This window comes from Bos taurus, unplaced genomic scaffold (assembly GCF_002263795.3).
Source record: "Bos taurus isolate L1 Dominette 01449 registration number 42190680 breed Hereford unplaced genomic scaffold, ARS-UCD2.0 Super-Scaffold_1723_ScbfJmS_2085, whole genome shotgun sequence".
NCBI classification, from domain to species: domain Eukaryota; kingdom Metazoa; phylum Chordata; class Mammalia; order Artiodactyla; family Bovidae; genus Bos; species Bos taurus.
The window spans coordinates 8,637,286-8,781,464 of NW_020192292.1; the positions used below are offsets into that span (position 1 = coordinate 8,637,286).

The 144,179-nt window shown below is 42.3% G+C and overlaps 2 protein-coding genes across 7 annotated transcripts; one reads left to right on the forward strand and one right to left on the reverse strand.

Annotated features, from left to right (window-relative positions):
- The first annotated feature begins 13,671 nt into the window (after positions 1 to 13,671).
- Positions 13,672 to 49,238, forward strand: MAP7D3 (MAP7 domain containing 3). The gene is given in 20 exon segments (XM_059884535.1): positions 13,672 to 13,763; positions 19,153 to 19,251; positions 19,345 to 19,428; positions 20,814 to 20,977; positions 23,878 to 23,989; positions 24,536 to 24,634; positions 28,728 to 28,822; positions 29,954 to 30,011; positions 34,086 to 35,260; positions 35,805 to 35,935; positions 36,199 to 36,407; positions 38,568 to 38,697; positions 40,449 to 40,584; positions 41,495 to 41,599; positions 42,624 to 42,677; positions 44,178 to 44,280; positions 45,322 to 45,353; positions 45,385 to 45,509; positions 46,638 to 46,909; positions 47,619 to 49,238. Coding segments are annotated over 20 exon segments (3,246 nt in total). The 5' UTR covers positions 13,672 to 13,708; the 3' UTR covers positions 47,627 to 49,238.
- A 3,766-nt stretch (positions 49,239 to 53,004) lies between these two features.
- Positions 53,005 to 117,786, reverse strand: FHL1 (four and a half LIM domains 1). 6 transcript variants are annotated; one of them, XM_024989315.2, is made up of 7 exons: positions 64,655 to 64,767; positions 57,359 to 57,540; positions 57,029 to 57,203; positions 56,268 to 56,437; positions 55,659 to 55,845; positions 54,892 to 55,091; positions 53,005 to 54,537 (listed from the first exon to the last, which is right to left on the reverse strand). In XM_024989315.2, the coding sequence occupies exons 1-7, from the start codon at positions 64,674 to 64,676 to the stop codon at positions 54,454 to 54,456; spliced, it is 1,020 nt and encodes a 339-aa protein (XP_024845083.1). In that variant the 5' UTR covers positions 64,677 to 64,767; the 3' UTR covers positions 53,005 to 54,453.
- Between the last annotated feature and the right edge of the window lie 26,393 nt (positions 117,787 to 144,179).

A 144,179-nucleotide genomic window follows, 5' to 3' on the forward strand; every position in this document is an offset into this window, starting at 1 on the left:
TCAGTCCATAGTTCATCAGGTACTCTGTCTATCAAATCTAGTCCCTTAAATCTATTTCTCACTTCCACTGTATAATCATAAGGGATTTGAGTTAGTTCATACCTGAATGGTCTAGTGGTTTTCCCTACTTTCTTCAATTTAAGTCTGAATTTAGCCATAAGGAGCTCATGATCTGAGCCACAGTCAGCTCCTGGTCTTGTTTTTGCTGACTGTATAGAGCTTCTCCATCTTTGGCTGCAAAGAATATAATCAATCTGATTTCGGTGTTGACCATCTGGTGATGTCCGTGTAGAGTCTTCTCCTGTATTGTTAGAAGAGGGTGTTTGCTATGACCAGTGCGTTCTCTTGGCAAAACTCTATTAGCCTTTGCCCTGCTTCATTCCGTATTCTAAGGCCAAATTTGCCTGTTACCTCAGGTGTTTCTTGACTTCCTACCTTTGCATTCCAGTCCCCTATAATGAAAAGGACATCTTTTTTGGGTGTTAGTTCTAAAAGGTCTTGTAGGTCTTCATAGAACCATTCAACTTCAGCTTCTTCAGCGTTGGTGGTTGGGGCATAGGCTTGGATTACTGTGATATTGAATGGTTTGCCTTGGAAACGAACAGAGATCATTCTGTCGTTTTTGAGATTGTATCCAAGTACTGCCTTTCGGACTCTCGTTGACCATGATGGCCACTCCATTTCTTCTGAGGGATTCCTGCCCACAGTAGTAGATATAATGGTCATCTGAGTTAAATTCACCCATTCCAGTCCATTTTAGTTCACTGATTCCTAGAATGTTGACGTTCACTCTTGCCATCTCCTGTTTGACCACTTCCAATTTGCCTTGATTCATGGACCTGACATTCCAGGTTCCTATGCAATATTGCTCTTTACAGCATTGGACCTTGCTTCTATCACCAGTCACATCCACAGCTGGGTATTGTTTTTGCTTTGGCTCCATCCCTTCATTCTTTCTGGAGTTATTTCTCCACTGATCTCCAGTAGCATATTGGGCACCTACTGACCTTGGGAGTTCCTCTTTCAGTATCCTACCATTTTGCCTTTTCATACTGTTCATATCATTGATTAGGTCTCCTAATCTTGCTCCAGGCATGCGAGCTGTCATTTCAGTTCAGTTCAGTTCAGTTCAGTTGGTCAGTTGTGTCCGACTCTTTGCGACCACATGAATCGCAGCACCCCAGGCCTCCCTGTCCTTCACCAACTCCTATAATTCACTCAAACTCATGTCCATCGAGTCGGTGATGCCATCCAGCCATCTCATCCTCTGTCGTCCCCTTCTCCTCCTGCCCCCAATCCCTCCCAGCATCAGAGTCTTTTCAAATGAGTCAGCTCTTCGCATCAGGTGGCCAAAGTATTGGAATTTCAGCTTCAGCATCAGTCCTTCCAATGAATATTCAGGACTGATTTCCTTTAGGATTGACTGGTTGGATCTACTTGCAGTCCAAGGGACTCTCAAGAGTCTTCTCCAAAACCACAGTTCAAAAGCATCAGTTCTTTGGTGCTCAGCTTTCCTTATAGTCCAACTCTCACATCAGTATATGACTACTGGAAAAACCATAGCGTTGACTAGAGAGACCTTTGTTGGCAAAGTAATTTCTCTGCTTTTTAATATGCTGTCTAGGTTGGTCATAACTTTTCTTCCAAGGAGCAAGCGTCTTTTAATTTCCTGAGAGTGGATTTTATCAGATCAATTTTTAGAGTTCTGGGACCAGCCTGATGTCACCCTGCTTATGTCAACTACCTGTGTGCCTTGATCAAAACATTTTTTCTGTACAATGAAATGGGTTACCCTAGAAATTCTCTGAGGATGCTTCCTTCCTTCTCAAACCTTCTAGGGTTCTGGGATTCCAACTGAGAGAGAGAGAGGATCATGGGAAAGGACCCAGTATACACCCAATATCACATCTATTTAATAATAATGCCCAGAAAAGCAATTTTTCCAATATCAATTTGGTCAAAAGAAAAGTAATTGACTTTTATAAACCTTGTAAGATTTAACATATCTGTGAAATCGCTTGTACTGGTCAATTGGATGATTTCTGCTGGTTTTCCCCTATGGACGGAGGAGCCTGGTAGGCTGCAGTCCATGGGGTTGCTAAGAGTCAAACACGACTGAGCGACTTCACTTTCACTTTTCACTTTCCTGCATTGGAGAAGGAAATGGCAACCCACTCCAGTGTTCTTGCCTGGAGAATCCCAGGGACGGGGGAGCCTGGTGGGCTGCTGTCTATGGGGTCGCACAGAGTCGGACACGACTGAAGCGACTTAGCAGCAGCAGCAGCAGCAGCACAGGAGAGGGCCTTGCCTGGAAGCCATGCTCCTTTTCCCCACTAGATGGCATCAACACTCAGCCTTGCCAAATAGTGTCTTTTCTGTTGTCATTTCTGCCATGCTCACTCTTATCTATATGTTGGATCTGGGACCTTGATACTTAGTATTTATAGTTCTACTTTCCTGAGCAACTAAACACGTCTCATTTCAATTATAAGTAATCATCAATAATGGCACAGATTCTAAAAAACACAAAATGTAAAGCTAGGAAAGAACTAAAGCCACAAGGGAGTAGGATCCTTTAATTTGTAGAGGATGGAACAGAACTGGAGTGACTTGGGTGAGGTCACCCAGGTAGGTAGTGGCACCTTAAGAACTAGAACTCAAGTCTCCTGAGTCACAGTTCCCAGGTCTTCTTTCCTTCTTTTGGGAGGTCAGTATGCTGTTAGTTTCATTTAGAAGCTGTGTATCCTGGGGCAGATTGAGTTCCTCATCTGTAATGTGGTCATAATAATAGTATCTACTTCGTAGAGTTTTACTAGAATTAGAGACCATGTATGTAAGAGACCAGGAGGCACAGCACACTCAGGGAGGCATGTCACAGACAGGCAAGTGTGTCACACAGGTGTGCCACAAGCAGGTATGCCCAAAGGCATCTTGTTCCACAATTTCCCATAAGAGTCTAATACAATATATGACTTACACAGTGTTCCTTGTCTTTTCCCCATAGGGACAGTGCATACCTTTTAAACAAAAACAATAAAACTCAATTAGCCTCTTTCAGGGCTAACATCCTCTCAATGGTTGGTCTCTGGCTCAGGTATTAAGGTGAACTGTGCCTAACTCTTGGTTTCTCCCTCAGGGACACAGCCACTCCTTCACTTACTTGCCAGCTTCATGATTCATCCACGCCAATAAAACCTGAACCAGGTGAGGACCACAACCCCATCTAGTCCACCGAACTACTTTTGAAACATGGATCACTCCATAATCAGGAGCAATGGCACCGGCAGCGGTAAGTCTTTCTCCTGATAGTTCTATCGAGGGGGAGCACTGCATTTGCAAATATCACAGTGTAACTGAAATCAGGGACCCACTTCCCAGAAACTGTTCTTAAAATAGAAACGACTGAGTCTCTCCCAAAAGCCTAGAGCTGTGCCAGGTTAGAGTCCTAGAGCATCACCATGACCATGTGAAGTCGCTCAGTTGTGTCTGACTCTGCGACCCCATGGACTGTAGCCTACCAGGCTCCTCTGTCCATGGGATTTTACAGGCACGAGTAGTGGAGTGGGGTGCCATTTCCTTCTCCAGAGGATCTTCCCAACAAAGGGATCAAACCGAAGTATCCCGCATTGCAGGCAGACGCTTTACTGTCTGTGCCACCAGGGAAGCCCAGAGCATCACAGTAGCCGAATTAAATCCAAGTGATGACCACGCCTCACATTTATAAAATGCCTACACATCTATACAATGTTTTGTTTACTCTTTGCAAAGCACTTTGGGGTTTTTCTCTCATTTGATCCTTGAAACAACACTGGAGTAAGTATGGCAGGTAAGTCCCCATCTCATAAATGAGAATATAAGAGGCAGGACGAGATCAAGCACAAAAAGACCTTAGAATCAGACCTGAGTTCTTATCACAGCTCTTGTACTTCCTAGGTGTGTGACTTTGGGCAAGGTAATCTTTCTAAGCTTCAGTTTCCTCATCTGTAAAAGGAGGATGATCGTGGTAGTTATGACGATTAAATGAGATGATGCATGGAAGCCAAAGTCTTTAACACTCAAAATATTTAACCTGTGATTGTTAAATAACTGGTAATTTGTGACAGAAGTCAGAAGAGATATCTCAAGTCCACTGGGCCAAATGGTCAAATCAAACACATGTAACATAGGTCTACAGTGAGATTTTTCTCTCTGAAATGGCAGGCTTTTCTTACCAACTAATCTTTGAAACCAAAATCACCTTTTTGTCCGTGATGGAAATTTACAAGTGAATCACCTTTCATTTGGTGAAGCCCTTGAGGCGGTCAACTTCTGTATGTTGCTTTTCTTAGGTTTTTGCCACTTACTGATACAGAACTGTTCATCCTCTTCTGTATTAGCATGCTCACTTCTGCTCCAAGACTCTGTGCAGAAGCAGGAAGTTAGGAAAAGGCCAGAAAAGCACTAACACTGCCAAGGACTGAAGGGTGGAGTGCGCAAGGCCAGGCTAGGAAGTTTCAGCCAAGAACTCCCAAGTTCCTTTTCTATGCCCAGACAGAAGAGTTAAACCACTTTTTTTTTCTGACTGCCATAGCGTGCCATCACTGATGACACACAAACACAGTAAACTGGTGCTATTTCTCTAGAGAGCAATCTGCTTTGAAAGCTCTTTATATGCCTCATTCTGTTTTTGAGAACATTTTCCAAAGAAACCAGCTAAAAAGGACCGCAGTGGGTGGGAGGGTGGCAAGCTGTATAAGGTTGTTCCAAGCCTCGCTATATATAATGGTGAAACGCTAGAAACCACCCAAATGTTCAATAATGGTAGCGTGTTAAAAAAAAAAAAAAAAAAGTAGAGTATGGACCAGATGGAATGTTCTTTAAGCATTAAAATAGTAAGTATGGGGTCTGTGTTAAGTGAAAAAAAGAGATCAAGATGTGATATAGACACAAACATTACAACTCTGTAAACTCAAAATGTATGTGGACATAAATATCAAGGAAAGAAAATGTGTAATGCATAGAACCTTTTGATTTCATTTGCCTTAGCAACTGTGCATGCCACTTTGCAGATGTTATTTTAATCCTCCTGACAACTCATCAGCTAATTTCAACACACAAAAATGCCCCCTGCTGTGGTGATAATTTGGATTGTGTATAACAGCATTTTGAAAACTTTACCATATAGAGCTCTGCCGTTTACTAGCTGTGTGACCTTGGACAAGTCAGTCTCTCCAAGTGGCTTCCTTTGTAAGATGGGAGAGGACAGCTGACTAAATCTCTAAGCTCCGGATATTGAGTGTCTTCGAGGTATCCAAAGAGTCCCAGTTTGAGTTTTTCCATCTTTGGCCTTTCCCCAAAGTGTCCCTTCACAACAGATTGTCTTGGAGTGTGATGTAAAATGTCACTGGAGAAAAACAGGGCTTTTTTTATTTTAAAACTAGACATAATACAAAATGTTACATTACTCTCTGTCATATTTCCATGAATTCTGGGGACCCGGCTGACTGTGCTTCTTTTCGACCACACACACCCAGAAATTTGGCAGAAGTGGCAGGGAGGGGGAGACGTAGTCGGAAAAGAATTTGGGACCAGGCTCAGACAGTGTTAGGGAAAAATGTTGAAATTCTCTGCTGTGGCTTCCTGGAAGCCAAAGGGAAAATAGATTCTGCTTTGTCTTCAGTTAGCATTTAAATAAGCCTCTCACGCCGGAGGCAGCACTTCCCGCGGGTGTCTGCCCGGCCAGCGGAGGTGGGCGGGGCGGTGTGTTTAGCCACGTGACTGGGTTAACCCCTTCTAGACCTTCAAGGCCAATGTGCTTCCCTCTTTGCGATAAACTGCTGAGGCTGAGTATGAGCTTCCGAGGCGGATTCTCATCTGAGGCTGCTTTAGCTTTAGATTACCCTCAGGGGAGATCCTCTCTTCTTGCAAGTGCTAACTTCCAACCAGGCCGTTTCCATTTGTAAGAAGAGTGTCACAAGCATCCTAGTGACAGCCATCTATGTGTTTGGACTGTATCTGCTCCCGCCTTGTGCGTTCCCCACCGGAAGAGGGGTCTGGGGGAGGGGACGGCTGGATTCTTGCCACCTGAAGGGAAAAGGCCCTACCTTGACCCCGCTTCCCCGCCCCCCCCCCCCCAACAGCTGAGGGAAGCGGAGACGGAAGGAGGGTGGTAGCAGGAACACAAAGAGTCTCGGCCTTCTGTGAAGCTCCAGTATTCTGATTTAAAAGGAGATTTCTGAATGACCCTCATGTTTGTTCCCCGCCCCGCTCCCCCGCAAATAAGCCCTTTTGTTAGATAGTTCCACACAATTAGTACTCTTTGCATGAAAATTTGATCTCTTATCTCTAACTGCAAAGCATTTGGGTTGCAAAATGTTTGTGCTCTTGGCCTTCTATGTTCATTCCCCTGTCTGTTACCTGGTGAGACAACTCCAGCGCTCTGGACTCAAATGGAAACTCTGTGCGGAGGAGGATGGGGAGGTGTGAGGGCAGATGAGGGAGAAAAAGCGGGATTAGAAAGTGTGGGATTATCCTGATCTGAGCTGTATTGTATATCGTCATGATTAATAGTATTAGGCATTTTAGGGGATAATTCTTCTAACCTCGTAGAATTATTGTCAAACTAAGTGGATCAACGTGGGGAAAAGATGCGTAACTCAAAGCCTGGCACATAATGCGTGCCTCTGAAATTTTAGCTATTGTTATTACTATTATAGCTATTGTTATTATTACTAATATTAGCTATTATTACTACTACTTTATATCTAGCTCATACTGTATACTGAACATCTGATGCTTTACATCAAGTGATTTCAAGATTTATAAAACAGTTTTAAGCAATTGTTTCCTCATTTTACAGATGAGGAAACCTAAGCGCAGGGTCAATGAGTCTTTAGGTGGCAGGACTGGGAAGCAAGCCCAGATATTTTGAGCTCCAAAGCCCATGCTCTTTTTACCACACGTGCATGCGTGTTAAGTTGCTTCAGTTGTGTCCAGCTCTTTGCAACCCCATAGACTGTAGCCCTTCAGTCTCCTCTGTCCATTGGAATCTCCAGGCAAGAATACTGGAGTGGGTTGCCATGCCCTTTTCAGGGGATCTTCCCAACCTAGGGATCGAACTTGCATTTCCCTGGGAATCCTGCATTGTAGGCAGATTCTCTACTGATGAACGACCAGGTGACAGTGGGCAAAAGGCAAGATGGTAGCCAGCCAGTCACTAAATTTCGAATGTTTATATATAATGGCAGCATTTCTCCCTGAACGAATTTGCTTCAAATATCATTCCCCCTTCTTTAAACAGAGCAAACACATCCCTGACTCACATGTGAACAAAGTCCTTTCACATTTAGAATTTTCTTTCCCCTGCAGTCAGCCCTATGGCAATTCCACAGGTCTGGGGCCAGATTCCAACTCACAGTGGAGGATGTGTGAATACCATAGGCTAAGAAAATCACACGAGACCAACTGAAAGCGGTCCCCAAAGTGCCATCTTACCCAGTTCTTTCCCAGCAGGCTGAGGATTAAGATATAAGTGAAACATATGGAGATGGGAAAAGCATATGTCAGGCCTGCTGTGGCCCATGTTCCTGTTAAGTGCACACACGGGGTCATTTTTAATCATGAAAACACCATCAAGCAGACTGCCCAAATATTTCTACAGAACTGAAATTGAAATCAGTGCTTTATTTCTCACTTTCTTTCTCAAGTCAGCCTCTTCAGCAGTTTCCCAGGGTAGGCACATCCAGAAGGAACCAGAATTTGGCATCCAGGCTCCTCCTCCCAGAGAAAGAAAAGAACTGGGTAGATCCAGATGACTGAACAATTCCTCCTGGGTATATTTCAGTTGAATTATCTCCAGGCATAATAATATTGACAACAACAAAAACAAATTGAACACAAACCCTCCACAGAGCACTGCGCAGGGTTCTGAGGGTAACACATATATGAATTTACTATCCAATAAATAGTCACTATTTATAAAGCCTGGTTTTAAAAGCCACTTCTTCCATGAAGCCTCTCTGGCTTGGCTGGTACTTGATCATCTCCTCCATCCCCACCTCCAGATTCAAGTAACAGCTGGATATGGCCACTCTTTTGGGATTCCTAGGTGGCTCAGTGGTAAAGAACCTGCTGCCAATGCAGGAGACATAAGAGACATGGGTTCAATCCCTGGGTCAGAAAGATCCCCTGGAGAAGGGCATGGCAACCCACTTGTGTTCTTGCCTGGAGAATCCTATGGACAGAGGAGCCTGGAGGGCTACTGTCCTTGGGGTCGCAAAGAGTCGGACACAAGTGAAGCAACTTAGCATGCATGCTTGGCCACTCCTTAAGCCCCAGCATAGACCACCAGGCACTGTTTTGGGTGGCTCTCTCCTGTTCTGGCTCCTAATACCTCTGGAAAACTCTAGAGAACTCTAGAGTTAGATTATCCTGAATTCGAATCATGCTTCTGTGAGGTGGGATGAGGGTGGGGGGAAGAGTAGAGATCAAGAGATCGGCTTGAGCCCAAATGTTTGTCTGGTTTTGCTGTTGCAGACAGAATAGGGTTCCTGTGAGGATGTAGTGAGAATTATGTGGAGCAGCAGGTAGGAGCCAGTTCACTGGTTCCTTCACAATAATAACTGTTGTTCAACATCCTTTAAGTATGTCTTTCATAACTCAGCGGGATCTCCATCTGTTTCCCTCCCATGTCCGTTTCAGTTTCATTGGGAGGATATAGGTCAAATTCCAGCTGGATTACATAGTTGTTCCTAGCACTGGGTCAGCAATTCTCACTTTTTTTTTCTTCTTCTAAAAGATTGTGTGGACAGCCTTTCATGGGTGTGCAGAGGAAAGTTCATTAGATAGGGTGCTAGGAGACCTGGGTTCCATCAGCTGTGGGAACTTGCATCAGCAAGCCTCTCTGAGCCTCAGGGGAGAATAAGAGGACTCAGTGTAGTGGCCTTGATGTTCCTTCTCAGCTCTCACATTCTGTGATCTGTCCTCGACACTAATATCTAGAAACTAAAGAAAAGCAATGTCAAGGGAATATGTTTTTCCTGAGAGCAGGGAAAGATGTTCTATTTACTTGGCCTCAGAGATAATGCTCTTTTCCTTTCCTCTCCCCCCCACCCTCCATCTATCCCAACACTTTGAAAATTCTGGAGAATTTTCTTTTCAAGGGCTTGGATGTCCGGCTGACTCTTAAGTTTTTTTCTATGTTACTGAATCTTTCAGCCCAGCTGCATAGAGAGATGACAACCCGTTGGAAGCCTGCTTCGCCTCTTGGCTGCCCACGTGTGCATCCCCACAGACCCACGTGCCTCAAAGCATGTGCACAGAAGTTCCCCTTTGCCCTGTCAGGCCCTTTTGTCTCTAAGAGTACACATTCTCTAAAGAGATCTGTGAGCTGGCCATGAAAAAACAATGAGGCTTACAGTGCAAGCTTTTGACTCCCCAAGGATATCAGCCCAGTGACAAACAATTGAGTTTTGCAAAGGGATTCTCAAGAAGAGCCAGAGTTAGGGACAGAATTGTTTAGTCCTTTTGCTGACCCTGGGAAACTTTTCCTTCTTGGGTGGCAAGGAGAGGAGATTCTTGTGCATTTCACTTCCTGTGTGTGATCTGGCTTTCTTTGGAGAGGAGATTCTTGTGCATTTCACTTCCTGTGTGTGATCTGGCTTTCTTTACCCTCCCAATACCTGTGTTAGCTCCTTTTCAAATGTAGATATGACTGTGTGATATGGGTGAACTATCCTATGGGGGTGAGGGTGGGAACGAGAAGGAAAACTGTCTATTCAATGTGTTGTACCACCACACTCTGTCTCAGAAAATTGTGGTACAAAATGTTCTCAGGCTTCCCTGCCTGGCAGCTCAGGGTCTGTGATGTTCCTCCCTCCATTGTAATGCTCACCCCAAGGCCTTGGCCAGACCTGGCTTTCAGTGAACCCTAGAGCAAAGCATTTGCCTGCCCTTAGTGAACAAATGTCAAGTATCAGGATGTACATGACACTAGATCTGTATTTGAATTTTTAATATTTGTCATCATCAAAGTGTAATGATAATGCTAGATCTGGATTAGAATTTTTAAATATTGATCATCATCAAAGTGTAATGATATTAACCACTCAGGCTGAACTTGACATCACACTAGACATTCGGTACATTTCCTCGGTGGTATATGTTATACAGTTAATCACACTTATAGAATCAGAAACTCTGGGAATGGGGCCCAGCAATCTGTGTTTTAATAAACCATCTCAACTCTTCTTTTCCTCTCCTCTCCCATCTGGATTTTACCAAGTTTTAACTCTTTTAGAAATTCCAAAGTGTCTTTAAAGGGCATTCCTTGATATTTTATGCTTTTTGGCATCCCCTGAAGCTCCTTTTATATTACAGGCCCTGTATTTAGAATGAGAAGACACAGCCCATGTTTGCTCTACTTTATTTGAAGTCAAGCAAAAAAAATAAGGACATTTTCTTGCCCTTTAATAATTTTAAGTCTAGACCTTTTCAACACCCCAGTGGCCATTGAAAATATTTTCATTTCTTCCTCCATCAGTACTGTGGAGGCTTTCAGTACTCTTTCATTCATTCAAAAAATATTCATTGCAGGATAAACAGTGAAATAGATGTGGCACATTTTCCTTTACACATACATTTTGAAGTCAGCCCTGAGTACCTGGCATTTACAGTCTTAGCTGAGCCTTTTAGAAGAAAGGCTGCTTAAGAGAAGTCATATTTATCTCTATTGTCAGATATATATTAAACATCCATTTTCAATGGTTTCTTATTGAATAGTTTGTGTCCATCTTATTAAAGGCTTAAGAGACTGTCATAGTGGTTTTGAGTTAAAAGATTTAATTTTAGGAAGACCTCACCAGTGATAAAAAGTGCATGTCTAGGGACTTCTCTGGTAGTCCAGTGGTTAAGACTCTCCGAGCTTCCAATGCAGGGGCTCAGGTTCCATCCCTGGTCCTGATGGGGAAACTAAGATCTCATGTGCCACAAGGCTGAGCCAGAAAAAATAATAGGCTGAGTGTGGGGACTGCATCAATGGAGAAGTGAAGACATGGGCTAGGAATTAAAAGTGGACTAGGGCTCATCATCTGGTAAATCAGAAGACACAGTGCAAGAAGTACTAGATATACATGGCCTTGAATCCTGGCTCTGCCATTTGCTAACTGTGCTAACACCGGGGAGGTTAACTCTTTCCTTATGTGTAAAATGAGGAGATAACAGAAGCTGCATCATGAAGTGGTATAAGAATTAGATGAAATAATCCATGTAGAACCTTAAGCACTGTGTCTGCCAGTGTATAAGTACTGGACAAATGACATCTGTTACTAAGTAACAGTAAGTATCTAAGACTCTAAGATGCAGCTACTGCTCCTAGCAGATTGCACGACCACCATGATGCCCTTCCCATCTGTTTGTCTGATCCAACTGACAGTGCTGGCCTCTTCCTCCTCCCCCCAGAAGCTCATGCCCCCCACCCTGGTGATCTCAGGACATGAGAATCATTCCCCCACCACATCCCAGGAAAGAGCAAGGTCACCCTGGTCCTCAGTGCAAAGGGAAGGGGAAAGGGGGGAGTGGGAAAGGGGCACTGAAGGGTCATTGGTGTGGGAGGGAGTCGGGGCAATGTGCTGCAGTAGGAATTTCGGAGCTGGGAAAGCTGCCATCAACCAAGCAAGAAATGACCAGAGCCTGAGGTGAGCCTGTAACTTAGAGAGAAGAAAAGTGCAGATTTGGGAAAAGGGAGGAAAACGTGTGAGTAGAATTGGAAGAGATGAGTCCAGAATGAAGCATCGCTCTTCCCCCTGTTTCACGGCCAAGCGGCAGTAGATGTGCGACAAGAGTCAGAAATGAGAGAATGAAAAACCAGAGCCCTGACTCTGCTGTGTATATGATGGATGAATCTGACAGGTAGTCTAGGATGCAGAGGGACAGTTGTCTCATGGCTGTGAAGCTTAGGACTCTTCCCACAGGGCTGTGATGGTAGCAGTTTCAATACAAATTGTTGGACTTGATAAGTGCACTGAGTGTTTATTACATGTGAATTCAATGTATTAGTAGAAAAAAAGTGACAATTCCTAGACCTAGTATGAGTGTGGTTTCTGAATATTTTTCCTGCTGGTGTCAGGTTTAAGGGAAAAAATAGCCAAGTAGGAAAGAAACAGCAGGAATTCAGGGTTTTTTTGCTCACTGGGGAACATAGGCTTTCCAAACAGGGGCGGAGAGAAGTTAAGTGGCCTGGGTTGTTTCCCAGCTCTGAGTGAGTTGGTCCAGAACACACTCAAGTCTCCCCAAGATGGCAGTCTTCAGTTCCAAAATTTTTCTGAGAAATGTACAGACAGTCCTGTGGGGGCTCCTTAGGGAGCTGCTGTAGCCCCAAAGATACATCTAAGGGGATCTTCCCTGTCTTTCTAGCCAACCAGTCAGGGGAAGGATAGGTGGTCATAAAAGCTTTTGTTGAATGACTCACCTACTGAATGTTTCACAGTGATCTGTCAAAGATGTTGGATAAAAAGAAGGGTTTATCTATAGATTAAAAGAGACCTGTTTGTGACGTTCCAGATAAATTCATCAAAGCGGAATTTCTGTGTAGGTATATGTGCTTTGCTTGTGCCCTAATCATGTGTCTTGATAATCATGGCTACCATTGTGTATATCATGCAGAGCACTGGTGTCTCTATACAAGTAGGAGCAGGGCTTCAGGTACTATAGTGCCAAACGTTCCCTGCCCCCCCTCAAAAACACACACTAGTATTTTTTCAAATTGAAGTCTAGTTGATTTACAGTATTATTTTTCTCCACCAATATTAAACTACATCTTCACCAACACTTACTTTCCGCTCTTAAATTTTTGCCAAATCTGTAGGTGTAACATGGTATCTTGTGGTTTTCATTTGTGTCCTCTTGAGTGCTTAAGAGTTTGAGAAAAAAAAAAAAATTTTTATGCTTATTGCCATTGTGTTTTCTCTCCTGTGAAAGGCTTGCTCATGCCTTTTGCTCACTTTGAGGGGAATTGCTTTTTTCTTAAATATTTTTTAGATCTTTATGCATTCCGGATAGGAATCGTTTATGAATATTATATATGTAATATATAATTATGTATCTGGAGTGATTAACATCAATAAGTCCTCTCCTTCACTTTAAAGACCTAAAGACACTCTAAAGATAATTCACACAACTTTGAGACCTAACAGTGTCACGAGTTATTCTACAGTTTTAAGAAAATCTTTCCTTGTGATCAAGCCCCCTAGAGCATCACAGGAACCCTAGAGCATCACTCTTCCCCCAACCTGGGTCTTTCCGTCCTGTTTCAAAGACTAGCAAACTCATGATGCAAGCGCACCAAGGAGGCACTCAAGAAGACCTCCATAAGTGAACAAACGAATGAAGGGAAGATGTTCCTGCGTTGTTAGGTAAAGTGAGGAAAAAGGAAATGTTGGATGGCCGGCTGATCATCGGCCGGCCTCCAGGACGCACGGTGAGAGGAGAGCAGGGGAAGTAGAAGAGGGTGTCTTTATTTACACCTGGTCGTCACCGCCCAGCGGCTCACAACTTGGTGCGCAGAAGGCAGCGCTGACCGGTCGCGGGTCCGAGGTGGGCGCGGCGGCCCTTTGGGCCCCGCCCCTTCCCGCCCCTCGACGACGCCACGGCTTCGGCCCCGCAGCGGCCGCACGAGAGCCTGCGCACTGGGGCCCCAGCGCCTGTAGCGGCTCCCGGCTCGGCTGCTCTGAAGATGGCGGAGCGCGCCGGCGGCGGCACATCCTTGAGGGGACTGCGCGAACGGATGGGTGAGCGGGCCGGCGGCTCCCGGGGGTTCTCGGGCCCGTGCGGGACGCGGGATTCCCGCGGCTTCGGGGATCGTCGGAGCGGGAGAACTTTACTCCGGAGTCGCCTCGCGCGCCGTCGGGTCTTCACCTCACCCCCGCCGGAGCGCCCTGGGACGGGACGGGTCGCCGAGAGGGGACGCGGGCGGGAGGGGAGACCAGCCCAATTCCTTCAGCCCGCGGTCCAACTGCCACTGCCGACGGCCGCACCCCCTCCGGCGGGCGGGGCCCGAGGGAACTAACGGGCGCTACTGGGGCGGGAGGGCGGGAGGGCGGGCGCCTGGCACCCGGGAGCACGAGGACAACCCCGAGCCCCGCCTGCCTTTGGGGGGCGGCGGGCAGCCCTGGAGATTTCCCTGAGCCCTCGACGCTCGAGTTTTCTTCGTCTTCCACAATCGGAACCCCGGGCTCTCCGGAGGCTTGACTTCCAGCACCCTCCTGGTTAGGATCTGGTTAAGGTCCTGTGAGGAGGGGGCCGTGAGGGTCTTGATTTGAAATTTGGGATGAGACTTGTCCCCATCCCCCGCTCCTCTTGGCTTGCCTCCTGTAGCACGTGATCGCCAGGATGTCACCTTCCGTGGGACGTCTTGCAGACCCTAGGCTGAACTGAACGAAACTCAGCGCTTCTGGGTGCTTTCTTCTAAACTGGTCTCATCACCAAAGAAATTTTGATCCCAAATCGTTTTATTTTATAAAATTTGGCAGCGCATGGCTTAGCCCAGGAGACTGCTCCAGTGCTTGAGCTAGTATATGTTGCTTGTGGGAGGTTGCTTTTAGTTCTCGAGCTAGTTTCCTTCTATATGAGCTTGAGTAAAACAGTCTTATTGATTTTATTGAAGTCCTTCGGGAATTTTCCATTTGCAGTTAAGAAATTAATTTAGACTGGCTGCAATTGGAAGGGTTTATGTTACTTCAGAACGCTTTGAATTAACTCCCCAGAGACTATGTCAGCAGCAAATACACTTTCATTATGGCACAGGGGGAAAAACGCTTATGTCTTTAGTTTATTATGGTTCACCTACAGGGAGAGTTTGCAATAAATTCAGATTGTTTTATTGCTTACTGGCACCTAAAGTTCTCTGACATTGACTTATTTCACTGATTTAAACTAACCAGCATTCTGGATAACCGCCCCCCCCCAACGTATTTTTTATATTGAACATTGTAAAGTATTTCTAAAATTTTACATGGAACAGTTGCTTGGAATTCACAGTATTTCAAACCAAAAACTTGAAAACAAAAAAGGCTTAACCCAGAATCCTCGTTGACATCTTTGGTGCCCATTTCACATTAGGAATGAAAACATCACATATTAAAGTTTTCAGAGAATCACCTTGATTAAAAAGAACTTACTTCATGGTCACAGTATTTTCCTGAAGGGGACAAAGGGTCAATGAAATGTGCTGCCACTCTGTGGCAGTTGCTACTTTTCTCTTATACAAATAACAGTGAGTAAACTTTGTTGCTGTTTTAGGCAAAATTCCTTGAATCCCCCTTATTTTTGTTGTTCCCTGATTGCAAATTTCTTTGGTTTCTTTTTTTTTTTCTCTTAATATTTTCTCACTCTCTTCCTGGCCTAATGACATGCAAACTTTGAGTAATAAGGCCATGAACAGAGAGCCTTGGGGCGGGTGGAACGGATCTGCAGGGAACCCCACCACTCCAAACTACTCAGCTTTGAAGAAGGGTGGATCCAGGCCTGGGCCAGCAGCTGTGTGGGAAGGCTCAGGGACTGGGTTGGTCGAAGACAGTCTGCTGCTAGATACCCCTGGCAGCCTAGCTTTGAAGACTGCATGCAGTAGGAGCTCAAGACTTGTAGCAGTTTACCTCTTATTCTGTTACCCAAACAACAGTGAATAGCACTATATTCGTTAATCTGTAGCAATTTGGTTTCATGGTATGCTTGTTTCTTGCCACAACCATAGCCCTTCTTAAAATAATTTTTAAAAAACCTTTCATTCATTTTTTTTTTTTGCAATCTATGCCCTTTGCTAAGTAATAGAAAATACTATTTCACTAGTTGATGTGATTTAATGTTTCCAGTTAGTACTGAAGAAAGGTCATGGAGAGGTGGGGCTATAGATTTTATGTGGAACTCTGTGATGTCAAGAGCAACAACTGTGGCAGAATTGCTAGTAAGTTTTGGGATGAATATTTATCATTGATATCTCATAAGGTTAAACATTTTGGGGTGATCGTGCTTGGGTGCAGATTTAGGAAGATTATTACCATTCTTGAAATAACTGTCTTAGAAAAACGTTCTTCCTTTCTTGCATTTTGCTTGTCCTAGTAGAGCAGAGCCCTTATGACACGGATTGTGTGTTGAGGAAGGAGGTTTAGGAGAGAAGCAGAAATTTTCTACTATGTTGAGGTCAGTAATGACCTAAAATGCTTTATGTCCAGAAGGGGCCTCAGAATTTCAATGGTATCTTTTAAAAGTCTATCAAGTGTAAACTATTCTTTAACTTTGGCATTCTAGTGGCACCTATTTTTGGTTCATTGTATTCTGAGGCTTTTATTGGGTTAGATAGCTGGAATGATTTTTATTTTCTCCTTGTCGAAGGGGAATGGCGGAGTTCCCTGGTGGTCCAGGGGTCAGGACTCTGCTGTCACTGCTGAGGGTTCAATCCGTGGTTGGGGAACTTTGCCACAAGCCTTGAGGTGCCACCAAAAAAAAAAAAAAGAGAGAATCGTTTTCTTTTTGTATTGTTTTTTACACATTTTCTTCAAACTTAGGCTTTTCTTAGCCACAGCTATTTCTTTAAAAAAAATAAAAGGGTAAATGCTTTATTTTAAAATAATTTCCATTGCTGTATTTCCAAAGTATGTTTTATACCAAAACCAACATATTTCATGTACTTATTGTTGAATAAGTTGTATACATTTAGATCTTAATTCCTTGTGGTATTTTAAAAAGAAGTAACCTTAGAAGTAGCTGAAGTAGGAGTATTGAACTAAGTCATATAAAGGTTGATGTGGGTTTTGTACAGTCTGGTCCTTCATAATTATGTAATATTTCAAAGTAAAGTTACAATTGAAGTAAGTTCTGGCTTTACCAGTTCCTGTCTGTGTAATCTGGGAAAATTATATTTAGCTTCAGTTTGCTCATCTGTAAAGAAAATAATATCCACTTTATAGGATTATTATGAGAATTAAATGAGGTAATCAATGAAAACAACTTCATAAATGGTGAAAGTGATATACATTATTGATTATGGCAGTTTTTTGGAAATACAGATTAAGATTCATAATTCAGTTTTAGTAATAAAATCTACATGTTTTCTTATTTAATCTCCAGGCAGAAAGTAACTTTTAACTTTAATTTGGAGTTTAGAATTAGTATAAGAACTATAGAAATACTCTATTGCACCTGTTACTTTAAAGTGAATTAAATTCCGCATTGAATGGAGTTGAATAAAATGTTCATTTTGTTAACTCCAGACATGGAGGCTTTCCCCTAGTGTCTGGACATTTTTAGAGCCTGTCCTTTTGGTGAATATATTTCTTGTCAGTAGGAATTTGGAAGTAAGGGTCTAAAAGTCAGATTTGAGGGACATTTTCTGGTTGTCTAATGGTTAGGACTTGGCACTTTCACTGCCATGGCCTGGGATCAATCCCTGGTCAGAGAACTGAGATCCTGCAAACCACCCTGTGCAGCCAAAAAAAAAAAAATTAGATTTGAATTATAACCTGTATGTGGTATGGTTCATTATTGCCACAACAACTACTTTACGTTTACTTGTGATTAATAAGATCTTTAAATGTGGTAAAAGTGTACATTTTGAGGGAACTTGTCCTTATGGCCAACTAAATTGTGCCAAAATATGGACTTTCCTTAGGACTTTTAAGCAGGAAAACTGAATATACAAAAGCAACGGTGGTTTTCTCTATGCTCACGTAGAAATGTGAGTGGAAGGGGTGGGTGTAGGATGGTTTATTTAACTTATAGACTATATAAGAATTTTCTTAGTACACCAGGACTGAAATTCAGAGAATAATTGTGGTCCACAAAATTGATAAATTACTGAAGAAGTTTATAACTGAAGAAGTTTAGAAGAGTCTAATCTTCAATTCAAATTTAGCTAGATCGTGGATTATCTGAGCTATTTGGTCTCTGGGATTAAAAAAAGTCATTTCCCCTTTTGAAACGGTGGTCTCTATGGCAGCAGTTGCGTCACTTTCAGGGTTACTCTGTAAAATGGCTCCCAGATATTTCATCAGTGGCAAGTAACATCTCAGAGTCCATTCATTCTGAGTACAACCACAGACCCTCTAGTCTCTTATTTTAACTGCCCATCTTCAACTGTTCTGCGTTTTTCTTGATATGTAGAGACCAGAACTGTATGCAGAATCACAGGGGCATGTTTCCTGTGCTTTTATACTAGGGTGGAAGAGAGTTTTCAGTGTTATTCTCCAGCTCCTTCCTGAAGATGCCTGCTACTGTGAGGCATTTTAGATACAGTCATACATGGAAAGAGTTCAGGGAATTCCCCAATAACTTGTTTTGGTATCATCCACAATTTTAGTTTTTCTTACTTTCCCTCAAATTGTGCTCCCACACTCTTATACTCTTATACTTCACCCTTATTGAAGTTTATTTACCATTTTCTACCTGTTTACGCAAGATGTATTAATATTTATTAACTTGATATTTTCCCACCTCGAAAAACACCATCCCATTGGAACTTCTTTGAGTGTGTCTCCACCTTCACTATGCATGAGAATAGAGCTTTTAGCAACTGCAAAGGCCTGGGCCCCTTTCTCAGAGAGTGGAAGTGGGGAGGGGAAAGCATTGCTAATTTTTTTTTTTTTTAAACAATTTGGGTGACTCTACTGGGGAGCCAGGGTAGATAGCCCCTGATCAAGGTAATTTATAAATGTTCTCCTTAATATTGGGCCCAATCTCTGAGGCTCTCACTGTTGACACTTTTGCTTCCAAATTCAAATCCATAAACTCCAAATCTTTTTTAAATTCGCCCGATTTATGGCGAAACATTTTTTCCGAATCCTTGCCAGCTCAGTTTTCCTAGTACTTGGTGTAATGTCTTGTCTGAGGCATTTTTGAGATCTGTTACTCATTAGCTCTTATTCATCCACCAGCTCATGCTGCTGCTTCCACTGACAACTCTGTGTGCACAGATAGGCTGGCATGTCTACAGAAAACAGTGTTAATTCTTTGTTGAATTGTTGAACATCATAGGTTCTCAGTATGTCTTTGCTGACCCAGAGTCATCTGTCATACCTTCTAGAAGAGATGCTATCCTTTATTCTCGAAGATACAATTTGCCACCCCTGGATTAGCTGTTTGTCTTCTTAATATTTAATCCCTTTCCTTTATCTCCCTGTATTTTAGTTGCTGCTGCTAATGCCATTGCTGAAGAAAGACGAAGTCAAGGAAGCTTTAGTTCTCTTCCGTCCCAGCCTTCAAATATAAAATCACCATTTAAGCCAGGTATAATTTCTAGAGTACTTTAATAGATCTCAAAGTGTTCTATCCTTTAAGTTTGATATCCTATTGATATCTAATTATATTCTTTTTTTTTAGTAATAGATGGCTCTGTGCTTAAAAATGACATAAAACAAAGATTAGCAAAGGAGCGGAGAGAAGAGAAAAAAAGACAAGATGATGGTATTTTTTAAATTAATTTTTATTGGAGTATAGTTACTTTATAATGTTGCATCAGTTTATACTGTACAGCAAAATGAATCAGGATGATGGTATATTTTAGACTTTTAAAAAAATCAAAATGAATACATTTTACATTAAGGTTACATATTTTCAAAGTGGTTTTACTTTTTAATCTTTTTTTAATAGTATATGTTATATAGCATGTGTTACTTTTTACTTTGTGTTATATTGGATTAAAAGCATATACTAAATGAGATGAAGAACAATATTTGGCCAAATTGTTTTGTTTTTGAAAGAGTAGTTTCTGTTAGCTTTAATTTTCTGAAAACTAAAGTATGAAAATTTCTTCAGTGTTTGTAGAAACAAGCAAAATGGGGATTTCAGTAAAAATGACTCTGAAAACAAAAATGAAGGAATTCCCTGGAGGTCCAGTGGTTAACCCTGTGCTTTCACTGCCAGAGGCCTGGGGTTCAATCCCAGATTGGGGAACCAAGATCCCACAAGCCATGGCACGGCCAAAAACATAAATGAATTTGCTAATAATCTTACCATAGACACGGTATCTTTCACTGATTGCTGTGCTTTCTCAAGTGTGACTTTGTATCAATTAAGATCTAAAAGAATCCTCCAATTAAAATAAGTAAATTTATATTTAAAAAAATAATATTCTTTTCTAAAAGAACCATAATCTTGAGAGTGCTTTTTCAGCTCTTTATTTTCCTCGTCTGGCCCTGTAAATCCACTGCAAAACCAGTGCTCACCTTCATTCAAATGGCACAGCAGTTGTCTCTGTTTTGGTGAGGAGCAGTTTCTTCCTGTAGCTCTTTAGAAGAGTATTTTTACAACTGCATGGATGCTCTTCAGGCTTTAGTGAGAGGAAATTTGAATGTAGGAAAACATCATGCTGGTCAGTAATATGGTATGTGCCTAAGCTCATGAAGGTCAAATTGGCATGCTTAATATGCTCTGTTTAGATGAGGCCTTTAAAAAGAAGTTTCGTATTAGAAGGGAAAAAGCCATATGTTCTGGCCATGTGTTTTTTAATTCTTATTTTAATGTACAGCATATTAATCTGATGGGGTTTGACTTCAGCTCAAGTCAGCAGAAACATCACATGAAAGAAAATATTTCTTTTGAATTTGGAGTTTTAGTTTGGACAGGAGGAGAGTCATTTAAGCCAATTCAGTTCTCAGGAGTTAAATGAACACCCAGTGGAAATGATTCTTTCGTGGCCATCTCTGGTCATTTATATAATAAATCTTTAGTTATTAGCACAGGTTATGTTATTTTTAAGAAAGAGAATAAAATACACTAACTTTCCTTCTCTGTAATGTGGAAAACTTAAACATTTTCTTGGCTCTTACCTTGCTTTTGGAATATTTCAGCTAATAAAGAGACACAGCTACTTGAAAAAGAAAGAAAGTCTAAGATCGTATATGAAAAACAGATGGAAGAAAAACAGCGAAAGCTGAGGGAACAGAAAGAAAAGGATGAACAACGGAGAATATCTGCAGAAAAAAAGAGAAACGAAATGTTAGAGGAAGAACGGGTATGTGTTTTTTTTCTTTGTTAATCAGATGATACACTGTGTTGCCTGGTTCTGCAGTGCTTTTTTCTTAGCCCTTCTCTGCATTTATTGGAACCGACCCCGATTCTTCTGGAACTAGTACCAATTCTTCTTTGGTCTTCCCTTAAACATTAGCGGCTCTTGCCCCATCCTGATCTGAGGCCTGAGTTTAGGCTTAGTAACTGAGGTGAAGGCGAGCCTTGCGCATCCAGGGAGAGAGCCCTGTGCGCCTGCAGGATGCCTGCAGCCTGGGCTTTGCTCTGAGGCGCTCTCTCTCCTACCAAAGGTGTTGTCCCATTGCCTGGTATTCACCCACCCACTATCAGGCCCTCTCTGATAGGGCCCCCTCTGCCCCTGACGGACCACCCCCCTTCTCACCACTGCCCTCATTGTGAGAGTGGCAGAGCCCAGCTGGATCAAAGCCTTCCACTCTCCCGTGGTTCCCGGTTCCCTTTTGTTTGCTCTCTCTCCCTCTCCCTTTATTGTTCCTTTCTCTGTGTTGTGGCCTTGCTCTCTTCCTATCTGGACTCTGTTTGGGTGTCTTTGGCACTCTGTTGATACGAGTCACTACCTTTGTCCTGCCCTCTCTTTCCCTCCCTGTCCCTCTTCAGTCAGTTTGCCTTTGGCTGTTTCTCTGTGGGCATCTGATTACCTGTCTCAAATTGTAGGATTCTCTCTGACACCAAGTTTTTCTCCTGTAGGTTGTTGCACATCTTTACTATGAGTGTCCTTGGCTCCTTTGGAATTGGCATGTTCCCTCCTATTCTTCACTGCCATTCTCTCTTTCTCTTTGTTCCAGTGCCCCTCAAGTGTCCCTGAGTGAGCCTTGGCCTGTCTCTGGCTCTTTGTCTGACTCTGGCCCTTTTCTGCCAATAGCACCCCCTTTTTCTTTTACTTTCTTTGTCTTAGCTTCTCCCTCCTTTTTGCTCCTCATCTTTGGAGTTTCTGCCATTGTTCTCTCAGTGTGTGGGTTTTTATCCTCTCTTTTTTTTTCTGTTGCTCTAATTTTAAAATATTTTTTCTTTCTTTTTCCCTTTGTTTCCATTTCTCTCCCAAGAGCCCTCTTCTCTGTGTCCTTCTCTGGTGCTCACTTTTCTTCCTAACTTTTACACACAGTTGGCCCTTGAAAATGCCTCACCCTCCCCAACTCCTTATCCCCGTCGGTGAATCTTCTTTATTTTAGGACTATTCCTGTGGTGTTTCTTCCCTGTCCATGGTTCACTAGCACCTTCTCTGTCTTTTCCCCCACATTCCAGTATTTAATGAATTCTCATTCAGAACTTGTATCACTCTATCTTCCTCTGTGAAATGTCTCCTTAAAATTACTTCTCTGTGGTAAAGAAGAGTAAAGGCCAGAGAGACTAAAGTTGACAAAGACAGAACCAAAGAGAGTAAAATAGGAAACTGCTGGGTCAGGAAAGCCCCCTGGAGGACAGAGGGAGAGCCCCAAGGACTGCAAGTAGAAAAGACCATCTTAGGAGAAGAGGCACCTGAGAGAGAACACAGGAAAGGAAGAAGCAACAAAATGGCACTGTAGACAGGGTGGGAGCCAGAAAGAGTGAGCCAGACAAGAGCCCAGAAGGCAAGGGGAAAGGTCCAAAGAGAACTGGCCCCAGAGAGCTAGTGCGGGAGAGCCCTAGACAGAGCAGGGACCGCTCATCACTGAGGAGGCTGCACATAGAAAAAGAGAATGATTCAGCAGAGCAGGAAAAAACCCCAGACTCAGTGGTGGGGAAGAGGGGCGAGTGTGAGGGGCACATGGGAAGGAGGACAGGAACTTGGACGTGAGCTGCAGATGCCAGAAGGAACCTGAAAGAGCATGGAGGGTCAGCACATTTGGAAACAGCAAAAGAGCTTAGGAGAGAGGTTTTAATAATACAAGAATATTCTGTTTTTAATCTTTATTATACTTCTGGGGTGTCTAAGTAATTTAGGACAACTTCCTTTCTGTTAGAAAATATAATTTAAAATATTGTCATTAGATAAGTTTCATTTTAAAATTGCAGTTGCTTTTCTCCTCAGAGGATATGGATGACTCCAATTTCCTAATATGTTCACCCTCTAAACTGGGAACATTGTAAGGATGATGTTGCTATGAAACAGTTGCTGTCAGGGAAGAATAGAAAACTTTCTGGCCCTGAGGTTGATTTGCATACGTGAGTGTAGTCCATGGTATGTTACAGCACAGAGATGAGGAATAGAAAACTGCATCTCATTTCTGACAGTGGCGCTGTTTTGCCACTGTGTAGCATTTGCATTCGTAGACCTGTTATCCTGCGCGGTTTAGACTAAAGCTGAGGTCAAGACAAACACATCTCTTTTTAAAAACTTGATTAGTTAACACCAGAATTTAAGAAGTTAGAAATGTGGATATAATAGATGATCTGGCATAGTTTCATTGATGCATGTTAGTTGATTTTTTATCCTGCCTCATTCTACAAAGAATTTAAGGTATATTTTTAAAACTATATACCACAACCAGATGAGAAAATCAATGTTTGAGTGAATCAAGCAGAGGGGGGAATTAAAATAAGAAAATAATAAAACATAAGGTATGATTAGCATACATCAAAGCATACTACTCAGTCCTTGTATAGTTGCTGGAATAGGCTACACCTTTATTTCTAAATTTCCTGATGATACAAGCAAAGAGGGAAGCATGGTCAGTTTCTCGATTCATATCCGTAAGATTAAAACCTACTTAGTTGGGAAAGTATGGATTCATACCTGAGATGTTTCCAATTTTAACTTTTCTCTTTTATAAAAAAAATTTTGCCTGATTAAAAAATTTAGTGGTAGGGGTATTTTATAACTGATAGATCAGAATTATACTAGTGAATATAATACATATGTAAACATTTATTGGCTTTTATTTTAAATAGGAAAAATTCAAAGCCGTCCTTCATCGTACACTGGAAAGGAGCAGCCGCGTTGACCGTCAAAAAAGATGGTCATGGGCAGGCTATACAACAGTAAATTCCCAAAATAAGACCGGTAATTAATACAACTGCTAAACTTTTAAGTTTATTCATTTTCACATGTAAATATTAGCTGTTAGTATAAGGTTGCATTTACAATGGGTTTTCAGCTTTGTCTCCTAAGTGAAAACACTGCCATGTATTCTTTGGCATGCATTTAAGTTTGTGTCGTGTGAGATTGCCAAAGAAACAGGTGAAATCTTAGAATAACTTTATTTTATACGGTATATCCAAAATCTTAACCATTTAAACTTGTAATCTGTGTTAAAGTGAATAATAATTGATAAGCTTTGCACACCTTTATCCAGTGCATATTTTAAAAATAAATTGCCCTGTTTACTAATGATGTACTATAATTTTTCCTATGTGTGGATGTAATTCTAAGCAATTGCATAAAACGTAAGTTAAATTTCCATAATTTATAAGGAATGATCGACAGTGAGCATTGTGTACCTAATTAATACATGTTTATGCTCTGTATAAGTACATCATGAGCTCATCTTGTTTCAGCTAATGATGCTTTTTTAAATATGAGTACAGTAAATCTTGTATCTTTTCTCAGTCAACAAACATTCTACATCTACTGAAAAGCTTGAGCAGGGGACTTGTGGATTACATAGACAAATGTCATCTACTGGTCTTCAAAATTCTGTTGCCAAGAGTAAGTATTTATTTCATGTATTTTACTGAATTTCAAACCAGTGAAATCAAGTCTTTATATGTATTTCTATAGTACCACTTACTCTTTAGATCATAGGACATTTAGATTTATTTTAGAAGAGCACCACGTTTCGCAGTAGAGATGGTCATTACTTTTTTGTATTTTCATCAGTATAAATCCCTGTTTCTTTAAAAAATTTAAAAAAAATTTTTGGCTGGGTCTTTGTTGCTTCGTGGTTTTTTCTCTAGTTTCAGTGAGCAGCGGCTTTGCTCTCGTTGCAGTGCATAGGCCCCTCATTGTGGTGGCTTCCCTTGTAGAGCGTGAGCCCTAGGGCGCATGGGCTTCAGTAGCTGTGGCACATGGGCTCAGTAGTTGTAGTTCCTCAGGCTCCAGAGCACGGCTCAGTACTTGTGGCACACGTACTTAGTTGCTCCAAAGCGTGTGGGATCCTCCCAGATCAGGAATCCAACCCACGTCCTCTGCGTTGGCAGGCAGACTCTCCACCACTGTGCCACCAGAGAAGCCCCTTGTTTCTTGGTTTGTGTACTAATGGTATCAGATGGGTTTGTTGGGCTCAGGTAGCCCAACAGCTATGAAATATATTTTGACCCAAAGACATTGCCATTAAGTGACACAATAATTTATTTTAGAATTAATCCGTATTCTGTCTAACCTAAAACTGAAATCCGGTTTTCCAGAAACTAGAGTAGTGCATTCAATTTCCGTTAAGATTCATGAATATTACCTAATTTAAGAAAAATAATAGCATATATATAGCAGTGGACAGGTTAATCTGCTTCATACATATGTAAAGTTGACAAGCAAGTTACCTTCCTATTTTATAATTAAGACCCCAAGAAATTCAGTGATTTCCATTCCACCCTGCTCTTCTGTGGTTTATATTTTGGTTATCTGATCATAATTTTCTGGTCATTTGATCATAATTTTAAACTGTACATTCCACTAACAAGTCTGTGTTTTTCCTCAAAGCAAATAAAGTGGTTTTTAACTGTTAATGAGACAGTATTTCTAAGCTCTACTTTACAACTCTTTGTAGAGGTAATGCAGCGCTCTTTAAAATAAAACTTACCTACTGCAGATACTTCAAATACATTTTGCTCCTGGTGTTTGCCCTTTTAATTAGCACTCCTTAGTTTCTTGACCAGGAATTGAACATGCACCCTTGGCAGTGAAAGCGTGGAGTTCTAACGACTGGACCACCGGGGAATTCCCTAGCATTCCTTATTTAAAAAAAAAAAAATCTTTACCTGAGTGTGTCAGTGACCATATCTGGCTTATACTACGTGGTGCTTCTCACTGATAGTTGGAATGGATTAGATAACCATACCCATCAAAAAAATCCTTTTTCTTTCCAGAGAAAAAAACAGACATGATCTTTGCAGGAAAAAGACATGGTAAACATATTGCACTTCATTCTCTCAAACTTGGCTGTAGAAAAGATATACAATTTTTGTACCTGGTGAATTGAAACAAAGGCATAATTTTAGTTTGAATTAAAAATGTTTCTTTTGTGTTATTAGGTGTCTGAGCATTTTTTGAGCATGCTGATTGCTCTAAAATTCCAGTGTGGAAAAAAGATTCTGGACATCATTTAAAGCATATATTTAGTTAATTGTAGCAGTGGTTAACTTAGTGGGAAAGATTTCCATTTTTGTCTAAATATATGCTGAAAAAGGATTTTTTGTTTTGTTTATACTTAAATTACATCATTTGTACTTTTAGAACTCTTAAAATTTTCAACAATGAACTTGAGAGATCATTCGTTATTTGTCAGTTTTGACGCATCTCATTTTCTCTTGTAATAAATAGTCCAGCAGAAGTTGATCCACTTTCCGTCATTAACCTTAGTATGCTTTTCCAGAGCACTTTTACATATAGCCCAGGTTCATTCATAGATTAATATGGGAAGATTTTCTCTAGCACCTTGCTTATCATATAATAAAATTAATTTATTATTCACAAAACTCAATCCTTTAGAAAAATTAGATAACATTCATTGCAATGTCATATTTGTATATTTTCATTTTATTTTAATTGTTTCACAAGTGTTGACCCTGTTTTACTATCTAATTGATTGCAGGAATTAGCAAAGATTTCTCCACAGACATTTCTTAATTTTTATTATAGTGAGCAAACGCTAGTGTGTTTTCATTAATATGTGTATCTGCTGTATTCATGAAACATGTAAAGAAAAGGGACAGGTGATGACTTTCAAGTTAGTAATGAGTTCAAGTGCAATGAAGAAACAATTCCAAGTAATTTTTTAAATGATATCTTTACTTGTTTTTAATCCAAGAAGGTATGTGTGGAAGATACTTTATGAAATAACTTGCTTTATAGTATATTCCTCTAAGTCACTTCAGTCATGTCCGACTCTGTGCGACCCCATAGACGGCAGCCCACGAGGCTCCCCTGTCCCTGGGGTTCTCCAGGCAAGAACACTGGAGTGGGTTGCCATTTCCTTCTCCAATGCATGAAAGTGAAAGTGAAGTCACTGAGTCGTGTCGGACTCTTAGCGACCCCATGGACTGCGGCCCACCAGGCTCCTCCGTCCATGGGGATTTTCCAGGCAAGAGTGCTGGAGTGGGGTGCCATTGCCTTCTCCATTATAGTATATTACACACTCTGAAATGATTAATGCTGTAATTAATGATTCCACGGAAAATAAAATCAATATTTTCACTGGCTTACCTTTGTAAAATCCCTTCAAACTGAAATAAAACCTGTTCAATCCAGAGAGATGAACATTTCAAACTCAAATGAATTTCATAGCTTGCTTTATATTTTCATTTTTTAAAAAATATGTTTGGCTGTGCTGGGTGTACTGTATGCAGGATCTTAATTCCCTGACTAAGGATCAAACCCTCGCCCCTCTAGTGAAAATACAGCCTTAATCACCAGGGAAGTTCCTAAATAGCCTTTCTTTAAATCTTGACTGATTCAAATAATCTGTTTTTCTTCTACTCAGTGCTGACTTACCATAAATTCACACTATTTGTCATTTCTTGCAATGTGATAGTAAGGGATAGGTGATCTCATCACATGATCGAATTGATTACATTTCTGTGGATTGTGCTGTGCAATTACATTATCAGTTCTAGAATTTTCAAATGATGCTACATTATCAGTATTTAATCTATAGCTCCCCAAAAGAATTCTTGTTTTCTTCTTTTGGCCACTCACCTTGTGGGATCTTTGTTCCCTGACCAGGGATTGAACTCTTGGCAGTGACAGCACAGAGTCCTAACTCATGAACCGCCAGGGAATTCCCCAAAGGGTTCTTCTTTAAACAGACTTCCATCAGTATTCTGAGCCGGAATACTTAAAGTGAAATGGAAGTGTCTACACAAAAGGGATTATTTTCCCATATGACTAGTTTGGGTTGCTAACACTGTGACATCTGTGCCAAATATTAATTATCATTTTTATTTTAAAAATACTAGTTGAGAGAATTCCTTGGCAGTCTGGTGGTTAGGACTCGGTGCTTTCACCTCTTTGGCCTGGGGTTCAATCTTTGGGGAACTAAGATCCTGCAAGCCATGCAGCGCAGCCAAAAAAAATAAAACTCATTAAAACTAAAGTGTATAAATTAAGTTTAGTAATAGATGTCATGGACTGTGTCTAAAATTATACATTGTGTATTCCTAATTTGGGAACTTTGATATTGTCAGTCAGTATGAGACATTTTCTTTATTATTTCCTAGATAATTTTATTTCTCTTTGGATAACTTACTTAAAAGAGTAACCTGGTTTTAACTTTGGGCATGTAAAATCTCTTCATAATACTTGAAATTAAAAAAAATTCTTACAAGGAAGAGTAGTGAAGATAAAAAAAAATGTTTGGGAAAAAGGAGTGGCTCACTCCTGAAGGAATCTGTTTGTAAACAGCTTGTAAATAGTAATGTTCCTGGACTTCTCTGGCGGTCCACTGGTTAAGACTCCATGCTCCTAATGCAGGGGGTGCGGGTTCAATCTCTGGTTGGGGAACTAAGATCCCACATACTATGTGGCATGACCAAAATTTTTTCTTAATTTTCTTAAAAACTATGATTTCTTTGCCTTTGTTCTCCAGAAACACCAGAAAAGAGACGAAGTTCATCTTTGAATAGAAGATGTAGCAGACTGCATTCATCTACAGAAACAGAACAATAGAAGAAAAACGATCTGGTTAGTTATTTCTAAGTGCCAATCTTCACTGGTGGTTTAAATGTGTTATGTTTATGTCAACATTCAGCTGCTTGAGAAGCCATTCCAAAACACTGGAAGCCAAAATATCCCTTCTTTAACTAAAAAATATACTTTGGTGACATGCTTATTTGGCTGAAGCTAGAAGAATCTCTTTATTATTATTTTTTGCCTTTTCCCAAAACTGAATTTTATTGGAAGGTCTGGTTCTCATTAAGTGTCGTACAACAATAAAATATGTAATTCTGCCATGAAGCAGAGAACCAGACCATAGAATGTTGGTATAGATAGATTTGTCCTGAGGCACTTCATTCCTTCGAACATTTCATTAGTTCGTATGTAGAAAGTAAAGGGAAAGTGAAGTTGCTCAGTTGTGTCTGACTCTTTGCAACCCTGTGGACTGTAGCCTACCAGGCTTCTCCGTCCATGGGATTCTCCAGGCAAGAATACTGGAGTGGGTAACCATTTCCTTCTCCAGGGGATCTTCCTGACCCAGGGATCGAACCCAGGTCTCCTGCATTGGAGGCAGACGCTTTAACCTCTTAGCCACCAGGGAAGCTCTAAATTACTGGCCACATTTTGAACTTCAGAGATTTGCTGCTTCACAGCATAATCCACAATCTATCCTTTGGGGGTGTTTTCACTGCTGATCATTACACACAAGATTTCAAAATTATTACTGAAGTACTTGTTTATTTAAAGTTGTTTCTGACACCTTTCCCTTAAGTTTTCCCTATTAAACATGATAGTTCCTTTTTGTTTCATAACAAACTGTTCACTTACAGAAGATTCAGGTCACATCCTATTAAAACAAATGTCACTGTGGCAGGGATCTTCATGAACTTAAAAATTGGAGCAAGCTATTTACAGCAGATTGACTTAATTCACTCAGTCCCTGGGAGCTCGTGGCAATGAACTTGACAAATGTGACTGTCAGTGACATATACCTGGAGGAATCCCATGTCAGAGTGCTTTTGTCATTTATAACTTTTTTTCTCCACATGTGAGTTTCTCCATAGAGACTCCATACATTGGGTATGGTAATAGATACATTACCTGGATCCCCGCATTGGGGATTATTGTGGTATGCTGGGCTTCTGCCTGTCTATTCAGGTCCTATCTTCCCTAACAGTGCAGTCCCCGTCAGGTGGCAGTGTTTTGGTCCTGTTATGTACGTGTGGTTCTCAACTGCCTCTGCTTTTAGGCTGGGATACTTATCATTTAGAGCAGTTCACATTGCCTCTTTCTTGCTTTCTTCATCTTATTTGTGAGACCTCAAACTGAGTCCTTTCTGGTTGTTCTCAATCATTTGGTTTTGTTAGCTATGTACCTCTCTTTGGGGAGAATACTTTTAATTGTTGCATGCTCCATCCCAACAAAAGTGTCAGTAGCCAGGAACAAAGTACTGCTTCATTAGTAGTTTAATAGCAATAATCAGGGTAATAAGCATAGATAGAGTGCCTGAAACTGTTAGCATTTGTGCTTAAAAAGTAGGTTTTATCACTTAGTTTTTTACAGAAAGGGCATAAAATAATTTGAATCAATACTTTGCAAATGAAGTAAGTCTGCACAGCACATTTTATGTTGCATATTTATTTTACGATGGCAAACTGGGGTAGTTATTCAGGGTAATTTATAGGATGAGATAAGGAGTTTCGGTGGTTTGTTAAATTTTAAAACCGTGGGTTTCTTGACCTGTGCTTAAATATATCAGTATTATAAAAAGGGCTGGATTTTAGGTACATAGAAAAACCTAAATAATATCAAGAGAGAACAGCCAACCTTTTTTTCTTAAAATGTGGAAGAATAACATTGAGTGGCTCTTTAGCTTTTAATTAAGAACATAAAGATTGTTAGTAAAATAGGGACTTCCCCTGGCAGTCCAGTGTTTAAGACTTTGCCTTCCAATGCAGGGGGTCCCAGGTTTGATCCCTGTTCGGTGGGAGCTAAAAATCCACATGCTTGTGGCTAAAATTCCAAAACATAAAACAGAAGGAATATTGTAAACAAATTCAGTAAAGACTTTAAACATGGGTCCATGTAAAAAAAAAACATGTTTAAGAAGAAGATTGTTGGTAAAACAGATTTCAGGGTTATGGGGTCACATATCATGTTAAATATCCCTCTTGGTAGTAAGTCCTCAGTCATAGAGAGCTCTAATGCATTGTTCCCATTTTCTCCTTTTTCCCTCCACTTTTTCCTTTCCAGAATATATCCCGCCCCCTTTCCTTGTTTTTCGGTCAACATCCATATGATTAGTGAGCCAAAGTGCTGTCATAGACTTTGTAGCGCAGCTTTATTTCTCTTGATTCGAATTCCTGACTTTGCTTCTGCCTAGTTGTATGTGTGTCAAATTATTTTCTGCCCATCTCTCCCCAGTGTGTTGTGGGGTATTCTAATTCAGTTGGGTTCAATTCAGTTGCTTACTGTGTCTGACTCTGCAACCCCATGAACTGCAGCACGTCAGGCTTCCCTGTCCATCACCAACTCCCAGAACTGGCTCAAACTCATGTTCATCGAGTTGGTGATGCCATCCAACTGTCTCATCCTCTGTCATCCCCTTCTCCTCCTGCCTTCAGTCTTCCCCAGCATCAGGGTCTTTTCTAATGAGGCAGTTCTTTGCATCAGGTGGCCAAAGTATTGGAATTTCAGTTTTAGCATCAGTCCTTCCAATGAATATTCAGGATTGATTTCCTTTAGGATTGACTGATTTGATCTCCTTGCAGTCCAAGGGTCTCTCAAGAGTCTTCTCTGACACCACAGTTCAAAAGCATCAATTTTATTTATTTAATCGGTTGTGTGCTCATCCCAACAAAAGTGTCCTTTTTTGACATCATTCAGACTCATGCTTTCTTTATGGTCCAACTTTCACATCCATACATGACTACTAGAAAAACTGTAACTTTGACTGTATGGACTTTTATCGACAAAGTAAATGTCTCTGCTTTTTAATATGCTGTCTAGGTTTTTCATAGCTTTTCTTCCAAAGAGCAAGTGTCTTAATTTCGTGGCTTCAGTCACCATCTGCAGTGATTTTTGGAGCCCAAAGAAAAGAAAGTGTGTCACCGTTTGCATTGTTTCCCCATCTATTTGCCATGAAGTAATGGGACCTGATGCCATGATTTTTGTTTTTTGAATGTTTTAAGCCAGCATTTTCACTCTCCTCTTTCACTTTCATCCAGAAGCTCTTTAGTTCCTCTGTACTTTCTGCCATAAGGGTGGTATCATCTGCATATCTGAGGTTATTGGTATTTCTCCCTGCAGTCTTAATTCCAGCTTGTGCTTCATTCAGCCTGGCCTTTAGCCTGACGTACTCTGCGTAGAAGTTAAATAAACAGGGTGACAATATACAGCCTTGATGTACTCCTTTCCCAATTTGGAACCAGTCCGTTGTTCCATGTCTGGTTCTAACTGTTGATTCTTGACCTGCATACAGGTTTCTCAGGAGGCAGGTAAGGTGGTCTGGTATTCCCATCTCTTTAAGAGTTTTCCATAGTTTGTTGTGATCCACACAGTCAAAGGTTTTAGTGTAGTCACTGAAGCAGAAGTAGGTGTTTTTTTTTCTGGAATTCTCTTGCTTTTTCTGTGATCTGGTGAGTGTTGGCAGTTTGATCTCTGGTTCCTCTGCCTTTTCTAATTAGAATTCTAATTACTTTTTAAAATATGTTACTCCCATCACAAATCTCAATGGTTTGTCTTAAATTTCTTTAGCTATTAGAAATCTAGTTATTATACTTTTATTTTCTGTAGCACAAACTGTTAACGTTAAACAAGTGATTAGGCACATACAGGTATGTAAGTAAAATGCTTTCTCTGCCAAAAGTGAGGAACTGAAAAATAGCTGAGTCTTTTTGGTATATTTACCAAGTCTTAAAAAAGCTCCCATCAAATACCTTTTTAAAAATATTTAGGGACTTCCCTGGCAGTCCAGTGGTTAGGATACTGCACTCTCTCTGCCCAGGCTGTGGGTTCGATCCATGGTCAGGGAACAAAGATCCCACAAGCTGCATGGTGAGGCCCACACACAAAAAAAGTGTATTTTAAAGTAATAAATATTTAAACCAATAAATATTTAGTGAAAAAAAATTTAATGTAATTTCCTGTTATCCCAGTACTCACTGATAACTGAATATTTGCATTTATATATTTTTAATAAAGTGCAGTCATAACCTGCTTTTGTTTAGATTCAAAATATACCGTTTTCTGTGTCCAAAAATAGCGTATTATTACTCTTAATGACTGCCTTAGTATAGTCCAAATTTTGTGTTGGCTATTTAGATTATATTTTCAGTTGTTTCAGTATTATAAACAATGCTGTATTAAGTAACAACATACATACTCATTTTTTAATTTAATTTTCTCTTAAGGATAACCTAAAAGTGAAATTGCTGGAACAAAGAATATATAGTTTTCAGAGTGGCTTTTGATACACTGTTGCCAAAATGCTTCCATGGAGCATGTGCCAATCCCCCAGCCTAGTTCCCAACATTAGTATTATCGCTTTCTTCCATCTAACTAGTACCAGATACTATAATTTTTTCCATTTCTTAAGCTAAAAATATTTAGATTGTTAAAACTGGAAGAGACCTTGGAGATCCAGCCCATTCTGATTACTGTGTGTTAGTTGCTCAGTCATGTCTGACCCTTTGCGACCCATAGACTGTAGCCCATGGGGCTCCTCTGTCCATGGGATTTTCCAGGCAAGAATACTGGAGTGGGTTGCCATTTTCTCCTCCAATTCTGATTACTGTCTTACTGCAGTTTTTAGTATGGGTGAGAAGATGCTCTTGTTTATACTCTATCTTAAAATAATCATATATAGAGTGTCTTATGTAATCACCTGTAATGGCAAAATCCCTGGCCCTGGTGACTTTGTTTAGATTACTTTTTATAAGTGTCCAAGGTTTTGTAATTGTCTATGAAAATCATTCTGAACTATAGTGTGATTAAAATAGAAATGCTTGTTGCAGACATCAGCTTTGGAGAAGCATCTTATTTTCATCTAGAGAGCTCTGTTGCTTTCACAACGCTTCTCTTTTAGTGGTAGTGCCTCTGAAGTACCAACTTTGAGATGTTTCTGCCTTGTGTCTGTGATCCATTTCACTAAACATATCTGTATGGTGTGTAATCCCTGTGATTTCCTAATAAACGACTGATTTTGTTTTTATACTGCTAATGGTACATTTCTGTCTTGTCAAATTTCTACCTGTGTGGAATTTCACTCTTTGTTCTCACTTATCCACAGGCATCCACAGTGTAATCCAGTATGTAAACATCCCCCTGCTTAGGCATAGCAGTGATGAATTGAAGAGTACCATAGTGCCTCGCCAGTCAACAGCGGTGATGCCTTTCCAGGAGAAGGTAGAAATACCTTCCAAGACTAGTGTGGGAGTGGCCCCCAAGGCAAGTGTGGAAGTGCCCCCTGAGGTGAGCGTTGAAGCACTCACCAAGGCAAGCTTGGATGAATCCCCCCAGGTGAACGTGGAAGCACCCCCTGAAGTGAGTGTGGAAGCGTTCCCAGAGGAGACCATGAAAAAACACCCCAAGGTGAGTGTGGAAACATTCCTGGAGGCAAGCATGAAAGAACACCCTGGAGTGAATGTGGAAGCACTCGCAGAGGAGAGCATGAAAGAACACCCTAAGGTGAGAGTGGATGCACTCCTAGAGGTGAGCATGAAAGAACACCCTGCAGTGAGTGTGGAAGCACTCCCGGAGGAGAGCATGAAAGAACACCCTGCAGTGAGTGTGGAAGCACTTGCAGAGGAGAGCATGAAAGAACACCCTAAGGTGAGAGTGGATGCACTCCTAAAGGTGAGCATGAAAGAACACCCTGAGGTGAGCGTGGAAGCACTCGTGGAGGCGAGCATGAAAGAACACCCTGCAGTGAATGTGGAAGCACTCGCGGAGGCGAGCATGAAAGAACACCCTAAGGTGAGCGTGGATTCACTCCCAGAGGTAAGCACAGAAGAACACCCCAAGGTGAGTGTGGAAGCACTACCAGAAGTGAACATGGAAGGACCCTGTGCAAATGTGGAAACATCACCTGAGACCAGTGAGGACCTATCCCTTGAAGCGCATGTGGGTCCATCCCCGGAGGTGAGCATGGACTCATCCCCAGATGTGAGTGTGAACCCATCTCCTGAAGTGAGCATGGACTCGTCCCAGGAGGTGAGCACGGAAGCATCATCTGAGGCTAGTGTGGACATATCTCCCGAGGCGAGCATGGTAACACTCCCCGAGGAGAGTGTGGAAACATCCCCTGAGGAGAGTGTAGAAGCGTTCTCAGCGGCAAGCATGGATGCACTCCCAGAGGGGAGTGTGGAGGTGCTCCCCAAGGAGCCCACGAAAGGGCCTTCTGAGGCAAGTGTGGAGGCACCCCTGGAGACCTCCCCTGAGGTGACCGTGGAAATATCTTCCAAGGTAAAGTGAAAGATTCTCCACAGGTTCGACAAGTGCCTTTCATTGACAGATTTTCTATTAAAATCTATATTTTTTGTTGTATAGATGATGATGGGTCAGATTTCACAACATGCAGCATTCTATGATAAAATATATTCACTTTAATGATTTAAAATTATCTGATACTCATTGTCTCAGAGTTTCCCCCCAAAGTTGGAATAATAGATCATTTTTAATAGAAGGGATAAAATATAGTGGTTTATATGAATTATGTTTCTAAACTCTGAAGGAGTGTTTTTGAGAACTATCGCAGAGGTCAGTTAGGCTTTACAAATAAAATTAAGTTTTGAAGTAAAAGAATTATTTTAAATTATTTCTATGACCTGTTTGAATTGTATAATATAAAATGTTAGTCTGGAAGAATGAATGTCTGTACCTAAGTCTCATGCATGAAAGGAGAATTGGGATTTTAGGAGCATTTTATTCAGAATTTTTTTCTTTTGAAAGGGCAGCCACAAAAGGTAATACTAGTAATTTTTTTATATGATCATATTGATTGGTTCAGAAATCAGAAATGGACGAACAGCCCTCAAACCCTATTACCAAGAAGCGCATACCACCATCGCAGATACCGTGTTATAGATGGTCATCATCTCCTACAAGAAGGTGGCGTCCACCATCTCCCATCAGTGCTAGGTAAGTAGCTTATTTGCAGCTGTTCCTGATACATGTTTTACCAGGATAAACCTCGCATCAGTGTTTCATAAATAATGTAGTATGCATGGTAATGAAAATATAAAGGGAAAAGCCTTTAAAAATTAATTTACCTTTTATCTATTATAAAATATCGTATCATGATGTCAAGACATTATAGTGTGTGAAATGGTACAGTAAAAATCAGTACATATATATTATAAAGTCATACCAGACTTCCTCCATTAACTGTTTCTTTTTCCCAGTAGGCAAATTCAAAAGAATTGCCCCCCGTCACCTTCACCCGGCACGTCAAAACAATCGACACAGTTTTGTTTTTCCTATAAAGTAATTCCTACGCAGCGTACTGTATTTGCACAAAATGCATTAGGTACTATGGGAATGAAAAGCAAAGCCGTTTCTAACACCATTAACAACTCTGAGGCTCCAAGCCAAAAGGATATGATCTGTGAAGGTGAGTTCCTTCACTAACAAGTTCATTTCAGCCACCAGAAAATCTCAAGGTAGTCTGGGAACTGTCACTTTATTCCCCAGTTCAGAGAACTATAGGAAGCAAACTTTATTTAAAATAAAGAGCATTGCACCAGTCACACTGGCACAATGCTTGTTTTTTCTTGCTGCAACTTCTTATTTAGCCCCATTTTTGGAACTGATGTTTAGTGTGTACAGATGGGTTGGATGAATGCCATGGTCTAGATGGTCCCTGCAGTTCCTTCCAGCTCTGATAGTGGATGGCCCTTAGGTATTTTCCATCCTTGGAGACAGCACATCCAGCCGTTTGTAGCTGAGCAGGTTTCCATCAGGAGCTGTAGGGTAGTTTTTATGCATAGACCGTAACATGTGTCAGGTCTGTATGTGGGTTCTAAAAAATATACTGGTTTTTTGACTATCACGTGCATTCTTTTTTTTTAATTGAAGTGTAGTTGATTTCAAATTTTGTGTTACTTTATGGTAAACAGCAAAGTGATTCAGATACACATGTATAGATACTCCTTTTCATATTCTTTTCCATTATAGGTTATTATAAGATACTAAATACAATTCCCTGTGCTTATGCTCAGTCCAAATGAGGTATAAATCTTTTATTTTTCTTTTTTGGCCATGCTGCACAGCTTGGGGGGATCTTAGTTCCCCAACCAGGGAGTGAACCCAGCAGTGAAAGCAGTCAAGTAGGACCTTATTGTTTATTTTGTATGTAGTAGGGAGACGGCACTGGCACCCCACTCCAGTACTCTTGCCTGGAAAATCCCATGGACGGAGGAACCTGGTGGGCTGCAGTCCATGCAGTCACAAAGAGTCGGACACAACTGAGCGACTTCACTTTCACTTTTCACTTTCATGCATCGGAGAAGGAAATGGCAACCCACTCCAGTGTTCTTGCCTGGAGAATCCCAGGGATGGCGGAGCCTGGTGGGCTACCGTCAGTGGAGTCGCACAGAGTCAGACATGACTGAAGTGACTTAGCAGCAGCAGCAGCAGTGTGTATCTGCTAATCCCAAACTCCTAATTTATCCCTTCCCCCCTGCCTTCCCCTTTGGTAACCATAAGTTTGTTTTCTATGTCTGGGAGTCTGTTTCTGGTTTTTTTTTTTTTTTTAATTGAAATATAATTGATTTATAAGAATTTTCCACAGTTTGTTGTGATCCAGAGAGTCAAAGGCTTTAGCATGGTCAATGAAGCAGAAGTATAGGTGTTTTTCTGGAATTCGCTTGCTTTTTCTATAATCCTCCTGCATTACTTAATTTTAAATACACTTATGAATTTTGCTTTTTGAAGGAATTCCACAGTGAATTCTTTGTAACATAAACAGTCTTTTTATTATGATTTATTTATTCCTGATTTCTTAAAATCCTCATTTTCATATGTAGTTTATTTAAAACAAATTTGTCACATGAACTAAAATACTATGCCTCCATGTGGTCACCTTATTTTACTGATAGTCTTGCTTTCTTTGTTTATCCACAGTTAGCCACTTTATGATCAACCAAATATATTAACATACTGTTATCAACACTTAGTGAAATAATATTTATTTAATAAAAATGATGCACAATTTTCAGAATGTATGCTGGATATATTTTTGTTTAATTGACTTAAGATTTGTACACTTCAGGGAATTCCCTGGTAGTCCAGTGGTTAAAGACTAGGTGCTTTCACTGCGCGGTTCATTCCCTGGTTGGGGAACTAAGGTCCCCTAAGCTGTGCACCATGGCCAAAAAAGAAAAAAAAATTTATACCTCATTTGGACTGAGCATAAGCTTATCTTCCTCCGTATTCAGTACATCTTAATTTTTTTCCATAGAGGTAATTTAGTCAGGTATCTCAAAACAGCTAAACCAAAGCAGGAACACATTATTTCTTTTGGGGACAAGTAGTTGTTAAAAGTTAACAGAATGGTACTTCTGTTGGTGGCTTGGGGTGGCCATGAGGGCATAGGAATTGGGCTTTTGAACAAAAGCTATTAAATAAATCATTTATAGTTTATTTATACATTTTATATCATGGACATACTGTTGTTTTTTTTTAACATTGCACATTGTCTTGCACCTCTTTATTGGACATAGAGGCAGTAGGTTCGCTAAACCTAACTGATTTGCATGTTAATTTAAACTAGAGTCTGGTAATAAAGGCACACCAGGACCTAAGAATGCTGAGGAGGCAACAAAAATTTTGGCAGAAAAACGACGCCTTGCTCGTGAGCAAAAAGAAAAAGAAGAAAGACTACAAAAAGAGATGGAACAAAGGTTGGCACAGAATCATCCTTTCTATACAGTAAATCTTGGTTGGGACCCAAATTCTGAAAGTCATGCTTTAAGTTAGATGTATATAAATTCTCAGAGTAACTGACTTTTTCTTCAATGTGAATCAGTGTGGGGAACATTTCAAGCAGACAGGACGCTAGCATAGATGAGTACATGTTCCTCTTTAGTCTGCCTGTGTCATGTGCTCTTTTTTTTTTTTTTGTCATGTGCTCTTGAGGTGTGCTGTAAAGATGCATAAAGAGATTTGCACTCACGTCAAGGGCCTAGCCCTCAGCAGTAGCACCTGAGTGATCATCCAGGACTGTCGCTGTTGGCATTCACTGGTGTCAGCCCCTTTCTTTATTTCAAAAGTCCTTTATAACTTTAGAATTTGTAAACCTGTTTATGAATAAGTTGCATACATCGTGACCCTTTCCTCCTAAATACTTCCCTGTATACTTCCTAAGAAGAAAAGCATTCTCTGATGTAACCAGGGTATTAATAACTAAAATCAGGAAATTTATTATTTTATTTTCTAATCCAGGGTCAACATACAATTCAGTTTGCTATTTGTCCCGGTGACAGTCTTCTTTTTAAAGGTTTTTAAAATGACAATTCTTTCTTAAAAGTTAACATGTGTGTAATAGGAAACTAAAAAACACAAGAAGCAAAAAACAAAGTCATCCATAATCACAAGCGGTTTACCTTTTGATGTGTCCTTCTACCAGTGACATACTTTATATGATCTTTTCAGTTCAGAATTCAGTCCTTAAACAGTTAATAAAAAATAATATATACACACACATAGAGACAGTAACTGGTAAAGCAACTTTGCTTGAAACTTTTTTGTAAGTTTGAAATGAAAAAGTTATCCCCCCAAATTTGTAAACTTGGAAAAGATACTTCCTTATGTTTTACTGGGTTTCCAATGACCTGCGGGCTGCAAATGTCACATACAGGTGTGGGCTGCTGCTGCTGCTGCTGCTAAGTCGCGTCAGTCATGTCCGACTCTGCGACCCCATAGACGGCAGCCCATCAGGCTTCCCCGTCCCTGGGATTCTCCAAGCAAGAACACTGGAGTGGGTTGCCATTTCCTTCTCCAATACAGGTGTGGGCTACTTCAGTCTAAAGGTCTCTTGATCTTTGAACTCGAGGCCCATTTGATTTGGGTCCCTGTAATGTAAACCTCTGTCCACAACCTGCAAAGAATAATGACTGATGTTGTTTTTAACTATTATTTTTAAATCACAGTCATCCTTTCCATGTACCTTATATGGGTTTGGGAGAAAGGAAGAGACATTTTGAATAGCAAAAAACCCTATAACTTGAAGAATATTATTTATTAGTTCATGTAAACAGAGCTAGTTTCACATTAAAAACCCTGAATACCAGTCATTTTGATTGGACTTTCCTCCTCTGAGCACCACCAGACCCGTCTGTAAATTCCCTCTCTCACACCCCCATGTGAGATCAGGTGTGAGCATATGTCTAGTGCAGTTAAGAAGGAGTGATTATATGTGTGTGTGTGTGTGCGCGTTTGTGTTTTAAGATGCAAAGTAGCCCACTACTTGATAAAAATCTTTGTCTTCTCAAAGGCTAGTTCCCCCTATTTAAATAGGTGAAATTATGCACATCCTGTGGAATAACAAAATGTAGGGAATCTGGTGTAAATATAAATTGTATTACTATACACAAGCAGCTTCACTATAAAACTGCACATAAAAAGAATTATTATTTCATTTCATTTTCATCAGGAAAATGAAAGATGTAGCAAAGAAAGTGGATGATGGTCAAGAAGACGAGTTTTCAAAATTTGGAGATGGACAACAACCAAAGGAGATGAAGAAGAGAGAGAGTCAGGAGCAAGAAGACCAAAAAGTAGAACTCCAGGTTTGCTGGCTCTCCCTGAGAACCAGATTGTAAAATTCAATAGAAACCCAAAGCAAAAGTCTGTTTATCCAAGAAAGAAAATGGCCAGATGCTGCATGCTCTGGTTGCATTTTTACATTATGGTCTAGCTTTTACCCAGTGTTGCTGTCAGTCCTCCGTTACCATTAGCAGAATCCTAGGATTTTTCCAAGTGAAACAAAAGCAGAAAGCAGCAAATTACAGACCATCAGTCCTCTAGTTTAAATACATAAATATTACAGGTTGGCTTCAAGAAATCCAGATTGCTCGCAGAGATTAAATATCCTGTGTGATATTTCCCAATCGTGCATTCTGTGGTGACATAACCTGCACCCCCTAACAGATCAGATGAAAATTGTGAATCCTCAGCAATTCACCAATTAGAATGTCTCACTAGTGTAAGTTAATCACCCTGGTAAACCCCAAACTGAGCTCAGACAATATTCAGCTTAAATTATTATTATAGCCTAATTATATAACAGTTTTTAGTGTGTCACTTATCAAAATCAGTTATATGTTTCATAAATGACTATGCATTGCATTCCTTGAGAAAGTATCTTTAAGAATACTCTTGGTGCTTTTGAGTGTAAGACTTGGCCTCCTGGTACCTGTGTCAGTGGAAGACTACACAGTCACATATTTTCAAAATGATAGTGGTCTGACAACCCTTGAGGTCCTGAAGGGGGATAACATGCCTTCTAATCTCTAGCCATAATAGTTAGCCTAGTTCTGTACATTTTTGCTAACACTTTGAAAACTGATGATCCATGAATGTTATATATATGACTCTCAATCCAAAGGTTACATTTTATTTTGGATAACATCTTACTGTTGCATTGTTGTCATTCAGATAGGATTGAGAGTCAGTGATATTTTTATACAAATTTCCTAGAAAAGTGATGCCAAAATAAAAGCTCAGGAGGAGGCTGACAAACGCAAGAAGGAGCATGAGAGGATTATGTTACAGAATCTGCAGGAGAGATTAGAAAGAAAAAAGGTATGCCTCTTCTCTGTTGGGGGGATTTGATTCTTTGTTTAAAACAATGTTGGGCCACATGGTTCCCAAACTATGTTTTTAAAAATGACAAGTGATATGCTAGCTGGGGTTGTTTTTCCTCTGTACTCTCTCATCTTAGGATCTGACCCCTTCTCCCTAGAATGGGCTCCTCTTTAATAACCGTAGTTCTTCCTTGTGGACCATGATGACCATCCACAGGGATGTCTCTCTACAGCCAAAGCTCCTTTGAACAGAATCCCTTGGGTCATGGTAGGGGTTGGTAGAAGTTTGAGGTTTTTGTTTTGTTTGTTTGTTTTTTTGAGTTTTTTTCTAAACTGTGCTGGAAATTGGAGCAACTGAGCTTGAAGAAGCAGAAGGTGTAGGCTTCTCAGAGAGGCCAAGGTGCAGGCTCTTTGTAAGGTTGGACTTTAATTTGTGCAACCCATGTGTCTCCTCTGGGAGCAAGGAAGACCTCAGACCAGGCTGAGGGACTTCCGGCCTCTCCAAAGGGAGATCAGTAACCTTGAGGAGGCCAGAGAGCCTAGAGCTCTCCTTACCTTCAGGGAAGAAGGGAACTCTTAGCCTTCCTGCATGTACTCCCAGTAACAAAACCCATGACAGCATTGCATCTTTGAGGTGCATTCTTTTCATTAACATCAGCTTCACTCATGGTCTGTTTAGACAAAAATCATGTTCACAAAGTTCTGATTGGTTTGCAATAATATGTGCTTAATCTAGTAATAAATTTTCACGTTGGCAAAAATCAGGAGTGAGAAGTCATATGGATTCTGTGTTAGGGTAACAAGTACACCTGTCACCATTCAGAGTGTTTTCTAGATGACCGACTGTGAAACTGGGCTTGGAGGAAAGTGCCCACCCAGCTTGCTGGCTCAACATCTTGCATTGACTTTGGCACAGACAGCAGTATTGGTCTGCTTCTGGAACACAAAAATAATCAACTTCTTCAGGACCAGTGTTTTGTTTTTAATGTTTTCATGTTTGAATTTTATTTTTTAAAAAATAGAGAATTGAGGAAATTATGAAGCGGACGAGAAAGCCAGATTCGAATGCCTCAAAGGTAGTCTGTGTGTTCCTACTAGCAAGTGTATAAGAATTCCTGTTGTTTTACATTCTTGCCAACTTTTTAATTTTTGCCAGTCTGTGGTGCTAATGAAATAACATTTCACATTTCCTGATAATTAAAAAGGTTGAGCATGTTTTTTTCCCATCTTTAGTTAGCTTTCATGTTTTTTCTTGTATGGAATGCTTTGTTTAGTCTTTTGCCCAAAACTTTCTGGGCTGACTTATCTTTTTCTTACTTATTGGTAGTTCTTTAAATGTTCTAGATACTTCTCCTTTCTTGCTTGTATGTGTTGCAAATACCTTCTCTCAGTTTGTGGCTTATCTTTTCTTATTGCTGTTTGCTGCTACATAGATGTTCTTGATTTTTCACATCATGGGATTTATCAGTATTCTTGGATGACTAATGGAGTTGAGTCCCTTATTGGCCATTTGGGGATTCACTTTGGTGAAGTGTCTTTTCAAGTCCTTTGCCCCAGTTTCTATTCAGTCACTCGCATTCTTCCTACTGATCTGTGGGAGAATTTACAAGTTCTGCTTCTGAGCCCCTTGGATATTTGTACTGCAGGTATCAGCCCCCAGGCTGTAGTTTGCCCTCACACTCTCATAATGTCCTTTGATGAACTGAAGCTTATTTAATGAACTCAAATTTAGCAGTGTTTTTTCTTTTATGGTTAGTGCTTTCAGGGTCTCTCATAAGTATTTGTTTATCCCTCCCCCCAACGTCTTGTCTTTTGATGGTTTGCATTCTTCTCAGATCTTTTGGGGGGCTTCCCTGGTGGCTCACTGGTAAAGAATCTGCCTGCCAATGCAGGATATAGTTCAACCCCTGGGTGAGGAAGATCTCCCAGAGGAAATGGCAACCGACTCCAGTATTCTTGCCTGGAGAATCCCAAGGACAGAGGAGCCTGGCAGGCTACAGTCCTGGGCTTGTGAAAGAGTCAGACACAACTTAGCAACTAAACAACAGATCTTTTATCCCCAGATTCTGTGTTCTTTACCATCTGAGCTACAAAACTGATATTTTGCCTATTTAAAATTGCCTAGTTGTGGTCATTCACATCATTATGAAATTTAGAATAGAAATGTCATTTCTGAAAAAGTGATGGCAATCACCCTCTCAGAGAGCAGGTAGCACATTGGCTTGAGAAGTCCTGCCTCAAGCAGCAGCCAAGAACATTTTAGCCGTGGCACCACCTGAGCTTAGGGCTCCAAGGAGGCAGAGCCTTTACACCATCCCAGAGCTGTTGTCCCTTGGCTCCCATTCAGGGAAGTCTGCCATTTTTGGCTGTCTTTCCATAGCTGAAAGACAAAACTTGGGTCACCTGTCCTGTCCTCTGTAGATTCTTGGGGCTAAAGAGGTTAGATTTCTTTTTTACCTTTTAATTGAAATGACAAAAGTTAGCAATCAATCCAGGCGTGAAATCTACGTTCTCTGAAATAACTGTCAGGATGATTGAATGTTAGATGCAATCATGACTTTCTTCTCTCATTGTAGGCTACAGAAACACTGAGCAGTGATGCATATGAGGAGGATGAGGCAGATGATGAGGACGAGTCAGAAAGTGACGGTGATTCCTTTGATGACGTGCATCCATCAGGTTTGCTTGCCTTTTGAGTTCTGTTCATCACCATTTAGGAGCTAGACTGTGTAGGTTCATCCAAACTTCCTCTGCTTGTGAGCTGTTTGACTTTGAGCAAGTTACTTAACCTCTCTGTGTTCAGTTTTCCTGTCTGAAAAAGGGGAAGCTTATATTGTTCTCCTGGGATGGGCATGAGATTGCAGTGAGATCCCAAAGTACTAAGAATGGTGCTTGACACCAGTAAACTCTTAATAAATATTAGCTGCTACGACAACTGTTCTTTTGTTTTGTGCTGAGAGACTGCAGATGGCAGCTCTTTCTCAGCTCAGTGTGAGGCTTACTAGCATCTCACAGTTCAGGACCCTGTGTGGCATTCATGACTGACCACAGGTAGAATGCCACTCCCTGCCTCACAGGGAGAAAATGAGGATCCTGGCGTTCTGTGAGTGCCCCTAAGTTACATCGTTGAGTCTCATTCCCTAGTGAGTGTGAACCACAGTAATGGCATTTGAGAAAACACAGTTTGTCCACCCTTTATGTCTTAGTGGGTATCAGGCACATGGGAACCCTGCTAGCTACTGGGGCCTCAAGGAACCTTAGCCATTGGGGGAGCCAGACATGAGCCAGATGGTGGTGCTGCCACATGCTGGTTGCACTAAAAGAATTTAGGCCAGAATGTCACTAGAACAGAGCAGCAGGAGCAGCAGAGGGGTAGGCTGGGCCTTAGGCCATTGAGAAAGGTTCAGATCAGAGGTGAGACTAAAATGAGAGGGTCGTCGGAAAGAGGGAGAAGAAGCACGGAGCCGTCCTGCCCTCTAGCCACCATTACCTCCTGGCAGAGGGGAGAGGGCATGTTCCTTCAAGGTGGCCCTTGGTGCTTTCAGGGCACAGTGGGCTTTTGGCCTGACCCTGCCTCCCCAGAGTCCTGCCTCCAGACAACTCCTGTCTTCCAGGTAGACATCGCTTGCCCAGACTGGCAGGCTCACAGCCTTCACTTTGCTTGTCTTTCTTGTTGAAACTCCAATTTTAATCTTGCTGCTTTTCTTTTTTTCCCTCTAGCTACTATAAATGGCGTGGATTCATCCCCAAACCAAAAACACATGTTAAAATGTGAAGAACACTAGCAAGTTTTTAGATGTGACTTCTAGCCACATCCATAAAGAGACAAAAGCATTTTTAAATACTGACATGAAAACCTTCAGACAAAAAGGAGTGAAAGACCCATTGAATCAGACAAAGAGTACCAGGTGAGTCACTCAGAGTTCATCAGAGTACACCTGGGAGGGGTTATGAGTGGCATCCCTCAGAAGGATGCACAAGGTTACTGACTGAACTCTTAGTTTGTCCCAAACACTATGTCAAGTGCTCTACTTACAGGAACAAACTCAGTAAGGATAAGCATCCCCATTCTTACAGACTCGAAGACTGAGGCATGGGCTTCCCTGGTGGCTCAGTGGTGAAGAATCCGCCTGCCAGTGCAGGAGACATGGGTTTGATCCTTGATCCGGCAGATCCCACCTACCATGGAACAGCTAAGCCCAGGCACCACAATTATTGAACCTGTGCTCTAGAGCCTGGAGGCCACAGCTAATGAGCCCCACTTGCCACAACTACGAGGGTGTGGCCCTTGCTCACCGCAACTAGAGAAAAGCCTGTGTAGCAACAGAGATCCAGCACATCTAAAAAATAAAAGTATTTTTAATGAAAGAAAACTGAGAAATGGAGAGATTATGAGCCTTATTCAACCCAGCATCCCACAGTTCAAGGGCAGAACGTAAATTCAACCCAGAAATACCTGATTGCATTCTGAGTTTTATTCACACTGGTTAATGTTGTCTCATACAATCAGGGAAGGGGACGTTGAGTGACTGCAGTATAACAGACATTTTATCTGTCTAAATTCCCATTGCAACTCTGGGCATGATATTAAAGTCCTCATTGTACATTTGGGAAACTGAGGGGCAGAGATAAGGTCAGAAGAACAGGACCAAATTCTTAGAAAGGAAGGCTCATTGGGTGATTGCCTGAAAAAGAATGTTACTTGCCACTGAGGAAGGATATCTGGGAGCCATTTTATAGTGTAACCTTGAAAGTGACATCACAGTTTCTGCCATAAATACCACCATTTCAGAAGTGGAAACTGATTTTTTTTTTAAATCCCAGAGACCAAATAACTCAGATAATTCATGATCTAGCTAAATTTGACTTGAAGGTTAAACTCTTCTAAACTTCTTCAGTTATTTCTATCATCAATTTTGTGGACCACAGTTATCCTCGAATTTGAGTTTTAGTGTATTAAGAAAATAATAAAGCTTCTGTCAGGCAAAGCCTTGGTTTGGGGACAATCAGGATTATAACCAAATATCTCGTTCCAGATCCTCCACCAAAAGACCAACCAACCGAGCAGCAAAAACTGGAAAGGCGGAAACCAGCAGCACCATGCGGCCTTCCAGGAGTTCACATTCAGAGGTTCAGAAGTGGGTGTGTGACCGAATCATCAACTTCTCAAGAGAGACAGAACCACCTGTGTCCAGTTTCCCTCCTGAGAGCCCAAAACTCCAGCTGAGAGGCTCCGTGACATCCTGCCTGAGTCACCAGCCACCTATAGACAACAAAAACAGAAGCAAATCTGTGCCAGCTCCATCAGGTAAGGCCCTCTCCTGTTTCCACTTCGTTTGAAAGGTAGTTGACCTTCAACCCTCCTCTGTTTCCAGCTGTGCCAGGGCTTGGCACCGTGTAACTTTGGAGGTGAGGGAGAAGACAGTGGTGGGTCTAAAACTAGGTTGAAGAGCCCCTCATTAAGTTAGTTTTGAGAACATTCATGACATGACCAATTGTTAATACACAGAGTAGGTTCATTTCAGACAGTGGACTCCTCTGCACTCCTGATCCACTGGCTGCTCTGCAGCACACAGATCATTTAGGGCGGTGGTGGTGGTGGTATAGTCGCTAAGTCATGTTCAACTCTTGCAACCCCATGGACTGTACCCCGCCAGGCTCCTCTGTATGTACATGGAATTCTCCAGGCAAGGATACTGCAGTGCATTGCCATTGCCTTCTCCAATTTAGGACAGAGGGTTGGTGAATTTTTTGGAATTAGTCCCTCAGCTTGTGTTTCCAAAACCAAAAGGCCTTGGTTTTTCTTTCCTTGAGAAGCTCTGTTTGAAATTGAGAGGCAGCTTCAACCCATTTGGAGGTTGGGGAGCATTTATAAGAGCACCAGTATGGCAGCAACTTGGGGTGGGGGGCCTGCTGCTGAGGGTCCCAGGCCAGCCTCAGTGTGGGGCAAGAATCCACTTGGTATGGAACCAGCATCTTCACTAATAAACGTTTCGTTTCTTTTTCCCTCTGGTCAGATATGTAAACCTCGTCCAGCCTAGAAGAGAATCCATTCTTCACTCTGGATTTTGACCTCCGGGCCCACCTTTCAAAATTTCTCTGCTTCCTACATGAACCCAGCAAAGAAAATGACTCAAAAAAAATCATCTTAACATATCTCAGAAGATGCTCATATCATCTTGAGTCTTGCCCATAAGCAAGGGTTCTGAGTAAAGAGTCATTTTATTTTGCTGTAAAAATCTCCATTGTCTGTCATTCTTGTATTTTCATGCCAACACATTTGTGTATCAAATGTGTCTTTATAAAATGTTCACTCTTAAGCATATATAAAATGCTAAGAGAATCTTACGCCAAAAGAAAAGTTTTTTGTCAGTACCTATTTGAAATCTTAAAATCATGTTTACTGCATTTAACAGTTACATTTGTTTTTGTTGTTTAGTCGCTGAGTCGTATCTGACTCTTCCAACCCTATGGACTGCAGCCCACCAGGCTCCTCTGTCCATGGGATTTCCCAGGCAAGAATACTGGAGTGGGTTACCATTCCCTTCTCCAGGGGATCTTCCTGACCCAGGGATCGAACCCATGTCTCCTGCATTGGCAGGCAGATTCTTTACCGCTGAGCCACTAGGGCAGCCCCAACAATTGCTTTAATTTAGCAATAAAAACTCACATTCAGTCTGGTAGAGAACATAATGGGTCTTAAGGGTCTCAAGATTCCTCACACAAGTTTCGTTGGATTGTTCTTAATATACAAAAACAGAAAGTTGCAAGATAGAGTGAATCACATTTTATCGTTAATGTATGTTTGTTTTTAACTCTGCCATAGTCTGCCGGTCCTGAGCACAGACACTGGTACCTTCAAATGCTGGCGGTCCTAGAAGGTGTAATTTTTTTTTTTTCATCTTTCCTGCTTTTGTCAGCATTTCATTTTGGAAGTACATATTGAGGTTTATAAGAACATGTTATTTCTATTGTGTACATAAGGCAGTATTTGGCTGTTGTCTGATGGGGTATGTTCAATTCCTCGACATGTTTACCGTGTATAATCTTTTTCTGCTTATGTTCTCCAGGCCTGCCATTCAGTATACACTCAGGCTTGAGATGTGGAACCAAAATTTGTTTGCCGGCTGCAAGTGTGTAAAGGAGCAGTGTTTTTCTTTGGTCCCCGCTGTAGACAAGCACATACACAGTGGACATGCACACACGTATACGTACACACAGGTGTACACAGAATGTATGTTTCCTGAAATCCACTGAATCATGCTTAAACGATTGACTAAAACTTGAATTCAGATTGGTTGTCCTGATGCTAATGAGTTTCCTGGTGGATCACAAATAGCTGGAAGCAGGCCCATCTTCCTTTGTAGCCACCAGTCTTGAATTAGTAAAAGGAAGTAGTTATTCTTTCTGATTCCCTAGTTCTTTGCTATTCAGAGTACTGTTACCTTTGTTATAGATCAGAGCTTGGTGCCTTAGATTTTAAAACTTTATATACACAATCTCTTTTATATAAAAGGCAGAGGCAATCATTGTAACAAAATGTGTTTCTGATATTTTTCTGCACAAATTTCACACGTTGAAACACTGTTAAACCTTCATATGTGTGCTCTATGCAATAAACTTTGCAGGTAAAGCGAGTTTTCTTCATGTTTAATAGCACAAAATGTACTGAAGGCGGTATAAAGGTGACACCAGCTTGTAACCGAGCCGTGAACACAGGCAGGCGGTGTGTTCGATGAACAGTAATCACATCGTCTGGTGCCCCTCTGCAGCCACTTGGTGGTTCGGCCCTGTGCTACCGCGTGCGACATTAAGATAGGAATTTCGAACTCTGCTTTGCTCCCTGCACCTGTTTCAGTGCTTGTTACTCCTGCCTGTGATGGCTCTGACTTATATTTGAGGCCAGTAATTAAAGTATCTTTCTTTTTACTGTGGAAAAATGTACGAGTGGCATTTAGTACATTTAAAATGTGAAACTGTCACTGCTATCTAGTTCCAGAATGTTTTCATTACCCTAAAAAGAAACCCGGGACCCTTAAGCAGTCACTCCCCATTCCCCCCTGTGCATTCCTTTTCAAGCTCACATCTGGTGCTGGCCACACGAAAACACAGTTGCTTTTGACAGTCTGCGCATGGGCTCTGGGAGTCACTGTGCTCCGTTGCCCGCACGTGACATCACTTCAGGACATCACTGTTACTGTGTGTGGCCAAACCGCCATTTGGATCTGCCCATAAATGTTTAGCTTCTACTCTGGAAACATGTTCCACTCCACTGGGTTTTGTGTTGGATAAAGGTGCAGTCCTTTTTTATCCCCGATCTGTGGCATCTGGTGCTTTGAGAATAGTGGCAGCCGTTCCCCACTTGGCATTCCATGCCAGGCCATGCACTAGGATTGCTGAACCAGGGCATTCCTTGGTATGCACGCAACCTAAAACACCAATATAGCACCCTCCTGACAGCTCTGAGGTGTTGACACTGACCCAGCCTCCACACTTGGCATAGGCTGGTGTCCTCTGGGGATACACCGGTCACCTCACGTTTCCCTTGCTCTCTGGAAAACCTTTTTTTTTTTTTTTTTTCTGGAGAACCTCTTGGTGTCCACTCCCCTGAGCAATAGGCCCCTGGCCTCTCCCAGTGTCACCCCTCTCCCCTCCCTCGTGTGCAGTGAAGCCTTGCAACAGTTTCAATCCCCAACAACCACAAAAATGCAGTAAGGACACTGGAAAGGATGCTGGACAAGTCTGAAGACCTGAATCCCAGCTGAGGTGGCTACAGGCCCACCAGGTGACTGCACACGACACGGACCTCTGAGCCCTCTGCTGTGGTGAGTTGGAGGCTGGGCTCCAATCACTGAAGGCCTTCAGTTCTCAGGAGTCACTGACTCCCTGTGGCAGGAGCTAGAGGGTTGAGAAATGGGCATGGAACTGTAGCAGCAGCTGGTGCCAAGAAGCACAAGCCTGAAGGCAGACTGTCCAGCATGTCTCATCAGGGAATACCCAATAGGCCCACCTCCACCCCCACTGTTCCACAGGCCTGGTTGGTTGCAGACCACTTTGACCTCCGTCTCCCTTCCCACCAGTCTACTTTTGACTGTTCCTGGATAGGCTTGTCTCATAATTTCTCAGACTGTTGTAATAACCGTAGTTACATGTTCTATATGCCAGGTACTTTAGAGGCATCATTTTAAACCCTCACAACAACCCTGTGAAGTGGGTATTCATTTTTACCTAGGACACAGATTCGTGGAGGTGGGTATTTATTCAATGTTAAACAACTAGAAAGAGGAAGATCTGGTGCTCAAATTCAAGTCTGATTCTAAAAGTCTTTTGGCTTTTGTGGTGGGTAATATACTATCTTTGGTGCTAGAGATAAAAATAATTGCTAATGTTTGTTGAATGGTTTTCTTGGATGTTGCTTTTCTTGCGTGCCAGTCGGTTGCCATGCTTAATAAATAAGCATTTGTATAATCATGTAATGTGCATGTGACTCTGCAAGGTAGGAATTCTGTCTTGTTTTACAGGCGAGGAAGCCAGCTCAGAGAAGTTAGGTGACCTGCCCAAGGTCTCATACTTAGGAAGTGGCAGTGCAGCCAGGATTGGAATCCAGGCAGTATGGCTGCAGAATTTACCTTGTTACCGAAAAGTAGATTATATTCTTGATACTCTGATCCCCTTCATTATGAGGGAGAAGAGGGTTCTCTGCTGAAAATTCTGTAGCTAGAATTTCCCCTCCTTCCTCCTGAGTCTTAGGTTGTCATTGTTAAAATTGACTACTGAGCACTGAGCGTGGTGCTTCCCTCGTTGTGATGTAGTGGACAGTATTCTCCCCTATGACAAGGCAGTGTCATAAGCCTTACAGCCTGGGCTAGAGGTGTGCCCAGGGGTGTGTGTGACCTTCAGTTTTCTCACGTGGAAAATTGGGGCATTAGTGCCAGTGTTGGCTGTGAAGACTTGATATAATTGTTTAAGGTGCTTTTCAGGTGTTACGCAATATCTGGGGGCCCAATGTTGGCAGGCCTGTTGCTGGGGGACAAAGGAAGAGCCTGGGAATGGCAGGAAGGGTGGAGGGGGCTACAGGTGATCTCAGGCAGGGTTGTGCAGTCTAGTCATACAGCTTTTTCTCCGCAGAGCTCTTTAGCCTTGGCATAGGCCAGGGTTTTGCATGCCGAGTGGGATGGGAAGCAAAGGGTGACGGGACTGAGGACAACAAGATGGGGTCAGTGATAGGGTGTAGCATCTCGGGGAGGTGATGATGGAGAAGGGCTGAGAGGTAATTGAGCCATCAGTCGACTGGAGAGCTAAGAACTAGTTCAGTGAGATGAAGAGAGAACAGGAAGGGAGGGAATGCCGTCAGAGATGCAGGTCCCAGTGCAGTGAAGGCCTAGGATTTCCGTGCCAAAGCAGCAGAGGTGGGGGCACTTGTGTCAGGGTTTCCCCCTGGGGCCCCCCACCCTTGCCACTGCCCATCACCCAGCTCCTTTAGGAAGCAGAGGGCCACCATCTCAACTCCTCACCTCACCCCTACTTCTTGGGGCCCCAGGAGATGACCCAATAGACTTATAAACAGAGTTTAAATGATTTTAACTGCTAATTTCTCTAGGGAAACACACAAGAGGCTGTTCTCCATTCATAGAAATAACTTGCTACAAACAGGTCTTGATTCATAACGTGGCAAATGCTAGCTTCAAACATGTTCTGTCCTTTCACTACCCCGGGTGTGAGAGTTCCTCCAAAGACCTCCGCCTTTAGCTGAAATGTCTTTCCACCTGAGGAGCCTGCAGCAGACACCTGTGTCACTGGGCCTCCGGCACCATCCTGAAACAACTACGTGGTGTGGGCAGGTTGGATGCCCCAAGAACCTGAGCCTCAGCGGTGTGGCCATGAGCCATGATCTAGAAGCTACCTCTACCTCTGTCCACACCATCTCCACCTCCCCCACCCGAGGCAGAGGGGCCCCAATGAGCAGCCTCCCAAATGACTGGTGTCCTTGAGCAAGATCACCTCCTTCTGAAGGCCTGGCAGTGGAGGAGTGGCCGCTGAGGCACAGCAGGGCTCCACATGGCACAGGGAAGGGCAGTCAGAACATAGACGGGATGACTTCTCGACACACTTCAGCTGCAGTTCCCTTTCTGGCCGACCCCTGGCCAACGGAAAGCAATGTGCTCTTTTTAAGGTGATCAACATCTGGGAAATGTTATTTGTGGTCAGAGTGGGGTTTTTCATTGTTACTGTTTTTTACTGGATCCAAGTGCTGTTATGGGTTTCTTTTATCTTGTTTATAATTCATGTAATTGAACTGAACTGAGTATGTCCTTGAAGGAAGGAAAAGTCATTCAGGTTTCTGGATCTGCAGTATCACCTTAGAACAATTCGACCAAGCAGAAGTAGAAGTCAGGAGGCAAGTTATTTATATGCTGCTTTATTTCTGTAAGGATACACGGAACCGTTAGATGATCACTGCTAATGACAAAATGTAGAAATGAGGCATCGGCTTCTCTAACCACTCCTATGAGAATGTTAATATGCATCATCATTACATGTGTACTCTTGATATCGTCTCATTATACTATGTAATATAACATTGTAGCTAGAATACAGTAATAGGGGATCCTGTGACTCAGGTGAGCATTGCGTGGAACTCTGGTTCTGCCTGTGGGCACAGTGGCCTCCATGCTCCCCTAGAGCCAGCTAAGCTCTGGAGGAACAGTCCTCAGAATCACAAGAGAAGGGAACTGGCAGGCCTGGTTAACACACCGACACAGAGCAGACAAATACTATGTTACAAGGGATTCCACTTGTCACTGCTGGGAAATGTCATATCCGTTGTCAATGACAGTTCTGGCGCCTGTTCACCTACCCCTCTTGAGTTTTATGGTTACTTCTGTAGGATGAATTCAAAACTGTAGGAACGTATAAGGGGGCTAAAATACTCTCATGCAAGTCTCCAAACCCATAAACTATGCTGCTATTAATTAAAACAAAGGAATTATTAATTAAAAAAAAAGATAAAAGGACAGCTGGGTTAGTTTTGTTAAGCTTCCAAAAGTATTCGCTGTGATGACGTTCTTCTGTAACAGGCTCGTTTTCTCAGATCTGCCTACACTTTCCAAATCACCTGCACGTTCCATGCTTGAAAGTAGGAACGCTCAGAAAACACGCCACACAGGGAAACCAAACGTTAGTACAGGGAAAAAGGTCAGTTGAGAATTACAGCTAAATTCAAATGTTAATTTTTTGGAAATTCGGATTAGTTATTTGAAAGCACAAAAAACAGAAGGAAGGTTTTGATGAGGAAGTTATTTAAACCATGCATTTCAGTAAGTTCTTTCTGCTCACAGAACAGGGTGAGCAGCTGAGTTGGAGCAGCCGCTCCAACTCTTGTGTCGTGTGATGACAATGTGGGTCCCAGCTGAGCCACAAGAGGTGTATCAGTGGGGCTTTATCGCTTAGGCTTTTTGCTTGCATCACTAAGCAGCTACGTGGTCAGCGCTTTTCTGCTCTATGATAAACATGCAGAAGAATCAATCTACCTAAGTATTTGTTTCCTAATTGCAGCTATGGAGAAATAAACTTTGCTGCAGGCTTGCTTTTTGCTAAATCCTAATATGATCACTGTGTGCCCTTAACTCAAGTAATAACTGTAAAATGGGAGAAAAGACAGAAGGAGCGACTCTGAAGAGGTGAAAGGCCGCTCTTGCCCTATGGGTGGTGCCGGGCAGAGGGCAAGGACACAAGGAACAAGACTCAAATTCCATTTTACAGGACAGGAGCCCCTGTCACTTTACAGCTTTTTGGCACAGTCGGGGCAATACACTTGCTCCTGATGGAAAACAAAGCGCTTGTTGGCCAGATTCACGGAGCATTTTTTGCAGTGGAAGCAGTAGTCGTGCCAGGATTGTCCTTCATAGGCCACCACACTGGAGCCTTTACCAAACCCTGTGGAAGAAACAGAAGCAGACAAGAGCGACAGCTGAGTGGACACAGGTGGCAGCCAGGCTGCCGCCTTGCCCATTCATGGAGCCGACAAGCACGCAGGCTGCATCCGCCTGGCGCCCGGCCCCCCGCTCCACCGCGCACTGTCCCCCACGCCGCCGGGACCTGAGAAGATGCCAGAGCTCCGCCGAGGGCCCCCTGCTCTCCAGAACCCACATCCCCAGCCACCGCCATCGCCCTGTGACTGACGCGCACCGACCTCCCAGCACAACCAGTTTCTTTGATTTAGGTCAGGGCCATGGCATCAAAGTGGCCACCAGGAGGCAAACTTGGGCTGTTTGTGGGGTGTGCACTTACCGGGCCTCGAGGAGCTGCTAAGCTTCGATTTTTTCTATAAAGAACCACCACCCACGAGGGACAAGTCCTCTCTCCACCCGGATGCCTGCCCCGGAGGTTGGCGCTGGGAAACAGGGTGAGAGGCAAGCGTTTCCCGTGGCACACTGGGGGCTTCCTAGCTTTAGAGACTGGGTGGCTCACTCTTGACACAGTCCTTTTCCCTGAGGATGGCAAAAGTCTTCTCAAATGTACATTTCAAGGCTCCCCGGGAGATGGGAAAATTGGAGGCGGGGGGGAGAGGGCCCAGGGCACGTGGACCGCGGCCGCGAGATGAGGAATGAAGTGATTAGCTCGGCTCCTGATCGCAAAAGAACTGCCCACCAGCACCTCTGAGCTAGCCTTCCGCTACGGGGTGTTCTCATCCCAGCTTCTCGCTCTCTGGCCTCCCCCCTCCCCGCCTCCCCCACCCAAGCCCACCGTGCTCCTCTCCCCCGCCTCCCCCCAGCACCCCCCGCTCCGCGCAGTGCCTGCCCGTGGCCGTGGGTCTCAGGCTCGTGATCTCCGGCAGCAGCGTAAGTCAGCAGTAGTCGTAAGTGTTCTGTGTTGCAAAGGCTAACCTGGCCTGGGGGAGAATCCAAACTACTGGGGGCCTTTGGGACCACAATGGCAGGGGGAGAAGGGCATTCTTTAGGGCCTTTGTGGATGAAACCGACGACGTAGGAAAATGAGAGATGGTTACCATGCGCAAAACCTAGCCTGGCAGACTTAGCAAGGACTCTTTAGCCTACCAGTGATTGGGTTCTTGCATCCAGCACACTTCTTGGCCACAAAGTTCTTGTAGCAATCCACGCAGTAATACTGGTCCTCCACAGCGGTGAAACGCTGCCCAGCCAGCTTCTTAGAGCAGGTAACACACACAAAGCACTCGGCATGCCAGGGCTGATCCTGGTAAGTGATTCCTCCAGATGTGATGGCCTAGACCAGGGAGTGTAGCACCGGATTCAGATTCAACAACCATTTTGTTGAATGCCTACTACGTGCCAGGCACTGTGCTGGGCGCTCTGGTCTATAGTATCTCATTAAATCACCACAACGGCCATGGGAGGCAGGTGCTATTATTATCCGCCAGTTACAGATGAAGACACTGAGGCTCAGAGAAGATAAGCCCCTGTGCAAGGTTACTACATAGCAACTGGGTGCAGGAGGCTGGCCTCCAGAGCCAGCGTGCCCTTGGACAGCCTGCCTTGGCCTGGGCGCTGCTTTCTACTACCAGTCTCCTCATCTGTAAAACGAGAATGACAATTCCTACATCACAGGGCTGTCGTGAGGATGGAATGGGAGAGTGTGTGCCAGTGCTCTGCAAACTGTCAAACACTTAGAACTCCCCGGACACGCACCTTGTTGCATTTCACGCAGTGCTTGGCAAACTTGGCCTCATGGCAAGTCACGCAGTAGAAGTCCTCCCCTTTAGGGAAGAAGCTTCCTGTCCCGATGACTTGCTTGCAGTTGCTGCAGGTGAAGCAGTCTTTGTGCCAGACAGTGCCCTTGTATTCCACGTTCTGATCTCCTGCGGGGGGGGGGGGGAAGCGAAGGGGTAGCCCCACTGGCAGTGCCCTGCAGGGGGCTGCATCCACTCGGGGTGCGGCCTGGGCCCTCCAGAGTGGATGGAATGCAGGCCCTGCAGTGCTTGGCCCCATGCGGGGAGTTCTCCACCATGTCCTGCATGTGGTCATGCCCACCCAGACTCTCAGGAAGGGAACCCCGGCCGTAGTGATTTAGGGTCAGATGCCTGAATCCCCACTCCCCCACCCCCATGGCCTTTGTGGATACAGAGATGCAATGTGACCCGTAATTACACCTTAAGGAAGAAGCATGCTTCGATCACTTACTATCCCAAATGAGAAAGCGCTACATACTTTTCACTTCCTTCTCTTGCCACAGACAGTTCTCTCCAGTGTTCTTTTAGCTGCCAGGTGTGTGCGTGTGTGCAAGCATATATGTGTACACATATATTCAGGTATATATATGCGTGCATATATACGCTGAACTCCAGCATCAGCTCCCCGCGGCTCCAGCCCCATCCCCGCAAGCAACCCCTTGCCACGTCTGCCCTCAGGGCCTCCTCCCTGGCTGCCCCGGGGCTGAGTGTGGCTGGTACCTGCTACAATGGGCTTGAGGCAGCCCTTGCACTTGGGGTTGTCCTCCCGAGTGGTGCACTTGTTGCACAGGATCTTGTTGTCCTTGGCCACGAAGGTCTCACTGGCCAAGGGCTGGAGGCACTTAGAGCAGCGGAAGCAGGTGTCGTGCCAGTAGCGGTTCTTGTAGTGCACCTCCTGGGAACCGAGCAGTAGCCGGGCATGGTAAGCAAGACCTCCCACAAGACCACACAGTCCCCCCGCCCCCCTGCCCAGAGCCCAAGCAGAAGGGCCAGGGCCCCATCCACACCCCCCCCCGGCCCCGCCCGCCCGCCCCCCACAGCCGCCACTACCTTGGAGTCGGCGCCGATGGGCTTGCGGCACTGCACACACGTGTTGGCGCAGAACTTGTCGAAGCACTTGAGGCAGCAGTGGTGGCCGTCCTTCTGCACGTACTTCTTCCCCTGCAGGTTGTCTCTGCAGTAGTGGCAGTCGAACTTCTCAGCCATGGTGCCTACTTTATAGCTGGAAGGACCTGTAGGGGGTGAACAAGAGGGACAAAGAGCCAAGGGTTAGGCTGGAGAGTGTGCCTGAGGGGCTCCAGGGAGGCCACCCTGGGACCCAGGCAACAGGCACCTCACCAAGACACCCGTGACAAAAGCATCCTGCCATGAGTCCCTGGCACCCTGAAGGGGGGGTACGGTTGGTGAGCGAGGGCAGGGCTGGGATGGGCAGGCTGGAGAGGGGAGGCCGGTCTACACCAAAGGACATGCTGCTCTGGGTCGAGTCTGCAGGTGGCAGCTCGTGGGCTCCCCCTTCACAGGAAGGAGGTGCCCAGATCCTCACCAGAGACCCAACCAGGAGCCCCGTCACCCTCCCCAACTTTCTCAGCACAGAGAGTATTATCTGGAGGCCCCGCTCTCCTAGCTGCAAAGCTCAGTTCATCTGAACAAAAACTTACTACTGACTCTAGACCACACTAGGCATGGAAGCAATAATTAGTCATTTAGTTTAAATGTCTGCATTTATTTTAAACATGCCAGAGCACTTTTTAATCCCTACAAAGATCCTAAAGATTTATTACAAGATACTTTACTAACTTTTGAAGCCCAAGCATTCAGGCAAAAGAGGACTTATTAAAATGGCATCTCCTTAGGTACCAGCCAGTTTTGCAACTGAAAACTATCTGTCATAGTGACATTTGGTTTTGAGATGAGCCAAAATCAAATTCCCCTTTGTTAGAGCATGTGAAGATCAATATGGTTAATAAACTATACGATTTAGGACATTTGCTTTTTTTAAAAAAAAAATTGCAACTGTAAAGTATAATCTGGGCAAAAAAGACTTTTAAAAGATTTTAAGTTGATTATTCCAAGAACCCCTTCCACTTTGTTCCTATGAACAACTCCCCTTGCCCCCTCCCCACCCCAAAGTCACAGCCCATAAAAAGCACTCTGAATCCTGCTACTTAAAAGATAACAAATGTGAGTTTCTATTAGCTCCCAACTTTTGTAAGCATATGCTAATTTCTTCCTCTCTCCCTGAAAAAGAAATTTACACTGGTAAATAGACAATGATTATTTAATTTGCCCAGGAAACACCAAAACAGACACTATTTTCTCCAGCTACCCACAAACATGGTTACTGGGTGAGCCAACATCCCAGGACTAATTTAGAGAGAAAGGAGGGAAGAGGAACGAGCACTTGCCTGGTACTCACCGTAGCTCTTCCGCTAACTGAACAGCCCCGGACTCCCACTTTGGGTCCCATTCCCAGTTTTTTTTTTTTTTATACAAACACATGTCCACGTTGTTTGGATCCTGTTGCCGCAGGCAACCAAACAGCAGAGTGAGCTAAGGAAACCACACCCTGTGTCTGAGCAGCGCCAGGGAAGGCGGTGAACTCTCACTCAGAACCAGCAGCCTCCAGACAAGGGCGGGTGCTCGTCTCCCCCGCCCACCCACCCCGACCCCATCAGTTACAGCTCCCACAGACAGACCCTCCTCTCCAGACACCTGACGACTGAAGACAAGGAGTGACATTCTTCTATGAAGACAGGGGCTTAGGACAGTTGTGTCACAGTTCAGAGATTTGAGACCCGAGAAAAGTTTTTACTGGTACTTTCCCCCCAAAAGAAAACTGGGGTGCCCCCCTACATAACTGGGTTAGAAAGGAAAAGCAGAGCCATGATGAAACCAGGTCTATCTCCTTGAACCACACACTGCGTACTTAAGGGAGCTTTTAACTCTCTTCAGCCCCTGTGTACACGGGACACAGTGCCTGTCACAGGGACAGAATGTTGACAATCGCTCTCCTTAATTCATTCTTGTTGGCCTTTCACATGCCACATAAAATCCTTGTCTTATTAGCTTTTCCATATTGAAATTGTACACTCAACAAAGATTTACTTTCTTGTTAAGAGCTTCATGGAGAAACCAAATAAATCTCCAGTAACAGTAAGCGCCAGGAAATTAAATTATCAGTGGCTCCTAAATGCCATTTGGCAGGTAATCAGAATTTGTAAGATTAGACAGCGCTGGCTTCCTGTGTGGCTAGTAACCATGGCGGATTTAGTCCTTCACAGACTATCTTCTTGGACCATATTTGAAGATCCCTCCTTCTCTCTTACCAAAGTCTATAGAAGTCTGAACCCAACTCATTTTAATATATATCACTCTCTTCTGATATCATCCAAAATAGAAATGGATTCTGATATTTGTATCCCAGAGTACCATACACAGACCCACCTAAAGGCTGGGTCTATCTCGTGGCATTTCTGAGTCCTAGCTTTATGGTAAAAATACAGAAATTTTTACATTTACATTTACATGTAAATTTACATTTACAGAAATTACAAAAATGTCATACCCAAAAAGACTACCAGAAAACACAGTGAATTCTATGTAGAGGTTTTTGAGAGAAGGAAAACCACTGTGGTCCACAGTACCATAAGATCTTACCTGCCAAGCCCTTCCCAGCTTAAAACCACATACTTTCAAATAACTATTTTACCAATGCCAAGTTCTTCACTGGTTAATTTTCACAGTTCTGGAACATGACTTGCTCAGAGTTTCTAGGCACCCAGTGAACTAATCCATAATCCATGGCTCAGCAATGAACACGGCAGAACAAGAGTATGTTGAAAACAGACTCTGCCAGTGAAACTGTTCACACCTACAGTACATGGTTGTCAACCAAGCAGAAGGAAAATTCAGTGACTCAACCCCTGGTTAATGGTACCACTAAGTTTCTAAAGTCTGACCACTTGGTGTTTTTGAATCCTCACTATAGGCATTACTTCTTCTTCTTGTAGGATGAAAAGTCCAGGGTTATTTCATATGTCCCGCCACAGTATACTTAGAGAGTTTGTATCCAGATGGAGTGACAGATTTCAAAGGGCATACCCTTTTAGAACAATTTCCACAGCTGACTTGAGCCTTTTTCATGTATGTGGAAACACTTATTTGTCAAGATAAAATAGGCACTTCTAGGAATGCAAGCTTTATTGCCTAATAAGTAAACAGGCTGGAAATACTCGAAGCATGTTAACAATGTCGATGTCAAATTCATGAACTTTAGTACTTTTCTGCAATAAATCCAAATAAGTGGAACTTGGGCAACCTGAATGAGATTACCTCGTGTTTTTCTAACTTTATGGTTATTTGGTCAAAAACTATTTCAAACCTTCATGCAGAATACTTAGGTAGAAGTTGGGGTAATACATTCCTGCTGCAGAAATAGTTACCACAACAGAACTCTGCATAAAATATGGATAATGTGCACAAGAGCAAAATATTGTTACTACTTGTCATCAAATAGATCAACAACTCTAAGAAAATGGCTTATAAATGACAATGCAGAGACAGACAGAAGTTCCTAAAAGACAGCAAACACTCTGATCTGTGGGCTCCACCAAAATGATCCACCGTGAAGATCTGACTTTATGAGAGAAAATCTCTACACTTTCCTTTTTTCCCCTTTGCTAGAAATAAGAGACTAGAGGGAAAAAATGGTGAAGATGGCATTTTTATCTCCTCTTTAATCTTACTGAATGAGATCCACTTAGGAGTTTAGCTCTTAGGGAACAATTTTCTACGTCCTTAGCAATTTCTAAGTTTGTGAAATACAAAACCTTTTAACCTTCCAAAATTTCCAGATCTCTCTGCCTTGGCCTGTTGCTGTTATCAGGAAAGTGCAGGTCATCAATCAAAAGATGAGACACTGGATACATAACATTAGAACGATCCTTTCCTTCAAGGTTGCCTGTCCCTGTCCAGAACATGTGTGCCCCAGGGGAGATCTCTGACTAATCTTACTTCACAGTGTGGCCCTCACCCCTGCGTGCTAGTGAGGTTCCTCTATCACAGGAATGACTGCAAGTACACTAGCAGCCCTGGAGACCCGATCCAGGGCCCAGGCGACATGGGTCCCACAGTTCGTGCCTATGGATTGAGTGGAGGTGAGTTATCGCTGTTCAGCTTTTAAAACCTCTTTTATTAAAAACATTTAATAACAAATATTTCTGTTTTAGAAAATCAAGGGACTGCTCATGGGACTCTAAGGTGCTGATGTCTAGGTGACAGTCCTTTATAGACTTAGCCACTTGGAATGCAGCTGGAAATGTGACTGGGTGATCAAATTTTAGTATTTATTCCAAGATGGTAGCCTAACTTTCTCGCTATGCCTGCTTCAAAAGACAAATCATTTTTCACTTAATAAACAAGCTTCCTCTTTCAGAAAATTCCTGAGCTATATCCAACATGCTAAGAGGGCCCTATATAAACCTCAGTATCTCAATAAAAAGTTTGGGCTTTCAATTTAATCATGTACACATACAAGAAATACAACATTACACAACATTTGTTTATTATAAACCTCTCATTAAAGATACAATTTGTATTTAATAATCTTGTTTCTGTTTTATACATATTCTCTCAGGGATTTCTTGCTAATCTGCATTCTCCCCCTCCTGCCCAAGTGGCCCACAATAAGAATATCTAAGGAAAAAGTGAATATTATGACTAGGTAGCATTTTTCTAACTATGTGCTTTCCACGAGTGGCATAATATACAGTATAAACAATGAACAGCAACTCAAATGGGGAAAAAATGCAGGTTATTTCTGGTCTGTTAATTGCTAAGTCCAGGACAAGACATTAGTCACTCCATGTACAAATGCTGGCTTCTAAAGAAAGGGTATACTGCTTTCCTGAGAACATTCAACAGAGCGAAGCCTCAGCTGATGAAAGGGAGGCTTATGCAGCAGCCACACCCGCACACCTGGAGGTGCCCCCCACGCGGGGCGGGCTTCTGAGGCACCACTGAGAAGTGGGCTTTCAGAGAATTTCACAGACAATTCGAAAGTCATTTTTGCCCTACAAACAGACCACGTTCAGGAGGCTTGCCTGCAATTTCTCTTTTGGCTCATTGGTCACAGGTAACCTAGCTTAGATGACACCTGGGATCAGGAGGGGGCTGTGTAGAGACGATCCAGTGAAGCATTCCGTGCCCCTGAACCTTCCCTGGGCAGATCCTCTCCCAGAACTGCTCTGTTCTGACACAGAGCTTTTCTGAACGTCGCACACAATACATGCAGCACGTTCTGCCTTTCACACCGGAGAGAAAGGCCCGCTGACCTGGCAGCCAACAGAACGTGTGTTGTCCGTTTCTCTAGTTGTAGCAAAGTAGCAGGCGGCCGTTTGGTAGTCACTGAAAGTACAAAACGTTCAGTCTCACCCTTGAACAAGGTTTCTCACTACCACTTTGCTGTGATTTCCGGAAGCCAGTTCACTGGGTCTTCTCCCCTTGCCCACTGTTCCCTTTATATTCCGGCCTAGAAAGGGAGCTACATGATTTCACTGCCCTCCCATCTGCCCCATCGGCAACTTTAAAGGCCAAAGGGTAAGGAATGAAACCTGCAGAACTTTGCAAACGGTAAGTATTCAATACAAAAGCATCAGTTTTTGTCCTTGAAAGGTCCTCTCAGTATGTGGATGGTCCCTAAAAATGGATTAAGATCCATTCAGTCATCAGAGCCTCTACTCTGTCCACACAAAGTCCTTTTCAGGGCACTATGGGGCTTCTTTCTGTGAGCACTTCTTTCTCAACTGCTTTCACGGACCTATGAACCTAATGCAACAGAAGATGCGTTCTGATTAAAATAAACTATTAAAATAGTTCCTGATTGAAAAAAACATCTAGACGGTGTCAGCAGTTTGTCCAGTCAGAGTTAGAGCCTTCAGATTTACATAAAAGTAATGTCAGGATTTGGTGCCATTTAAACACCCAAGGTTGGGTGTGTTATAAACGTGTCACCTTTGAAATATATTTCCCCATTCTGTCATTTAATTAGTAAATAAAACAGGGAGTTACTCTACCAGTTAACACACGTTCAAGGTCCACTGGAACAACTGCTACAGCTGACTAGTTTGTCTACACCCAAAGAAAGTGTATGCTGGCCGCTTACCACAATCTCAGGCGTGTGGTGCCGTGTTTGTAAAGGGGCTCCTGGGGGTGGGGAGAAAAACAGACTGCTCTTGAACACTTGGGAACAAGGAAGACATTGCATGCTGATTCCCTAAAGCAGTGCATTCCATTATAGTGTATTTGTTTTAAATACCAAAAGAGAAGTTTAAAAGTATTTCCATTGTTTCAATATTGACAGTCAATTACAAGTTTTCAAAAATGTTTTTTCCAAAAGACTGCCACTGATCATTACTTAACCCCTTAATCTGAAAGCTGAGAGATGGCACAAAGTGCCTGGTTGCTAAGAAAGGGAACTGTTACTTAGGCAGAAGGCAACAGAACCACAGCGACGTTCCTGGCTTTGCAGGAGAGACAGGCAGCAGGCTAACTCCAGAAAACTGGGCTTTCTGGGGAAAATGGCCCCCCTTCAGGTCTTTGGCTCTATCTCGGGAGTCCTGTCCATGGCCAAAGGGCTTTCTCAATGTCAGGAAAACTCTCATTGTAATGATAATGATGCTCCAGAGGTTCTGAAGCTTTGACCCCTTTTCTGATGAGAACAGTTAATAATCTATGTGTATACCTGTGGCGGATTCTTGTTGATATATGGCAAAACCAATACAATATTGTAAAGTTAAAAAAAATAATCTACGTGTCATATCAAAAGTATCATAGCTGTTTCTTCGGGAAGACTCAAAACACAGCTCAGAAAAGGAGAAGGTATGGTTAAATCAGTATGGACTTTCTTAGTTATAAATCTTCCTCCTTCCAGCTCTGTATCTGATTGACCTTTTCCAAATACTTTAAATTCGATTTATAGCACTGTCAAGATGAAGATTTGTGTCTTATAAATAACAACAAAAAAATCCTGATAACAAAGAAAACCTCCTTCCTCACACAGTCTCCTCCAGCTTCATAAGATGTCCTGGAAACTGTATGATATAGTAGTATATTTATGTATTAAAAAATATACTACTCAAACTGATGATTTTACTTGAGTAAGAATAATCTTTTGTCTTGAAAACAGCAGTTGAAGAAGGCAAGGACAGAACAGAGATGAGTTAGACTTATTTACTATTTAGACAAGACTAAAATACTTTCATCGAAAAGTATCTTTTAGACCAATGATGGATTCAGTGCCTGAATAAAACTGTGCTTGCTAGAAGATAAAGAATATGAAGCTTTTACCTGAGTGTCTATGGGAAGCCATGGCTCAGACACCAAGTTCAGGAGCAGCACCTACGCCAGTCTTCCCTCGAGCCCAGCTGATAAGGCTGCGGCTCAGTTGTGAACATACATTTAAGGGGAAGTGGCTAACACAAAAATAACCAAGAGCAGATGGCCCACCCCTCCCCAGAGATCACAACCTTAATCCCACTAGAAAATTCTTAACCATTTTAGGTGATCCAAGGGAGAAGAATAGGACCCAGTAAAAATACCAAACACTACATATAAATACCTGTGGGGCTACTCAGCATCCAAATTAGCTCCAGAGCCAGAGAGGCCACATAGAAAGTGATCCCTGTACCGGAATAAAATTTAGACTCAGCCCTGGCATACCTTAACGCTGAGCCACCCTCATTAATCCACTTTATATGCCTAAAGAGCTTGCACTTGGTCTTCTGGAGAGTTTGTGTGCTGTTAATGATAAAAGTAACTATAAGAGATAAACTTCTGTTACCAGTATAATTAAAAGGGATTAGACATGAAGAATATACAGATCAAGGGCATTATCTCTGTCCTCCTTGGTCTGCACTAGAGATCAGCAGAATACTGAAGAGGGCAATTCTAGCCACATATCTCCTCAGTGTCAGCGTGGGGCAGGAGGGAGCAGCATACACGCATATATACCTACTATGTACGCCAAGGAAGAGACACTGTCCTATAAACAAAATCTCTTGCTTTTCACTGCCAGGGACAGTAAAGGTAGAAATACGGACAAAAACATGGCAGCCTAACACGCTCTAATGGCTTCACAGGCCAGACGCTGGCTGGAGGCTGGTCATTGGGATGGAGCTCCAGGAGGAGCTGAGGTCCTGAGGATGGCCTGTGAGTCTGTCCCCCACCTCTGTCCTGACCCTTCTCTGGCTTCATCCCTGCCCCTCCTCAGCCTCATGCCCTCCAGACACACCCCACCTCAGATCCCCACAGCCATTCCCTCAGCACAGAGCCTCTCATGGCTGCTCCTCTGCCTCCTTCAAGGCTTTGCTCCAAGGCACTTTTGCAGTGTCATCTTCTTTGGCCACCCTGTTTAAAAGAGCAACCATGCTCCCCACCCCACTCTCCCTACTCTCTTCCCCAATTTGCTCCCCATGAAAGCTGTGTGTTGAAAAAGTGTATTTAAAGACGAGAAGCATTAATGAAGGCACATATGAAACGGAGACATAGTCCCACCTGGATTCCTAAAAAGTGGCCTTAGCCATTGAAGTGTAAGAAAAGGAGACAACCTTCACTCTGGGTCATGCCGCGTCTCATCTAGTGCTTGTCACTGGTTTCACCCTATTCACGCATCCCCTCCGCACCCCCTCCTTCCTCCCCGCAGGCCGAGGGCCGAGGTCCGAGGTCATGCTTTACTTGGTTTCCTGTTCCCAGATCCCACAGGTAAGCAATACACGCTTCATGATGAATGAACCAATGGGTTTCGTGGTTCTTATGCTCTTCAAATGTTTAAAGAGAAGTTTTTCTAAAAGTTAGCAAAAACTATCAATAATTCCTGGTTGGCTGTCAAATGACATGATGGTACAGGCAGATTTATTACACATTAGTGTCAAAAAAAAAAAAAAAAAAGCCCGGGGAAAGAGAGGAAGTGACATTGCCCTCCCGCCATGCCTCCACAGCCTCCTTATCTCAGCTGATTGCATTCTGGCAGGGAGACCGGCCAGGCTGAACTATGCCGCACCCCTAATACAAACTCAAACTTTTCACTCAGAGGAAATGCTCTTATTTTATCAGATGATTAACCTTTACAAACTCTCAATTTTCGATTTTAGTGAGGTGTATTTTTAGGTAGAGCTAAGGTATTTTTAAACGTCTGTCTGGCCTGCTCTGAACAATAAGCTCGGCAGTGGGCCCCCAGGACCTTGGGCAAGAAGAGTAATTCCCTTATCTGCCTGATCCTCGTCAAAGGTGGCAACACAATACAGACAGACCAAGAGCCATACAAAATAAGCAAATACACCTAAATCTCTTTGCCTGAAACACAAGAAAAAACACAGAAGCAAGAGAACTGCTTTCTGACCGTTCATTAATTAGTCAACTCCAACAAGCCAGAGTGAGCTGGGAACTCGGGCAATGACAACAGCATTTATGTTGCAGTTTACACCAAGGAGGTGAACTCTGCCTTCTTAAAAAATTCATGAGGTATGACCACCATCTGCTTTGACATCTGTCCCCACTGCCCATGTCCTCAAGTCACAAAGCTACAACTTTCACAAAACCAAAACAGAGAAGGCCTTCTGCTGGGTGAAAATCAATTTCTCAGTAAGAAGAGCAGGTGGTTCGGTGGTTCAGAAACCTTGGCAGTTACTCAGTGTCTGAGCCACCTTTGTTACATATTAACAGCATGATGTGTGCCAACATCCTTAACAATCACTGTCCTGTTTACAAAGCACCTTCATGTACTGTTGGTGGAGCTGGTTGCTGTTTGATGAACAAATTTCTTTAGTGTCTAAAGGCCATGTTTCAGGCCTTTCAGCCTCGCCTGCTCCAGCAAACATCAGGATGATTTTTGGTGAGTGCTGGGCATCACAATGTCTAAGTCTCCTCTCACAGGAGAACCCGAGAACCATTTCAGAGGTTAGCTACACACTCCTGTCATCCAACCACTCTGCATTTACATTTAACCTACCTTTGGCTGCAGCTATAGATAACACCACCCCATCCATTCATTGATTTTATAACACTTCCTGAACACGTGTCTCACTGTGCAGTGCAAAATATTTTGCTGGTCACAAAGAATGAGAGACAGCCCTTCCTTTGCAGTGTACCAAGATCAACATACAGATGACTAGCAGGCCAGGCGTGGCACGCTGCGTACGACAAGACAGATGGAAAAGTGGTATCAAGATTTATCACAGTCAGAGATCACATCGGGTTTGGGGGACTGGACAAGGCTAGATGGCTGTGGTGATATGTGCCCTGGTCCCTGAAGAATGGGGGAGACTGCAGCGCACAGAGAAGGGGAGGGAGCATTCCAAGAAAGGGGACAGTGTGAGCAAAAGTATGAGAAGACTGAGGCCTGCTCCAGAGGCAGGATGCAGCCCAGAGTGGGCGGGAGCGTATAGCCAAGGGAGCCATAGTACACAGCGCCTCTCTTCCTTACTCACTCACTCCAGAAGCAGGGAGGGGCTCTGACAGGGAACGGTGGTTCTCCCCTGAGATGGCAGGAGGACAACCTTCATGAAAGCACCCTGGGCAGTGGGCATGGAGAGGAGAGCTGAAAGGGCCACTGTGGCCCAGGACTGAAAGGACAGCTTAGGTGCACTGCATGGGAGAGGCCGCCGCCCTTCTGAGGTCATTCGTGATTCTGGGTGATCAGGGAATCAATGGGGCACTTGGGAGGCAGAGCCAGTGTAGGCAAGAGTGGAGCTTTATAACAAGGTTCTTCTGAGATGTCAACAACTAAGCCCCTTTAATGGCTTCCCACATGTCAAGCTGAGAGAGAAATAGGGATGAGGGTAAGGTCGGGTGGAATCATGTTCATGGGGATTCTCACCCTGCAATCGAAACTCAGAATCTCTACCTCACAAACAACTCTGGGAGGATCAAACTTCCAAAGTTCAAAGGGGTGCAACCTAAGAGTCAAACATGGCGAATGCAGTGACCCAGTTGGCCACACCTTGGGAGTTCCTCACTCACAGCTTGGCTTGTGGTGACCCTTCTCCCTTTACCGTAGTTTTCTTTTACTGAAGAAATCGGAAAACTTACTCAGGTTTAGCTACTTGGCCGTGAGTCCAGCCAGAGACAACAGGCTGATAACAACCTGAAATGGAGTATTTGTGAACCTATCACTACTTTCCCCTTAATTTTTCTCTTCCATTCTTCTTCTCCCCATGCCTGCTGCTAATACATTAATACACTGCAAGTTTTAACTTTGTCAGGCTCCCCAGTCCTTCCGCCAACAATTTTCCCGAGCGACTCCAACCGTGAGATTAAGGCACCCAGTCATGCTCTGAGACATGGTGTGATTCAATGCTACACTCTCCAGAGTATTTCTTGTCCTAAGTGCTCTTGCCAGAAAAAGGCCAGGACAACTTCTGCCATCTCATGTTCCTGTCAATCTTTAGGGTGAGAAGAGTACTTTTTCTTACTGACAAGCCAAATTTTGCAAAGTCACTGCTTCAGTGTCACAACCGGTCAAAGAATAAAACAAGGGGACCCCCAGAACCTTACAAGGGGCAATTATATCAGGTAAGATCCAAATGAAAGCGAACCTGGAATTTTTCCTCCCCAAAGGGGAAGCTTTCGCTCAAGAAAGGGTGGCTATCAAAGGGGAAGATCTGTTACAAATGAGATAAAATACATGGAACCAAAGGCCCTGGCACCAGCAGAGCACCCTGAAAATGTTCATTCACTCCTGTGAAGGCCTGTTCATTTCACAATTCACCAGGGCTCAGAAAATTTCCGTGTAAGACTCACAGATCAAGCATTTCAACACGTGCCATGGCCTCTGCCATTTGATTTTTGAAAATGTCACTCCATGATTAGTAACAGTTTTAAATGTCTCCTGTCCCCAAAGTCTGCCCCTTCCCATACTGCTCCTACACTCTCACCAAGATGTAGGAACTATCCTAACCACATCCCAGAGATGTTTCTGTGGCCTTCTAACCAGAAATCACCATCAGGACAACAGTGAAGAAATGACTTTCACAGTGAGCCACTATGATGATCTCAGATTTAAATATATATATTTGAAGTGTCACTTAAAAGAGGAAATAAAGAGGAAGTGAGAAAAATCAGAAAGAGTTTTAGAAGGAAATATAGAATACAAACACAGAGTTTTGATTAGAGGAAAACGAACACTTCATGAAACCGAGAAGCTCGTAAGGACAAATCTTTGTCATATTTTAGGTGTTAAAATTCTCTCCCAGTCTATTTCTACCAGCCACTTGTGATCTATCTGTTTTAGTTCCATGTTGCCATGTGCCATGACTCAAAACACCCATTCAATCATGCTAAGTCCTGGCATTTACCAAGCCCCCACCTGTTATGGACATTTCAAGCCTTTGATAGATGCTTGAGAGCTAAACATTCCATGAACCTAGCCTATAATTTAGCCAGCTGATTAATATATGTAACAGGAAAGAACAGCAAATCAAATAAGCTTCCATCTCCTTACTCTTAACTCTGCTACAGGGGACCAGAGGTGTGATCATAATACCTTATGAGCCCTGCTTCAGGGTGTGATATCTTCACTAGTAACATACAACCTATCTTCAGGCATCAAAGGACTGGAATAACTCCAAGCCTTCATTCTGCATCGGTGCTTTCATCTCCCAAGAGGGGAAGCCCCACAATTCAGGGTAGAAGTTGCAAACACGAGTGGTTCTCTGGAGTTGGTCATGGTGCCCAGAAGTGAGTGTGAGAGCACATGGGCACGACAGGCATCCAGCCATGATCTGGGCATCACTCAGGAAGTTTAGGGTTTGTCAGGCAATAGGGCCAAATGGGGTTCTAGAAGACTGAAAGCCTCACTTGGCGGCCAGCACACAAACAGAATGATGGTGACATGAGGTCCAGCCAACACAGCCCGAGAAGGAGTCCACAGCTAGAGTGGCAGAAGCCACCACAGGTCACACACTCGGGAAGCCTCCATCACGTCTGCCTCAAACCCCAAACCTTCTTGTTAGTTTTCCAGGGGTATGTTAATCAAAGAGAACAAGCATATGAATACAGACTGAATGTAAACAAGACTGGGTTGTCAGAGGCACGAAAACCCAAACGAATGGTGATGGCGATCACTGTACTCAAGGACTCAGAGATGAAATGGTTCAGACCGCACCATAACTATTTTGGAAGGTTTCCACAAAAGAAAATCAAGTCTTAATTTTATACGAGATTGTTTGAGCAAGTAACATTGTTCCAAGACAAATAACATAGAATTTTCCCTGAGTTTAATATGGGGTTATGTTTTATAAAGTTTCAAAGGAATACAGCATAGTAGCTAAGAGCATGGGCTGTGGAGCCAGAATGTCTAGAACTGACTCTTGCCTCCTCCACCACTTAGTGGTTGTCTGCAAGCACGTATTAGTTAACTTCTCTGTGACTCTGCTCATCTTTAAAATGGAGGTAACAAGAGTACCTAACCTTAACAGGGCTGTCATGAAAAATGAAGCAGTAAATACTGGCAACATTTATAACAGCGGTTAGCACGCAGCAAGTACAACCTATTTTTATTTATTCAATTTCACTCTAAAAATATAGATGTTCCAAGAAGCAAATTCCTGCAAAAGAGGAATGTATCTTCAATTCACAGGGGACATGTGGAAAAAAAGATAAGAGCTCAGGATCTTGGCCAAGAGCCCAGCTGCAAGGATTTTGGGCCCAAGAATGACTGGGGCCACCAAGAGCAATTCTGAAAGTCCTAGGAATTCAGAGAAATCAGTCTTTGGCAGCAGGACCATCCAGGGGGAGAACTGTCCCTCCCATATTTTCAAGGAGGTTTACAGATTACAGAAACCTATGGAGATTGAAACTCTGCTCTTTTAATCCTCTAGTGAAAAGACAGGACCTACTAGATCTAGGTCCCCTGCTCAGTCTTGGGCTGGGGAAGGATCTTCCCCACGTCCCTCCTACATGTAAGGGCCTAGTGAGCCCAGTGGATGATCAGACCTTCCTACATGATCAAAAAGGCCTTGCTTTGATGAGGCGAATTAATGAGGTATGCTCCCTGTGGCTCACACCTCTGATCTTCAGTTTGCCTATGAAGATGAACAAGAAGAGGCTGCCTGTACTCCAGGAACCATAGCTTAGTCTTGGATCATGTGAGTTCATTCAGAATAGAATGCCAAGGACATGAAGCTGAAGACGTGGTCTTCTTAGGCCACTTACAAGATGAGGTAAGGCTGCTTGTGGGGAGACTTCACTTGAGTGAGCACACTCAGGCCGAAGGTCTCAGAAGTGGCAGAGCTGAGATTGTGCCTTGTCTAAACCCATCCCTGAGCCAGGATACACGGTGGTCACCCTGCTGTGCCCAACCCAAGATGAGCTCAGGTGTAAGCACCTGGAGTGGGGAAGACTGACAGGAGACTGTTCTCTGACCAACCCATGGACAGGCTGATGCTGTGATGGCAATGGCCCAGCACCTATGAACACTTGGTGACTAGGGGAAGAGAGGTCACATTGTCAGGTCCACCAATCTCACCCCAGAGCCCCAGAGCTAAGCCCCTCCTATTAGGAAGGGCTTCTCAAACCCTGTGACTCAACATGACCCGGACAACCCAAGGAAGTGGTGGCTCAGTGGCTTCACTGGGGAGGCAGGCTAGGGGCAGGGGTTGCCCTGAGGTCAGCTGTGAGGAGAGAAGGGCAGGCTTCTCCAAAGATTCTGAGGCTTCTTTGAAACCTCCCATCACTTTCTCTCTTAGTGGTAGGAAGTAGGGAATGCCTGCAGCCACCATTTCTCAATCCCTTATAACTGAAAATCCTTTCTTTGGTAATTTTGCTTAAAATTCTATCAACCAGGACTTCACTGGGTTAACAATGTTCCACTAGAAAACAGAAAATTCACTGGTGGGTATTAGTGAAAGTAGCTAAGGATATGAAGTTTTTCAGTGTTATCAGCAATGCTATATAAAATATTTTACAACAGGAAGATTTCTTTGGTGCAAACTTAAAAGTTTCTTGTTTTATATGTTCACAGTGACTCAAAGTTTCCACGTTCATGACTTCACCAAGTTGTTTTTTATTTTATTTACTGAGATACTACTTACACAGCATAAAATTAATCGTTTTAAAAGTGTACACTTCAGTGGGTTTTAGTATATTCATAAAGTGGTGCAACCATTACCCTTAATCTAATTCCAGAACATTTTTGTCACCCCCTATTCCCTCTCTTCCCAGCCCCTGGCAACCACTAATCTACTTTCTGTTTCTGGGGATTTGGCTATTTGGGTATTTTCATGTAAATGGAATCATATGATGTGTGACCAAAAATTTTGTGGCTGCTTTCTTTCACTTAGCATGTTTTCAAGGCTCTTGTGTGTTGTGGATGTTTAAGTACTTCATTCCTTTTTACTGCTGAATGATACCTATTGTCTGGATATCCTGCTGCTGTTGCTGCTGCTGCTGCTGCTACTAAGTCGCTTCAGTTGTGTCCGACTCTGTGCGAACCTAGAGACGGCAGCCCACCAGGCTCCCCTGTCCCTGGGATTCTCCAGGCAAGAACACTGGAGTGGGTTGCCATTTCCTTCTCCAATGCATGAAAGTGAAAAGTGAAAGTGAAGTCGCTCAGTCGTGTCCGACTCTTATCGACCCCATGGACTGCAGCCTACCAGGCTCCTCCATCCATGGGATTCTCCAGGCAAGAGTACTGGAGTGGGGTGCCATTGCCTTCTCCTACAGCTTGTTTATTCATTCTTTGACCAGTTGATGGACATGAACTGCTTCTATTTTTTAGCTATTATGAATAATGCTGCTGTGAACGTTGTTTCTGCATATGGATTTATTTTCTTTTTAAAATACATATTGAGACAAAAAGGTAGAGAGAGTATATAGTGAAAATTCCTTTCCCCTGCCTGTTCCAGACACCTATTCCCCTTTCTCCATCAGGAACCAATGATACTGGTGTCTTATGTTTCCTGAGATACTGGGCATATGAAACATAGACAGCCATGTAAATGTTTTCTTTTTAAAAAACCTAACAATGATACACTACACATACTCTTCTACACCTTACCTTTCCTATTCAATGTATCTTAGAGTTTTCATGTTAGTACTTCAAGAGCCTTGACTTTTGTAACATGTATATGGTATTCAGCTGTGAAGATGAACCACAATTTATAGTTCGTTACGGATAGACATATAAGTTATTTCAAGTCTATTATTACAAACACTGATGTAAGAGATATGCAAAGTTTAAAATGATGGGATGTATTAACTAAAAAAGTTTGGTGAGTTTGATCAGACTGCCTTTCTCTAATACCAAGGGTCAACTTGCACTAAAAGAAGCAGCATTGTGATTTACAAGGAAAGAGACAGAAAGGAAAAGGCTGAAGAGATCTCAAGTGGATCAGGCAGCACCCACCAAAGCTTACTGAAGTGGCAGATTATTTTTGTTCAGGCAAAGATACTACTTGGAAATCCCGTGCCAACTACGTTAAGGTTACCCTCAGCTAATAAGCCACACAGACAGGAAGTGGTTTTGATTCCAAGTTGAGTGCTCTTTGCACCAAAACCACAATGCTTGGCCAATGAGTTACAAGACAATAAACTGAGTCAAACAGCTTATCCTGACAACATACACATGTGCTCATCGTGGTGCAGTGCTGCACCGTGAGGCACCCGGGACAACCGAGATGTGATCCCTCAAGATTGAGGGAGCGCCTAGTGTTCATCAACTCTTTAGGCAGAAAGGTATAAAGTATATATGGTATTTGACTTTCACAGGTGCACATTCTCTTCTTCATCTACTGAACAAAATAAAAGGTGGCTTCTCAGTTGGGGAGAAGCTGGCCTGGAGCCAGCTGAGCTGGGCACAGGGCCTCCTAGGCCAGCAGACGGGCACAGGAGCCCATGCTCAGCACTGAGCCAGAGCTGGTGTGGCTGAGTCACACAGCTGACCTTCACCTTGCCCGCCCGGAAGGCAACACTGCACACCTTATGGAAACCTGTCAGGGATTTTCCAGTTCTGCATCAGAGCTTTAAATGGACCCTGTGAGTGTTCCTTTTGTAAAGCAGAAGAGCAACTTAGTTTCTATCATCTCAAAAGTCAGTCTTTTCTGAAATGGGCACTTGCTTTTTTAAATTTCACTTTAGAAGCCAGGCAACTCCCGCTCTGTCACTGACTTAACCAACTTAGATTGTTCCTCCCTGTTTCTTCGACAAACAAGAAAAAGAAATCTCCCTCCCACTCCCACTCCAATCTCACAGTGAACATTTACAAAATTAACTCTTTGGGTTTCAGGAAAAGGGGTTAATGCTTATAAATCAGCATAATATATGCAACTGGTTAAAACATACGTCTACCAGTAATTTTTGTTCGATGTTAAAACAGGGATCCTCGGTCACGGTGTTGTGGCAGGTCAGTGTAGAGGGCCAGGAGTATACTAAAAATAACAAAAACAAACTAATTTTAATTCTCTTCAAGCTGTCTACTCATTTAAGGTCATAAATAAATGCTAAAATATGTTATATAAATGACTACACTGGACAAGGGAGTGGATAGAGAAAAGATGAATTCAGGAACTGTGAAAAAGGACGTTTAATTTGGAAAGTTTTTAGCAAGTGCAAAATCAATTACAAGTTACGTTTGTCAAAGTACATGAAGACAACATTATAAAAGTTAAATTCATTTTAAGCTTCCATTTAATGCACAGAACAGTGAACATTTGGTTGGCTTCATTGTTTTGTAACTCAATGAATGGGCAATAGACATGGAATCAAAAAGCCCGTTTACCTGATCACAAGCCAATTTAATTTTTCTTCCTCATCAGTAAAATGGAGACATGAATACCTGACCTGCCTTCCCTATAGGATTGTTTAAAGAACCAAATTAAATCCTGTGTGTCCAAGTACTATATGAACTGAAAAGTAGTATAAAAAAATCTGGAAAAGAAAAATATATATAAAAATCAGGCTTTGGACCTCAGTAGATAGTGTCTTTTAATTTTTCAAGTGGATTTCATTTTTCACACGACTTAACCAATTTCATAGTAGACACACACATATTTATACACCACTAAAATCTAGTAGCAGAACACTGCGAAAGGACTAGCAAGGATCCTCTTTCTCTCATGTTAGCCCAAAACTTCCAAGGACACAGAATTTAGAAAACAGGCATACGAGTATTCTAGTTTTCCTTAGGGTCTAATTATTTAATCCTCTTGCTATTTCGTTAATATTTGATTCTTTGCAAAGGCACAAGTAGCAGGAAACAAATATATAATAAACAAGTTCCACACAATCTTGGTTCTTTGCTTTGATCTAAAAATCAAAAGCATACTCCTCTGCCTATTTGTAGAGGGTAATTTTAAGTTGCTTTAAGTATGGTTTATCCTTCATTCTTTACAAACAGAACAACTTGGAAAGCTCTCCACAGAAGAAAAAATTAAGCCAAGGTTGGTCAGAAGACTTTTTTTCCCCAGAAAAATTAAATAAAACAAGGAGCACTTTTTATTTGTTGTCAGAGGGCTGGAGATTTAGTAACCACTTGAAGAAGTGAGTTAATCCCTTTGTAACACAGCCAAAACAGGGTTTATTTTCCTACTGTTATGATGGTAACTTAGAACACACAGGACAACAATATCAAATATCAATTCCCTCCAGAGTTGTAACTTTCTAAATGTAGTAATTAGTAATTTGTCAAGATTATCATTCAACATACGAATAATTTCTACAGAGTAATTGTGCCTTGATGCCACTTTCTATATCAAGTCCTCAAATGCTATCAAATATAAACCAGGTACGGTTTTCATGAAAGAAGAGTACAGGTGTTACAGATGGATAAACTGAGATGTTAAAAAGATTAACTGTCTTGCCTTAAGAGAGGGGAGCAAGGGCAAACTAAGAATAGAAGCTCATACTGTCACCTGTCCCCATAAATCTAGAAGCTTTCCACCTTCCTACTAGGTACACAGTCTGATCAATTTCTACGTGGTTTGAACATCTGTTTTGCAGTAAGAAAGTGAAGTTTCTAAACTGTTTGTGGACATGTCGTTTACTCCAGGGTGGCCCTGTACATATGAATGACAGAATATAGAGTATTCATATACAAAACAACAGTTTTCAAACAAAATCAAATCAGGTTAATAGTAATTATTCAAAAACTTGAATTATAACAGAAACTAGACACAGTTTGAAACCTCTCTACTACACCATATACAGTAAATCCGTTTTATTATCAGAGCTTATGAAAGTCTCAGATCAAAGAGCAAGTAAGTAGTAGAGGAATCAAAACCTTTGCAACCTAATAAGTCTCTTCCAAGACCAAAGGGCATTATCCTTTCATGGCGCTAAGGACTTCTAATAGGTTTCAAAGAAGTAGTGTGTCTGTCTCAGGGCATTGCTTAAATTTTTAAAACACCCTATAGGTAATTTTTAAAATCCATGTTCTTCTGACACATTTAAGATATATCTAACCACCCAGTTCTTTACCCATATCCCCAATCCTAACTTTTTATTCTTAAACATTAAATTTTTCTTGGAAGCTTCACAGCTTGGAAGCATCGAAGAGATCTGCTTCTACCCAGGCAACAGCAGCTGGAACTGAAGTGGAAACTGAGGGATTAGCCCCTATAGGGAGGGGGCCCAACTCCTTGGAAATGCTTTTAAGGGCTCTTCAGCCAGCTAACTCAGGAGTGCAAGGGAAGACTTCCAGAAGGAAATATACCCAGCCAACCCTGGGGCCAAGGGAGAGTGTGTGGATGGGATTCTTGGGATTGAGAATAAAAAGAACAACAATGCAGCTTTGCAAGGACAGAGGGCATGCTTTCCACATCAAGGGGGCAAAAGCCACACTGAAAACCTCTCATCTCCATCCCAGTCTCAGTGTTCCCAATTGTAACAAGAGTGTTTCTTAATAATTTGCACTTAACACCTTGACACCAGGGTTTGGGACAGGATCTAGCAGAGAGCAAATTTAGTCCTTAGTTAATTGTTTCCCTGTTTTCCAAATGCAACAGATTTTGTTGGACTGACCAACACTGATGTATTTTTTAAAACACTTTTAAAGATGACATCCTGCCTCTCTGTAAGAACTGGAAGTTATTTGGCTCCTGTCTCAACGATGAAAACAAAATTTACAAGCATACCCCCCCTTCTCTATCAGGGGTCAGCAATGTCTGAGTCACAAAAAAGTCCAGATTTAAAAATAAGCCAGTATTCTTTTCCAACTCCACGCCAGAATTCCAGAAAATGTGCGACTTTTAAAATAAGGCTCCTCATTTTTTTGCCCAGTAAACGTGGGGCATCTATTTGACATCTTCTTTCACGGGACACTATGCCACTTTAGGCATATTTGTATATTGTTCGAAAAGCCAGACTCAAAGTATGTAAAATACATGAACTTACTTGACTGGTGAAATCTACCACATATTCTTGGAAATGCATCCCGAAGTCATTTGGACTGACAGATACAGACAGAGGGATGACTAGATATGTCATCAGACAAGCAGAGTCAAATGCTGATGGGACACTCCAGAGGCTGGGGATACAGGTGTTCTTCACACCATCATTGCAAATTGGAAATCTTCATAATAAAATTTTAGCAGAAAATAAAAATAGATAAGCAAACACTTAAAAACAAATCAACTTCAGTGATAAACAAGGCAGGTACTGGCTTAGACTACAGGCAGAGAATGGGGTCCAACCCAGAACGAAAGGAGCAAAGTGAGTACGGCGTCCTCCAAGTGAAAGAAAGAAGCCAGAGCCACTGTAAGGCTTTTCGAGCATCATCAAAGCAGCCCTGAAAATCTCCTCACGAACTATACTATTGCACCCATACATTTTCAGACTTGTGTTGAACACTTTGAGCTATGGGCCAAGACAGAGAGCTTTCGCAAGGTTCCCTAATCCATTCACACGGCCCCATCTGAGGGATGACACTGGAGCCCGCCTCCAGCCTCTTGACTACCTCTCCCCTTTTATGGTGGTTTCAAGTTGAAAGCAATACTCATCTGTTTCCAGATTCCTAAAGGTACTAGAAAAAAAAAATCTAAATATAACAGATGGATAAGTGCTCACGGTAACTGGAAACCAAAATGTAACTTCAGCTTTTGCAGGCCGATGCCCTAACACATGGCTTTAGTGTAATGGTCTCACTGAAGACCTTTTGTCTTTATTCCCACAACAGAAATATTATCCTGACTTTGATGGATGACAGATAAGTGTTATTCAAAATTTTATTTTAAGCTGACATTAATAACCTTTACTTACTTTAAAGTCATTCAGTAAGTGTTCTTGCGTATGTCAAAATTTTCTATGAAACACAGTTGAGGGTGTCTGTTGCTTTTTTATTGTCTTTAAAATAGTTCGATGCACTTTAAAAATCTAATTTAAATGTTGGTGAAACCTCTGAAACATTTCTGAGTTATAGGGTTCCATGGAATATAATGTGAAAACCAATAGGTTAGAAGGACCCTCTATTTGTGGTCAGTGTTTATAAAATCTACCATCCTTAGGTAATATAAAGAGCCACGGAACCCTCTCAAGATTTTATATAATGCTACCATGCTGGTAACTTCCTGTTTTGGAATCCCTTTCCTCATCACTTATAGTATTTAACTCAAACCTCCTGCCCCACTATCCTCAACACCAATTCTCCAGTTTTACACCTATAAACAAGACCCTCAATTCTTATTTCCTACACGGGCCTTTCAAGTTTCAACACTACAAATAACGTGACCATGTAATGTGGGAGATAAAGGGCAGCAATATAAAGTGCTTTTCACTTGCTGGTGGTGAAAAATAAAAAGTCCCCCGAGTCTGAAAATGGAGCTTATTTCACATTCAACTTACATCTTTTCCTAGCCACCACCAAAGTAAGTGTCAGAATCTTAGCAAATCTGATAGCAGGTCTAAGAATTTCAAAATTGCAACCACATAATGATATGCACGCTGCAGCATCTGAGGGTGAAGTGTATTATATGGACACCTGCAGGTTGCTCTCAGTGAGCATCTGAGCCTACTTTAGTGAATAACACACTATGGATCAGGAATCCCCTAGCCACGTACACTGATACTACATACAAACTCCTCACCAGAATCCACAGAAAAACTCCACTGGTTCTGGGAAAGAAACACTTGGAATATCTTAGGGAATTATTAATTCATACCCCCGAATCAAGTATGGGCTTTCCAGGTGGCACTAGTGGTAAAGAATCCTCCTGCCAGTGTAGGAGACATAAGAGACGTGGATTGGGAAGATCCCCTGGAGGAGGAAATGGCAACCCACTCCAGTATCCCTGCCTAGAGAATCCCATGGACAGAGAAGGCTGGCAGGCCACAGTCCACAGGGTCGTAAAGAGTTGGACACGATTGAAGCAACTTAGCAGGCATGCACAAAGCAGGTATAAAAATGGTCATAACACACACATATCATGTGGATTAAGAGGTTTCCATAGTCTTGGAAAGACCACAAATTCTCACCAAACTACCTAAGGACCACTGCTTTCCTACTTAGGTGAAGAACTGGTACAGAAACTAAATGTTCACCCATCAGATGGAGATCCTTCAGTGAGACATGCTATACAAAGAAGGAATTATCTGGCTGATAGGACAGCAGAATGAGACTATTATCCTAAACACATTTTAATATACGTCATCCTTTTTAAATTTAAATTGATTTCATCCTTAGACCTATTAAAACCAAAGTAAAACATTAAAAATTAAAGACATGAGGAAATAAGCACAGTTCTCCACAGTAGGCTTTCAACACACAAGGATAACATGATGATAATGATGTGGATGTGGATAGTGATGAGGATAAAAGTGCTTGCTATGCTTCCGCAAGCACTGTTAACAGCTTTCGGCCTTGACGTTTTAACTTCTGTAAAAGCTTTGACCTCAGCTATGCTTACTGTACTGACCATAATAAAATGTATATGACTATGATCTTAATCTCATAAATTTTCTAACTTCACAGTTGTAAGACACTTGAGCAAGGTTTCAACCCCAGAACTTATGAGTATCCAACATTCGTCTCACAAGTATGGATTTCTTTCACCAGTGAACATCTGTTGTTGGCTTCTCAAGTCTCTGTACTATTAATAGAAGAGTTGATGATGGAGAAAACCTTAAAACAACTTCCATATCCATTGAGTTTTATGATGTTAAACAATTGTAATAAAAACATTAAGTATTCACAAGTTCCTATCAGACTTGAACTGAACTTGATGACAGACTTTAACACTAATATTTTATTGAGGAATAAGGATGTAAGGGCACTTAAGTCGCTTATCTTGTCTCAGTCTTTGTACAGTCCTCATGAATCATTTACTAATTCCTTTGCTTGGTTTTAAAGAAAATTAACACATGTGAGTTTGTTCCTAGAGAAGATGAAAGGACTTGCAAATAGATAAATTATCCATGAGTAAACTAACACACTATACACTAGCATTAAATATGGCACTGACTCGATTTGTGATATATTATTAAATTTCCTAAAACTGAAGTATCTTTCTTGTAAGTCTCAAAGTATCATACAGAAGAGGATAAAAAGTTTTACGAAATGATTTGAACCAACTTCAAGTTCAAGATGGTTTGACTCTACCTACCTCACTGTTCAGAGATCCATGTTTTCATTTCACATCATTTGGGTATGGACAGAGCACTAGATTTGAATTCCAATGTCCAAACCTGACTTCTTCTGTGGGAATCCCAGTCAAATCTAACCTTTCTAGTTTAATACATTTGAACTCTGAAATATGGTTTCAACATTTCTATGCATGGAGACTTGGAATGATGTAATAGATAAAGGAGATACTTTTTTAAAATAAAAAATTATAATATCCAATCAATGTTCCAATTGATTTAATATTCTTAGAAAAGATTCACTTTTAAAAAGTTCTCACTGAAAGTTAATTCACATTAACAATACTTTATTTTAATTGAAAAAAAGTATTTCCTGGGGCCAATGGTAATGTTGCACATGTTTACGTGTGTATGTGTATGTTTATCTAAAAGACTTCACTTTCTCTACAAGTGCTCCATGAACTCTGATTGAACATGGCAGAAGAATCGAAGACTCTGGAGATACCACTTTTCCAGAGTCCAATTCGGACACTTTCTCTAAGTGAGGCAGTTTCTCTCTTATGGTAAAAATGAATTCTCTCTATATCAGAGGCTGGGAAAGTCAAGAGATGTACAAGAGGTCAAAATTAAGTCCATTAAATCCCAGCCCTGGATTTAGTCACCATGGAGACAGGGGAGATAAATAAACCAGCAACCTTAACAAATGTGCTGCACCTTTGCCAGACATCTCTCTGACTTTACCGTTATTTTTACTTAAGTATCTTTCAGTCCAAACATAACTGACGATGAAGACTATGAAACCAAACAGAACGAGGCCCAAAAGAAATAGGAATGCTCATGCCGGCAAAGGGCAGGCAAAGAGTCAACAGCAGCCCCCCTCAGCAGTGTGCTCTCTGTTCCCCTTGAAAAACGATTGCAACACGAAGCTCCAGAGGCAATGACATATGGGGAAAATATGTGGCCCTACAGCCAGAGGAAACCATGTCAAAAAAGAAAAACAGACATGAAGTAACTGACCTAATTAAAGGAGAAAAGTATACTGAGAGCAGGGAGACGGGAACACAGCTGGAGGGGAGGGGGCGCTGTGAGAAGCTCAGGACACTGAGGTGGGGTTTAGCTGCTTCTTTGATGGAAACCAGGAGCTGAAACGGGTGCTGCCCTTCATCATGGCTCCCCTGCAGTGAACACAGAATCCAGACACGTGAAGGTCCACCCCCGGGCCTGCTGCACACCAATGGGAAGCTCTGAGACAGACAGTTACACCTTGTCACGTGGGACACCAAGATGCCTTGCCACAGACCACAGGAAGAAAAGGGGGAGGCCTGGGATGGTGGAATGAAGCAAGCAAGAAGGAACCAGACTATCAGAGCTTGGCACTCAGGTGCTGGGCAGGAGTCTTCACTGTGTTTCACAATTATGTACTAAACACCTACTGTGTGATCAATGGACACATCACTGCTTGTGATATGGCGTTGACTTAAGAGGTAAAAGCTGAAGACTCTCAACGTCTAACGTGTCCCAACAGGATAACAACACAAATAAAACTCAGAGTGCTACTTACATTTGTCCAGGTGCCTTCTAGTTCTTCTCCATATGTACATGTCACTTGACAAGGTTATAACTACAGCAGATATACCATTTTGCATTCTACATTTTTAATCAGGTTGTATTATACAAATTCTTTCATACTGCTTTGCAAGTGTCAAAATTTTAATTTTGAACAGATACATGGAATTCCACTACTTAGAAGTATCATAATTATTTATCTAAAACTATTTGTTGAATAAATGAACCATTTCTCTAATGCTGGATGTTTAAATTCTAATTTTTGTCCTTATAAACAACACTGTGATGAATATCCATAACATACAGCTTTTTTCTTTTCTTAGAACAGCTTGTTTCTTAGGACACATTTCCCCCAGATAGGATTACTGGATCAAGGGGTACCAATCTTTATGACTTTTGCCATATATTGCCAAATAATGTTCCAAAAAAGCTTTTTACCAACTTACAATGTTACCAGCAATGAGTAAGTGTTTACTGGTTCCAAGGTAACCATAGTAGCATCAGGTTTTCTTTTTGTTTTTGTTGACTTAACAGATGAGAAATGTACCTCGTTGCTATTTGAATATGCTCATCTTTGCACATCTGTGATGCTGAACATTTTTCCATGTGTTCATTTACTTTGTGATAGAACGTGAATGTCTTTTACCCATCTCCCTACTGGAGAATTCATTTAGCCAACAGAGATGGAGACTCTCTGATATGTCAGGCCTTACAATCTATATGAACTCCGTGCACAATATGGAAACCAATTATCCTGTCATATTTACTACCAACTCTTCCTGGCCTGTTTCCCTTTTCAATATTTTGCCCCAGCTCTACTGAAGCACAATGACAAAAACTGTACATATTTAAGGTATACAATACAACGTGATGGCTTGACATGCATACCCTGTGAAAAGACTATTGCTATCAAGTCAGCACCTCAGTTACCACTCTGTCTCTGTGTGGTGAGAATGCTTAAGATCTAGTCTGTCAGTCCATTTTTATCTATTTGATTCCATTGACCTCTTCCTTTCTGAGATCTATCAATTGTTTTTTGTGGCCATGTGGCACAGTTTGCAGGATCTTAATTCCCCAACCAGGGATTGAACTTGGGGCCAGAGCAGTGTAGCATGGAGTCCCAACCACTGGACCACCAGGGCAGTCCCCAGAGTTTGATCACCGTATAGTTTACAAGGTTATCATATTTCCAGGGATTTGATAATTACGCTATTTTCTGTGGTCTTCTTTAGAAGTTTCTATAAGAGTCTCATAAATATATCCTGTAATTATAAAATTCAAAGCTTCAATTTCTACTTCATGATTTGTGACCTTTAACATATCTCGCTCTTTCAACAGAAGCACTTAGTTTAAAAAACAAGATATAAAATAAAAGATGGGGCTTCCTCATGGTCCAATGGCTAGGAATTCACTTGCCCAGTGCAGGGGGCCTGGGTTCGATCCCCAGTCACAGAGTGAGATCCACAACTAAAAGTTCACATGCCAAAACAAAGATGTGGTACTGATGCTCCTGCTCTGAATCAGGTCCCATCAGAAGTTACCCCTCCTATCAGATGTTTACCCTCAACCCTTTTAAGGTATTCCCTTCAAATGAGCATCACCTAGTATGCACTTGAAAATTCACACACTGCTATTTTGAGAGGAAGGATGGCTCTAACTTTGTAGTCGCAATAGCGCAATAGACCTGGGGTTGAAAAGTCACATGTGTGTAAAAGCCAAGCAGGTCTTACAAAATAGTAAGACATTCAGATAATGGCACCCGACCCTTGTCCTTAGTGTCAAGGAGATAACAGAGTGGTGGACACTGTGGCAAGTTTCAGAGCTCATGTTCTATCTAAAGATACAGCAGCTATTTGGCTCCAGCCTAGCATTGCTCAACAGGAATGCAGGCTCGATGCTGCCAGATCTTCTGATATTTCAAGAGAAGATGAAAATCTGGATTTTTTTAAAAAATGTGAAATCTCTCAATTTCTAAATGATTGGCAATTCACTTAAAATTTTAAAAGAACACCTCTGTGTGCCAGATCCAGCCCACCAGCTTGAGACCTTGGCTCTAGACAGAAGATTTCCAAAGTCTTTAAGCCTGTGTGACCCATCTGGGCTGCTTTTCCTGCTTACTACTAGTGCACCAAGAAGAGAGGTCACATGAATAGACATGGTACGAATCAAATCACCATGACTACTACTCTTACAAATTTTGTTTTGTGAATATTAAAAACTGCCAAATCGATAATGAAAGTGACCATATGTCAATCATATAAATATTTCCTAGAAGTCAAATTAATGCTTCCTTAATTGACAAAATAATCTCTACTACAAAAACTAACACAGAGAATACCCAGCTCAAGTATGCATTAAGAATTACATTGTATTCAAGTTTTTGTTCCAAGTAATTCCATACCTATTGGGCAGCCAAAGAGAACAAATTCAAGTTCTTCAATTATAAAGCTTACCTGTGAAAAATGCTGTGCTAAACATAAAACAGGATACATTATCATTAAAGAAACATAAAATATATCCTCATGTGGAAACTGCAAAGTCCATTTTCCTTAACTGTCCAGTTTTTCCAAATAACTTTTAAAAACAAGAATGTGAAATACAGTTACATTTGTTTTCATTTTGGGGGCATTTGGGTCCCAGACACAGCTGCACATGCTCATATGGAGGTGACATAATTCACCAGCTCAAGGAGCAAACTGGAGATGGCGACTTTGGTTTGCACCCCTGAACCCATACTGGTCTACTCAATGCTGGGCAATTTATTTTAAAAAGGAAAATCAAGCTTTAGCTTCCTCATTTGCAGAAGGGAAAATAATCCAGGGATGTCCTACCCTTGAAGACTATTAAACCAAAATGTGTCATTCTTTTTGTTTTGCTCACTCTTATATTCCTGATCCAGTCCACAGAAGGGCTGAATGAATGAATAAAAGAAAGGAAAACACATCAACACATCATAAGACACCACAACATCGTGACCGTTGAGCTATTACTTTAAAATCAATGCCACAGATTTCTGTCACAGTGAAGCAGAACTTAATGCATTCTATTTCATTAACTCACTTGAGAAGTTCACTGCTCTCAAAGAAAACCCAAAGATGTTACGTTTTAGTCAAAGATGTCATCCAGGGAATTGTTAATATCAGAAAACCACTTCAAATATGCCTTCACAGGACTTAAACTAAAATGTTCCATTTTAAGAATACAGTCTTGTACACATAGTTTCTACTGAAGTTTTCTTACTGACAAAGTTTGTCAGGGCTGCAAACTACAGTGGAAGTGGTAAGGGCAAAAAATGTATCTGATAGGCCAAGTTTCACCTGGCCAGCATTTCCAACTCAGTTGATGGGAGGATGTTTTTAGCTTTTCTGTGTATGTCCGTAAACAATCCAGTGTCTGTTTCTGTGGAAAAATAAAAGCAAGACCTGTGAAAGGGCACAGAGCAAAAACCTTGGCTCCTTAAACAGAGCTTTTCAACTGCCCTAGGGCTCCTTGGAGGAGAAGAGTTGCAGCCTCCTACATGAGCCAAGGCAGTTCTGGTTTGGTGTTCTCTACTGTGGATGTGACTGGTGATAGAAGCAAGGTCTGATGCTGTAAAGAGCAATATTGCATAGGAACCTGGAATGTCAGGTCCATGAATCAAGGCAAATTGGAAGTGGTCAAACAGGAGATGGCAAGAGTGAACGCCAACATTCTAGGAATCAGCGAACTGAAATGGACTGGAATGGGTGAATTTAACTCAGATGACCATTGTATCTATTACTGCGGGCAGGAATTCTTAGAAGAAATGGAGTAGCCATCATGGTCAACAAAAGAGTCTGAAATGCAGTACTTGGATGCAGTCTCAAAAACGACAGAATGATCTCTGTTCGTTTCCAAGGCAAACCATTCAATATCACGGTAATCCAAGTCTATGCCCCAACCAGTAACGCTGAAGAAGCTGAAGTTGAATGGTTCTATGAAGACCTACAAGACCTTCTAGAACTAATACCCAAAAAAGATGTCCTTTTCATTATAGGGGACTGGAATGCAAAAGTAGGAAGTCAAGAAACACCTGGGGTAACAGGCAAATTTGGCCTTGGAATATGGAATGAAGCAGGGCAAAGACGAATAGAGTTTTGCCAAGAGAACGCACTGGTCATAGCAAACACCCTCTTCCAACAACACAAGAGAAGACTCTACACATGGACATCACCAGATGGTCAACACCGAAATCAGATTGATTATATTCTTTGCAGCCAAAGATGGAGAAGATCTATACAAGTCAGCAAAAATAAGACTGGGAGCTGACTGTGGCTCAGATCATGAGCTCCTTATTGCCAAATTCAGATTTAAACTGAAGAAAGTGGGGAAAACCATTAGACCATTCAGGTATGACCTAAATCAAATCCCTTATGATTATACAGTGGAAGTGAGAAATAGATTTAAGGGACTAGATCTGATAGAGTACTGGATGAACTATGGACGGAGATTCGTGACATTGTACAGGAGACAGGGATCAACATCATCCCCATGGAAAAGAAATGCAAAAAAGCAAAATGGCTGTCTGTGGAGGCCTTACAAATAGCTGTGAAAAGAAGAGAAGTGAAAAGCAAAGGAGAAAAGGAGATACAAGCATCTGAATGCAGAGTTCCAAACAACAGCAAGAAGAGACAAGAAAGCCTTCCTCAGCAATCAATGCAAAGAAATAGCAGAAAACAACAGAATGAGAAAGACTAGAGATGTCTTCAAGAAAATTAGAGATACCAAGGGAACATTTCATGCAAAGATGGGCTTGATACAGACAGAAATGGTATGGACCTAACAGAAGCAGAAGATATTAAGAAGAGGTGGCCAGAATACACAGAAGAACTGTACAAAAAAGACCTTGACGACCCAGATATTCACGATGGTGTGATCACTCATCTAGACCCAGACATCCTGGAATGTGAAGTCAAGTGGGCCTTAGTAAGCATCACTATGAACAAAGCTAGTGGAGGTGATGGAATTCCAGTTGAGCTATTTCAAATCCTGAAAGATGATGCTGTGAAAGCGCTGCACTCAATATGCCAGCAAAGTTGGAAAACTCAGCAGTGGCCACAGGACTGGAAAAGGTCAGTTTTCATTCCAATCCCAAAGAAAGGCAATGCCAAAGAGTGCTCAAACTACCACACAATTGCACTCATCTCACACGCTAGGAAAGTAATGCTCAAAATTCTCCATGCCAGGCTTCAGCAATATGTGAATCGTGAACTTCCAGATGTTCAAGCTGGTTTTAGAAAAGGCAGAGGAACCAGAGATCAAATTGCCAACATCCGCTGGATCATCGAAAAAGCAAGAGAGTTCCAGAAAAACATCTATTTCTGCTTTATTGACTATGCCAAAGCCTTTGACTCTGTGGATCACAATAAACTGTGGAAAATTCTGAAAGAGATGGGAATACCAGACCACCTGACCTGCCTCTTGAGAAACCTATATGTAGGTCAGGAAGCAACAGTTAGAACTGGACATGGAACAACAGACTGGTTCCAAATAGGAAAAGGAGTACGTCAAGGCTGTATATTGTCACCCTGCTTATTTAACTTCTATGCAGAGTACATCATGAGATACGCTGGGCTGGAAGAAGCACAAGCTGGAATCAAGATTGCCAGGAGAAATATCAATAACCTCAGATATGCAGATGACACCTCAGTTACGGCAGACAGTGAAGAGGAACTAAAAAGCCTCTTGATGAAAGTGAAAGAGGAGAGTGAAAAAGTTGGCTTAGAGTTCAACATTCAGAAAAGGAAGATCATGGCATCTGGTCCCATCACTTCATGGGAAATAGATGGGGAAACAGTGGAAACAGTGTCAGACTTTTTTTGGGGGCTCCAAAATCACTGCAGATGGTGATTGCAGCCATGAAATTAAAAGACGCTTACTCATTGGAAGGAAAGTTATGACCAACCTAGACAGCATATTAAAAAGCAGAGACATTACTTTGCCAACAAAGGTCCACCTAGTCAAGGCTATGGTTTTTCCAGTGGTCATGTATGGATGTGAGAGTTGGACTATGAAGAAGGCTAAGCCCCAAAGAATTGATGCTTTTGAACTGTGGTGTTGGAGAAGACTCTTGAGAGTCCCTTGGACTGCAAGGAGATCCAACCAGTCCATTCTAAAGGAGATCAGTCCTGGGTGTTCTCTGGAAGGACTGATGCTAAAGCTGAAACTCCAATACTTTGTCCACCTCATGCGAAGAGTTGACTCATTGGAAAAGACTGATGCTGGGAGGGACTGGGGGCAGGAGGAGAAGGGGACGACAGAGGATGAGATGGCTGGATGGCAACACCGACTCAACAGACATGAGTTTGGGTGAACTCCGGGAGTTGGTGATGGACAGGGAGGCCTGGCGTGCTGTGATTCATGGGGTCACAAAGAGTCGGACACGACCGAACTGACTGTGGTAAGACCTAAAGCTTTATTTGAGGACAGGATTTTATCATTTAAAAAAAAGTTTGAAAACAACCCTTCTGGATAAAGGCTGGGGCTGATAGTAACGCCAGGACTTTAACCTTAAAATGGAAGAGTTGATCATAGCTGGCAGCTGAGAGAAACAGGGAAGGATCTCTGACTACCACTATAACTGATGAAATTGATCAAATTCAGATTAAACATTTCTAAAAAGCTGTCCTACTTGTTCACTCTTTAGGGTTTAATATCTTTAAGCTAAGCTAAGCTAAGTTGCTTCAGTCGTGTCCGACTCTGTGCGACCCCATAGACGGCAGCCCACCAGGCTCCCCCGTCCCTGGGATTCTCCAAGCAAGAACACTGGAGTGGGTTGCCATTGCCTTCTCCAATACATGAAAGTGAAAAGTGAAAGTGAAGTCACTCAGTCGTGTCCGACTCAGCGACCCCATGGATTACAGCCTACCAGGCTCCTCCATCCATGGGATTTTCCAGGCAAGAGTACTGGAATGGGGTGCCAGGCTTCATATTTTCTATCTAGGGTTTAATATATTTAAAAATCTCTGACAAATATTAAAAGCAGCAAGGGAAAAACAACAAATAACACACAAGGGGATTCCCATAAGGATAACAGCTGATCTTTCTACAGAAACTCTTCAGGCCAAGAGGGAATGGCAGGACATACTTAAAGTGATAAAAGAAAATAACCTAGAGCCCAGATTACTGTACCAAGCAACGATCTCCTTCAAATATGAAGGAGAAATCAAAAGCTTTTACAGACAAGCAAAAGCTGAGAGAATTCAGCACCACCAAACCAGCTCTCCAACAAATGCTAAAGGATCTTCTCTAGACAGAAAACACAGAAAGGGGGTATCAACTCAAACCCAAAACAACAAAGTAAATGGCAACGGGACTATACTTATCAATAATTACCTTAAATGTAAATGGGTTGAATGCCCCAACCAAAAGACAAAGACTGGCTGAATGGATACAAAAACAAGACCCCTATATATATTGTCTACAAGAGACCCACCTCAAAACAAGGGACACATACAGATTGAAAGTGAAGGGCTGGAAAAAGATATTCCACACAAATAGAGACCAAAAGAAAGCAGGAGTAGCAATACTCATATCAGATAAAATAGACTTTAAAACAAAGGCTGTGAAAAGAGACAAAGATGGATACTGCATAATGATCAAAGGATCAATCCAAGAAGAAGATATAACAATTACAAATATATATGCACCCAACATAGGAGCACCACAATATGTAAGACAAATGTATGAAAGGGGAAATTAACAGTAACACAATAGTAGTGGGAGACTTTAATACCCCACTCACACCTATGGATAGATCAACTAAACAGAAAATTAACAAGGAAACACAAACTTTCATTAAATGATACAACAGACCAGCTAGACCTAATTGATATCTAGGGACATTTCACCCCAAAACAATGAATTTTACCTTTTTCTCAAGTGAATACAGAACCGTCTCCAGGACAGATCACATCCTGGGCCATAAATCTAGCCTTGGTAAATTCAAAAAAATTGAAATCATTCCAAGCATCTTTTCTGACCACAATGCAGTAAGATTAGATCTCAATTACAGGAGAAAAACTATTAAAAATTCCAACATATGGACGCTGAACAACACGCTGCTGAATAACCAACAAATCACAGAGGAAATAAAAAAAGAAATCAAAATATGCATAGAAATGAATGAAAATGAAAACACAACAACCCAAAACCTGTGGGACACTGTAAAAGCAGTGCTAAGGGGAAGGCTCATAGCAATACAGGCATACCTCAAGAAACAAGAAAAAAGACAAATAATCTAACTCTACACCTAAAGCAACTAGAAAAGGAAGAAATGAAGAACCCCAGGGTTAGTAGAAGGAAATAAATCTTAAAAATCAGGGCAGAAATAAATGCAAAAGAAACAAAAGAGACCACAGCAAAAATGAACAAAGCCAAAAGCTGGATCTTTGAGAGGATAAACAAAATTGACAAACCATTAGCCAGACTCATCAAGAAACAAAGGAGAAAAACCAAATCAATAAAATTATAAGTGAAAATGGAGAGATCACAACAGACAACACAGAAATACAAAGGATCATAAGAGACTACTATCAGCAATTATATGCCAATAAAATGGACAACTTGGAAGAAATGGATAAATTCTTAGAAAAGTACAACTTCCCAAAACTGAACCAGGAAGAAATAGAAAATCTGAACAGACCCATCACAAGCACTGAAATTGAAACTGTAATCAGAAATCTTCCAGCAAACAAAAGCCCTGGTCCAGACGGCTTCACAGCTGAATTCTACCAAAAATTTAGAGAAGAGCTAACAGCTATTCTACTCAAACTCTTCCAGAAAATTGCAGAGGAAGGTAAACTTCCAAACTTATTCTATGAGGCCACCATCACCCTAATATCAAAACCTGACAAAGATCCCACAAAAAAAAAACACTACAGGCCTATATCACTGATGAACATAGATGCAAAAATCCTTAACAAAATTCTAGCAATCAGAATCCAACAACACATTAAAAAGATCATACACCATGACCAAGTGGGCTTTACCCCAGGGATGTAAGGATTCTTCAATATCCACAAATCAATCAATGTAATACACCACATTAACAAATCGAAAAATAAAAGCCATATGATTATTTCAATAGATGCAGAGAAAGCCTTTGACAAAATTCAATGTCCATTTATGATAAAAACTCTCCAGAAAGCAGGAATAGAAGGAACATACCTCAACACAATAAAAGTTATATAGGACAAACCCACAGCAAACACTATCCTCAATGGTGAAAAATTGAAAGCATTTCCCCTAAAGTCAGGAACAAGACAAGGGTGCCCACTCTCACCACTAATATTCAACATAGTTTTGGAAGTTTTGGCCATAGCAATCAGAGCAGAAAAAGAAATAAAAGGAATCCAGACTGGAAAAGAAGAAGTAAAACTCTCACTGTTTGCAGATGACATGATCCTCTACATAGAAAAGCCTAATGACTCCATGAGAAAATTACTAGAGCTAATCAATGAATATAGTAAAGCTGCAGGATATAAAATCAACACACAGAAATCCTTTGCATTCCTATACACTAACAATGAGAAATCAGAAAGAGAAATTAAGAAAACAATTCCATTCACCACTGCAACGAAAAGAATAAAATACTTAGGAATATCAATGAAGTCAACCACTTCAGTCAGTTTTTACAAGTCAACCACTTGTAAAAGAATGAAACTAGAACACTTTCTAACATTATACACAAAAATAAACTCTAAATGGATTAAAGATCTAAACATAATACCAGAAACTATAAAACTCCTGGAGGAGAACATAGGCAAAACACTCTCCGACATAAGTCACAGCAGGATCCTCTATGACCCACCTCCCAGAATATTGGAAATAAAAGCAAAAATAAACAAATGGAACCTAATTAAAATTAAAAGCTTCTGCACAACAAAGGAAACTTTAAGCAAGGTGAAAAGACAGCCTTCAGAATGGGAGAAAATAATAGCAAATGAAGCAATGGACAAAGAATTAATCTCAAAAATATACAAGCAACTCCTGCAGCTCAATTCCAGAAAAATAAACGACCCAATCAAAAAATGGGCCAAAGAACTAAGCAGACATTTCTCCAAAGAAGACATACAGATGGCTAACAAACACATGAAAAGATGCTCAACATCACTCATTATCAGAGAAATGCAAATCAAAACCACTATGAGGTACCATTCCACACCAGTCAGAATGGCTGCTATCCAAAAGTCTACAAGCAATAAATGCTGGAGAGGGTGTGGAGAAAAGGGAACCCTCTTACACTGTTGGTGGGAATGCAAACTAGTACAGCCACTATAGAGAACAGTGTGGAGATTCCTTAAAAAAACTGGAAATAGAACTGCCTCATGATCCAGCAATCCCACTGCTGGGCATACACACCGAGGAAACCAGAATTGAAAGAGACACGTGTACCCCAATGTTCATCGCAGCACTGTTTATAATAGCCAGGACATGGAAGCAACCTAGATGTCCATCAGCAGAAGAATGGATAAGAAAGCTGAGGTACATATACACAATGGAGTATTACTCAGCTGTTAAAAAGAATGCATTTGAATCAGGTCTAATGAGGTGGATGAAACTGGAGCCTATTATACAGAGTGAAGTAAGTCAGAAAGAAAAACACCAATACAGTATACTAACACATATATATGGAATTTAGAAAGATGGTAATGATAACCCTATATGCGAGACAGCAAAAGAGATACAGATGTATAGAACAGTCTTTTGGACTCTTTGCGGGAGAGGGCAAGGGTGGGATGATTTAGGAGAATGGCATCGAAACCTGTAAATTATCACATGTGAAATGAATCGCCAGTCCAGGTTCGATGCACGATACAGGATGCTCGGGGCTGGCGCACTGGGATGACCCAGAGGGATGGTATGGGGAGGGAGGTGGGAGGGGGGTTCAGGATGGGAACATGTGTACACCCGTGGCAGATTCCTGTTGATGTGTGGCAAAACCAGTACAATATTGTAAAGTAATTAGCCTCCAATTAAAATAAATACAGTATACTAACACATTTATATGGAATTTAGAAAGATGGTAACAATAACCCGGTGTACGAGACAGCAAAAGAGACACCGATGTATAGATCAGTCTTATGGACTCTGTGGGAGAGGGAGAGGGTGGGGAGATTTGGGAGAATAGCATTGAAACATGTATAATATCATGTATGAAACGAGTCGCCAGTCCAGGTTCGATGCACGGTACTGGATGCTTGGGGCTGGTGCACTGGGACGACCCAGAGGGAGGCAGGGGGAGGGAGGAGGGAGGAGGGTTCAGGATGGGGAATGAGGGTATATCTGTGGCGGATTCATTTCGATATTTGGCAAAACTAATACAATATTGTAAAGTTTAAAAATAAAATAAAATTAAAAAAAAAAATCTCTGGAGAACTCTGTATCAAATAGATGTAACAAAGGCTACTACCCTAACTGAAATGACAGGCCCTATACTGCATGTGGGACAGAGCATGGAACTGGGCGGGGTGGAGGGGAAGGCAGAAATGCAGCAACCTTTTGAATGGATGAAACTAGAAATCCTGAGTGGTCTGGTGCCAGCAAATGTTACTACCACTCTTATAAACACAAGGAGACTGGGGTCCAAAGAGCAGCAAGACTGTGGCTCCGTACACTGTGCCTAGATGAACTGTCTTACAGAGTTCCTTGTTCCAGTTTTTGCAAAGGTGAACATCCCCTATCTCTCAAAAAAGACAGAAAAGAGTAACCTGGCATCATCACAGAGTCTCCAGAAGCTGCCAAAGCTACTAGGACTAGGCGGATGGAGGATGCCTCTCCAGGGTATGTGAAATGGAAGGACTGGCCTTGCCCGGCTGCTCACACCCACGCGGCTGCGCTCAGAACTTCAGTTCCTCAGAAGATGATCTGCCAACCACATTAAGGTGACCCCACGGAAATGCTCCAAATTGGTAGACTGTGAGCGGCTGCCCCACACCTTGGCTCAGCTCACCCCAGGCCTGAAGAGTCCTGACAGCTGACTGGGCGGCCCAGGAGCTGCTCCACGCAGCTTTCCTGTTCCCTACCATCCACAGGGTGCCAGAGGCAGATCTGTAGCCTCAGGCCGACCTTCTAACTATTCTGCTGTGCTTGGCACATTCACTTCTCATGCCCCCAAATTAAAAGCAAATGAGATGTTTTCACCCTTGAAAAGGCAATCCCCAGAGACCTCGTATCTAGGTAAGCAGTGACATTGGTCAGCTCAATTAAAACAAACGCGCTTAAAATTCTACCACACAGATAAGATTTCTGGACAGTGTTGATGCGAACGCCACACACCAGAAGGGTGGAGACTGGGTGTAATAATGTGTGGCAATTGGGGAAAAACGTTACCTCACAGTGGTATGTGCAGAACGGGATGTATTCGGGTGAGGCGCGGGACACCGCTAACAACCACCTCTGGATGTGCCTAAGTTAGGAAAAAAATGAGAAGGCAAGAGGTCAAGTTACCTTTTCAGGAGAAAAGCTAGAAGTTTCTTAAAAAAAAAAAACAAAAAACCCTCACGATCCAAAAGTCAACTTCCTTTGAAATGGCTCACGATAACACCTTCTTCTCTGTATTTACAACTCTTGAAGTTAAGGAAAACTGCCAAGATGTTCTGACCCTATTTCCCCAAATGTCTGTTTATCATATAACATTTGCACCGGCACATGGATACTGGCCCCCTCATTATCAAGCTGTATTAGCTCAAACACTCAGCATTGTTAGCAGAGTGAGCTCATGGCCTATTTCAGTTTTAAATTAACATTTGGCAATCACCCGGGTAATCAAAACAAATGACTCAGTCATTTAGAATAGATTTATTAGTTGAGTCTCCCCCCGCTCTTTTAACATCTCTAGTGTATTTTGCCACAGGAGAGCTCAGAGCCAGACAGAATGTAGAGCACAAGTCACCAGAGGAATATTTAGAGGTGTTGCCATGGAGATGAGGTGCTTAGTGACTGCTGAAGTTATCTCCAATCAACAACAGGATTAGGCAGCAGGCTGGTGGGCAGGCTCATCCCCGCATGGATGGTTCTGCCTGACTAGGAAACAGGTGTGCCCTGTGCTTTTCCCACTGACACACAAAATGGTACACTCTGACACGCTGCCCTCTCCACACCCTCCAGGCCTCCCCACAGGCAGCGCTGACATCACCACCTTACCCGCCCCCCATTATTCAGAAAGGACTGGCTGGGGCTAAGGAGAAAGGAAGTGTGATCACTGTATCTTCCCCAACATGTGAAATCCTGAAACCCACACCAAAGGCTCTTTTATATCAACTGTGAAATGTACATGAGTGAAAGAATTTGAAGGAAAAGACAGCTCCCTGAGAGAAGGCCCTCCTCCCCCCACAACCCAGGCCCACCTGTTCTGTTCACTCCTCCATTCCCACACCTAGAACAGTACCTGGCACACAGGAGGCACTCATGAAGCATCCATTGAATGAAATAAGGCAAACAAAAACCAAAGATTATAACCAGGCTCAAAACTCCCCACGCTCCACAACCAACTTGTTTCAAGCCGATCATCAAACAAGCAGTGGTTAGAGATTTTCTTTTTAATGTTAATGAATGCGAAAATAAATCCAGTTAGTTCAACAGGCTAATGGGTTCATCAATTTAGAGACCTTAATGACAACTGTTGAAGACAACTCTTCAAATTCAGTATGGACAAGTCTGCTGATGATAGGACAGGGGTCTTGTCTGCCAGATCTAAAGCCCCAGATCTAAAGACAAATTTGTTAACTTTCAAAGTGAATGCTTAAATTGACTGACTCCAAAGAAATGCCTTCTAGTCCCCTTCCCACCTACACTTAAGGAGAGACAATATTTTCTTGTTCTATCATATGAACAATGTCTCATTGGTTCCATGTTCTACCTCATTTGTCTTACAGGACTTTAAGTTTCTTGGTGACAGGGACAGAAAGCCCCGATTTCTTGGGGACAGGGACAAGAATCCCTGATTTCTTTTCTACCTCCCAGGACTTAGCATGGTATGTATGTACCAAAAGCCTTGGCTCAGCCTCATCTACCACCACCCGCACCCCAATCATACGGAACTCACTGTTTCTAAAAAGGTGCCACACCCTTTCATGCAGCTGTGGGAAGAATGCAGCATGGACAGCTGTTCACAGCAAGGGCGCCGGAGTCAGACTGGCTGGGTTCATGTGCTGGCCCCGCCTTATATCAGCTGTACAACCTCTGGAACCTCATAATGGTAAGTGACATCACAGAGGGACTGGACGCTGGCAAGATGGCAGGGCATGTAAAGCCCCTAACCAGGGCCTCACTCATATAAGGTACTCAGTGAACATCACATATATATTTATCACGATGATTACAGCAGGCAGAGAATGAAATGTTATCAAACTTGGATAATAATTTCATATTCTGCCACAGACAGTTGGCCCCAAGCATACCCCTACGTAGATCCAACCCCAACCTAAACTTTGAATCTGAATCCATCACAGTCTAGCCTTATGATACTAGTCCATTTTACTCACTTTGTCGGAACCAGTTTTTCTAGAGATAGATTCGATATGCAGTGGGCTCTATTTGAAGGAATCCCATTCTCTAAACAACCAGAATAGCTTCCTCCCTAAGATCCCAACACTGCCAGTACCTTCCCTGCTTCCTCTCTGTCTACTCCCCTACCTCTACAAGCTCAGGCTCTAAGGAGCCTTGTGGGGCCAGAGAACTTGTTTTCCAGTAACCACACCAAGTCACCGGCTCTCTTGAGTCCTTGATGTTATGTTCCCTGACACCCTCCAGAGGGGCAGTAGAGAGAAAGGCCCCAAAGGCTGAGCACACAGAACTCGCTTGCACCGGGGTCCAACTTGGTCCCCTGCCAGAGGAGTCTTGGGTTGCAGAGTTCATGGTTTCACCTTCAAGAACTACCCCACAAAGAAAGACAAAAACATTACAGCAAGATTTTAACAGCATCTGTATCTCCATTTCACTTTATGTCAGGGCTAGTGCCCTCAACATTTAGTTGGGGTTGGGGGATAAAGGCACTCATGGCGATAGTGTTGTGTACACTTTTCAATCTGCAGTGTGCAACTGTGGCCCTGACCAGACATAACACAAATTGTGTTGATGATATTGCGCAAGTCAAAGAGTAAAAACAGGACAGCAGCCCAACATACTGGTTAAAATGTGATGACAGCAAAGTAATCCAAAATAAAACCCAAACACTTTAGGGTCAGTCATGCTTTCAAATAAATCACGTTAATCTTATCCCACCCTGACAGAATTAATAAGTGAAGTTAGACAAACTATTTATGTTATTCCAGAAGCCAGAAGCTACATTATAGTGACATTCAACATACACAATCATTCTCCTTCAGGTTTAACAAGGGTATTTTGGTCACAGATACTGATGATCCTATCACTATGGACAGCCAAGCCTAAATGATCCCCAAATCACCAATCAACTCAGTGAATTATATGGAAAACATAACATCCAGAAACAGCAGCTGTCTGAATGAACCTAAAGACCAGTTGAATCAGTCAAAATGGATGAGCTCCATAGAATCATTGTCTCCTCAATTGTCATGGTAACCATTCCTTAATCATATCCTTCCAAATATTCTCTCCTACCTTAGAAACCAAAGAGCAGTGAACCCCAAATACCTTCTTAATTAGGTATGCTTGTGATGGTACCAGGCAGCAGCTTAGACTTATTTATCCTGCTTTGAATTCAAATGCTTACACTGCTATGGTTGTCAAGACATCAGCATATGCACGTCTAAAACACATTTGAAATGTTACCATATATGCAATAAGAAATACAAATGAGATGGCCACTGGCTTCTTTCCTTCAGGCAGAAGAACTGATAAAGCGGCTCTTACCCAGTAAAATTATGGTTGGTATAACAAACAGTTAAGGACAAAAGATGCCTCATTTTAATAATTTCAACATAATCAAGATCTATAACATCATAATCAAATCTTTACCAACACATTAACTTAATACATAAACAAAAACCAAAAGGATATTATGTTATAGAAATAAAATAAAATCCAATTTTGTGTCCTTAGATGAAATATAATACACTCTATGTCTGGAAGATTATCTATTCCACACAAGTTTCTACATTTAACTTTATATGATATAATATTCTTCAGAAATTGGAAAGAGAAATGTTTTATGTTTATTCAACCTGGCAAAAGAGAGATTATATTTTTAAAAAGATATCTATTAGATATATTATACATTTTAAGTTGTGATCCTTCTAGATTCATCCTTAGACTTTTATGCACAACTTTTCCAAAGTTAGAGTAGTAAGCCATTTAAAAATATTGCCATTGGAATATATGGAACCTTTTAAATATAGAATTTGCTTGTACTGGGTTTCCAACTAGTAATAAAAGGTCTTTCCTTCCAGAAATGCACAACCTGTATACTAATAAAAGAGGAAAGGTAAGCAGTGTGTCCACCAGGCCCCAAATAAGCACTAAGGAGCTCTTTCGACAGGCCATTTCTGGATGCAAATTTACAGAATTTTTGGTCACAAAGGTGGATGAAAAATAAAAATATATTCATTCCTTTTTAATTGGCATACTAAAATTTGCAACAAAAGCAAAAATATCAAGTGGGACTATATAAAATAAAAAAGCATCTGTGCAGCAAAGAAAATGATCAACAAAGTGAAAAGGCAACCTATGGAATGAGAGAAAAATATTTGCAAATCATATATCTGATAAGGAACTAGTATCCAAAATATACAAAGAACTCATACAACTCAATGGCAAAATAAATAATCCAATTAACAAATGGGCAGTGGAAAGTGAATAGACATTTTCCCAAAGAACACAAACACATGGCCAACAGGTACATGAAACGACGCTTTCAACATCACTAATTTCCCTGGTTCAATATCAGGGAAATGTGAACCCAAACCACAAAATCACCTCACACCCACAGAATGGCTATTATCTAACACTACAAGTAACAAGTGTTGGCAAGGATGTAGAACAAAGGAACATTCTTACACTGTTGGTGGGAATGTAAATTGGTGCAGCCACTACAGAAAACAGTATGGAGAGTCCTCTAAAAATTAAAAATAGAACTATGCTATAATCTAGCAATTATATTTCTTGGTATTATCCAAGAAAAGCCCAAAGATAATCTGCACCCCCATTCATCGGCCAGCACTACTTACAATAGCCAAGATATGGAACAACCCTCTTACCCATCAAAAGATTAATGGATAAAGAAGATGTAGAACTGTATATACAATGGAATGCTACTTAGACATAAAAAGAAGGAAATCTTGCCACTTGCAACAACATGGATGGACCTCTGGGGCATTATGTAAGTGAAATTAGACAGAGAAAGACAAATACTGTATGATTTCTCATATATACATCTAAATTTTTTATTTTAAAAAGCTCATATATACAAGAACAGGGGTTGGGGAAATGGGTGAAGGGGGGGGTCTAAGGTTACAAAACACACTATAGGTATTTTCCTCATATGCTTTTACATAACTGCTGGCTAATGAGCTTTAAAAGACTAAAGAAAACGTAGAAAAACAAATAAAACATTAAGAATACTTAGGAATACAAAAGTCATCGATAACAGATAACTAAAATTATGAGGCATGAGGAACAAGTAGGAACAACGCAAAAAAACCCATCACCACAACCACCACCACCAAAAAAAGAACAACAACAAATGGCGAAATCCAGCAAGAAATGAGAGCAGCAAATATTTGCTAAAGTTAAAAGGTAAAACCTTGAGATCCTGTCCTTTGCCCTAATGTTCATGGTATTTTTGTTTTAAAAATATGAAGACTGATGTCCTTTCAATGACTATTAACAACAGTTCCCAAATAAAAACAAACAATAGAATAAAATTCACTGAATTGACTGATAGGCTTGAATTAGTCACTGCCAAGTTTACGACTTTCCCACAACTCCAAGCATTCTTTTGTCAAGAGAAACAGGATTCCCTGCTCCCACCCCGCCATGATGACCACGGGTGGCTTTCTGGGTGACTATAATTTGTGTTTTTTTATAAACTCATTGGGGAATACCTACCAATTAGAAACTCCACAATCAAAGCAACGATGGACAAAGGATGAGTACAGATGCATAAAATCTGACAATTCTGATAGCTGCCTCTGCAGGGCCTCAGGTTATCCCAGAACAAGAGAAATTCCTGAGCCAAAGGCTTAGTTCTAACCCTACCTTCTCCCACAGAGCTATCACTGAATCTAGCCATTTGTCCTACAAAGGCTTTCATACCTTTTCTTCCTTATAATCACATTTCTACAATCCTAATTTGGTTCATGATTACTTCAGACCTAGACTACTTACTTCACCAGGCTTCCTAATGGCTCAGATGGTAAAGCATCTGCCTACAATGCGGGAGACCTCGGTTCGATCCCTGGGTCGGAAAGATCTCCTGGAGAAGGAAATGGCCAACCCACTCCAGTACTCTTGCCTGGAAAATCCATGGACAGAGGAGCCTGGTAGGCTACAGTTCATGGGCTCTCAAAGAGTCAGACACAACTGAGCGACTTCACTTCACTTCACTTCACTTCCTGTCTTCATAGAGCTGCTAGAAGAACTGTTCAAATGTACCACCTTGAATGGATCACTCCCAATCCTCCAAACTTTCTTCTCCTTCAATCTAAACGCCAAATTTCTAGCATGAACTCAAGGGCCTCCCAGTCATATTCCAAATCTACTTTTCTCCATCCCCCCACACTCAACTTTAGCTTTGGCTGACTCCATGCCTCTGAGCTTTGTTACCACTGCAGAGTAAAAGGTGCTTTGATGCATGTCACCTTCCCTAAATCAGTGAGATTCTCAAATTGGCTGCACCTAGGAAGCCAAAGCAACTAGTAACGTCTGAGTGGCCCTCATGGTCCCCCAGATGAATGAATATGGAGCCAAGTTTAAGAACAATCGTCCCAGTCTCCTGGGGGAGAGGGTTACTACTGTTGCTGCTGCTACTGCTAAGTCGCTTCAGTCGTGTCTGACTCTGTGTGACCCCAGAGACGGCAGCCCACCAGGCTGCCCTGTCCCTGGGATTCTCCAGGCAAGAACACTGGAGTGGGTTGCCATTTCCTTCTCCCAATGCATGGAAGTGAAAAGTGAAAGGGAAGTCGCTCAGTCGTGTCTGACTCTAGCGACCCCATGGACTGCAGCCTACCAGGCTCCTCTGTCCATAGGAATTTTCTAGGGAAAAGTACTGGAGTGGGGTGCTATTACCTTCTCCAGGGGAGAGGGTTACTGAAACACAAAGTGTTGAGCTGCATCCCCAGTGCTTCTGATTCAGTGGGTCTGAAATGGGGCCCATGAATCTGCATTTTCAACAAGCTCCCAGGTAATGCTGATGCTGCTGGTCAAGGACACCACTTTGATAAATGCTAGTCTATAGTTGTGTGAAAGTGAAAGTGAAGTTGCTCAGTCGTGTCCGACTCTTTGCAATCCCATGGACTGGAGCCTACCAGGCTCCTCCATCCATGGGATTTTCCAGGCAAGAATACTGGAGTGGGTTGCCATTTCCTTCTCCAGGAGATCTTCCCAACCCAGGGATTGAACCTGGGTCTCCCGCACTGTAGGCAGATGCTTGACCATCTGAGCCACCAGGGAAGATAGTTGTGTAATCAGTACAATTATATAGTATAAATATATGTACCATATACACATAATAGTAACTATCATATGCATATTTCATTTGGCAACAGAGAAGGTACTATCTCCTGGAATCCTTCTATTATCACCCCTGTACTGTTGTTTAACTTTTTAACCCATTTGCTTTTGAACCAATCTATATAGAAAGTCTTAGAGATTATCCAGTCCAATTCCTTTTCCAAACTGAGACCCCGAGAGGGGAAGTACTTTGCCCAAGGGATCATCAGATGGTTATTGGTAGAACTTGGGCTAGCACTCAACACTCCCGACTCCTTCCTCTTCCCCCTCAGTTCAGTGGTCTTTCCACCACATCCTTAATGTGTCTCTAACAGCTTCTCCAGTTAGGATGGATATTCCTTGCTTGAAGAGATCCCTTTTGTTTTAATATTCTCCACTGCATCTAGCAAAGTGCCCTGCCCATAGAATAAACGGTCAATAAACATCTGTCACCCTGCTTATTTAACTTCTATGCAGAGTACATCATGAGAAACACTGGGCTGGAAGAAGCACAAGCTGGAATCAAGATTGCCAGGAGAAATATCAATAACCTCAGATATGCAGATGACACCACCCTTATGGCAGAAAGTGAAGAGGAACTAAAAAGCCTCTTGATGAAGGTGAAAGAGGAGAGTGAAAAAGTTGGCTTAAAACCTAACATTCCAAAAGCGAAGATCATGGCATCTGGTCCCATCACTTCATGGCAAATAGATGGGGAAACAGTGGAAACAGTGGCAGACTTTATTTTTGGGGGCTCCAAAATCACTGCAGATGGTGACTGCAGCCATGAAATTAAAAGACGCTTACTCCTTGGAAGGAAAGTTATGACCAACCTAGATGGCATATTCAAAAGCAGAGACATTACTTGGCCAACAAAGGTCTGTCTAGTCCAGGCTATGATTTTTCTAGTGGTCATGTATGGATGCGAGAGTTGGACTGTGAAGAAAGCTGAGTGCCGAAGAATTGATGCTTTTGAACTGTGGTGTTGAAGAAGACTCTTGAGAGTCCCTTGGATGGCAGGGAGGTCCAACCAGTCCATCCTAAAGGAGATCAGTCCTGGGTATTCATTGGAAGGACTGATGCTAAAGCTGAAACTCCAGTACTTTGGCCACCACATGCGAAGAGTTGACTCATTGGAAAAGACTGATGCTGGGAGGGATTGGGGGCAGGAGGAAAAGGGGACGACAGAGGATGAGATGGCTGGAGGGCATCACCGACTCGATGGACGTGAGTTTGAGTGAGCTCTGGGAATTGGTGATGGACAGGGAGGCCTGGCGTGCTGCAATTCATGGGGTCGCAACGAGTAGGACATGACTGAGCGACTGAACTGAACTGAACTGAAAACATCTGATGATTTCATTTGAGGAAGTGTTCAGACTCTTACTCTAGAAGCTGGCTTTTGTATCCTATGAACCATTTCCCGAAGTGCTGACAACTGGGCAGCCTTGCTCCAATCAATTTAGCTGCACAGTAAGTCCTTCTCATTGGCATACACACAGCCAGAGTGTGCTATAGGGATGATAACACACAGAAAGGAAAATTTCAGCTTCCCAGGTGGTTCAGCAGTAAAGAATCTGCCTGCCCATGCAGGAGACACAGGCAAAGCAGGTTTGATCCCTGGTTGGGAAGATCCCCTGCAGAAGGAAATGGCAACCCACTCCAGTATTCTTGCCTGGAAAACCCTATGAACAGAGAAGCCTGGCAGGCTACAGTCCATGGGATAGTAAAGAGTCAGACATGACTAAACAACAACAGCAACAAAAGGAAAATAGGAGGGGTTTTAAAAGAGGAAGGAACAATAAGCTTATGAGGTGACACAAATCAACTTTCAAGTTGTACATCAGAAACTTTCACAAGTACCCCAGGTTCCATCTGATACATACCAGGCCCATGCAGCTGTAACAGCCCAGCAGTGGGGGAAGTCTAAAGTACACTACTCTGGGGACTCGATGCCCTCTGCCAAGGGGCCCCAACTTTTTTTGAACTTTCCTTGCACCTTAACAGAAAAATCCAGGGTAAGCAGGAGACAGAGGGGAAGGGAGACCAAGAGGAGACAAAGGGCAGCAGCAGCAGAAGGGTAAGCAGGGCAGACCCTGTCACATACCCGCCCTGCCTGCCATCATCACAGCATCTCCACAGGCTTTCCAGCTATTTCCAGCAGCCTGGCTGGGAGGAGCAAGACTGTGCCAGGCCTCTTGACTGACTGAGTGAGCCTGTGTACACCTGTGGGATGAACACAGGATGCACTGGTCAGACCGTTACTTCTGCTGCCTCTACAATGGACAGGAACTGCACGTACAATCCAGTCAGCTTGCAGAACTTGGTGTCAATCGTGAGGGTGACCACAAGGAATGTAGTGCTTGTGCCACCATTCGGGTCACCACTGGCCCACAGTAACCCATGACGTTGGCAGCCAAACTGGAATCCCGAGCCTCCATCAAGGATTGTGACTCAATGGAGAGATTCTCTCTGTCCCTTCTTTCCCCTTCCCATTAAAATCTGGTGCTTCCAATAGAGGTAGGACCACATGTACAGTCAACCAGTCAAGCACTGAAATCAAGAAAAAATATGTGAAAGCTTTCCTAATAACAGGCATAACAATAAGTATATATACCAGATCCATACATTAAAAAATTCTTCCAATATACAATGAAATTTAATACATTAAACAGGTGAACTTGATAACCAACTCCCCCTTCATGAGTAATTTTGCAGCTAACTGTATGAAGTTTTTGACCCTGGGTCTAATCACAGAGCTGATGGACACATTCCATGAACAGTCACATCCCCAAGACAGCCATTCCTTGAGTGACTGCCCTCATTTATGTTCTAATTCCTAATGCTTTGTCATTTTTTCTCTTCCAATGACTTTAACACCATCCCAATGTTTCCTTATCTCCCTCAGCCTCAAAGTCCCTCTCAGGCCTGATCCCCACCCACCCACGCCTACATAGAATGGTCTGTTCACACAGCCAACTCAAGAAAGCGACACGTACTTGAAGATGCTCATAATATTCACTCAGTTCCAGGAATATAGAAATCATTTATAGTAAGACCTTAAAAGACCTCATCTTTTCACATAGGTTTACTGTCGCATTGGCCAAGCTGGGTAATTGCCTGGAGGTTCTGGTGTCAGATTTATGCTACTACAAGCCAAGAAATAACCTTTGGTCCAAAGCAATCAAACTCTGCCCTGGATACTGGCTCCAAGAGTTGGCATGAGCTCACCGATTGTCACTGTTGCTGGTGACACCACAAATGCAAGGGTCAAAAAGGGGCTCTTTGAGTTGTAAGGCAGGCAATTTGTCAAGCCTGGGGCTCCACTCCACCACAAAGATGGCACGATGCCTCAGTGACCACAGACAGAGACAGTTCCCAGTGCTCACACTGAGCTGCCCAGTAACTCTTGTACAACCTGAGAGTGGTGAGCAGCTGGGCAGCTCTCCCAGGAGCTCACACTGTCACTATTCAGGGAGCCTGTGGGCTAAGTTAAGGGCTTTCCACACGGCTCTGTGGGAAAGAATCCACCTGCAGGAGGCCTGGGTTCGATCCCTGGGTCAGGAAAATCCCCTGAAGTAGGAAATGGCAACCCACTCCAGTATACTTGCCTGGGAAATCCCTGGACAGAGGAGCCTGCTGGGGGTCATAAAGACTCGGACACGACTGAGTGACTGAGCACAGCACAGCGTGACTCAACTCACAGCACTCGTGAGAAGCACTTCTCTTACGTTATGCTATGCTCAGATTCAGTCATGTCCAACTTTTACATTACTATACTTAAAAACAAACACTGTGATTTATCTACAAGTTAATAATAAAACGTGCCTGATATATTCATTATATTTCTGAATCTCAAGTGAAAATAATAGATTTATTAAAGCAGCTTTATTTTTTGGCAATAATTTTAAAATTGTACTATAGTTGATTTACAATGTTGTGCCAATCTCTGCTATACAGCAAAGTGACAGTGTTATACACCTATATACATTTTAAAAAGCAGTTTTAGAGTTACAGAATTGAACAGAAAGTGGTTCCCACATACCTTAATAAGACCCCTTTCCACTTTCCTCCATTTTTGATACCCTGCATTATTATATTTTGTATAGTTGTTGAACCCTCATTGATAACTATTAACTAATCTTAATAGTATACATTAGGGTTCACTCGGTGTATGTTGTGCATTCTATAGATTTTGACTAATGTTGAAGGATTAAAAAAAAAAAAAAAACCCTTTCCAGGAATGCCCTGGCAGTCCAGTGGTTAAGACTCCCACACTTTAACTGCCGAGGGCCCAGGTTTGATCCCAGAACAGGGAACTAAGATCTGACAAGCTGCAAGTTATGCCCAATAAAAACAAAACAAAATCTTTCCAGTACTTTTTGAGGAACAATAAATCTCCTTACCGCAAGAGCATTTTAATTGCTTTAGCTTTGTAAAAGTAAGTTTTGTAGGAACATTGTAATGTACATCACTCATTCCTTTTCAGTGAATCATGGTTTCAACAACTGTCTATAACAGACCCACATACTCAACTTTATCTGAAAACCAACCCTTCACAACTCTCAAACCACCAGCATGGCCCCAAACTTAATAGGAGTCTGAATTATTGGACCACGAAACAAAAAGAAAAATAATCTCCAAGATGACATCTGACCACGAAACAGAAAAATAATCTCCAAGATGACATCTGACCACGAAACAGAAAAATAATCTCCAAGATGACATTTGACATGTTGGAATTAGTCTGCTGATGACTTGGTCTGGAGATGTTTATAAAAACAGCTTTGTCATGAGAAAGCAGAGCAGCGTAAGAGAAGTAGTAGTATCAGGAGACAAAAAAGAGGAGGAAGAAGAAACCTGGGAAAGAAAAGCAAAGAAGGGCAGAAACAGTCGAAATCAGGAGCGTCAGATGGAGACTAGATGCAGGACAGAGCGACAGCAATGGAAAGGAAAGCTTGTTAGACACAAATTATGGTGACATGGATTATTTTGAGGGAGTGAGTTAGGAAGGGAAAAACTGCATCTCAATACTGTGTGTGTGTGTGTGTGTGTGTGTGTGCGCGCTCAGCTGCTTCAGTCGTGTCTGACTCTTTGCACCCAATGGACTGTAGCCCACCAAGTTCCTCTGTACATGCGGCTTCTCCAGGCAAGAATACTGGAATGGGTTGTCATTTCTTCCTCCAGATCTTTCTGACCCAGGGACTGAACCAGCGTCTCTTATGTCTCCAGCACTGGCAGGCAGTTTCTTTACCACTAGCGCCACCTGGGAAGCCCCTATCTCTACTATAGCCCTTCAGTTGCCTAATCATTCGTTCAACTGAATATATCAATGGGAAAGCAACAGTCAGCATGTGAAAAGCTGGCTTTGTACTAGTGTGTAAAGATGGTATACCTTCCATCCACTTTAAATTCCCCCTGAAACCATTTCAAATCTTTCGGAAGGCTCAGGGGATAGGGTTATTCCTGAATAATTATATATTGATACACACACTAGCTGAAGGTATAGATCTACAGGTGTAAAACATTTGTTCTCATTGCTTGCAGTCTTAATCTATGAATAAGTATGAAGCAAGATTCAAATTACATTATGTGTCCTATCCTTGAGGGATTTGACACGTCACTACCTATTTCAGAAGAACATATACCACTTTTCCATTTTATTAGAATTGTTTCTCTCTTGGTTTCTATCTCCCTTCAATCCAAGTATGTACTGAGACTATTTAATAGAGGCTATAGTTTACTCGCAGACAAAATTCTTAAGTACACATCTTTAAGCAATCAGGAAAAGATTCTAGAAAGTCAAACCTGGAATCTGCCTGTAATATTATTTTATCTCAAATACACAGAAGAAAAGGGTGTTTTGGATTTATATCTGGTCTTTGGATCAAGGAAGATCCACAAACTTTTCAAATCTAAGTTAGAAAGCAGCTTTTACACAAAAGCAGATCAGCAGTGGCCTGGGGACTGGGGCAAGGGAAGAATGTGCTGCAAAAAAAGAAGCGAAAGGAAGCATGTAGGGGGAGTGAGTGCCCCAAATATTCCACATCCCAGAGTGGCAGTGGCCTCATGGGTGTATACCCCTGCTGCAACCCAGATGCCTTAACTGGATGTAGTTTACTGTACATAAATTATACTCGATAGAGTGGCTATCAGATTATCTTAATAACCATTCCACAATGCATATGTATATCAAACCATCACATTGTACACTTCCTTTTTTCATATTATTTTTAACCATTTTTCAATTGAAGTGTAGTTAATTTACAATGTTTTCAAATTTACAATGTTTTCAGGTGTACAGAAAAGTTATTGTTATATACATATATCTATTCTTTTTCAGATTCTTTTCCATTAGAGGTTATTACAAGATATGGAATATAGTTCCCTGTTATACAGTAGGCCCTTGTCTATTTTGTATATAGTAGTGTGTACATGTTCATCCTGAACTCCTAATTTATCCATTATAATTTACTTATGACAGATTTATTTATTGTACTTAATTTATTGTACCACACTACACCTATAAATATATATAATTATATATGTTATTCTTTAATAAATTGGGGGAAGTTGATATTTAGAAAGTGGCTCCAAAAAAGGCCAACTGTTTTATCTGTAGATGCAAGTATAAACCTCCTATTACCTCCTATTAGCTTGGCTGCTTCATTTCTTTTCCTTAGTGTGGTTACATGTGCTTACTACACTGGAAATTTTTGCATCTTGTGGCCCAGAAGGGAAGGGTCCAGAATTTGAAAATCTGATCTGACCCTGGTATTTGGAGATGTAGAATCTTTGACAAGGAACTCAAAGTGTCTCCTTAGCATCTAGAAACCATCCGACTGATGATATATATTTTTTTAACATTTTAAGTATTTGAAGCTATCATTATTTACAGGGTGCTTTTTACAAACTTTTGAAAAAGAAAATTTTGTTAATTCAAATGTCTAAATTCACCACTATGGTTTAGTGATATAAAAATGTTTGGAATTGATGTGTCTGTGCGCCTGTATGTACTTTTTAGTCTATAAGCAACCTGGGGGACACCTGTTACTTCAGGTCACCTAGTCACACAGAAGTGTAGACGATAAATTATGTCTATACACAGACGCTGACAATCAGCTTCCCAAACAAGAATAAAGTCTTATAGTAGACCTGACAGAGATCCACTGAAAAACCAATCCTTAATGTCTTCCCAATAAATCACACATTTTTAATCTGACAGATGCCAAACAGCCTTATCCGCACTCTAAAACTGAAAGTGAATAACAAAACTTGTTGAGTACAGAAATTAACTTTTGTACCATCCTTATCAAAACAACCTTGACAATAAAATCTCTACATTGCCAGCTATCATGTCTTTAGTACTGAAAAGCATATTTAGAATTTTGTGGATTTTGCAAATTCTTGTGATTAGAACGTCTACTATGGACTATGTCCTGAACATATGTAAGAACCAGAGTTTTTAGGTGGGTAAATAAAACCTACAGAAAGTAGAATGCTGGCAACCATGACTTATTTTGATAGCTCTTTTCTTTTTCTAGGTTTCATTGCACTTACAAAGCCAGTACACATGTATCTTTTATCTGTGTATTTTACACCTAGAGTACTCCCAAAATAAAGTGCAAGCAAATCTCATTGGTTTAAATACAGAGGAAAACCCATTGTCAGAAGAGAAATACAGCATACTGCAGGAAGCTGGGAAGAGCTGGCAGCTCACCGACAATATACATACTCATTAGCAGGCAATAATGAGGAACAGGAGCAAAAACTACTTCAGAACACACCCCTAGGCAAGGGTACAATTTTCTCATTTGTTCAAATAGTAAGCCCTTGGCAGGGAGTATCCATAATCATTATTCCATGTAGCTTTAGCATTGGCTGGGCCCCTGGCCACAGAGAAGGGATGATTTTGTGTTAAAGGTTTACATGTGTATGCAGCCTATGTAATCACCGGATGTACTCTGTTGAATTCTGTTCTAGCAGTGACATTTCTGTATCAAGCAACACTGGATCTCACCACACACTTGCTCTAGAGAGCAGCTTCCCTGCCTATCCTAGGCTGAAAAACAGACCTGGTCCAGGGTGGGCTAACTGTAATCCTGGCAAACGAGGGAAGGGGAAGACACGGCGGCAGAGGAACTTGATGAGGGCTCCGGGAGCCTGGAAAAAGGCAAGTGGGCAGAGTCCATTGGACCCCCCCCCCAAAAAAAGAAGAAGGAAAGTCACCCTGAGAGTAAAATAGACATTCAGGCAAAGGAGATATGAAGAGAGTGACCCACGCAGCCACAGAAAGAACAAAGACAGCCAAGAAAGAAAGGGAGGAAAGTCGAAGAATTGATTTTTTTCACCGTGCTAGATTTAAAACAACGTCCGCACATGTGGGCGCACGCGCATGTGTGTTTGCTGCAACTGAACTTACCAAGTTTGGAAGCAAATACATCTTTAAAATTTCTTTTCCACAATTTTAACTTTCCCACAATTTTAAGACATCTCATTTTATAAAGGCAAAGGAAACTTTCATGCAGCGGTGGCTCCAATTGGGGCCTTCCAGGCTAGTATGTGTAAAGACTCATAAAGTTGCTGCTGCATTTCTGTGATTCTAGGCATATTCCATAGGCTTTGGTACTTGTCCTTACCTCCCAGGCCAAAAGAAATTAAAGGCTAGCTGCTCAAAAGAGGTTTCCCACCACTAATGTTCAATTTCAATAAAGCAAATAACATGATAAACTCCTGCAAACAACTGTTCTGATCATTTTCTGAAATTAAGAAAATCATGGCCTTTTTGGTATCCTTTACTATATAGTTAACATACTTTCACCATAATAACTTGTTCTCTTGAGAGACAGGCCAACAGAAGGTTCTGGCTTTGAAGAGTTATTAATTAGGAAATTAAAGCTTACCTACACATGGAGAACCTAAAACTTCAAATTGGAACTCTAACATTAACACATCATACAACCTTGGATCATGCGCTTGGCCTCTTTGAGCCTCAGTTTTCTCACCTGTAAAACAAAGGGAGGTGGATTCTAACAGCCCTTTAGCTGAAATTCTCCTACTCAAGTTGGAGGAGGAGGTATTTTCAGAAGCTTACAGGAGGAGGCCACATGATCTTTCTCTAACTCTTGGATGGCATTCTCATTTCACTCTTCATGACCACGACTTCTATCTAGAGATGCAACAGTAATTCAGACTTTTTGGTAAATTTTTTTAAAAACCTAAGACTACACTTATAAACTGGAGATTCTGCAATGGACTTGGGTCCACCGTTAAAAAAAAAATCACTGCATTTAAACAAGAAATTCAAAACACTATCACTAATTTGGGGGTGGTGGATTATAACTGATTTTTATTTTCTTTAGGCTTGTCTGTATTTTCTGAATTTCCCCACAATGAAAAAGTGCCGTTCTTATTTTAAAAATAGATTTTCAAAATGATGAATGTATTCTTGCAAGTTTTACCAGATTTCTCAAGTCCACTCTAAAATCCTGGGGGAAGGGGTAACAAAATCAGGCAGTATCACAAAACATGTCCACATACAGTGGTTGATTACTCAAGTGGCTGATTGCTATAGTCAGAATCAGGACATTATTATTATAATCAGAATCTATTGCTCACAGTTTTATGTGGAAATCAAAATGTACATTTTATCTAGATAATCTTTCTCTCTTTTTTTTCCAGCATCCTGGCCTTTGAGGATCACTGTTAAAATTCCTTTAAAGTGAACGAAATGAAACATGAGGTACTTCTTCTACCCACACACACACACAAAAAGCTTGCCGGACAAAATACGGTTGCTATTGGGCTGGTTTTCATTTTTCCTCTTTTTATGCTCTAAAACACAACACATTTAAAGTTAAAATAAATATTTAGCTGTCAAAACAAAACACACACCCCCATATGGAAAACACAAGCATGAATTTGATGACGTTTATTGTAAAAACAATGTCCACAGCAAAAACAAATGTTTAAATTGTGTACAAAGACTACAAAACTAAATGCTGTCATTGTTAAGCTCTATACAACAGTTCGAAAAAGGCAGAAGGTAAGCTGTGGCAAGGATATACATGCAATTAGGTAACTTTTAGTTTCACCATTATAAAAACAGTGTTTAAAACTTTCACGGTAGACAGACTACAAAGTTCTCCAAAATGACAACTGCAGTTTCAGTTTGGGTAGAACTCTAGAACAAACTTCATATTGACCTGCATTCTCCTCAACTGAGGAAGGTATAGTGGCTCACCTCTCCATTCTCCACCTGGCTGTAATCCATTTCTACAACACATTACCTCTGAAAAGACTTTTTACCTAGGACTACTCACTCACCTCTCTGCAGTAGGCTCCTTGCCTCACCCGCTTCAGCAACCCAAGCTTCAGAGAACGCAGCAAGGGACAATGGCTTACTCATAGGACTGAAGTTCAAATCCCAACTGCCGCTTATTAGTTGTGTAATCTTAGACAAGGTACTTAACCAACTTCATCCGTGCATCATAACCACTTTGCACAGTTGCTGTCAGGATCAAATTACATAATGGGTATAAATTCAATTCCTATTTTCTTTTTTAAAAAATTAAATTATTTGGCCACCTCAGGTCTTAGTTGGATCACACGGGATATTCATTGTGGCATGAGTTGGATCACACGGGATATTCATTGTGGCATGAGGGCTTATTGCCTCGCGGCATATGGGATCTTAGCTCCCCAACCAGGGATTGAACCTGCATCCCCTGCACCACAAGGCAGATTCTCAACTGCTGGACCACCAAGGAAGTCCCTCACATATTTTCTAGAGTTAATAGTAGGCCTTCAAGTAATGTCAGTTCTCTTTCTCCCCCGACTTCCATATGATCAAATTTAACATTCATAGTTTTAATTACTCTTCAGCAAACTCAATGGTATATAGGACATATTGTAATTTTGATTTTAAGTAAGATTTTGAATGGAGCACACCACAAGGGAGACAGTATGATGTTGTGCTCAAAACCATGAACTTCCGAGGAGTAGTAGACAATCTTAATTTTGGTGTCTCTGTTTAACTGTGACCAGCTGTGAGACCAAGGGCAAATTACCTCTCTGAGGATGGTTTCTTCATTTAAAAACTGAAGTGACTATACAATGTATACAGGGGCCTAGCACAGGGTTAAGTACCATAAATGACAGCTTTTATCAGTCTTAATTATTTGGGTTGATGTTCAGGAACTAGTCACTCTTAAGACTAGTAAAGTAAGCTCAAATCCTTATTCAAATCAAGACAGTATTAGTGTTCTCTCCTAAAATTACATTTTACTGTGTTTCATACAGGAAATTACATCAACCTCAGCATTATTCACAATTGGGGTCAGGTGATACTCTGTTGTAGGGGGCTTCTCCGTGCATCATAGACTGTTTAAGCCTCTTGCCTGACCTCTACCCACGAGACATACCCAAAGCTGTGACCACCAAAACTCTTTCCAGACATTGTTCCATGTCCCCTAGGGGGCAAAAGTGCCCCAGTTCAAAATCACTGGTCTAGAACTACCCGCAGATGGGAACTCTCCAACATTTGGGAGGGAGCCCCACAGGAGAACAAAGTTTTACTCGCACTCTCATTTAGTTTTATCTATTCCTGAACGCTCCATCATTCATTGGTACCCATAAGTCAAAGCTTACCACAGAAAAATCAATTTTTTGGCCCAATTTGCTGTCAGAAGCTGCTTTAAGTCACAGGAAAGAACGCTGGCCTGTTTATGTTTTCACTACTCTGTATGTGCATGCCAAGTCACTTTTGTCATGTCCGCCTCTTTGCGCCCCTATGGACTGTAGCCCACCAGGCTCCTCTGTCCATGGGATTCTCCAGGCAAGAATACTGGAGTTGGTTGCCAGGCCCTCCTCCAGAAGATCCTCCCAATCCAGGGATCAAACCACATCTCTTACATGTCTCTGGCCCTGGCAGGCGGGTTCTTTACCACCAGCACCACCTGGGAAGCCCATTACTATCTACAGTCATACAAAATGTTGAACTTTAAAAATCAAGAAATCTGCTATGTCCTAATTACATAAAAAATTTAAAAGGCCATTGGCCTTAAGATGACTTATAAATCATAGTACCCAAACTGACAGACTATGTCTTCGTTGGGAAGGTGAGATGGAATTTATGCAGTAAGTAAATACCCCAGAAAAAATGGCTCCCCTGTTTGCACGGCTGTAGAATGTTTACTGTCCAGTCGAAAAGACTCTGGACAACTCTCGATTATTCACAATGAATTCACTGTCTATTTTTCATTTTAATAACTGCACCAGAAAGCAGGAGCCATTTCTTATCCACTGTGCATCTAGCACAGAGTATCTAGCACAGAGCCTCCAACAGAGGCGGTAACTCAGCAAATGTTGGTTGAATAAATAAATGGTCATATAGTCTGCTTAATTAAGTACTCTGTTGACCAAAAAGAAAAAAGAACCTTTCTTTGCTCTCGTCCAACAGGAGCTGAAAGAAAAGATCTTTTAAGAGAAAATAATTATAGTCTACTCCCTTTTACTCCAAATCCAAACAACTGAAAAATTCAATTAACCAAAAAAATTTTGTAGGTAAAAGTTGGGGATAGCAGCCAAATAGATAAGGCCTAGAGTTCAAGCAAGCATGAACATTTGTTCAACTCCCACAAGGTCATAAAAGTTGGCACAAGAGGGAAAGAAGGGAACCCAGAGGTGGGAAGCAGGAAAACAGAGGGGGATCAGCCTCAGGAGGTTGAGGTTAACACGTCCATCCTTTAGTGAACAGCTCTTTTTTTTTTTTTAACGTCAAAACTTTATAGAGGTGAGAGTCAAGGTCTTAAATTAATTTGTAGGCTTGATTTACAAATTACTTTTCAAATGTATATAAGCAAAACTTTTAAGAATATTTAGAGAAACTTCCCTGGTCATCCAGTAGTTAGGAATCCGCCTTGCAATGCAGGGGACACGGTTAGATCTCTAGTCAGGAACTAAGATCCCACGTGCCACAGAAGAACTAAGCCTTAGTGCAGCAATGAAAGATCCTGCATATCGCAACTAAGCCAAGTGTAAAAAAATATTTGGAAAGATATATGACCATATTTTTGTTAATTTTTGAAGTTTATTTTTTTTCTCCCCTCCTCCAGTCCTGAAGGGCAAACACCACATTCTCAAAAAGCTGGGTAAAAGACACTTCATTTACTCCTTTTGTCTAGAGAAATTCTAGGGCCCACCACCATCACATGCTTCTCTCTGTAAAAAATTTAACCACTCCCAGCATTTTATTCACATGAGAAAATATCAGATTTAAATTGCACTTTTAATGTATTATTTTTAGATCATTGACCAGTGTATAGAATTGGGTATCACATTAACATTAGAAATGGTGCAAATAACAGTGTTCATTTAAATGTACTCTCGTCCATCTTTGAGATCAAAACCTCTATTTTCACTTAAAACATTTTCAGTTTATCATTTCCAGTACACAAATAAATTATCTTGTTTAAGTGGTCCATTAGCTGGACACATTAAGTTAGCTTCAATTTCCTGGTATCACATAAGGGGAATTTTACCAATTTAAATCTTATACCATTTTTTTAAGCTTTCACTCAAAAATCTAGACTTGGTTGAAAAAAAAATGTTTTCGTTCTCCAAAAATTCAATATGGGAATGGTAACTCAGAATTTCAAAAACCAGATATAGTTACAGAATCTGTATGGTAGTCTTAAGACTATATACTTATTGGTAGGTGGCTTGCACAAATCATGGTATATCTGACCAGTTTCCTGTTGCATAAAGATTATATTTGCTCTTAAAAATGTTAAATAAGCATTTTTAAAGACTAAAGGTAAAGACTAGATTGGAACCTTATGTAACCAAAATGGGAAAGCACATATAGCCTCACCACATTAAAGGCCTGAGCCTTTTCAATATGTATTCTTCCTAAGAAAATATGAGCATGAGTTTCCAAAAGCAAAGCAACCATCCCAGAAGCCCTTGCTTCCTCAGTGTAAAGAATGGGGAGGGTTCTGTTGTGTTCCTGGAGATGAGCTGGGGAGGAAAAGGCTTCGCAAAATTCCAAGGGGCTCATAATTTAAATGTATGCTATTCTGCAAATGTTCACATTTCCAAGGAACAACATAAAATTTACATTAAAACTGTCTTAATCAAGATAACGAAAAAAAAATTATTCCTGCAGCTCTATAAGCTTGCCATAGATTTGATAACCCAGGGAAGAATTACAGGCAATTACAAAATGATGGCTCCAATTAGGAAAACTGGATCTACTCCAAATTCAAATCAAAGGGGGCTCAGACAATCCCGATAGAATAATTTAAATGACTATAAGGGACTTCCAGCAAAGACGTACGTTTAATTCTATTTCTACATCTTCTGAAAGCCAAGGAAAATACTACCACGACGTATCTCTCGCACTTCAGGAAATTCAAAAACCAAACCTGGAATCCCCTTAATAAACCTTGTTCTCTTCTTTTCCCAAGGGGTCTCGCTGGTACAGGATTTGTATTGTAAGGGGCAATCAAAACAAACCTGAGAAACCCGTACAGTCTCAAACGCAGAAAATCATATAGCGCCGAACACAAACCACACCAAGTCTTCCCTTGCCAATTTCCAAATCTCTACCTAGTCCTGGATGCCTGCGAAGAGGCCGCAAGGAATGGAAGAGAAAAGAGAAACTTCGAAAGCAGAAACCTCTCTCCCAGAGCCTAGAACAGACGGCACCTTGTTGGGATTTCACGCTTTTTGAGACGGAAAGGTCACACCCTGCAGTTTTGAAAATCCACCTTCTAAGACTCAACCCGTGTTACAGAACCTTCCTCCAGCTTCTCTAGGTTTCGCGCTGGAGCTGAAATCCCCCTCTCCCCAACCCCCATTCGCCCACCCCCCGCCATCCCCTAAGAGAAGAACCAGAGCGGGCCCTCCATGTCCTCCTCTTTCCCTCTGCACTCCACCCCCACTCCTCGAACCACCCCCAGCATCCTCGACGAGAAAACCCTGGGAGCCCCTCACCTCTACTCCTTCCCTTGCACACTCCCGCCCGCCCTCCTCGTTGTACGAACCGAGGCAGGTTCCCCCTCCCTCCCTTCCTCTCTTCCTCCCCATTCTCGCCACCCTCAAGAAAACCTAGGGGACGCCCCCCCACTTCATCTTTACCCACTCCCCGTAACCGCAGCTAGCTATCTTCGTTGAGGGAATCGAAAGGTGCCCCCCACCTCGCCCCACCCCCATTGCCCTCCACCCCCGGGCAGAAAGCCCAGGGCCCCGTACCCTCGGTTCCCACTCGCCACCATTCCGAAGAGGAAAATGGGGAGAATCCCCTCCTCCCTCGCGCTGCCCCCACCTCCAGGCGCTCCTGATCCCCTCCACCCGCCACCCCGGCGACGAGAGCCCGAAAACCGAGGGGAGGCTGAGGCACGCACCGGCGGGAGGGGAGGGGAGGGGACCCCGCGGCCGGCCGGCCCGCAGTCCCCACCCCGGGCCGGACGGCCGAGGCCCGAGGCCCCAGATACCCGCCCCGGGGGCCAGCCCGCGGGCAGCGGCGGGGTAGGAGGGCAGCCGCTCCCCCGGGACGCGGGCCCACGGGGCGGGAGGCACACACGCATGCACTCACACGCGGAGAGAAAGCGGGCTTACTGCCTGGGGATGCTCGCCCGCACGGCTGTCTCGGCGGCGGCCGCTGCCAGCACCGATACGGAGGCGCGGCGGCGGCGGCTGCGGACTGAGCCCCCTCGGCCGGGCGGTGGATGTAGGGCGCGGGAGGGGCGCGAGAGGAGGGGCGCGCGGGGGAGGCGGGGAGGGAGGGCGCGCGCGCGCGCGGGGGCGGGGGCGGGCGCGGCTGGCCGGGGGCGGGGCGGGGCGCGCGCCAGCCCGGGCCTGGCCCACGGGGGCTGCGGTGCGGGGCGCGCGCGCCGGAGCCCGCCCGGCCGGGGGCGGGGTGGGGTTGGGGCGCCACGCACCACGCGCGGCCACGTGCCCCCGCCTCGGGAGCGGCCCGCCGACTGCAAGGCGCGGGCGCGCGGGGAAGGTGGCTGCGAGGAGGCGGGGGCGAGCGCTTCCCCGGCTGGCGTGGGAGGCCGAGGGGAGGGCGGGCCGGGGGCGCCCGAGCCCCCCCCTGGCGCCGCAGCCCTCGAGGCCGGCGGGGAGTCACGAGTCACTGCAGGCGGCAGCGGCCGGCGCCGGGGAGGTGGGAGCAACAAAGGGAGTCGAGCGAAGGTGGCGTCACCCGGGGCCCCAGCTAACCTACGCACCCCCTGCAAAGCAGCCCGGGTCCGGGGCGCACCGCGATTTGGCCCCAGACTGCAAGAGCCCTGTGGTTCTGAGGGACGCCAGAGGACCCACCGGCGACCCTTCCCCTTAGTAATCGGCCGGAGGGAGCGGAAAGGATCCCCAACCATTAGCCAAAAGCCACCATACAGAGGGCTTTACATCATTCGGAAAAGCACCGATGGCAGAGCAGCACGTGGCTACTCATTCATTCACTCAACATTCGGTTTACTGAGCCCTCACCTTGTGCCAAGCACTCTGCCAGGCGCTCAGGGTATAGGGCAAAGTCAAGCAGAACACCCTCCACTTGCCCTCGGAGCTTGCAGTCTAGTGGGGAAGACAGACGACCAAGAAGTGAGAAAATAATCAGATTTGGCATTAGGCCTGTGCAGGGAAAAAAGAGGGTGCAAACTGTGTGGTTAGGAAAGTAGGAGGTGGCATTTAGCCGAGCCCTGAAACTTATAAAATGGCAACTATTGGAAGAGCCAGGAGAAAGCCTTGCAGAAAGAGGAAGCAGACGTATGAAACCCAGGAGGGGCAAATCTTAACCTCCTTAAGACTAAGAGGTGGTGGTTGTGATCAGCACCAGAAGAGCTAGGGAGAGCAGCATAAGCCTGGATAGGTTGACAGGGACCAGATTGTGGACTGCATTCTAGTCAATGGACAAGCCATTTTATTGCAAAATCAATGGAAGGCCAGTGAATGAATGACTTTACCCCTGGAGCATGACATGACCTGATTTATATTTCTTTTCTGTTCCTTTTTTCTTTAGGGATAATTGTAGATTCACATGTTTGTAAGAAATAATACAGAGAAATCCCGTGTATTTTTTACTGGGTACTTACCCAGTTTCCCCTTGTATGATGCAAGATCATAAGTACAAAATCATAACCAGAATATTGACATTAGTATAATCTACCAATCTTATTATTTCCCTAGTTTTATTTGTACTTTGCCATTGTTTGGTCGGTAAGTCGTGTCCAACTCTTTTGCAGCCCCATAGAGTGCAGCCCACCAGGCTCCTCTGTCCATGGGATTTTTCCAGGCAGAATACTGGAGTGGGTTTACATTTCCTTCAGGGGATCTTCCTGACCCAGAGATCGAACCCACATGTGCTGCATTGGCAGGCAGATTGTTTACCACTGAACCACCAGGGAAACCTTGCTGCTGCTGCTAAGTCGCTTCAGTCGTGTCCGACTCTGTGCGACCCCATAGACGGTAGCCCACCAGGCTCCCCCGTCCCTGGGATTCTCCAGGCAAGAACACTGGAGTGGGTTGCCATTTCCTTCTCCAATGCATGAAAGTGAGAAGTGAAAGTGAAGTCGCTCAGTCATGTCCGACTCTTAGCGACCCCATGGACTGCAGCCTACCAGGCTCCTCCATCCATGGGATTTTCCAGGCAAGAGTACTGGAGTGGGGTGCCATTGCCTTCTCCGAGGGAAACCTTATTTGTACTTAATTCTATCCAATTTTATCATGATTTTATCACCTGTAGACTCGTGTATCCACCACCACAGTTGGCATACAAAATACTTCCATCATTGCAAGAATCCATCATGTTGCTCCTGTAGCCTCAGCCACCTCCCCAGTACCACCCTCCCCCTACCCCCACCAGTTCCTTGCCATTGGCAACCATTCATCTGTACTCCATTTCTATAATTCTGTTATGTTAAGAATGTTATATAAATGAGTCATACAGTGTGTAACCTTTGGGGATTGTTTTTTTCACTCAGCTTAATTCCCTTACGAGTCATCCAAGTTGTGCCTGTCTGAAGTTTGCCCTCTTTTATTGTTGAGTGGTATTCCAGGTCCAATTTGTATTTTTAAAAGATCACCTTGACTACCTATGTGGAGAAAGGTTCAGAGGAGACTGAGGCTCAAAACAGGAAAACTAGTTAGGATGCTTCCTAATAATTCCTATCAAAGCGGATGGTGGTTTCTATTAGGCTGGTGCCTGTAGAGGGAAGTGGAAGGATTTGATGAAACAGGTTAGGTGAGGAAAATGGAGTTAAAGTAGTGAAAGTTGTTTTGAGATGTTTCACTGTAAAGGGGAACAGAAGTGGAGTGGAATGGGAGGGACAAGTAGGGACAAGAGAAGATTCCTTTCTCTCTTTCATTTGAGAGATGAGAGCATGTGGAGGGATAATCAGTAGGGAGGGATTGCTGATGGCTTACCAGTGGAGTCAATCCCTGCCTAGCCCAGAGGAAAAGAGAGCTGGGGCCCTCCACCTGCTGAAAGAAGTTCTCCAGTATAAAGACAGCGGAGGTATATGCTGATCAGGGGCCCGGAGGGTGGAGGAGTCAGGGAAGGGCAGTTATAACTCCTATTTCCCCCCTAGTGCACAAACTGGGCGGAGAAGGCGATGGCACCCCACTCCAGTACTCTTGCCTAGAAAATCCCATGGATGGAGGAGCCTGGTAGGCTCCAGTCCATGGGGTCGTGAAGAGTTGGACACGACTGAGCGACTTCACTTTCATTTTTCACTTTCATGCACTGGAGAAGGAAATGGCAACCCACTCCAGTGTTCTTGCCTAGAGAATCCCAGGGATGGGGGAGCCTGGTGGGCTGCCGTCTATGGGGTCGCACAGAGTTGGACACAACTGAAGCGACTTAGCAGCAGCAGCAGCAGCACCAACTGGGCACTGGCCTCCCATAGCAGGGAGCATACATCCTTGCAAGGTTCCCTTTTCTTCCTCTGGTGCATAGCTCTTCCCCTTTCCCATTCCAAGCCCTAAAGTTTGGTCTTTCTGGATGGTTGGAGAAGCTGTGGCTTCATACTTGCTAGAAAAAGAAGTCAATCTGTCCCATCCTGATCCCAAGAAACTTCTGAACAATGAACTCTGTTGCAGGTAACTCTGGGAATAGAGTGCCAGCTCCCAGCTTTATTTTTGGGGCTCCAAAATCACTGCAGGTGGTGACTACAGCCATGAAATTAAAAGACACTTGCTCCTTGGAAGAAAAGCTATCCTAGACAGCATATTAAAAAGCAGAGGCATTACTTTGCCAACAAAGGTCCATCTAATCAAAGTTATGGTTTTTCCAGTAGTCATGTATGGATGTGAGAGTTGGACTATAAAGAAAGCTGAGTGCCAAAGAACTGGTGCTTTTGAACTGTGGTATTGGAGAAGACTCCTGAGAGTCCCTTGGACTGCAAGAAGATCCAACCAGTCAATCCTAAAGGAAATCAGTCCTGAATATTCATTGGAAGGACTGATATTGAAGCTGAAACTCCAATACTTTGGCCACCAGATGCAAAGAACTGACTCATTGAAAAAAGACCCTGATGCTGGGTAAGATTGAAGGCAGGAGGAGAAGGGGGTGATAGAGGAAGAGATGGTTGGATGGCATCACCAACTCGAAGGACATAAATTTGAGCAAGCTCCGGGAGTTGGTGATGGACAGGGAAGCCTGGCGTGCTTCAGTCCATGGGATCACAAAGAATCAGACACGACTGAGTGACTGAATTGAACTGAACTGAACCCAACTCCTAAACAGCCCAGAGGCATCCAAGAGGGAGGGCTCTAGGAAGGGCCCTCTCCCAGAGAACCTTCCAGCTGTCTAGCCACTTGGCATTCAACAAGCGTTACTTGTGGTTCATTCCTCACAAGATCCTTTTTTTCTTCCCCACTTCGTTTCTCCATCTTTCCTTCCCCCCTTCCTTCTTCTGCCCACACTCTTTCCTCCCTTCCGCAGATGTTTGTGTCCTGCTCCTACTAGATGCAAGGTCCAGATCTCCCACATTGCCCATGCTTGACCTACACCCTAGACCAGTCCTATCTGCCTCTTAACACTTCATCTCCTTGGATTTGAACTCAACTTTTGTGGGTCATGGAAACACATTGTTCCACTTAAAATATGTGGGAGACTGTGTTGCAGAATAAGCAAAACAGATAAAAGGAAAGAGGCTGCCCAAATTGTGGACTTGTGTGCTACATTCTGGTACTGTCTTCATCAAGAAGCAAAAAAGGATCAAGAAGCAAAAAAGAAATTAAACAGACTAAAATCAGATGGTATGATCTCAGATCTGATCTTTTTCATTTCTGTTTGAGTAATGAAATAGGCCCGAGGACAAGGGTCTTAGATTTCGACAGAATTTAAAGCACCCTGGGAAGGAAATATGAAGCATTTATTAGCATATGAAGTTATCAACTCCCTTGCCTTGTCTTCAAAAAGTACGGGCTGACAAATGATTCTGTTATTGAAAGTGTATTACCTACCAGACAATTTATATGCATCATTTTATTTATTCCTCATTTTATTTACTCTTCAGTTCAGTTCAGTTGCTCAGTCGTGTCCGACTCTTTGCGACCCCCTGGACTGCAGCACGCCAGGCTTCCCTGTCCGTCACCAACTCCCGGAGCTTGCTCAAACTCATGTCCATCGAGTCGGTGATGCCATCCAACCATCTCTTCCTCTGTCATCCCCTTCTCCTCCTGCCTTCAATCTTACCCAGCATCAGAGTCTTTTCAAATGAGTCAGTTCTTCACATCAAGTGTTGGCGCTTCAGCTTCAATATCAGTTCTTCCAATGAACACCCAGGACTGATTTCGTTTAGGACTGACTGGTTTGATCTCCTTGCAGTCCAAGGGATTCTCAAGAGTCTTCTCCAACACCACAGTTCAAAGGCATCAATTCTTCGATGCTCAGATTTCTTTATAGTCCAACTCTCACATCCATACATGACTACCAGAAAAACCATAGCTTTGACTAGACGGACCTTGTTGGCAAAGTAATGTCTCTGCTTTTTAATATGCTGTCTAGATCTGTCATAGCTTTTCTTCCAAGGAGCAAGTGTCTTTTAATTTCATGGCTGCAGTCACCATCTGCAGTGATTTTGGAGCCCAAGAAAATAAAGTCTGTCACTGTTTCCATTGTTTTCCCATCTATTTGCCATGAAGTGATGGAACCAGATGCCATGATCTTAGTTTTCTCAATGTTGAGTTTTAAGCCAACTTTTTCACTCTCTTTTTTCATTTTCATCAAGAGGTTCTTTAGTTCCTCTTCACTTTCTTCCATAAGGGTGGTTCATCTGCATATCTGAGGCTATTTATATTTCTCCCAGCAATCTTGATTCCAGCTTGGGCTTCATCCAGCCCAGTAATTTTTGCCTGATATACTCTGAAGATAAGTTAAATAAGCAGGGTGGCAATGTACAGCCTTGACGTACTCCTTTCCCGATTTGGAATCAGTCTGTTGTTCCATGTCCAGTTCTAACTGTTGTTTCTTGACCTGCATACAGATTTCTCAGGAGGCAGGTAAGGTGGTATGGTATTCCCATCTCTTGAAGAATTTTCCGCAGTTTGTTGTGATCTACACAAAGGCTTTGGCATGGTCAATAAAGCAGAAGTAGAGGTGTTTGTGGAGTTCTCTTGCTTTGATCCAGTGGATGCTGGCAGTTTGATATCTGGTTCCTTTGCCTTTTCTACATTCAGCTTGAACATCTGGAAGTTCATGGTTCACGTTCTATTGAAGTCTGGCTTGGAGAATTTTGAGCATGACTTTGCTAGCGTGTGAGATGAGTGCAATTGTGCAGTAGTTTGAACATTCTTTGGCGTTGCCCTTCTTTGGGATTGGAATGAAAACTGACCTTTTCAGTCCTGTGGCCACTGCTGTTTTTTCCAAATTTGCTGGCATAGTGAGTGCATCACAGCATCATCTTTTAGGATTTGAAATAGCTCAACTGGAATTCCATCACCTCCACTGGCTTTGTTGGTAGTGAAGCTTCCTAAGGCCCACTTGACTTCGCATTTCAGGATGTCTGGCTCTAGGTGAGTGATCATTGTGGTTATCTGCATCATGAAGATCTTTTTTGTATAGTTCTTCTGTGTATTCTTGCCACCTCTTCTTAATATCTTCTGTTTCTCTTAGGTCCACACCATTTCTGTCCTTTATTGTGCCCATCTTTGCATGAAATTTTCCCTCAGTATCTCTAATTTTCCTCAAGAGATCTCTAGTCTTTCCCATTCTATTGTTTGCCTCTATTTCTTTGCATTGATCACTGAGGAAGGGTTTCTTTTCTCTCCTTCCTATTCTTTGGAACTCTGCATTCAGATAGGTATATCTTTTCTCCTTTGCCTTTCTCTTCTATTCTTTTCTCAGCTATTAGTAAGGACTTCTCAGACAACCATTTCACCTGTTTGCATTTCTTTTTCTTGGAGATGGTCTTGCTCCCTGTCTCCTGTACAATGTCATGAACCTCCATCCATAGTTCATCAGGCACTCTATCAGATCTAATCCCTTGAATCTATTTGTCACTTCTACTGTATAATCATAAGGGGTTTGATCTAGATCATACCTGAATGTCTAGTGGTTTTCTCTACTTTCTTTCAGTTTAAGTCTGATTTGGCAATAAGGAGTTCATGATCTGAGCCACAATTGGTTGTTGGTCTTGTTTTTGCTGACTGTATAGAGCTTCTCCAAAATCTGATTTTGGTATGGACCATCTGGTGATGTCCATGTGTAGAGTCTTCTCTTGTGTTGTTGGAAAAGGGTGTTTGCTATGACGAGTGCATTCTCTTGGCAAAACTCTGTTAGCCTTTGCCCTGCTTCATTTTGTAGTCCAAGGCCAAAATTTGCCTATTATTCCAGGTATCTCTTGACTTCCTACTTTTGCATTCCAGTCCCCTATGATGAAAAGGACATCTTTTGGGGGCATTAGTTCTAGAAGGTCTTATAGGTCTTCATAGAACCATTCAATTTCAGCTTCTTCAGCATTACTGGTTGGGGCATAATTTGGATTACTGTGATATTGAATAGTTAGCCTCGGAAATGAATGGAGATCATTCTGTCATTTTTGAGACTGCACAAAGTACTGCATTTTGGATTCTTTGTTGACTATGAGGGCTACTCCATTTCTTCTAAGGGATTCTTGCCCACAGTAGTAGATATAATGGTCATCTGAATTAAATTCACCCATTCCAGTCCATTTTGGTTCACTGATTCCTAAAATGTCTATGTTCACTCTTACCATCTCCTGTTTGACCACTTCTAATTTACCTTGATTCATGGACCTAACATTACAGGTTCCTAGGCAATATTGCTCATTACAGCTTTGGACTTTACTTCTGTCAACAGTCATATCCACAACTGGGTGTTGTTTTCACTTTGGCTCAGCTTCTTCATTTTTTCTGGAGTTATTTCTTCACTTTTCTCCAGTAGGCATATTGGGCACCTACCAACCTGGGGAGTTTATCTTTCTGTATCCAATCTTTTTGCCTTTTCATACTGTTCATGGGGTTCTCAAGGCAAGAATACTGAAGTGGCTTGCCATTCCCTTCTCCCGCAGAGTATGTTTCGTCAGAACTCTCTACAATGACCTGTCCGTCTTGGGTGGCCCTACATGGCATGGCTAATAGTTTCATTGAGTTAGACAAGGCTGTGGTCCATGTGATCAGTTTGATTAGTTTTCTATGATTGTGGTTTTCATTCTGTCTGCCCTCTGATGGAGGAGGATAAGAGGTTTATGGAAGCTTCCTTGTGGGAGAGACTGACTGAGGAAGGAAACTGGATCTTGTTCTGATGGCCAGGGCCATGCTCCGTAAATCTTTAATCCAATTTTCTGTTGAAGGGCGGGGCTGTGTTCCCTTCCTGTTATTTGAAGAAAGTGAAAGTGAAGTCACTCAGTCTGTCTGACTCTTTGTGACCCTGTGGACTGTAGCCCACCAGGCTACAGGGATTTCCCAGGCAAGAATACTGGAGTGGGTTGCCATTCCCTTCTCCAGAAGATCTTCCTGACCCAGGGATCAAACCCGGGTCTCCCACATTGCAGGCAGATGCTTTAACCTCTGAGCCACCAGGGAAGCCCTGAGACCAAACTATGGAGGTAATGAAGATAATGACGACCTCCTTCAAAAGGTCCTGTGCCCACACTGCCACACTCAGTGCACACAACCCTGTAGCAGGCCACCACCGACCCACACCTCCACTGGATACTCCTGGACACTCACAGGCAAGACTGAGCCAGACCTGTGTTTGAGTCTTCTGTGGAGGTATGGGTCAGCAGTGGCCTGCTTCAGGGGCAGGGGCTCTGGGTGAAGCTCCCAGGATCACACAGCCTGTGGCTTAAGCCCTCTTGGAGGAGGTTGCCATTAACCCCACCATAGAGCCACCAAGCAGACGACCCACAAAGTGCAGAACAATTATACCAAAGAAATTCTTGCACTGTTAAGAAACTTCTAGGACCCACAATAGATTTCCCAACCTGGGGATGTAGCAGAGGGACTGAGAACCCGCAAGAGAATTTTACTTTGGAGGCCAGTGGAATTTGATTACAGAACTTCCACAGGACTGGGGAAACAGACTCTTGGAGGGCACAAACAAACTTTGTGCGCACCAGGACCCAGATGAAAGGAGCAGTGACCCCGCTCTTCATGTTAGATAATATCTCCACTGTACAGGTGAGAAAACGGAGGCTCACAGAGGTCAAGCAACTTTGTAGCCAGGGATTTAAAACCAAGTAGCATGGCTCCAGCAGAGAAGGCAATGGCAACCCACTCCAGTACTCTTGTCTAGGAAATCCCATGGGCGGAGGAGCCTGGTAGGCTACAGTTCATGGGGTTGCGAAGAGTCGGACACGACTGAGCGACTTCACTTTCACTTTTCACTTTTCACTTTCATGCACTGGAGAAGGAAATGGCAACCCACTCCAGTATTCTTGCCTGGAGAATCCCAGGGATGAGAGCCTGGTGGGCTGCTGTCTATGGGTCATACAGAGTCGGACACGACTGATCTGACTTAGCAGCAGCAGCATGGCTCCAGAGCCCACAATCCAAACCAGTATACTCTACTTCCAAAATGATGAAAGAAGAGAGTTAATCAGTTTTTACTATGGTCATCTGAAGTGGCTGCTTCTTTCTGGTAAATGATTCTTTTTACAAAGTGATGCTGAGTCCTTCATCTTTATGACTTCTCTTAGCAATGGAACCCACATAGTTCAAGTGTCTCCTTCCACAAGGGGCCTCAAACCTACTGACTGTTGCTCATCACATATAGTGGCAATGACGGAGCCCAGCCTAACTCCCACTGAGCACAGCTACCTCTCCAGCCAGGCTTACCTCCCCTTTCTCCCCTCTCAGACCCTAGGGGCCATCAGCCTGGGGCCTAGGAGGTTTTGAAACATACCTTGTTCATCCCTTTTGGAAACCTTTGTTATTTCTGCCTAGAACACAGTTTTGGTGACTTCCTGCACATCTCTACATTTCACAGGTATTCCACTGATGTCTGCCCCACCCTGACCTATTTCTCTTCCTGTATCCCTTGTCTGTGTTAATGGACTGCCATCACTGCCCAGGTGCCCAAGGTAAACTTCCATATCCTTTACTCCTTCTTTCACATACACTAGGTCACCAAGCCCTGTACATTCTACTAGTGAAACAGTCAAACCTTACCTCCTCTTGCAATTAAGCCCTGACCAAGTCAGTCAGAATTAGTTTCTCCTATTGCAATTGGTTTATGCTGTGAGTACAGCAGGTAATTGTTTACACACCTGCTGATTTCAGGGATCTTCTCCCCCACCAGATCATAGGCTTCTTGAAGGCAGGTAATGTGTCTTTCCTGATTATACCTCTAGTTACTTGGAACATGGTAGGCATTCAATGAACATTCTTTAAAATATTTCATTATAAAAATAAACATATACAAAATAGAGAAAACAGTATAATGAATTTACATGTACCCAACATCCACCTTCATCAATGATCAACACCAATTTTATTTCATTTACATTGCCCTATCCGTTTCCTCCGACATGTGCACACACACTGGCCTTTTTTAAAGCAAATGCAACACATCATATTCCACCTAGAAATGTTTCAGTATATATTGTTAAAAGACAAAAATTTTCCTTTTTAAAACATAAATACATGACGGGAAAAAACATAAATGCAATATCACTGTTACACCTCAAAGCAATGAACTAAAATCCCTTAATATCAACAAGTACCCAGTCAGCTTTCAGAATTCCCCCAGATGTTTCAAAAATGTTTTTCACAGTTTATTCTAATCAGGATATTTTCAAGCCTCCTTTATTATATTTGGTTGATATGTTTCTAGTTAATTGTTCTTGAATGAATGGATGGATCCTTCATACCTTCTCTCACCCATGTCTCCCCTAGTCCAGATTGCATCAATATTACAAAGACTCATCTGTACGATGCAAGAATCTGTTCAGGCTCCTCTGAACATCCCAGCTAAAAATAACCTCTTACTTCCTGACCTTTCCCTATCCTTCCTGATCCTTCCCTATTATTTCCTATTCTTCCCGGCCCTTCCCTACCTTTCCCTATCCTTCCCGGCCCTTCCCTACCTTTCCCTATCCTTCCCTACTGTTCCCTATCCTTCCCGGCCCTTCTCTATCTTTCCCTATCCTTCTCATCCCTTTCCTTCTCTTCCCTTCCCTTTTGAATCTCTGGAGAACTCCTCTCTCCTCTCTCCCCACTCCCCCTCCCCATTTCTCCTCTCCTCCTCTCCCCTCTCTCTCTCCCCTTCCACTCTACTCTCTCCTCTCTCCTCTTGCTCTCCTCTCACCCTAATCCTCTCTCCTTTCTCCCCTCTCCTCTCTCCATTCCCTTCCCATTTTCAACCTCCTAACATGAATCTCTGGAGAACCCTCTCTCCTCTCCCCCCTCTCTCTCCCCTCTCCTCTCACTCTCCTCTCTCCTGTCTCCTCTCTCTCTTCCCTTCCCCATTTTCAACCTCCCTAACATGAATCTCTGGAAGAACTCCTCTCTTCTCTCTCCCCTCTCTCTCTCCTCTCTCCCCCCTGTTTCTCCTCTCTCCCCCCTCTCTCTCCTCTGTCCCCTCTCCTCTCTCCTCTAGCTCTCCTCTCTCCTCTCCCCTTCCCATTTTCAACCTCCTAAAATGAATCTCTGGAGAACTCTGAATCTCCCACAGGTGGGTTCCCTTCCCTTAGCATGCCCATCATGACATCTCTGACATCTCATGACAACTCCTGACATCTCTTCACATATCCTCAATGACATTCATAACCTAAATCTCACTTAATTTCCTTCTCCTGGTTTCCCACATATGCAAAATGGGACTGACATTATCTAAAACACAGGCTTAATATGAGGATAAAATTAAATACATGCCACATGTAAAGCAGAGCATAATATCAGACATACAGGTGGCAAATATTCAGCAAATATTAGATTCCTTCTCGCACCTTTTCCACCTTGACATGCCCATCTTTTACAAGTACAATTGATAAATCTCTCTTTCTTTACAGTCTAAAAAATCATGTTAGGAAAAAAGTTATAGACTTGCTCAAGATCACACATGAAATCAATAAAAGTGAGTTGAAAATCTAATTCAGGACATTTCCCTGTGTATTTTTTTTTAAACTTTCAGACATTTATATAAGAAAAGTACAAAGGACTAAACAATGTTCCCGCCACTCAGAATTAACAGCTTGTCAACACTTTATATTTACTTTTGGGGAATAGGATAATTAAGTGGTGCAGATTAATATTTAATTATTAGCCAGTGCCTTCAGTTCTATCCTCTTCTCTCTCCCAAGTCAACCACTCTTATGAGTTGGTTTGTTTTATGATTTTAAGTTTGATGTACAGGTACTGGTACCACTAGTATATATCATTTTACTACTTATTTTTGTTTATCTGTTTGACCCACATCATGACTTATTCCTCTCCTTCTCTCCCTGCCACCATCATTTTAGAAGTCATATGTTCTAATAAAAGCTATATATGACAAACCCACAGCAAGCATTATCCTCCAATGGTGAAAAACTGAAAGCATTCCCCTAAAGTCAGGAACAAGACAAGGGTGCCCACTCTCACCACTAATATTCAACATAGTTTTGGAAGTTTTGGCCACAGCAATCAGAGCAGAAAAAGAAATAAAAAGAATCCAGATTGGAAAAGAAGAAGTAAAACTCTCATTGTTTGCAGATGACAAAATCCTCTACATAGAAAACCCTAAAGACTCCACCAGAAAATTACTAGAGTTAATCAATGAATATAGTAAAGTTGCAGGATATAAAATCAACACACAGAAATCCTTTCATTCCTATTCACGAACAATGAAAAAACAGAGAAATTAAGGAAACAATTCCATTCACCATTGCAACGAAAAAAAATAAAATACTTAGGAATATATTTACCTAAAGAAACAAAAGACCTACATATAGAAAACTATAAACACTGGTGAAAGAAATCAAAGAGGACACAAATAGCTGGAGAAATATACCGCGTTCATGGATTGGAAGAATCAGTATAATGAAAATAAGTATACTACCCAAAGCAATCTATAGATTTAATGCAATCCCTATCAAGCTACAAACAGTATTTTTCAGAGAGCTAGAACAAATATTTTCACAATTTGTATGGAAATACAAAAAACCTCAAATAGCCAAAGCAATCTTGAGAAAGAAGTGTGGAACTGGAGGAATCAACCTGCCTCACTTTAGGCTCTACTACAAAGCCACAGTCATCAAGACAGTATGGTACTGGCACAAAGACAGAAATATAGATCAACGGAACAAAATAGAAAGCCCAGAGAGAAATCCATGCACATATGGACACCTTATCTTTGACAAAGGAGGCAAGAATATACAATGGAGAAAAGACAATCTCTTTAACAAGTGATGCTGGGAAAAACTGGTTCACCACTTGTAAAAGGATGAAAACTAGATCACTTTCTAACACCATACACAAAAATAAACTCAAAATGGATTAAAGATCTAAACGTAATACCAGAAACTATAAAACTCCTAGAGGAGAACATAGGCAAAACACTCTCTGACATAAACCACAGCAGGATCCTCTATAACCCACCTCCCAGAATATTGAAAATAAAAGCAAAAATAAACAAATGGGACCTAATTAAAATTAAAAGCTTCTGCACAACAAAGGAAACTCTGTGCAAGGTGAAAAGACAGCCTTCAGAATGGGAGAAAATAATAACAAACAAAGCAATGGACAAAAATTAGTCTCAAAAATATACAAGCACTCCTGCAGCTCAATTCCAGAAAAATAAACGACCTGATAAAAAATGGGCCAAAGAACTAAACAGACATTTCTCCAAAGGCATACAGATGGCTAACAAACACAAAAAGATACTCAATGTCACTCATTATCAGAGAAATAAACCATTTCACGCCCAGTCAGAATGGCTGCTATCCAAAAGTCTACAAGCAATAAATGCTGGAGAGGGTGTGGAGAAAAGGGAACCCTCTTACACTGTTGGTGGGAATGCAATCTAGTACAGCCACTATGGAGAACAGTGTGGAGATTCCTTAAAAAAACTGGAACTAGAACAGCCATATGACCCAGCAATCCCACTGCTGGGCATACACACCGAGGAAACCAGAATTGAAAGAGACACATGTACCCCAGTGTTCATCGCAGCACTGTTTATAATAGCCAGAACATGGAAAGCAACCTAGATGTCCATCAGCAGACGAATGGATAAGAAAGCTTTGGTACATATACACAATGGAGTATTACTCAGCCATTAAAAAGAATACATTTGGAAATCAGTTCTAATAGAGGTGGATGAAACTGGAGCCTATTTATACAGAGTGAAGTAAGCCAGAAAGAAAAACAATACAGCATACTAATGCATATATATGGAATTTAGAAAGATGGTAACAATAACCCTATATTGAGAGACAGCAAAAGAGACACAGTGGTAAGAACAGTCTTTTGGACTCTGTGGGACGAGGGCGAGGGTGGGATGATTTGGGAGAATGGGCATCGAAACATTGTAAATTATCACATGTGAAACAAATCGCCAGTCAGGTTCGATGCATGATACAGGGTGCTCGGGGGCTGGTGCAGCTGGGATGGACCCAGAGGGATGGGATGGGGAGGGAGGTGGGAGGGGAGTTCAGGATAGGGAACACATGTACACCCGTGGCAGATTCATGTTGATGTGTGGCAAAAACCAATACAATATTGTAAAGTAAAAAATAAATAAAAGTAAAAAATAAAAGTAAAAGAAAGTCATATGTTCTATTTAGATGATTTAACCCAATGGAATGAGTGTGCCTATTCTGGGCTCCAAAATCACTGCAGATGGGTGACTTCAGCCATGAAATTAAAAGATGCTTACTCCTTGGAAGGAAAGTTATGACCCACCTAGACAGCATATTAAAAGCAGAGACATTACTTTGCCGACAAAGGTCCATCTAGTCAAGGCTATGGTTTTTCCAAGTGGTCATGTATGGATGTGAGAGTTGGAATGTGAAGAAGGCTGAGCGCCGAAGAATTGATGCTTTTGGAACTGTGGTGTTGGAGAAGACTCTTGAGAGTCCCTTGTACTGCAAGGAGAATCCAACCAGTCCATTCTAAAAGAAATCAGTCCTGAGTGTTCACTTGGAAGGAATGATGCTAAAGCTGAAACTCCAACACTTTGGCCACCTGATGCAGAGAGTTGAACTCATTTGAAAAGACCCTGATGCTGGGAAAGATTGAAGGCAGGAGGAAGAAGGGGATGGCAGAGGATGAGATGGTTGGATGGATGTCACTGACTTGATGGCCATGGGTTTGGGGTGAACTCTGGGAGTTGGCTGATGGACAGGGAGGCCTGGCGTGCTGGGGTTCATCGGGGTCGGCAAAGAGTTGGACATGACTGAGCGACTGAAACTGAACTGATTCTTCTCCCAACAAGCTCTCCCACCCCATCCCCAACTCCTGTGTTTTTGTTGTTATTTATGTTTAGTTCCAAGCTTTGTTTTGTTATGTTTTTGTAGAACATCTTGACTTCATACATTTATATATTGTAGCATGTTAATTTGATACGTTTATATAATATGACTGCCAGTATTAGCCTTAACTAACACCTGTTTATGTTTTTTAATTGTGGTACACTTACCATAAACTCACCCCTTTAAAGTGCATAGTTCATAGGGTTTTTAGCAACATTCACAGTTGCAACCATCACCACTATCTAATGCCAGCACATTTTCATGACCCCAAAATAAACTCCATTAGCAGTCGCTCCCCTAGTCATTTCCCATCCCCCCTCCCAGCTCCTTGCCACTCCATGCATTTGTCTATTCTGGATGTTGCATTGTAGAGGAATTTATACAACGCGGTCTTTTTGTGTCTGGCCTCTTTCACTTAGCACAGCGGTTTTCAAGGTTCAGCCTTTATAGGGTTGAATAACAGGCTATTGCATGGGTATTTTGTTTGTCCATTCCATTTTGTTTATCCATTCATCAACTGAAGGACATTTGAGTTGTTTCCACTTTTTAGCTATTATGCATAAAACTGCTACAAATATTTGTATACAAGTTTTTGTATGGACGTATGTTTTCAATTCTCTTGTATATAAACCTAGGAGTGGAATTACTGGGTCAAGTGGTGACTATATTTAAACTCTTGGGGAACTGCCAAACTGGTTTTAAAAGTGGCTGCACCATTTTACAGTTCCACCAGTAATATGTAAAGGTTCCAATTCTTCCACATTCTCACCAGCACTTGTTGTTTCCTGTCTTTTTAGTACAGCCGTGCTGGTGTGTGTGAAGTGGTATCTCATTGTGGTTTTGATTTGCACTTCTCTGATAACTAAGGATGTTTGTCAATCTCTGCAAAAAAAGACAGGTGTGATTTTCATAGAGATTGTATTGCCTTTGTAGATCATTTTGGGAAGTATTGTCACATTCACAAATTGTCTTCTAATCCATCAACATGGGATGTCTTTCCATTTATTCAGGCCTACTTTAAATAGCATTTTATTTCAGAGTACAGATTTTGCATACTTTTTCATTAAATTTATCACAGTATTTAATCGTTTTGATGTTATAAACAGAATTGTTTTCTTAAATTCACTATTGGACTGTTAAATTGCTACTGTATCAAATTGCAATTGATTTTTATCTATTGATAGACTAACTTGCAACTTTCTTGAACTGGTTTATTAGTTCTAAGAAGTCTGTTTGTGGGCTCTGTAGGCTTGCTCTTTCATATATTAATATAAGATCATCCTATCTGTGAGTAGTGATAGATTTTTTTCTTTCTTTCCAATTTGGATGTCTTTTTCTTTTTCTAGGCATGATTACACTGGCTAGAACCTCTGGTACAACATAGAGTTGAATTGATAAGAATAGACATTCTTGGGACTTCCCAGGTGACCCTGTGGCTAAGACCCCATGCTCCCAATGCAGGGAGCCTGGGTTCCATCCCTGGTGGGAACTAGATCCCATGTGCCATAGCTAAGAGTTCCCATGGTAACTAGATCCCACATGCTGCAACTAAGGCCTGGCACCACCAAATAAATAAATAAATATTTTTTTAAAAGAAAGAAAAACACCTAAAAAGAAAAAAAAAGAATGTACATTCTTGTCCTGTACATGATCTTAGAGGGAAAGCTTTCAGGTTTTCACCATTAAATATTGCATTAGTGGTGGATTTTTTTTGTAGAGAAACTGCCTCTGTCTTGCTAGTTTGTTGAGTGTTTTTATAGTGAAGGGATGTTGAATTTTGCCAAGTGCTTTTTCTGAGTGTATTGAGATTATCACATGTCTTTTTGGATTGTCTTTCAGATGTTAAATCAACCTTGCATTCCTAGGATAAATCCCACTTGGTCAAGTGTATAATACATTCATATGCTTCTGACTTTAGTTTGCTAATATTTTGTTGAGGATTTTTGCATCCATATTCATCAGAGATATTGGTGTATAGTTTTCCTTCTTATGTTGTCTTCATTTGGCTTTGGTATCTGGATGATACTCACCTCATGAAATGAATCAGGGAGGGTTTCCTCCTATTCTACATTTTAGAAGAGTTTGTGAAGAATTGGTATTAATTCTTTTATATTAATAAAAGAATATTTGCTAAAATTCACCAGTGAAGACATCTGGTCCTGGGCTTTTCTTTGTGTGAAACTTTGAAATTACTAATCCAGTCTCTTTACTTATTAAAGCTCTATTCAGATTTTCAGTTTTTTAAGTCAATTTCAGTAGTTTGTGTCTTTCTAGGAATTTTTCTTTCATCTAGGTTAATTTGTTAGCAAATATTTGTTCATAGTGTTCACTTACAATTCTTTTAATTTCTATAAGGTCAGTAGTGAAGTAACTTCTTTCATTTCGCAGTTTCATAATTTGAGTATTTTTTCCCTTGGACATTCTAGTTAAAGGCTTTCAATTTTTTAAAAAGAGCTTTGAATTTAAAAACTTTATTTACTTTTGGCTGCACTGGGTCTTCGCTGCTGTGCATGGGCTTTCTCTAGCTGTGGCAAGCAGGGGCTACTCTTCGTTGCAGTGTGTGGGCCTTCATTGCCTTGCGGTACTTCTCTTGCTGTCGAGCATGGGCTCTAGGCACCCAGGCTTCAGCAGTTGCAGCACTAGGGCTCAGTAGTTGTGGCTTATGGGCTCTAGAGGGTAGGCTCAGTAATTGGGGCACAGGAGTTTAGTTGCCCTGTGGCATGTGGAATCTTCCCAAACCAGGGATCAAACCCATGTCCCCTGCATTGGGAGGCAGATTCTAATCCACTGCATCAGGAGGGAAGTCCTAAAGGCTTTCAATTTTGTAGATACTTTAAAAGAAATATCTTTGTTTTGTTCTATTGTTTTTATATTCTCTATTCAATTGATTTCTTCTTTTTAAAATTGATTTATTGCATATTCTGATTTCAAAATCTATTATTACAACTTTATGTATGCTAATTTCTCTTTTTATCACTGGAGAGTTTGTGGGGTTTTTGTTTGTACTTTTTTTCTCATCTTTTTATTTTAAAATATTTCAAACCTTTAGAACAGTTGCAAGAAAAGTATAATGAAAATCCATGTATACTTCACCTAGATTCACCAACTGTTAATAATTTTCTGCATTTGCTTTATGTGTGTGTGGACATCTATATCCACCTAGCTATGTGTCTATCTCTGTTTGTATGTGTGTAGATAGGTAGGTATGTATTTATCTGTATTATTTGGTAGCTGTGGCTACATGTGACATGACACTTCACTCATAAATACCTCAATATGCATTTTCTAAAAATTAGCACATATGCCTACATAACCACATGGGCTTCCTACGTGGCTCAGTGGTAAAGAATCCGCCTACCAATGCAAGAGATGGAGGAGATGCAGGTTTGATCCCTGGGCCAGGAAGAGCCCCTGGAGAAGGAAATGGCAACCCACTCCATTATTCTTGCCTGGCACATCCCATGGACAGAGGAGCCTCATGGACTACAGTCCACGGAGTCTCAAAGAGTCAGACATCAATGAGCACACACACATCCTCCTACATAACCACAGTACAATTTTTACACTTGGTTCCAGCGGTTTCTACCAGGCTTTCCCCATTGTAAAGGTTCCTTTTCCCCCTTTGTAATTAGTAAGAAATCTGTGAAGTGATATTTTGGATTTCCCTTCCCTTCCCTGCTTTGCTTTCTGCCATTAAAGTGGTATCATCTACATATCTGAGGTTGTTGATATTTCTCCTGGCAATCTTGATGCCAGCTTGTGCTTCATCCAGCCTGGCATTTTTCATGATGTACTCTGCATATAAGTTAAATAAGCAGGGTGACAAAATACAGCCTTGACATATTCCTTTCCCAATTTTAAACTAGTTCATTGATACTGAAAAAAGTTCCAAAAAAGTGGGAGGATAAGGGAAACCTTTTATTTATATGAGAATTCCAACCAATAAATGTAGAAGAAATGACAGAAAGTCATTATATAACCACCACACTAACAACTGATTCAGGCACATGTGATTTTTACGTATTGATAAACTAGCAACTTTCTTGAACTTGTTTATTAGTTCTGATAGGTCTGTTTGTGGGCTCTGTAGACTCGTTCTTTCATATATCAGTATAACATTGTGTTATCTGTGAGTAGTGATGGGCTTTTTTCTTTCTTTCCAATCTGGATGATAATTTTAGCATCCATTGCAAAGAGGAACTAAAGAGCTTCTTGATGAAGGTGAAAGAGGAGAGTGAAAAAGCTGGCTTAAAACTCAACATTCAAAAAACTAAGATCATGGCATCTGGTCCCATCATTTCATGGCAAATAGATGAGGAAAAAATGGCAACAGTGACAGACTTATTTTCTTGAACTCCAAAATCACTGCGGATGGTGACTGCAGTCATGAAATTAAAAGAAACTTGCTCCTTGGAAGAAAAGCTATGACAAACTTAGATGGCATATTAAAAAGCAGAGATATTACTTTGCGGACAAAGGTTCATCTAGTAAAAGCTATGGTTTTTCCAGTAGTCATGTACAGATGTGAGAGTTGGACCATAAAGAAGGTTGAGCGCTGAAGAATTGATGCTTTCGAATTGTGCTGGAGAAGACTCTTGAGAGTCCCTTGGACAGCAAAGAGATCGAACCAGTCAATCCTAAAGGAAATCAACCCTGAGTATTCACTGGAAGGACTGATGCTGAAGCTGCAGTTCCAATACTTTGGCCACCTGATGTGAAGAGCTGACTCATTTGAAAAGACCCTGATGCTGGGAAAGATTGAAGGCAGGAGGAGAAGGGGATGACAGAGGAAGAGATGGTTGGGTGGCATCACCAAGTCAATGAACATGAGTTTGAGCAAACTCTGGGAGATACTGAAGAACAGGGAAGCCTGGTGTTCTGCAGTCCATGGGGTCACAGAGAGTCGGACACAACTTAGCGACTGAACAACCATTGAACAAATGGACTCTTAGGCTCTTTATTTATTATTATTCAGTGTGTTATAATTCATTCCTGCTTTTATTCATTTTGCTGTTCACATTATTGCAAATTTGGTTAATAGGAGCCTCTTCTAGCTGGCGCCTGTGTCTTTATTTTTTTATTTTTACAAAAGTCTATCAAATTTGGTGCATTTCCTCAGCGTCTCACATAACAAGATGTTCCAGGTGCACTTTGTTCTTTCCTTGCCCTGGACGTGGAATTAGCCCCTTCTCCAAGGAGATCTAGTTCCTTTTAGTGAGGAACAGCATGGCAGACATGGAGATGTACCATCCAGATCACCTTGTAAGAAAGGACTTAATGCCCTGCTGTGGGGAGTGCCATCATCAGGCCACTTCCTGCTGTCGGCCCCTTCAGGGTCTGCCTCAGCTGCAAAACCACTTCAGCTATATGCACACGCTTCCTGGAGCAGCCTGTATCCTAGGACCTTTTGTGTAGATGGGAGTCTTAGCTTAATGGTAAATTATTTTAAAGAATTTACTTGTGATGAGGAATTCTGGCTTCCAGGCAGACCTCTTACTTTATGCCGCCACTCTCCCAGCATTTCTCTTCTGACGAATGTGTATTTAAGCCATGCATGACATTTTTCCTGATTACTGCATTTCACATCTTTTTATCCTCCCCTGGAAATGCTAAAATTAGATGCATTTTCAGTCTCTGGTTCAATGCTGAGACAAAAGGCCTCCTCTGCTCTTTGATATTTAACAGGCTGATGTGCTGACTAATTCTGCAGCAGCTTTCTCTATTACTTCAGTTGCTAAATATAGCAGTGGATATGGTTGGAATCTGATAGAACAAGTTAATTAAACATTACTTTTCATCCATTAATTTTTCAGTTATTCACTGTTTAAGAGCAAATAGTATCATTGGAGAAAAAGCAATTCAAAACAGAAGCACATACATATTCAGAATATTTACATGTAATTGCCAACCATTTTTCTGTTACTTGAGGACTGAAAGCCACTGATAACTGTAACACCTTTTTTTTTTTCCCCCAAAAATACGGTCACACACATCATAGCCTAGGGTTCTCTTTTTAGCATTATGAGCTGATGAAGGCTAGAGAGACCCAGTGAGGAAGAATCAGCTTAGGCTTGGGAGAATTGTTCTGTTTGGGGTTAAATCATGTCAACATAATTATTTTCTTAGTCCGGATCACCACATGCAGACTTCTACCATATATGCTTATGGTACAAATACACATCGCTTTCTTAGCCTGGTTTTAAATCGAGTTTAGAGTTGGCTAACTATTAACAGCAGTTGAATTCTGAAGAGCTACATGATTTATGTTGTTTATTGATTAATGGGTTTGGCAAAATTGAACAAAAATGGAAGCAAGTGAATTCTTGACTTGTTTTCTAGACTGGAATGATTTAGGAGTGAGAGCCATTCTCGATGGAGTTAGGTCTATATTTGGGAATTTGGTAAGAGGTACTTCTCTACAAAGCTCACAATGAAGTCAGCCATGAAGTAGAAGACAGTGGCTGAAATTATCATCATTTTAAGGAGTCACTTTTTCTTATCTGCTCCATCCCCCAATTTCTTAGCTTGGACACCACATTGTTAGTTGCTGCCAATTCAATACAAATGTAAACTCCCTTAGTTCTATGTGATTTTTTTTAAAACAAGGCAGGAATAAAGAAAGAAAAATAGTTCATGCTTGTTGACTATTCTGTGCTTGACATTTTAAAAACAACTTTACTTGTACAGTTTCATTGGATCTTTTTTTACAAGAGGAGAAAAACAAACTTAAATATTTACATCCAGGAGCCCCATAAAAATATGAGACTCAAAGGCTAGTTGGAGTATTGGGGCTTATATACCAACCTAGAAACCCTACAAAAGAGATACTATATTATCCTATTTAATAGATGAGAAACCTAAAGCTTCAAAGAGGTTAAGAAACTTACCAAGGGTTGCATAGTTGAGAGGGGTGTCCGGTATTCAACCCCAGGCACTCTGACTCCACTATACATTGACTTCTTTTCATATATGTGCTTCTCACCATTTCATATAATTTTTAAAAAAGATACTGGATCATGATTTACCATTGACTTAGATAATTGTTTTGGGGAAAATTTTTGGTCATAGATCAGCAAGATTCCCCTTTCCCTGTCATTTTTAATAAGCCAATGAATGCAAGAATTCAGAACCCTGAGACCGCAGCCAGAAGGAGTTCTCAGTGGAACCCGTTCAGTTTTTAACTCAAGATATAATTTAGCACTCAACAGATAGGACCAGCTCTGGTCCCGCTGATCTCTATTGGGAGTTTTCTTTTTTAAAAAGTTTGTTTATTTTCGGCTGCGGCGGCTTGCTTCATGCAGCTTTCTCTAGCTGTGATGGCTGGGGGCTACTCTCTAGTTGTGGCGTGTGGGCTTCTCATTACCACGGCTGCTTCTGCTCCAGAGCACGGGCTTCAGCAGCGTGCGGGGTCAGTAGTTGCAGCTCGGGGTATTAGTTGCCCTGCGGCATGTGGGATCTTCTCAGACCAGGAATCGATTCTGTGTCACATGCATTTAAAGGCAGATTCTTAACCATTGGATCACCAGGGAAGCCCAGAAAATTTCTGTCTTAATTTCTGAACTATGTCATAGCTCTGAGCAGATTCCAGAAGTCAACCTCCCCCCTACCAATACACGAACCAAATGCCACCCGCAGTCCCCCAAGGGCCAGACCACAAGAGGCTTGTCCGCAGCCAAACACTGCAGCCCCACCTGGTCACTGCTTCTCCTCTTGGAAGAGGCCTATTTCTATCTTTCATACCCAAGATGATGGACACTGGTGACATTCAATTACAGTGTCTCCTTCTTCATTTGAGGGGCCAAGTTGCAGGTTTGCTCACTTCTCTATAGAAGTATTACAGAGGTCTCATGACCCATGTGAGATATAAAGAGCAAAGAACTCCTCATGTTTGCTTTATTCCCCTTGTTTTTTCCCAGGAACTTTATCTCTTATAAATAGGGTGTTCCTCAGCCCTGCCACAGCAGGCTCTCCTACTGACAGCCTGCTTCTACATGACTGTGCAAGGTCCCTGACTCAACTGGTTGAGTCAAATACTAATGAACTGATTAGTATTTCTTCACATATTACTAAGTGCTTGTGTGAGTGTGCTCAGTTGCTCAGTTGTGACCTTATGGACTGTAGCCCTCCAGGCTCCTCTGTCCATGGAATTTTCCAGGCAAGAATACTGGAGTGGGTTGCCACACCCTCCTCCAGGGGATCTTCTCAACCCAGGGATCGAACCCGCTTCTCCTACTTCTCCTGCATTGGCAGGTGGATTTTTTACCGCTAGAGACACGTGGGAAGCCTAGCACTGTGCAGTCTGCTGTGGAAGACTCCCAAGAGATATCAGGCATGGCCATCGTGAGGATGAGAAGTGGAATATTTCCTGTCATATCAGTAAACAATGATGTCACAGTCATCAGAGATGGCACCCCTCCAATGTGAGCCTGAGGAAACTCAGGAAGGAAAGAATACCTGCCATCCAGCAGCCATCAAACTGCAGCCACAGCCCACAGTGAGCCCCAAGGGAGCTCAGGGTGTGAAAACACAGGATACCGGCCCCACACAGCTGAGGTGCATTTCAAAGGAATGCTTTCAGTGAGCCCAGACTCTGCCATCTTCCCATATATAGAAAAGCGCTAGATTCCTTCATTTGGGATATCTGGTTTTCTGTAACAATCATCTTCTGATGTCCAGACTACCTGTCCTTTGTTGCAAAACTTCTATATAATCTGGTTCCCACCCCCACTACCCTGCTTCCTAAGAGCAGTTCTCTCAGGGTTACTTAAGCTGCTGCCTCCCAGGCTTAAGTCCTAAAAAATTCCCACCAAATAAAACACACCTATCAAGTTTTAGGTTGTGAATACTTTTTAAGTCCACAATGGAAATCCCTGACCACCTGCAGAGCCCTTGGTTCCTTCCCCCATCTCAGTTCCCCTCACCTTTCCCCTTTTTCTCTGTGCTCCAGTTCCACTGGCCTTTCCCTTCATTGACTGCACAAAACTTATTTCCACTTCAGGGCCTTTGTACTTGCTTTTCTCTCCACTTAGAACAATCTTCCCCCACCTCCTCACATGACTGGTTCCTTGTTATCAAGTCTTCTTTAACCACTGTATGTAAATATGTAAATTTAATCACCTCCAAGTCACTGGTCCACTGTAGTGTTGTCACCATCTTTCTATCCTCACAGTGCTATAACTCAGAACTGGTCTTGTTATTTGCTTATTGTCTCTTTCTCCTACTAGAGTGTAAGCTGCACAGGTTGCCTCTTTTCCCATTCCATCCTAAGTACCTAGAACAGCCCCTGCTAAGTTGCTGCTAAGTCACATCAATTGTGTCCGACTCTGTGCGACCCCATAGATGGCAGCCCACCAGGCCCCGCCGTCCCTGGGATTCTCCAGGCAAGAACACTGGAGTGGGTTGCCATTTCCTCCTCCAATGCATGAAAGTGAAAAGTGAAAGTGAAGTCGCTCAGTCGTGTCCGACTCTTAGCGACCCCATGGACTGCAGCCTACCAGGCTCCTCTGTCCATGGGATTTTCCAGGCAAGAGTACTGGAGTGGGTTGCCATTTCCTCCTCCAATGCATGAAAGTGAAAAGTGAAACTGAAGTCGCTCAGTCGTGTCTGACTCTTAGCGACCCCATGGACTGCAGCCTACCAGGCTCCTCTGTCCATGGGATTCTCCAGGCAAGAGTACTGGAGTGGGGTGCCATTGCCTTCTCCCAGAACAGCCCCTGGCACCTCACAAGTGTTCAAATAAATATTTATTAAATGAAGGAATGTTTAAGTACTAAATTACTTGTTACCCAGGTCTATAAGTAAATTACGGGTTCAGAGGAAGAGAAGAGGAAAGAAAGAAAATTGTAAAGAGGAGGTTAGAGTTAAACGGTGGGACAGCTTTAAAAAATAATGATTCTGAGCACATTTTATTATTTTTAGATGTGACCGATCTTTGTTTAGCTCCTTTGTTTGGCTCCTTTAAGCTCCTCTGTCAGTTAATTACATTTCAAAAGCCTAAACACATCAACGGAGACGCCATTCAAGCAAGAAAATCCTTTGAACACTTAGAAGAATGAGCCCTTCCTTAATTTTATCTGTTTATAAATAATACTCTGGGCATTTTAAGTTAAAATAAATTGAGGAATTGATAATTAGCTAATGACTAGGGTTTTTTTTTTGTTTATATTTATTTTTAATTGGAGGATAGTTGCTTTATAATGTTGTGTTGGTTTCTGCTGTACAGCAATGTGAATCAGCTGTAAGTATACACATATTCCCTCCCTCTTTTTTTTATTTTAATTGGAGGCTAATTACTTTACTATATTGTATTGGTTTTGCCATACGTCAACAGGAATCTGCCACGGGTGTACGCATGTTCCCAATTCTGAACCCCGCTCCCACCTCCATCCCCATACCATCCCTATGGGTCATCGCAGTGGACCAGCCCCAAGCATCCTGTATAATTTCTCCCAACCTATTGAAGGAGGAAACGGACAGAACACGCTCCATCTTGAAAGCAGGACTCCATCTTGGGCCGGACTGTGGACTTTGAGCTATATGCCCAGTATCTATGGAAACGACATACCAACGGGAAAACCAGGCCCCCCAGATGGAAGAACCCCAGGACTCATACCTAGACTCTCCATTGCCTAAAAGAATACCCTAATTATCTGTGTAACCTAATAGAATTATAAATTCTATTATGCTTATTGGGGTATGACCGCAGGACTATTGATAATTGTCCACTGTTAACTACCTAGGCTTAAGGCATATGAATCAGGGGTTAACTTTGATTGTATCTTTCTCTTCCTTTGTTCAGACTAGTTTCAGGGAATTTGGGGAGGTGGGTTTGGGCACATACACTCAGGGTATATAAGGTTTTCACAAAAACTGGTTGAGGTCCTTGGCTAAGAGCAGACTCTGCCTTGGGCCCGCCGGTGTAACAAACTGCACTCCACTATCTGCATCGTCCTTCTGAGTGAGTTTGTTTCCCAGAACGCGTGGCTACAACACTGTCTCCAAACCTCAAAAAGGGGTTGAATTAGTTCAGGAGTCACAGATTCAAAGGCCACCTGGGGTCAGACAGGTCAGGTAGCGAAGACCTTGACATCCAGGAGCATACTTGCCCCCATATGCTGCAGGTGGGCCTGACATGGCCAGCGCTACCCGTTCTTTTAAGAAAAACCAGAAATCCAGATTTT

Excerpts from the sequence above, each read along its gene's own strand:
- FHL1 (XM_024989315.2), bottom strand. The coding sequence starts at position 64,676 with ATGGCTTCCCATAGACACTCAG. Across the intron at positions 57,541-64,654 it reads GGCTTCCCATAGACACTCAG|GTCCTTCCAGCTATAAAGTA; the intron begins GTAAAAGCTTCA and ends CACCCCCTACAG. Across the intron at positions 56,438-57,028 it reads CCTCAAGCCCATTGTAGCAG|GAGATCAGAACGTGGAATAC; the intron begins GTACCAGCCACA and ends CCCCCCCCGCAG.